At 47.3% G+C, this 125181-nt stretch overlaps 1 protein-coding gene and 1 long non-coding RNA gene across 3 annotated transcripts; one reads left to right on the top strand and one right to left on the bottom strand.

The window, feature by feature from the left end:
- Positions 1–4122: 4122 nt before the first annotated feature.
- cog4 (component of oligomeric golgi complex 4) lies at positions 4123–88090 on the bottom strand. The gene is made up of 19 exons (XM_038807108.1): positions 87915–88090; positions 80635–80717; positions 77375–77489; positions 72826–73000; positions 68889–69082; positions 62991–63096; positions 61186–61343; positions 57972–58030; positions 42814–42947; positions 35737–35855; positions 27091–27257; positions 24449–24614; positions 23528–23590; positions 21311–21427; positions 14469–14561; positions 13270–13353; positions 11818–11919; positions 9501–9629; positions 4123–5098 (listed from the first exon to the last, which is right to left on the bottom strand). Exons 1-19 carry the CDS (start codon positions 88080–88082, stop codon positions 4964–4966), a joined length of 2367 nt encoding a protein of 788 aa, XP_038663036.1. The 5' UTR covers positions 88083–88090; the 3' UTR covers positions 4123–4963.
- Position 88091: 1 nt separating this feature from the next.
- LOC119971501 lies at positions 88092–105628 on the top strand. Of its 2 annotated transcripts, none has more exons than XR_005461861.1 (3): positions 88092–88244; positions 89015–89149; positions 105286–105628. It is a non-coding gene; the product is annotated as an uncharacterized LOC119971501 (long non-coding RNA). The 2 variants fall into 2 exon arrangements; XR_005461860.1 differs by lacking the exon at positions 88092–88244 and adding an exon at positions 104626–104665 and having other exon boundaries at positions 88850–89149.
- Positions 105629–125181: the final 19553 nt, after the last annotated feature.

Below are 125181 nucleotides of genomic sequence, written 5' to 3'. Positions count from 1 at the left end.
TTAACCACATTGAAGGATAGGCAAAATAACACCACAAAGACTGAGAAAGAAGTGCAAATCAGAGTGGGCGAATTTAGTGTTGAGTCAAGTAGTGAGAAATAAAAGATTAGAACGAGACAAGGCAAAAAAACTGAGACTCCACACTTAGGTTTCAGTGTCAGAGAGGTTGGCTCGCAATAAATAACACTCATCATTGAAAGAGGACTTTGATTCAAATGACTTCACAACTTCCTTTGTATCTACTGTAAAAGTATAGGAACTACATGTATGGTGCCAGACAGCAAAATGCTATTCTCGATAAGCTAACTAAAAGCAACAGCATCTCTGACAACAACTGATCAGTTTCTTTATTCAACTGCCCATCAGCCTCACTTTAAGTTATTGCACAGTCTGCAATTCACCTCAAAAAATCCTTTGACAGTGAATTTTGATACAACAGTTCAGGTCAATGACAACCTGATAAAAGCTCATTGACCTGAAATATTAACTCTGTTCTTCACTCCAGAGATACTTCCTGACCAGCTGTGTATCCAGCATTGTCTGTTCTTCTTCTAGTTAATGCCAAGTTGCTTTACATTTGTGCCTGCAATAATTTAAACTGTCATGTAGTATATATACAAATACTTGAGGCACTGCTCAATGCATAACATATGATCCAGACAATGTTAAATTAAGTAATGTCAGTTGACGAATCTGTGTTGGATTTCATCTGTGATGTCTCCGACATGCAGTTAATTACAACTGACTCAATGTCACACTGCAGTGATTGGTATAACAAGTGGCAGTAATATCACTGGAGCAGTAATCCAGAGGCCCACACTGATGTTCTGGGGGCGCAGGGTTCAAATCCCATCAGCTGGTGGAATTTAAATTCAATTAATAAATTAAGCTAATCACAGTAATGGACCATGGAACTATTGCCGATTATTCTAAAAACCCATCTGGTTCACTCATGTCCCCAGTAGGAAAGAAATCTGCCTTCGCTGCCTGATCTGGTCTACATGTGACTCCAGATCACATCTTGCCTCTGAAATAGGCTAGCAATTGGAGATGGGCTACAAATGTTGGCTTTGTCAGCGACATCCAGCTCCCATGAAAGAATAAATAAAAAGAGGTTATATGTCAATCATGACTCAGTGGATAGAACGCTCGCCTCGATGACAGAAGGTGGTGTGTTCAAGACACACTCTAGAGACTAGAGTACAAAAATCAAGGCTGACATTACAGTGCAGTAGAGAACAGGGATGGCAGAACTGTGAGGAATGCTATCTTTAGGTGAAATGTAAAACAACATTCTTCCTGCGTCCTTGCCAGTATATACCCCTCCATTATGTAGTAATCTCTTTCATTGCTGTTTGTTTTACTGTGTGCAAAGTAGCTGCCATCTCGCACTGGCGATTGAACCGTTGGCGATGGCACTGAGGGGTTCAGGGGGGTGGAGAGGACTGACTAGGGGAGGGGAGGAACATCGAGTATCGCTGTATGCGGATGATCTACTGCTGTACGTGGCAGACCCAGAAGGGGGAATGCCGGAGATAATGGAACTATTAGCAGAGTTTGGGGACTTTTCGGGGTACAAACTAAATTTGGGCAAAAGCGAGGTTTTTGTGATACACCCGGGGGACCAGGGAGAGGGTATTGGGAGACTCCCCTTCAAGCGAGCAGGAAAGAGCTTTAGGTACTTAGGGGTGCAGGTGGCAAGGAACTGGGGGACCCTCCACAAGTTGAACTTTTCCAGGCTGGTGGAACAGATGGAGGAGGAATTTAAGAGGTGGGACATGGTACCGTTGTCGCTGGCGGGGAGGGTGCAGTCAATCAAAATGACGGTCCTCCCAAGGTTCTTGTTTTTATTTCAGTGCTTGCCCATCTTCCTCCCTAGGGCCTTCTTCAAAAAGATGACGAGTAGCATCATGAGCTACGTGTGGGCGCATGGCACCCCAAGGGTGAGGAGGGTCTTTTTGGAGCGGAGTAGGGACAGTGGAGGGCTGGCACTACCCAATCTTTCGGGGTACTACTGGGCGGCAAATGTGTCAATGGTGCGCAAGTGGATGATGGAAGGGGAGGGGGCAGCTTGGAAACGAATGGAGAGGGCGTCCTGTGGCAACACAAGCCTGGGGGCCCTAGTAACTGCACCATGGCCGCTCCCCCCCACGAGGTACACCACGAGCCCGGTGGTGGCGGCCACCCTCAAGATATGGGGGCAGTGGAGGCGACATAGGGGGGAAATGGGAGGTCTGTTGGCGGCGCCAATAAGAGGGAACCATAGATTCATCCCGGGGAACATCGACGGGGGATTTCAGAGCTGGTACAGGGTGGGCATACGGCAGCTGAAGGACCTGTTTATAGAGGGGAGGTTTGCGAGCCTGGGAGGGCTGGAGGAGAAGTTTGAGCTCCCCCCGGGAAACATGTTCAGATATTTACAAGTGAAGGCATTTGCTAGGCGGCAGGTGGAGGGGTTTCCCCTGCTCCCCAGTAAGGGGGCGAGTGATAGGGTGCTCTCGGGGGTCTGGGTCGGAGGGGGGAAGATATCAGACATCTACAAGATAATGCAGGAGGCGGAAGAAGCATCAGGGGAGGAGCTGAAAGCCAAGTGGGAAGGGGAGCTGGGAGAGCAGATAGAAGACGGGACGTGGGCGGATGCACTGGAGAAGGTCAATTCTTCCTCCTCGTGTGCGAGGCTGAGCCTCATTCAATTTAAGGTGCTGCATAGAGCTCACATGACGGGGACAAGGATGAGCCGGTTCTTTGGGGGTGAGGACAGGTGTGTCAGATGTCGGGGAAGCCCAGCGAACCATGTGCATATGTTCTGGGCATGTCCGGTGCTGGAAGGGTTCTGGAAGGGGGTGGCAAGGACGGTGTCGAAGGTGGTGGGGTCCAGGGTCAAACCAGGATGGGGGCTTGCGATCTTTGGGGTCGGGGTAGAACCGGGGGTACAGGAGGCTAGGGAGGCCGGAATACTGGCCTTTGCGTCCCTAGTGGCTCGACGAAGGATATTAATTCAATGGAAGGACGCGAGGCCTCCAAGCGTTGAAACTTGGATTAACGATATGGCTAGCTATATTCAGCTAGAAAGGATCAAATTTGCCCTGAGAGGGTCGGTACAGGGATTCTCCAGGCGGTGGCAACCTTTCCTTGACTTTTTAGATCAGAGATAGACGTTCGGGGTCGTGGCAGCAGCAACCCGGGAGAGGGGGGGGGGGGGAGGGAGGGGGGGGGGAGGGGAGGGGGGGGGAGGGAGGGGGGGAGGGGAGGGGGGGGGGGCAGCAAGGGTTGTGGGGGGACATGCACGACTGTAACGCTGCTCATGTCTGAAACTGTAGGCTGCCTTGTTTGTTAAGGTTGCCTGGGGGGGGGGGGGGGGGGGGGAGGACTGGTGCGCGCGAGAGGGCGGGCGAGGGAGGGACATTTGCCTAGAGGGATTGTGTTGTAAATAATTTAAAAAATTAGTAGGGGTAAATGTTTGTATGGAAAAACTCTTTCAATAAAAATTATTTTAAAAAAAGTAGCTGCCATCTTCCCCACATTGCAAGAGACTGCACGTTGGTGGTATTTTAATAGCTTAAAGATTTGAGACAACTTGAGGTCACAAAAGGCACAACAGAAATCCATGTGATTCTTTGTTGTTCCAAAAGACTTGTTGCTACAAGAACGAACCAGCAGCAGATTCTTGATCAAATTGTGCCAGGAGAGAGAGAAAGCAGGAATATTTGAGTGTGTAAACCAGCAGGCACAAGGGGAGACAGATGACTTTCATTACTGCTGGATAGCATTATCCCCATCTCATTCTCCGGCTTAGTCTCAGTCTCCAGCAGGTCTGCCAAATTCCATAGCCATTAAGGAAAGAAAAGGAATCACAGGAATATTTCAACAAATTTCCAACGATACAGTGACTGCATTTCATAAGTACTTCATTGGCTGGAAAGTGCTTTGGGGTATGTTGAATGAAACAGTATAAATGCAAGTCTTTTTGTCTTTCAAATGTTCTACTGGCAATACTCCAGGCCTAACGTTGGCAGCTGCAGCCTGTCATACCTCACCTGGAAGGTCATTCCTCTGTGAAAAAGAAAAGAAGACTTCCAATTCTAGAGTGCTTTTCACAACCACCAAACAACGCAAAGTGCTTTGCAGCCAATGAAGCACTATTTGAAGTGTGGTCATTATTGTAATGCAGCAAACATGACAGCCAATATGAACATTGCAAGATCACACATATCATTTATTTTTAGGATGTTGGCCGGAACACCTACTCTTCTTCAAAATGGTGCCACGGGATCTTTTACATCCACCTGAGCAGGTAGATGGGGCTTCACCCGAAAGACTACTCTTGACAGTGCGGCATTCTCTCAGTACTGCATCAGAGTGTCAATCAGTGTTAGTTCTTCAAAGGCAGGGATTTCGACAGCCACGACTCAACCCGCCTTGAGGTGACATACCAGTGCCCAGGTTTTCAAAAAGAATTCAGGAAATAGAATCCAGTAATCGAATGCTGGTCACCGCTTCACTTTTCAGAGATACAGAGTCCTGCCAATTCAGCCAAAATCAGGAAATCGCACATCACCTGTAGAATGTAGGATTCTTCCTGGTCTGAATGGCTCAATGACACAGTGGACAGTGTAATAGATCGCATTTGGGAAACTACATCTTAAAAACAATCTCTCTCGCTCTCAAAATTATACAGCACAGTTCAAATGTAGTGAAGTAATACCCTTTATTCCAGGAGCAGGGTGTGGATATATTTGTTTCTGAACCTGTCCAGACAATCTGTCAACTAATGCACATCGATCCTATCAGACACCAGCAGAAAAGCAGGAAAGTCAATCCTATTGCACTCCAAACCATGTCAATGAAGTTTTTTTTCAAATGCTAGTCAAGGCCTCATTGCCTGAAGATTCAAAAGTTACCATCTCGCTGCCCAAGAGGAATGACAACAAATGATTCTCTGAAGAATGATCACGCTCGGATGCTACAAGCGAAGCCTCTTGATGTCCTCGCTACGAAAGTCATTTCGCAGTGCAAGCACCTGACGCACCTCAGCAGGCGTGAGACGCCAGGTCAGTGGCCCAGAGTTCTGTCCCCAGTAATCTAAAATCTCAGTGACCTGCAGAAACAGAAAGTAACATGAGATGTATGCTGCAAAATGCCACGTTAAATAGCCATTGAAATACATTACAGTGGAGGTATACACCCAGAGATAAAAAGATGAATATTGACTTGCTAGAGTGGCACGTGGAAACAAGAAACTGGAAATGTGCGTCCACTAATAGAAAAGGTCTCCAGAGGCAAAGACTGAACTGGGAGGGAATCTGGAAGTAGTAATTGATCAAAGCTGGAAACAACTGGTCACTGTGAGGCAATTATCAATATAGGATATCGAGGGGGCTTTGGATTGAAAAGCAAAGCAAGTGATGCTGACACTGTGCCCACCAATAACGGCCAATTTCTGGAATATGATGAGCAGTTTTGGTCATCGAATAGACACAGGAGAAGGTGTTCAGGGAAGAGTGGCATGAACAAGGGTTATAGAGGCTAGGTTCAGAAAGGAACAAACAAATAAACATGTTTTCATTGGAGAAAGAAACCTGACAAGAGACATGGCACAGCTCATTCAAATAATGAAATGGTACAGGTATTTACTTTAGAACGAGCAACAATAAAATTCACAAGTTTCATGCAAGGTTAAACAGAGTAGAAATTTTCCCTACAGACTCCCCAAAGAGCAAGTTGATACTTGAATGGGGAAGTCAACAACTGTTGATATGAGGGGATCATTAGAATAACAATATTCCCTGGATGGAGGGGACTTGATGTGGCCATGCTCTTGGGAACTTCAGTTTCTAAGCAAACGTGTTGCTGGAGCCAGTGCAATGTTTTAGATTGACTCTGAATCACACTATTGTTACATAGAACATAGAACAGTACAGCACAGAACAGGCCCTTCGGCCCTCAATGTTGTGCCGAGCCATGATCACCCTACTCAAACCCACGTATCCACTCTATACCCGTAGCCCAAAAACCCCCCCCTTAACCTTACTTTTTTAAAATTAGGACACTACGGGCAATTTAGCATGGCCAATCCACCTAACCCGCACATCTTTGGACTGTGGGAGGAAACCGGAGCACCCGGAGGAAACCCACGCACACGGGGAGGACGTGCAGACTCCACACAGACAGTGACCCAGCCGGGAATCGAACCTGGGACCCTGGAGCTGTGAAGCATTTATGCTAACCACCATGCTACCCTGCTGCCCCTTGTCTTGTAACTATCTTGTCCTCAATTTGTTTGAATCTCTCAATCAGCCTGCTCATCCACAACATCAATAAAGGTCACCATCGGCATCCTATGGGATGTGACTATGGCTCATGACCCCCTCATCTTCTCCAGTCACTCGGCTCCCTCCAACACTCAACCACTCAATCGTCCTCAATCTCTCAAAATACTGGAAATACCCTGCAGCTCAGGCACATCTGTGAAGACAGGAATCGAGTTAATGTCTCAGGTGGGGAACCCTCCATCAGAGCTGGGAATACTTAAGAAATGTAACACATGACTTGCTAAGTGGGAAAGAGGTAAAGAAAAGAACAGGTCTGTAATAGGGTGAAAGGAGGAGAGATTAAATGACAAAGGGATGATTGTGCAAGGCAAAATGAGATGGTAACGGTAGAAGTAAAGAAACAAAAGATTGGTCTAAAGGAGGTGTAAATGTGAAAAGCAGAATTATCCATAGCATTGTCCAAGCAAGAAACAGGGGCAGAGGCTATCATCTGAAATTGTTGAACTCGTTGCTCACGCCAAAAAGCTATGAAGTGTCTAGTAGTTAAAAGATCGGGTACTGTTTCTCGAGCTTTATTCTTGACCATTAACAGAACTGTCAGAAAGGTCAGAGTGGAAGTGGAGCAAAGAATTAAAGTGACAGGCAACTGGAAGCCTGGGATCACATTTGCAGACTATATGGGGATGTTCTACATAACGGTCATTCAATCTTGTTCTGAATCTATGTTCAGTCTCCCCAATGGAGAGGAGATAACATTGCAAGTAGCAAGTACAGTTACAAAATTGAAAGAAGTACAAGTAAGTTTCAATTGGAAGGAGTATGTAGGGCTTTGGACAATGAGAAAGGGGGAGATAAAAGGGCAGATGTTGCACCCCCACAGTTGCCATAGAAAGGTTCTGTTGGAAGGGATGCAGTATTGGAGGAGAATGAGGAGTGGACCAGGGTGGTTGTGGAGGGAACGGCCTATTTGGAATGCTGGGAGGGGAGTGGAAAACGTGTTTGGTGTTGGCATCACATTCAAGGTGACAAAGGTGTGGACAAGAGAAGCCTATTGTGATTCTGCAGGCAAGGGGCAGGGGTAAGGGAATAATTGTGGAAATGGATTGGACTCAATCATGGACCCTGTCAACCATGGTTGTGGATTAATTCCTGAGTTGAGGAAAAAGGAAGACATATTATAAAGTGCTGTTACTGAAGATCACATTGTCAGAACAAATGCAGTGGGTCAGATGAACTGGAAGGATGGAATGGAGTTCTGACAACAACACGGGTGTGAGGAAGTGCAGTCAAACTAGCTGTGAGAGTCAGTGGGCTTATAGTGCTCCACCCCCCCCCCCCCACCCCCCCCCCCCCCCAAATCAGCCCCTGCCATCAAACCTATTTTCAAGTTCTGTCAATTATGACAATGGGTTGGGCGGCACGTGGCACAGCGGTTAGCACTGCTGCCTCACAGCGCCAAGGACCCAGGTTCGATCCCGGCCCTGTCCCTGTTCGGTCACTGTCTGTGTGGAGTTTGCACATTCTCCCGTGTCTGTGTGGGTCTCACCCCCACAACCTAAAGATGTGCAGGATAGATGGATTTGCCACGCTAAACTGTCCCTTAACTGGGGGGGGGAGAAAAAAAAGAGAATTGTGCACTTTAAATTATAAAAAAAGTTTTGACAATGGTTCATCAACTGAAATGTTAACACTGATGTTCTTGCTCTACTGATGTTACCAGATCTGCTGAGTAGTTTTTATTACATTCTCTCAAATGGTTTCATCCATTCCTCATCATTGGTGAGGTTATTAAAAACATAGGATCATCTTTCACTTGTACACTAACAACCTAGCTTTCCCTCACCCCCTACTCCATCAATATTCTGATTGTTCCATTGACTCTAGGATCCAAAACTTCCTCCAGCTTTTGGAATGTTCATCAGTTCCTATGGATACTGACTCAGTCTTCTTCCCTGCTACAGACTCAGCCCTGATATCTGGAACCCTGGTCAGTGTTCAATCCCAAATTCAGCTTCATAATCAATCTGCTTCAAAGGTTTTTCTTTAACTTCTACAACTCTTGTGTGCTCCACCCTCATCTCTCCAAAATATTACCAATATTACCAAAACTAATCTGATTCGAAATGGGAGGTGCATCTCTAGACAACCTTCTGGTCAGCCTCGCTGTTCAATTTCATTCTTACATGCGGATCGGTAGCACATTGGTTAGCACAGTTGCTTCATAGCTCCAGGGTTCCTGGTTAGATTCCCGGCTTGGGTCACTGATTTGATTTGATATATTTATTGTCCCATGTACCGAATTCTGCACCCAAAGGAACGTACACAGTACGTACATAGTAGATAAAAAGAATAATCAACAGAGTATATTGACAAGTAATACATTGATAAACAGTGATTTTGTCTGTGCGGAGTTTGCACGTTCTCCCCGTCTGCGTGGGATTCCTTCCACAGCACAAAGATGTGCAGGTTAAGTGGATTGGCCATGCTAAATTGCCCTTAGGTTAGATGGGGTTGCTGGTTTACGGGGATAGAGTGGAGGTGTGGGCTTAAGTAGAGTGCTCTTTCCAAGAGCCAATGCAGACTCAATGGGCTGAATGGCCCCCTACTGCACTGTAAATTCTATGATCTCACCCTTCTCTAACATGTATTCTCCAGCCTGTGTGCATTCTCCATTTCTTGAGTACCACCCCAAAAGTTGTTCCTCTACTGCACGATCAGAAGTTTCTCATTCAGCCACCTTGCCTTTACACTCTGAATGTCCCTGTTCACTCAGAATCTCCACATTGCCAGGGCCACCTTTTCAGCTGACTTTGCTCTGTCTTGACCCACTTCCCTCTGCACATTTACTCCCAGCCCCCCATCCATTCGCTATCCAGGCTGAGATTGCTGTACATAGCACTATATGTTGCTTCAAAACACATCATTCAGATCTCTCTCAATCATGCCAGCTCCATGAGCTCTATTTGTTATGACTGACGAATATTCTGTCACTTCCTGTTATAGGAGCTACATTAATTTACAGTTCAGGAACAAGTCACTCGGTCCAACAACTCCATGCTGCTTTCCTACATCACAACAATGCATACACTTCATAAGTGTTTCATTGGCTGTAAAGCATTTTAGGACTTCCCGAGATTGTGAAAGGAGTTATACATACAAGTCTTTCTTCTTTATGCTCCCACCAGCCTCTTCCCATTCTCTTTACTGCACCTTGCACTGGGTACTCACCCTTTCCAGATTCAGTATGGTTGCCATCTGGGACAGGCGAGCGAACTTGTCGCGAATGGTCCACGTGATCACCGATGTCAGGTACGCAATAAGCGATCGGAGCTCCTTGTCAAACTGCAACCCACCAAGCTGAAAAGTAACCAAAGGAGTTCAGGAGGAGATTGTGCAAAGTTAGGTTTTTAAGAGACAAGTGAATATTAAGAAAGATGGGAGATTTCCACTGTCTAGGTGAGAAAATTTAAATAAATGCACAAAGAAAGTCTCATTCAAATCAGTTTTGTAAATGAAGTGTTTCTCGAGCCCCCTCCTTCCTATTTTAATCAAATGGCCTTGTGGGCAAATGTATTGCCTGCCATGATGTCAAACTATGTAAATAAGTCTCAGTCTGTGCTGAAGAGGTTATTCCCTTTTCTAATAAATTTAGAGTACCCAATTCTTTTTTTCCAATTAAGGGGAAATTTAGCGTGGCCAATCCATCTACCTTGCACATGTTTGGGTTGTGGGGGTGAGACTTACGCAGACACGGGGAGAACGTGCCAACTCCACACAGTGACCTGGGGCCAGGATCGAACCCGGGTCCTCGGCGCCGGGAGGCAGCTGTGCTAACCACTGCGCCGTCGTGCTGCCCTATTATTCCCTTTGTTAGTGGACAGCTGCAGAGTTATTTCCTATCCTCATTGTGCCTCAGCTAGAGATTAGAGGGAACAGAGAAAAAGAAGCTTCAGCTAAAACGTGTCAATGTATTCAGCATCTTTCCATGCCTTGCGGTTTCGGAGGCATATTTCTTTCACCTTTTGCAGTTTTCCTCTTTTCTTTGTCTGTACTGCACATCCTCTGTGATCCATGGTAGTGATCGGAGCAGGAACCCTGGACTGTTTCTCCTCTGCTAGCCCAGGGTTGCTGAGACAAGTGTCATGATAGGGAGATATTAGGAACATTAGGAACTCCCACAGCCTGAGTTACCTTGTCCCATTCAGACTTAACCAAACAGGCTGATCCACTCAAGATCCATTGCCGGGCAGCACAGGGGCTAGCACTGCTGCCTTGCGGCACTAAGGACCTGGGTTTGATCCGGGCTTGGGTCACTGTCTGTGTAGAGTTTACATTCTCCCCGTGTCTCCATGGGTCTCACCCCACAACCCAAAGATGTGCAGCGTAGATGGATTGGCCATGCTAAATTGCCCCTTAATTGAATTTTGTTTTAAGATCCATTGTCATTAGGGACAACCTCGTTTGACCAGCCATCAGCCCATTATGGAGTCAGTCAATGGAAGATTAGTTGCATTTGAATGGTATAGCTCTGTTATTTACTATACAACAGGAGTAGACAATTAGCCAGGATAACAAGGGATTCACGTCTGGCTACCACAGGGGAGAATCTTTGTTTGAGAGGGTGGGCAGAGTTTAAAGAGAGAGGTAAAAATGTTTTTTGAACAGTTACAAAAGAAAGCTGTGGAGGTCACCCAGAGAGGTCACGCAGGAAGCTGTTCCAGATACAGATGTTCGAAAAGGCTTCTAAAGGAACTTAGCTTACAGCAGACAATTGCTTCATAAATACCAGTATATCATTTTGCCTATCTATGTAATTGGAATGAGAGCTGTATGTTTATTGGACCTGTTGTGTAATGGGAACTAATGTGTTACAATTAAGAAACTGCATGTAATTTGTTAGTGTTAGAATTAAAGTAAATGTTTAAATATTGTTTTATTTTAATAAAGTTTGTTTATAAAATAACAAAGCCCCATCTCTACACCACATTAAAACTTAAAAACGTTACCAGTCTGGCTCAGTATCCTAGCCATTGCTGACCAGGTATCCATAACACAAGTGACATGACCTGTTGCCAAGCTAGGAGTAAGCCTGCAATCATACCAACATAGTAACCCGATTAACCCCAAGCCATCTTGGCTGGTCTGTCCCTCAACATCAATTATTACTTGGTTCCATAACCCTCAAAAAGACATCTTCGAATTTTGCAACTGATTCCTAATCCCAACAAGTTTGGGGTGAAATAGTGTAGTAATTTTAAGGTTCTGCCTCCCTGTCCTGGACTCCCCCTTGAGATCGGAAAGATAACTATTAAATCCACTGATCATCTTAAGCATTCAATTAGATCACTCCTAAATCTTCTATACTTGTAGTTGATGGAATATAAACCCAATCTGTGCAACCTGCCCTCATAATATAATCCTTTTTCCACATTGGTACGGTTCAGGAACACACATAGGTGGCTCCTTCACCCAAAGAACCATCAGTTCAGCTTATTTCAGAACATGTACAAAATATTGAAGTACTCATAACCGTTTCTACTCATACCCGGCTGAATGTCGACTTGAGAACCACCTTCTCCAGTTCAATCGCAATCAGGCTCGTCATCAAACTCGTGAGGCTATCGTAGATCACCTGGGACAATCCAACCTAGAAAACACAGACATAGTCACACATAGAAACAACCTCGAGAATCAGTGAGCACCTGTACAAAGACGGACTGTGTTTTGTGGGCTTCACTGTACAAGTGGGACAAGGAGCTTTATTTTCCCTGCTTTCCTTCTTGCTACTCAAGGAGCTAATGCTTGCAAGTATCTGGTTCTATAATGCTTGTTACTCGTGGGCAGTGTGACTAAGACAATTATCAGACTATCCGCCAGTGGGTGGCATCAGAGCTCAACTGGACTTCATCGCTATTTGATGTCCCCATACACTGACCAGTGAGTGTCAGAATTGGGAACTAGTTGTAAAGTTTACCCTCACTGAGATTAGCTAACAGTACTAATTGAGGCAGCACGGTGGCGCAGTGGTTAGCACTGGAACTACAGGGCTCAGGACCCGGGTTCGAATCCCGGCCCTGGGTTACTGTCCTTGTGGAGTTTGCACATTCCACACGTGTCTGCGTTGGTTTCATGCCACAACCCAAGATGTGCAGGTTAGGTGGACTGGCCACGCTAAATTGCTCCTTAATTGGAAAAAAATAAATAATTGGGTGCTCTAAATTTTTTTTAAAAACAGTACTAATTGAACCTGGGACCTCCTGTCATGTGCCTCAGTTCACAGTGCCTCTATCCACTGGGCAAACAGACCTGCTTCACACACTACTCAATCCAAGGGTTCAGTTAGTTGGTAAACTGTACAAATCTCAATCTCCATACCCGGTGATACTTCTTTAGCTCAACAACCAGGACTGAGGAGTTATGAAACCAGAGAGCTACTCTACACCCAGTTTTGCAGAAGAATACTGGATGGTGAAAGATGAGGGGCTTTCATTTACTTTTTCATCATACCTAATCCACTATGAGCAATAATGACCTCTGAAATCACAAATAAAGTAGATGTCAGATAGGTTTCTGTGTCAATACGCTACTGTGATACATCCTTCCACTCGCGCAAGCACTCCACTCTCACTCAGCTAGTCTGGCGGCTGGTTAACATCTAGAATTCTCATTATTTTAGACACAGAAACAGAAGATGGCCCAAGGCCTAAAAACAGAAATACTCAAGTCGCAAAAGGGTCGACAATATAATTGAAGGGAGCTGACAATGTTTACAGAGCTAAATATTGCAGAAAAACAAAACCAGGGTGTGGGGAGATGGGTGGGGAATAAAGAGTTTCATTGCCTTGACATTTTTGGGAAAGAACAATTAAGAGGCAATGTTGCTGCCAGTTTATAATTTAGAATCCTGGATTAGGAAAGCTGCATTTCTTGCCCCGGACTTCAACTTCACTGAAACGTTATGGATTTTAAGGAAATATTGCACACATTGCACACACACCTTGAATTCTGTCATTAGTTGCTCCAGGTTGAGAATAAATTGTTGGACCCAGGGATCATTGGCTTCATAATCATTAAACTCCTCCTGGAATAAAAGAAAACCGTGTAAAGCAAGTAGATGTCAAGTAGACAGATTGCAATACGACACATCAGGAATTTTCTCCCTTGTTAAATAGTTTTTTAGGACTAACTGAATATCATTGCTCACTTTGGCGGTTTTAAGAACATTAAGAACGCTTCTGCAACCAATTATACTGAACGTATAGGGTATTGGAGGCTGGTTAGTATTGGTCTATTATTGGGTTTTAGGCATGTCTACAATTGATGACACCCTCAGACTACTGCATCCCAGCGCTAACTCATATCAATCCATATCTCACATGTTGGGACCCCAGTTAGTAACAATGCTGTTTGTGGAGGTCTTCTGTTTCTCGGTTGTGTTTTAGATGTGACTGACTGGATTGGATTGGATTAGTTTATTGTCACGTGTACCGAGGTACAGTGAAAAGTATTTTTCTGCAAGCAGCTCAACAGATCATTAAGTACATGGGAAGAAAAAGGAATAAAAGAAAATACACAATTGGGCAACACAAGATATACAATGTAACTACATAAGCACTGGAAAAGGTTACAACGAGTGCAAGTTAAGTAAAAAGTGGATCTGTTGGGGAGAGCTCGCAGAGTCGCCTCGCGAGCGCCAGACTGAACTGTTGATTTGCTGATTGCCTGAAGGTGCTCTATAATCCAAGGGTTTTTATGCTGCAATCTGGGCTGAGGAAACGATGAAGGGATTCTGATGTTTTGCTTGTGGTTTTATCAGCGATGGTCATGTTGGCTGTACAGCATGTGGAAAGGATAACAAAGTGTTGTACAGATTGTGAATGTTACAGCTAATATATAAAAAAAGATAAATTGTGAAACTAAGGCAACAATGGATTTATTTGTGTGGGATGTAGACTGTCCACTTGAGACGCAGAGTGGCAATGCACTGAGCTAACAGGTAGTGGGATACAGAAATGTACAAACTGGGTTATTGGGCAGTGAGATAATGGGTTTACAAATAATGTGCCCCATACTACGCCAAGCAACCTCAACTCCAACTAACTCTGAGAGCTGCACGAGCAAATTTCTGAAGTTGAAGATGTTTTTAATAGTGCTCAGGCACTTGTTTATTGTTTGCATAAGGTTAAATGTTCTCACCTCCTCAATGTTGTGCGAAATGGAGAGGAATCCAGTTATCCAGGGCTTAATCTGCGGTTTGATCGCTGTTGTGTTGAGTTCTGCTAAACCTTCCTGTAAGACAAAATCCTAATTAGTAACATACTGAGACACAGCAGTCAGAAGCTGACCTGTGAGGATGCAGTGGGGCAGGGCAGAGCAGAGCCTCCAGACACTCAGGTGCTGAGCTTCGAGGGAGCAGCGGGGTGGTGCAGAGCGTCAAGATTCCAGACACTAAGGAGCTGGGCTGTGAGGTAGCAGTGGAGCCTCCAGACACCCGGGAGCTGTGAGGGAGCAGTGGAGTGGAGCGGAGCCTCCAGACACTCGGGACCTGTGAGGGAGCAGAGTGGAGCCTCCAGGCAGTCAGGAGCTGTGAGGGAGCAGTGGAGCGGAGCAGAGCCTCCAGACACTTGGGAGCTCTGAGGGAGCAGTGGAGCGGAGCAGAGCCTCCAGACACTCGGGAGCTGAGCTGTGAGGGAGCAGCAGAGCGGAGCTCCAGACTCTCGGGAGCTGAGCTGTGAGGGAGCAGCGCAGCGGAGCTCCAGACTCTTGGGAGCTGAGCTGTGAGGGAGCAGCAGAGCAGAGCTCCAGATACTCGGGAGCTGAGCTGTGAGGGAGCAGCGGGGCGGAGCTCCAGACACTCAGGAGCTGAGCTGTGAGGGAGCAGCGGGGCGGAGCTCCAGACACTCGGGAGCTGAGCTGTGAGGGAGCAGCGGGGCCGAGCTCCAGACACTCAGGAGCTGAGCTGTGAGGGAGCAGTGGGCAGAGCAGAGCATCCAGACTCCAGACACTCAAAAGACTGAATTCAATTTTTGAAAAATTATGTCAGCACATGTGAGAGCTGATAGGTTGATAGTGGGTAAAGTTTTTTCTCCACTTTAAAGCTACATTAGGTTGGTAATGGGCAAGGTTTTTTTTACCACTTCAAAGCTACATTAAGGAAAGGTAAGAGTTCTAGCTTTTAGTTTTAAATAATTTGAATTATTTTCTGCTCAGCATAAATTTATAGTAGGTGCCTTTGAAGTATGACAGTGGAGCTTAGTCCTGTGTTTTGCTCGGCCTGCAGAATGTGGGAACGCGAGACATTCCTTACAGTCTGGGTGACAACATTTTCTGGAAGTGCCAGAGGTGTGACCAGCTTGAGAACAGGTAGTGTCAGCTAGTGGCACAGCGGTGCATCCGCGAGGCTCAGTGGAGGCACAGCGGTGAATCCGCGAGGCTCAGCTGGAGACACAGCGGTGCATCCGCAAAGCTCAGTGGAGGCACAGCGGTGCATCCGCGAGTCTCAGTGGAGACACAGCGGTGAAGCCGCGAGGCTCAGCTGGAGGCACAGCGGTGCATCCGCGAGGCTCAGTGGAGGCACAGCGGTGAAGCCGCGAGGCTCAGTGGAGGCACAGCGGTGCATCCGCAAAGCTCAGTGGAGGCACAGCGGTGCATCCGCGAGGCTCAGTGGAGACACAGCGGTGCATCCGCGAGGCTCAGTTGGAGGCACAGCGGTGCATCCGCGAGGCGCAGTGGAGACACAGCGGTGCATCCGCGAGGCTCAGTTGGAGGCACAGCGGTGAAGCCGCGAGGTTCAGCTGGAGGCACAGTGGTGCATCCGCAAAGCTCAGTGGAGGCACAGCGGTGAAGCCGCGAGGCTCAGTGGAGGCACAGCGGGAAGCCGCGAGGCTCAGCTGGAGGCACAGCGGTGCATCCGTGAGGCTCAGAGGTTTGTAGATAGCATGTTTTTAAATGTGCTCACCCTGCAATTGAAGGAAGTGCAGTCAGAGAGGGAATCGGAAGGGGAGACAGGCAGGTACTATGGAAAGTCCCAGAGAATTTGTATTTGGAGGAAGGATTCACCAGTCTGGAGGAGCTAAGGGAGAGGGTAGAGCTGCCGAGGGGGAGTGAGTTCAGGTATCTGCAAGTTAGGGACTTTGCGCGAAGGGTTTCCTAGGTTGCTGGGATACACCCTGCCGGAGCAACTGCTGCTGCCGGATGTGGAAGGGGAGGGAAGAATTGGGGATATATACAAGGGCTGGGGTAGCAGAGAGGCGATAGGGAGGTGAAGATCAAGGAGAAATGGGAAGCGGAGTTCGGAGGAGAGATCAATTGGGGAGAATGGAGTGAGGAAGGGTAAACAGGACCTCCTCTTGTGTAAGGATGAGCCTGAAACAGTTTAAGGTGGTGCACAGGGTGCATATGACTTGGGCGAGAATGAGTGGGTTCTTTCAGGGGGTAGCAGATGAACGTGAGATGTGGGCAGGGGTCAGCAAATCACGCGCACGTGTTTTGGGATGCGAAAAATTGGGAAGATTCTGGGCGGGAGTGTTCGTGGTCTTAGCCAGGATAGTGGAGGAGGAGGTGGACCTGGACCCTTTGGTGGCGATATTTGGGGTTTCAGAGAAGCCGGAGCTCATGGAGAGGAGGAAGGCCGATGTCGTGGCCTTCGTCTCTCTGGTTGCACAGCGGCAAATTTTGCTGGAGTGGCGGTCGGTATCGCCACCGGGGGTAGCAGCTTGGTTGGGTGACCTGTACGACTTCCTGCGGTTAGAGAAAATAAAGGTATGAGTTAAGGGGCTCAGCAGTGGGAGGTTTGAGAAAAAGTGGGGGATGTTTGTAACCGTGTTTGAGGAGCTGTTCATCGCGGGGGGGGGGGGGGGGGGGGGGGGGGGGGGGTGAAAAAGGGGAAAAATATGTACAGATTGTATAGTTGATTGTTGGGAAGTATGTTTCCCGGTGTGTTTATTTGCTGTAACCTGTTCTGATGCATGCTTGGAATAAAATACATTTTTTAAATAAAAAGGAAAGTCCCAGAATGCATCGCACTCAGTAACTATTAGCGTTGGTAAATGGGGAGAGTGAAAAAGGGATGAGATCCTTCAACAAGAATTTAGGAAGCTAGACAGCAGATTGAAAAGCAGGACCTCAAAGTTTGTAATCTCTGGATTACTCCCGGTGGAAAGGAATACACCTGGTTCTTGGAATTGAGGTGGGCCAAATAGATCAAGTGTTAGTGGGCAAACATCTAGGAAACAGCGAACATTGTGTCATAAGGTTCAGGATGGTGACTGAATGGGACAATCGGCAATATAGGATAAGATTAACTGGGGGAGAGTCAACTTCAATGGGGCAACAGGGTGCTGGGTTGGTTAGACTGGAACGCAAGTTGGCGGGAAAAACTGTAGCGGCACAACAAACACACCTTGAAAAAAGAAATGGTTTGGGCACAGCCAAGGTATATTCCCTCAAAAAAGAAACCCAAAGCTCCACGGATGAAAAAGGAGGAAAAAAATTAAGTTGGGGGAAAACAAAGTGTGTTTAGGACAGGTGTCAAGTAGAAAATACAGTTGAGAACTCAGAGGAATACAGAAGGTTCAGAGGAGAGGTGAAAAGGCACATTACAGAAGTGAAGAGGGATCATGAGAAAAGACTGGAAGTCAACAGAAAGGGGAATCCCAAATTTGGCATATAAATACTAAAAGGAGAAGTAGGGCTGATGAGGGACTTAAAATGAGAATTTACACATGAAGGCAGGGGACAAGGCTGAAGTACTAAATTAATAATTTGCATCTGCCTTTACCAAGGAAGCAGACGTTACACAGGACATGGTGACCAAGTAAGAAACTCTGTCACTAGAAGGGTTAAAATTGATAAGGAGAAAGTGTTGAATAGATTGTCAGTACTGAAAGTTGAAGGGGTAGCACGGTGGCGCAGTGGTTAGCACTGCTGCCTCACGGCACCGAGGCCCAGGTTCGACCCCGGCTCTGGGTCACTGTCCGTGTGGAGTTTGCACATTCTCACATGTGCAGGGTTGGTGGAAACCGGAGCACCCAGAGGAAACCCACGCAGGCACGGGGAGAACGTGCAGACTCCGCACAGTGACCCAGCGGGGAATCGAATCTGGGACCCTGGCGCTGTGAAGCCACAGTGCTATCCACTTGTGCTACCGTGCTGCCCATGTTATGTTATCCAATGTTATGCCCTTGTTCAAAAAAGGTTGTATGGACAAGCTGAGCAATTACAGACCAGTCAGTTTAACATGAATGTGGGGAAGCTTCCAGAAACAGTTATTCTTATTATAATCATTTGGAAAAATGTGGGTTGATTAGGAAGAGCCAGCATGGATTTTGTTAGAGAAAACTGCGTTTAACTAACTTGCTGGAGGTTTTTGAAGAGGTAGCAGAAAGGGTCGATGAGGGTAATGCGTTGATGCGGTGTAAATGGACTTTCAAAAGGTATTTGTTACAGTGCAACACAACAAACTTCTGAAAAAAGATATAGCTCATGAAATAACGGGACAGTCGCAATGTGATACAAAATTGGGTGAATAATAGGAAACAGAGAGTAATGGTCAATGTATAATTTTCAGGCTCAAAAAAGATTTGTAGTGGTGTACCCCAGGGGTTAGTAGTGGGCTCCTTGTTTTTCCTTATATATATTAATGATCTAGATCTTAGTGTGCAGGGGACAATTTCAAAGCTGGAGAATGAGACAAAACTTGCAAACATTGTAAACTGTGAGGAGAGCAGTGTAGAACTTCAAAAGGACATAGACAAGCTAGTGGAGTGGGCAGATCGGTGGCAGATAAAGTTCAATGCGGAGAAGTGAGAGGTGATGTATTTTGGTAGGTAGAACATGAACAAACAATATAAAATAAGGGGTCAAATTATTTAAGGGTGCAGGAGTAGAGGGCGTATATGTGGATAGAGCATTGAAGGTGGCAGGACAGGTGGAAAGAGCAGTCAATAAAACAATAGTATCCTGGGCTTTATTAATAGGGGAATAGAGTACAAGAGTTATGCTGAACTTACACAAGACATAGTTAGACCTCAAGTTGAATATTGTGTACAGTTCTGGGCGCCATACTATAGGAATGATGTGAACGCTTTGGGGAGAGTACAGAGGTTTGTGAGAATGGTTCCAAGCAAGTTGAATGTAGGAATTTCAGATATATTCTATTATAGGTATTTGGTGCAGTAAAGATTAAAAGCCTGTGTTAGTCTGTGTATGACTTCAGTTGTAGTGTTTTTAAAGAATCTTGGTTGGACAGGTTTTGGAAGCCAGAGGTGCAATTAAGGCATTGTAAAAGCTTGGACTAATGGAGTTTTGTTTGGATTAAGGGGGTGCCCTGTGGAGTTAATTGTGTTTCAGCTTGGTGAGATGATGTGATTAATGAGAGGAGTTAAGTACCAGGCATTTTGCAGAAAAACGGGCGCGATTCTCCGAGGCCGCGCCGGTTGGGAGAATTGCCGGCCGCGCCATTTTATCACGCAACTCCGGTCCGACGCCATCCCACCATTCTCCCAACCGGCGAGAACGGCCCCATCGAGTTCTGCGCCGCGCCAGCCAGAGAATCGCCCGAGACACTCAAAACGGCGATTCTCCGGTACCCCCGCCATTCCCCAGCCTGGAGGGGGGGGTGGGCTCCGATGGGGTCTGGCCTGCGATCGGGCTGACCTCTTAAAGGAGGACCTCCTTTCCTCCGCCGCTCCGCAAGATCCATCCACCTTCTTCTTGCGGGGCGACCTCGGGGAGGATGGCAACCGCGCATGCGCAGGTGACTTCATTTATGCGACACCGGCCACGTCATTAACGCGGCAACGCATTCTACGTGCCGCCGAGGCCCAGCGCGCGTAAAATACGATACGCCGCTCCTAGCTCCCCAGGGGCGGGAGAATAGGGGGCTGGGTGCGGGCTACGATGCCGGAGTGAAACACTCCGGTTTTCACTCTGGCGTCGGGACTTTGTCTCCATTTCAGAGAATCGCGCCCACAATTTAATTGAGTTTTAGATTGGGATGTTAGCAGGTGTCAAGAATCTTCTCTCAATGAGGTTCAGCTGAAGATATGTCTCTAGATGGATTAGCAGTTTCTTTCCAAGCAGTTCAGAATTGTGTGGCTGGAAGGTGAGCTTAAACAAGCTGAGAAACAGTTTCTGAAGAAATGCAGCCAGAGTTTCTGCATGGTTCTGATAGGATTCAGGTCTTTCCTTTAAAACAATCTCAAGGAACACCTCTGTAAAGCAAGTATGTCTGGATCTGCTAATTGTATTTGAAAATTGATTGAAAGCTGAGATGGTTTTGTGTTCAAGTGGGAATAAAGATAGCAGGTAAGGGTCATTGTGTCACTGTATTGATGAACTTTGTTTAAGGGGTAATTGGAAGTTATTAACTTGTGTGATGTTAAAAATATTTTAATACTGTGTCAGTAATAAAGTTTGTTTTAATATACCATATCCATATTTTGCATGAAATCACTCCTGGAGCAAAGTATCCTTTCTTTAGCCTTGCAAAATTAAAATAAAATATTGGTGTTTCTGTCCAGTATCCTAGCGACTGTCAGGATCATAATCCAAGGATGAAGATAGATTGAAGTGGTCGGGAACAATGCCATGGGGAGATTTGATAGAGATGTTTAAAATCATGAGGGGACTGAACAGAGTAGATAGCGGCAAACTGTACCTGCTTGCAAAATGATCAAGAACGAGAGGGCACAGATTCAAAGTGATTTGCAAAAGAAGCAAATGTGATGTGAGAACAAACTTTTGCACACGACAAATAGTTCGGGTCTGGAATGCACTGTCTGGAGATGTGGTGGAGGCAGGTTCATTCGAGGTATCATAGAGGGCATTAGATAATAATTTGACTATAAACGATGTGCAGAGGTACAGGGAAAGGCAGGGAAATGGCACTAAGTCTTAATGTTCGTTTGGAGAGAGGGTGTAGACACGATAGGCCAAGTCGTCTCATTCTATGATTGAGTGGTTTGTATTCATTTTGGGGTCTGCAATGAACTCATCAAAAGACAACATTAGCCAAAGTTTGAATATGACATACTCACCTGCAGGAGGTCCTTAAATTTGTTGGATACGGCCGCCAGATCCGACAGGCAGCTGTCAATCTTTGCTTGAGCCAGCTCCGCTCCCAGACCTTGGCTGAACAGCTTTGTACAGTCACTCTGTGGAGAGACATGCATTACTTCATTAAACCATTGCAGCTTACAGTCCTGCTTCCGCGCAGTGAAAGACTGGTGACTTCCATGACACCATTCCGAGTATGAAGCAGTACCCTCAGGTGAGGAGCAGATAAAACTGGCAGAAAAAAACAAAATTATTTCCAAGCTGTGGCCCAGTCAGACTTTCTCATTTGGCCAGGACAGGGATTGAGAGATGGAGAAGCAAGTAGAATTTGAAACTTGGCTGGTTTGGTTTGACATCATCGCTGTTGAAATTGGAGTGCACTATAGTTGCCGCACACTCCTTTTTCTCAAATAGCAGACATGCCTAACTGAGTACAGTACCCTTGGTGAATAACTGTACATAAGCAGGGAGAAATAGTAATCGTGCAGCAAGAAAACAATTAGCTGCTTGACCTCAATTGGAGCACGGTATAGTGAGCATCAGCACGTGTACAGTTAATGCCTGATGACAGATTGCACAGCATCACAGTTAAATCCAAAGTCAACAAGTCTCTAAATGCACAATGCTAAAGCTGACCAAGTAATGAAGGGTCACTTAGGTCAGATACGGGTGGATTATCGTAGGACTCTACCTTAACTGCTGGCTGCTTCTCCCATAAATGAAGAGAACTCAAAGAACGTTAATCCGGGACCATTGTGATGAATGTAGGGATTTCAGATGTATTTGGTGCAGTAAGGGTTAAATGTCTGGGATAGTATGTGACTGCTGCAGTCATGTTTTTTAAAATCCTGGTTTGAAAGGCAGCAGACACTTTTTGGAAATAGAGGTGCAATTAAACTACCGTAAAAGTATGACCATAATTAATTCCCGCCATGAATATTATTCGCTGAAGATGGGCTGATGGACTTTTGTTCATATAAAGAGAGTTCCATGTGGAGTAGATAATTAGAGACATTGCGTTTAGTAAGATGATGTAACTAATGGGAGGGGCTTGGGCTGTACAAGCCAGAGATTCGGCATTATTCTGACAGGGTGTCAGGTCTCTCTCTTTCAAGCAGTCTCAAAAGATCTCTCTTTTTCAAAATGTTTTATCCAAGATAGCTCTTTATAGCAAGTATTCCTGAGTCTGCTAAATTAATTTAAAAGTGCATTTTGACCTGAGATAGGTTTTGTTTGAATGGAGATAAAGATAGCAGTAATGATTGTTTCACTTTCAATCATTGTTTATCTAGTAACTGAAAGCTATTGGGCTGGATTCTCTGTTCCTGAGGCTAAGTGCCAATGCCAACAGAGGATCCGCGGTATTTCACGACGAGAAAATCGGCCCGAAATCCACACCGATTCCGCTACTGGTGAGAGGCTCGCACCGACGCCTCGTGAAACACCCACGGAATGCACAAAAAATGGTTGGAGAATCGGCAGGTCCGTGCTGCCTACATCCTCCACACACGCACTGATCGCATCGGAAAAGATGATGCCGGCTATGCTGGACCGCATACCCACCCACCCCGACCCCACAGCCCATCTCCTGGCCACCCCCCCACTTCTCCCCACAGCCCTGGCAGAAGTCCCCCAGCCAGCGGCATGGATCTCAGCCAAGTGTGACAGTCTGGGCATTGTCTGCACGTCCACTCTCTCTCTATCCACAGCCACCATGCCCGGCTCACGACCGCAGAGACCACACGTGGCCCATGTCGTCAGGAACTCAGCCCATCGGAGGCAGAGCATCGCAGTTGGGCCCGCTAATAACATTCCAACGGGGTTGCAACTGTACACGACACACGTTTCAATTACGCCAATTTGGAGAGGGCGGAGCATTGCGAGCCAGCGTCAAACCGGCACCTGCCATGATTTCGACATCGGGAGCCATCCTCCGCCCGATCGTCGTTCCCAATTTCGGCGTCAGGCAACGGAGAATACCACCCATTGTATTTATGATGTTAAAGTTAGTAATACTGTGTTCATAATTAAGTTTGTTTTAATATACCATCTATCTTGTTTTGTGTGAAATCACTCCTGGAGCCAGGTATCCTTTCCTCAGTCTTACAAATTAAATAAAATATTAGGATTTCTGTCCAGTATCCTAACAACTGTCGGGATCCGGGTTCGTAATACCTTGCAATTGAATATTCTCATACCTCCAGGGTCTTTTTCAAGGTCAGAAGATTTTCACTGCACATTTCCACATTATTCAGAGTCACCTAAATGAAACGAGATAGCAAATTAGAGTAATGAGCTGGACAAATACACAACACCCATCAAATAATGAGAGGAGTCTGTGACACGCTTATGACACTAGTTCAGGAAGCTCATTTCTGGGACTGGCTGGTGCTGAGTAAGACATGGGAGATTCATTCCCTGGGCATAAACCAAACCCAGGCTAATGGTCTTCATAAGTCCAAAATGAAATTAGTTCAGCAAGCATCGATCTAATGCACAGCACAAAACTGCACCAAATGAGCAGTTACATTCGGGAGAATAGGTGGGAAAGGGATGTTACACTGGTCCAGTGGTGGGTACTCAGATTAGGACAAGCCACATTGTTAGGGCAAGAAAGAGCAAAGCTTTACTCTGCAGATAATTGTGTTATACCTGACCAAGGAGCCCTCCATGCCAACACTGGATAACTGAAGGGAAAATGGTCCACTCTCACCACCAACTACCCTTAAACATAATCGCAAGCCTGTGAAAGGAGGAAGTCGGCAAAATTGAAAAGGCAGAGGGTCCTAGTCAAAGTCAAGCCATTGTTTAGTGACCACAATGAACTATCATAAAGCTTATGACAATGGTGCCTGGAGACACCAAGAGTTTAGGAGCACCTCATGCTACATTGGGGTCGTCCAAATGAAAATTCTCAGTCCTCAGCTGAGCACAAAATTTGCATTCAAAAAAATGGTCATGTCTGTGGGTGAGTGATACTTTGCAAGGATGTGGAGACAAACCATGATGCTCCACAGAATGATTTCTCACTGGCAGCCTGCTGACAGGAGAGGGAGGCATAACACAACAGGCAAACAACTTTCCAAGCAGAGGGAGGCGTATATTTAAAAATCACATACCAAAAAGGATTGCTTGGCTTCATCTGTGCTTTCAATTCCCTTGGTGTCAAATTTGCCCTGTTGCAGGCTGGAATGCATGATATTCACAGCACTGGTCACACCTCGCTGTATGTCCTGAAAAGTGGTGGCTGGGAATCCCATCCGCAGCTTGTTATAAAGCACCTCCCTGAACAACAGAAACAAACAGAAACATCTCACAACACTTTACAACATGAGAATCTGTGACATGATGTTCCACAAACAGCAAAACAGCAGATGTAAAGACAGGCTATGAATACACAGTGAATGAATGAGCAGCACACTGCTCAGGCCAGTTGCTGCTGAAGCTAAAAAAGAAAAATCTGTTGGAAACAACTATTTGCAACTGACACAATCTTCCTGTGCTTCATGGCCTTTTCCTGAACCAGAGATTCCTTCGGTACCATCACTGACCCAGAGATTCATCCTGTCCTATTACTGACCCAGAGATTCCTCTTGTCCTATCACTGACCCATAGATTCCTCCTGTACCATCACTGACCCATAGATTCCTCCTGTACCATCACTGACCCAGAGGTTCTTCCTGCCCTATCACTGGCCCAGAGATTCCTCCTGTACCATCACTGACCCAGAGATTCCTCCTGTACCATCACTGACCCAGAGATTCCTCCTGTCCTATCATTGACCCAGAGATTCCGCCTGTACCATCACTGTCCCGAGATTCCTCCTTTACCATCACTGACTCCGAGAGTACTGTCCTATCACTGGCCCAGAGATTCCGCCTGTACCATCACTGTCCCGAGATTCCTCCTTTACCATCACTGACTCCGAGAGTACTGTCCTATCACTGGCCCAGAGATTCCTCCTGTCCTATCACTGACCCAGAGATTCCTCCTGTCCTATCACTGGCCCAGAGATTCCTCCTGTCCTATCACTGACCCAGAGATTCCTCCTGTACCATCACTGTCCCGAGATTCCTCCTTTACCATCACTGACTCCGAGAGTACTGTCCTATCACTGAACCAGAGATACCTCCTGTCCTATCATGGACCCAGAGATTCCTCCTGTACCATCACTGACTCTTTAGTTATTAATTCCTGGAATGTGGGCATCAACTTTATTGTATCAATTTATTGTCCATCCCTAATTGTCCTTGAGACGGTGGTGGTGAATGGTGCCTGATCATAGGTGCACTCAAGTGTGAGTGGGAAGCAGAGGAAAGTTGTGTCAGCGGGGGAGATGCGGCCAGAGCACAGGGGGGTGCGGCTAGCGCAGGTGGGATGAGGCGAGAGTGGGGGGTGCGGCGGGCGCTACGCAGTGAGAGCGGGGGGATGCGGCGAAAGCGGGGGGTGCGGCGAGAGTGGGGGGGATGCAGCCAGAGCGGGGGTGGGATGAGACGAGAGCGGGGGAATGCGGCAGGGGATATGGGATATGCGGCGAGAGCGGGGAGGGGGGAGATGTGGCGAGAGCAGGGGATGCGGCGACAGCAGAGGGGGGGAATGCGGCGAGAGCGGGGTGGGGGGATGCGGCGAGAGCTGGGTGGGGGGATGTGGCGAGAGCGGGGTGGGGGGATGCGGCGAGAGTGGGGGGGGATGCGGCGAGAGCGGAGGGAATGCAGCGGGCGCAGGGGCTATGCAGCGAGAGCAGGGGGAGAGATGCAGCGAGAGCAGGGGGAGAGATGCAGCGAGAGCAGGGGGAGAGATGCAGCGAGAGCAGGGGGGGAGATGCAGCGAGAGCAGGGGGGGAGATGCGGCGAGAGCAGGGGGTGTGCGAGAGTGGGGGGGATGTGGCAGGGTAAGCAGCAGGAGCATGTGGAAAGCAGTGAGGGTGCGGTGGTAGCAGCGAGAGTGGAGGGGGGGAACCAGCCAGAGAAAGCGGCACGGTAAGCAGTGGGAGCATGGGAAAGCATTGGGGGGGGGGGGGGGGCAGAGTAGGGGAAAGCAGCATTGAAGATTACAGAAATATTGCAGCTGCAACAGGCCAACACATGACATTATTGTAGGTGGAGAACATGGGGTCAATTCCCCAAAGCACCAAGTATCAATCTCAAAAGGACTACTCTGAGAGCCAGGAAAGGTCGAAATCAAAGAAAACCACACTTCTGAATTGCGACATATCTCTGGAAATGGGAACATGTGGCACATCTGGCACACAGCTCAGAGACAGGGATACTATTCCCAACAGATATCAATGTTTTAACAGCCTGATGTTGCATTGTTGCAGCTTCCACAAATGGAAGATGGAAAACACTGTAGGTCCTGGAAATCGGAAATAATATGCTGGAAGCACTCAGATCAGACAGCCTCTGTGGAGAGCGGAAGGGAGACTTCCTGTTTCAAGTTAGCACCATTCTGCCAGAACCCATGAAAGTCATTGCCCTGAATCCCTAACCCTCCCTCCCCATCTCCACAGATGCTGAGTGTTTCCAAAATTTACCATTGCAATCTAAATTACACCAGGTTCATTTGTTTGCAATAGTCAATTAATATTTTATTTTAATGGTACACATTTAAATTTTACACTATGTACCATCAAACAGAATAAATTGCGGATCTCACTGCCAAAATGTGCGAGACAGTAGTACAGATTGAAATGCCTTGGGGGTTGCAATGAACATTTTAACATTAATGATGAGGAGCATGCGGTTTCATGTTCCTTGATTACCTGAAATCTGACTCCAGTAAAGTGGTGGAATGGTTGATCATGGCACACAGGCAGTCAATGTTTGAGCTCGCCAGAGCACGGCCAATGCACTTCTTCACAATGAAGAACACATCATCCACCATGCTGGATGTCAACTGGCCCTTCTCACAGACATCCATCGCTACAGCCTATAATGAAACATTACAACCTTTAAATGCCTTGGTCAGCTTATTCAATGTGTACATCAGTGATTATAAACTGAGAAAATCCCAAATTCCATCAGTGATTTATTCCCCATTTAAAAAAAAAATATTTTTATTGAGGTCGATTCCGAACTTGGGCGACTGTGTGGAGTTTGCACTTTCTCCCCATGTACATAGAACATAGAACAGTACAGCACAGAACAGGCCCTTCGGCCCTCGATGTTGTGCCGAGCAATGATATACCCGTAACCCAACAACCCCCCCCCCCTTAACCTTACATTTTAGGACACTACGGGCAATTTAGCATGGCCAATCCACCTAACCCGCACATCTTTGGACTGTGGGAGGAAACCGGAGCACCCGGAGGAAACCCACGCACACACGGGGAGGACGTGCAGACTCCGCACAGACAGTGACCTAGCCGGGAATCGAACCTGGGACCCTGGAGCTGTGAAGCATTTATGCTAACCACCATGCTGCCCCTTGTCTGTGTGGATTTCCTCCAGCTTCCTCCCACAGTCCAAAAATGTGCCGGTTAGGTGGATTGGATATGCTAAGTTGTCCCTAGGCGGGGATAGGGTGGGGGAATTGGGCCTGGGTAGGGGGCTCTTTCAGAGGGTCAATGCAGACCCACTGGCCGAATGGCCTCCTTCTGCACTGTGGCGATTCTATGATCTAAGAATGTTTATTTACAACAAATTTATAACAAAGTAACAACACAAAAGACGGATAGTATACAATACAATATAGCCAAAACCCAACCAACTGTATAAATCTCATCCAAAAGAGAAAACCCCTCTCCCCTCAATAAATTAAAAAACAGCCCCCCCCCCCACTAACAACTGACAGTGACCAACTCTTTAAAGAAGGAAATCAATGACTGTCATCTCAAGTAGAGCCCCTCAACTGACCCGACCGTGTATTTGACCTTCTCCAATTACAAAAATTCCATGAGGTCACCCAACCAGACCAAGGCGCTGAGCGGAGAGAAGACCTCCACCCCAGCAGAACTCATCTCTGGGCTATTTACCAGGCAACGGTGAGGACATCCGCCTTCACCCCGGTCTGCAGCCTCAGCGAGTCCAGCACCCCAAAGAACAAAGCTCCAGATTGACGTTAAGAATCGCTGACATGGCCCCTGCTGTTGGCGCTGGCCATAGAGCCATTGGCGATGGCTCTAAGGGGGTCGGCAGAGTGGCGAGGGATTATGAGGGGATAGAGAGAGCATCGGGTATTGCTCTATGCCGATGACCTCTTGCTGTATGTTTCGGATCCGTTGAAGAGTATGGGAAGGATTATGGGCCTGCGGGGGTGGTTTGGAGGGTTCTCAGGGTACAAGCTGAATGTAGGGAAAAGCAAGGTATTCCTGGTGAATGAGCTAGCACAGCGGGCTAATTTAGGGGGGGTGCCATTTACGGTAGTGAGGAGGTTTAGGTATTTGGGGATTCAGGTAGCGAGGGAGTGGATGGGACTCCATAAATGGAACTTAAAGAAACTGGTGGAGGAGGCTATGGAGGATCTTAAGAGGTGGGATACACTGCACTTAACACTGGTGGGGAGGGTCCAAGTGGTGGAAATTTATATTCTACCGAGAATCTTGCTTATCTTTCAAGCTCTCCTGATCTTTATACCAAAGGCCTTTTTTTGGAAAGTGGACACAATCATTTATGACTTTGTATAGGTGGGGAAGGTGCTGAGGGTGCGGAGGACCCTGCTACAGAGGCTTAGGCAGCAATGGGTGTTGACGTTGCCGAACTTGCTTCAATATTATTGGGCAGTGAATGTGGACAAGGTGCGGCGATGGTGGGAAGGAGAAGGGGTAGAGTGGCTTAGGGTGGAGGAGGAATCTTTTAAGGGGTCTAGTTTGAGGGCTATGGTGACGGCAGCGTTGCCAATGGCTCTGAGTGGGTATTCAAGACCAGTGGTGCAGTCCACAGTGAAGATATGGAATCACTTGAGGAGGCATTTTAGGGTGGAAGGGATGTCTGCGCTAACGCTGCTGTGCGAGAATCATGGATTTGAGCCAGGGGGGATGGATAGTGTGTACAGGAGGTGGAGGGAAGTGGGGCTGATCAAGGGGAGGGATCTGCATATGGAGGAAGGATTCGCCAGTCTGGAGGAGCTAAGGGCTGTCGGGGGGGAGCCCCAGGTATCTGCAGGTTAGGGACTTTGCGTGAAAGATCTGGAGGGGATTCCCTAGTTGCTGGGAGACACCCTGCTGAAACTACTGCTGCCTCAAAAAGTGGAAGGGGAGGGAAGAATTGGGGATATATACAAGTGGCTGGGGGAGCAGGGAAGTGAGCGGGTGAAGATCAAGGAGAAACGGGAAGCGGGGTTGGGAGGGGAGATCAATTGGGGAGTATGGAGGCACTGCGTAGAGTAAACGGGACCTCCTCTTGTGCAAGGATGAGCCTGATACAGTTTAAGGTGATGCACAGGGTACACATGACTCGGGCGAGAATGAATGGGTTCTTTCAAGGGGTAGCAGATGAGTGTGAGAGGTGTTGGCGGGGGCCAGCGAATCACGCGCACATGTTGTGGGGTTGCGAAAAATTGGGAAGATTATTGGGCGTGTTCGTGGTCTTAGCCAGGATAGTAGAGGAGGAAGTGGATCCGGACCCTTTGGTGGCGATAATTGGGGTTTCAGAGAATCCGGAGCTCATGGAGAGGACGAAGGCCGATGTCGTTGCCTTCGCCTCTCTGATTGCACGGCGGCGGATTTTGCTGGAGAGACGGTCGGTATCGCCACCTGGGTAGCAGCATGGTTGGGTGACCTGTACGACTTCCTGCGGGTAGAGAAGATAAAGTATGAGTTAAGGGGCTCTTCAGGGGGGTTTGAGGAAAGGTGGGGCATGTTTGCGACTGTGCTTGAGGGGCTGTTCGTCGCGAGGGAGGGGGGGTGAAAAAGGGTAAAAATCTGTACAGACTGGATAGTTGGTTGTTGGGGGTGTTTATTTGCTGTTTTGATACATGTTTGTAATAAAAAACATTTTTTTAAAAGAATCACTTACAGTGTATTAAAGAAGGCAACCCAAAACCTACCAGCTTGGGACATGACTAGAATATATGGATGCGATTGGTCAGCCGCCAAGAACACTGCTCACAGTCATCTTCCACCCCCAGAAGGAAACCTCTCATATTAGCCTTAGTTAGGTTTGGCCTATGTACCATCTTAAGCTGGATCAGGCTGAGCCGTGCACAGGAAGATGTGGAGTTTAGTCCACACTGCCTCATCTAAGATAGGTCCCAATTCCCCCTCCCACCTCCCTTTCACCCCATCCACCGTGACCGACTCCACTGACAGGATCTGCCCATAGACACCTGAAATACTCCCCCCTCCAGACTCTGCTAAAGGTGGAATCCTCCTCAGCAGGAACGATGGTGGTGCCATGAGAAATGATGGAAAACCTTTTTGCACAAAATACGAATCTGCAGTTATCTGAACAAATTCGTCCCAGAGTCGAAACTTTGCCGACATCTTCTGTCCCTCCACAAATAAGTTCCAAATCTCTCAAGACCCCCTCCCCGCCATGACCTAAATGTCAAGTCTAAGCTCAGCGGCACAAATAACTGGCTGTCATGGATTGGGGCCAGCAATGACATGGATCCAAGCCTACAATGCTTCCATATCCTTAGAGTGGATACCACCACTGGGTTTGAAGAATACCTTGCTGGAGAAAACGACAGCAAGGCCATTACCATCGCACCTTAACTCGAGCCCCTGTACAAACACGCCTCCATCTGTCCCCGTATGGAACTCTGATTCACTGAGCCACCCCAACACCTTCTCAATAATGGCCACGCAGTAATCAAAATGTAAATTGGGTACTGGGTACGCGAGACCCGCCCCCCCCCCCCCCCCCCCCCCCCAACTGTCTGTCCCTTTAAAGAAATGCCCTATGAGTCGTTGGGGACTTATCTGCCCATATAAAGGAGGCTACCAACTTATTAACTCTAACAATAAAAGATTTAGGGATAAAAATGGGGAGACACTGAAAAATAAATAAAAATCTCGGAAGGATGGGCAGCACGGCAGCACAGTTGTTTCACAGCTCCAGGGTCCCAGGTTCGATTCCCGGCTCGGGTCACTGCCTCCTCCTGCTCCTATCTTCTCTGTATCTATGTATCTGTGTGAAGTTTGCACGTTCTCCCTGTGTCTGCGTGGGTTTCCTTCGGATGCTCTGGTTTCCTCCCACAAGTCCCGAAAGACATGCTATTAGGTAATTTGGACATTCTGAATTCTCCCTCAGTTTACCGAATAGGCACCGGAATGTGGCGACTAGGGGCTTTTCACAGTAACTTCATTGCAGTGTTAATGTGACAATAAAGATTATTATTAGGATATTCATTTTACAAGTCTGGACCCTGCTCAAGAAGGACAGGGGAAGGTTATCCCACTTTATGCAAGTCGGACTTGACCTTGTTCACCGGACTAGATTTATGAAGCAGAGCCCAATCATAGGCCACCCGATACCCAGATAACGGAAGCACGACATGGCAAGGTGACAAGGTGACACTTTCAAATTGGTTCCCCTCCCCATGGGATTGACCGGAAAGTATTTGCTCTTCTCCAGGTTCAACTTGTACTCTGAGAAGAAACCAAACCTCCTCAGTAGCTTCATTATTTCATCCATAGTGGAGACTGGATCCTTAATATAAAACAGCAGGCCGTTTGCATATAAAGACACCCAATGCTTTTACCACGAAATGAACCTTTGCCCCAAACCAGACCTCCCAAGGATCTCAAAAAGGTCCTTCCACCCCACCTTATCAAATGCTTTCTCGGCATCCATGCATACAATCGCCTCTGGCTCGAGCACAGGAGAAGGGAAAAAGAACAATATTCAATCACCTCTGGGTGACGGGGCTCCAGTCGCAGCACCAACACCGTGGCAATATTGGCCCACAACTGGGCGGCACTGTAGCACAGTGGGTAGCACGATTGCTTCAGAATTCCAGGGTTCCAGGTTCGATTCCCGGCTTGAATTACTGCCTGTGTGGAGTCTCCCCATGTCTGCGTGGGTTCCCTCCAGGTGCTCCGGTTTCCTCCCGCAAGTCCCGAAAGACGTGTTGTTCGGTAATTTGGATATTCTGAATTCTCCCTCTGTGTACTTGAACACAAGCCAGAATGTGGCAACTACGGGCTATTCACAGTAACTTCATTGCAGTGTTAATGTAAGCCTACTTGTGACAATAAAGATTTTTTTTAAAAATTAAATTGCCGACTCTTGATGAAGCCTGTCTGGTCTTCCACAATCACATCTGGGAGACAGGGCTCCAGTCGCAGCACCAACACCGTGGCAAGTAGTTTGCCATCTGCATTCAATAACAATATGGGTCGATATGAACCACATTCCTTGTCCTTCTTCAGTAGAAGAGAGATAGAGCCTACGATAGCTTGGCTGGCAACGAACCCAGGACATAGTGTCATTGAACATGCCCACCATCAATGGAGTCAACTGACCCAAAAATGTTTTATAAAACCCAATAGGAAATCCATCAGGGCCAGGAGCTTTACCTGTTTGCATCAATCCAATACCTTTTAGTATCTCCTCAGGGCATAACATGGCCGCCTATTCCTCCAGTTTCTCTCTGTTTAGCACAGGACTAAATCGCTGGCTTAGAAAGCAAACAAAGCAGGCCAGCAGCACGGTTCGATTCCCGTAACAGCCTCCCCGAACAGGCGCCGGAATGTGGCGACTAGGGGCTTTTCACAGTAACTTCATTGAAGCCTACTCGTGACAATAAGCGATTTTCATTTTCATTTCATTTCTCTCCACCCCCACAACATATCTAAGAAATTGACATTGAAGAAACTCTCCTCCGCGGGTCCGACCTGTAAAACTCTTGTTGAATGCCCCAAAAGTTCCATTAAATTTAATCGAGGCCAAGCTATCACTCATATCCCTAATCTGTATGGTCTCCTGGGAAGCTGCCTGCCGCCTCAGCTGATGGGGTAAAAGATGGCTGGCCTTCTCCGCATATTCATAAAATACCCCGCTCGAGCACACAGCCGGCTCACTGCCTTGCCTGTGGACAGCAGTTCAATCTGGGTCTGTTACTTCTTCTGCTTGCCAGCAGCTCCTGGATAGGATCACGCCAGTACCAGTGGCCTACCTCAAGGATAGCATCCACCAGCCTTTGCTGCTCCTTCCTTGCAGTCCTATCCATATGCACCTTATAGGAGATTATCGCCCCTCAAATAACCGCTTTAAGGGCTTCCCATAACATGGAGGGTGAGTCAGACTCACTCTTGTTGAACCTAACATATTCCTCGATTACAGTAGACATGCGCCCGCAAAACCTTTTATCCGCTAACAGAGCTGCAAGCAATCTCCATTCCAGGCTCGACTCCAGAACCAAGTTCACCAAATATGTACCATGTTCCAAAATAATAGTCGAGTACTCCGCCTTCCTCACCCAAGGGAGAAGAGACCTCCACTCAGAAAAAAATTTAGCCTAGAATAAATCTTGTGGATCTGGGGAAAAAAATGAAAATTCCTTATCACTTGGGTGTAAAAACTGCCACGTATCTGCCACCCCCCCCCCCCTTCTGCTCCGTAAAAGCTAACAGTACCTTTGCTACCCCCGATGGAGCCAGCGACTTAGGCCCAGATCAATCCAATTTAGGATTAAGCGCACAGTTTAAATTGCTTCATAAAAAATTGATGCATGCCCAGATTGGGAATGGAAGCCCATCAGCCTCCTAACAAACGGCGTATCATTTCATATCGTCCCAATTAGGCATGTAGACATTGACCAAACCACCAACTGGGTCAAGCTGACCATCACATATCTGCCGTAGGGCTCCGCCACAGTTTTGGTACTTGTTCGTTCATCATTTGAAATTTAAACCAGGGAGCTTGACTCTGATTGATCAAGGCATTTCCCTGAGGAATGCATCTACAATGCCTTGACCAATCAGAGTCAAGCTCCCTGGTTTAAATTTCAAACAATAGATGTCAGTTAACTGTCAGTCACCATCAACTGGTGCATTCTCCATGGCAATGACTCTAATAATCAGAGATCATTTGCCAACCAATCTGCACTCTCTTCTCATGTATATATTTCCCTTACATTGTATTCTTGCTAAAGTCTTGATGAGTGCAAGACCAAAAGCTTCAACAAACTGTATCTTTTTCCAGCAATACTCAAGTTCTATACAACCAAACAACTATTCTTTAGATCATTGATTCAGGCCACCACACCACCATGCGCCTTACTGAGAGAATGGGGATCTGTTGACTATAGCTACGTATATGTATGATGCAGAAACCATGGAACAGTAGTTTTCAGAAGCAGGATTAATTCAAGGCCTTCTATGACACTATACACATGGACTGGGAGCACACAAATGATTAAGTTGGTCACGGCAGTGTTCAGCTAGAATCAATTCAATCATGGTGTGTACTGAGACAGCAGATAGAGAAACAAAAACTGCTAGAATACACAAATCAGTCAGTACCTGAAAAAGGAAGGTTGGTGGTTTGGATGGGTTCCTCCGATGGAACAGGATAAAGTGCTAAATCTTGTCAGATTACCTGCTGACATAGATCATAGACATTGCAGTGCAGAAGGAAGCCATTCGGCCCGTCGGGTCTGCACCGGTCCTTGGAAAGAGCACCCCACTGAAGACCCGCCTCCACCCTATCCCCATAACCCAGGAGACCCACCTAAACTTTTTGGACACTAAGGGCAATGTAGCCTGGCCAATCCACCGAGCCTGCACATCTTTGGACTGTGGAAGGAAACCGGAGCATCCGGAGGAAACCCACGCAGACACAGGGAGAATGCGCAAACTCCGCATAGACAGTGACCCAAGCTGGGAAATGAGCCTGGGACGCTGGAGCTGTGAAGCATACGTAGAAAATAGAAGCAGGAGGAACCATATGTACCATTAAGCGTACTATTCTGTCTTGATATCACAACACGGCACCCAGAATTCTTCATAATAGATGCCATGATCTTGTTAAAGTATCTCCAGTAGGTTCCTCCTGAATAGTAAGCATGGGGTGAAACAGCCAAACAGGGCAAGATCTGTTTCTTAAGGTGTCTTGTCCAAGCACGTATCCTCCTTCTCTATATGTAGAGAGGCCAAGCCTCCACCTGGTGTCCAGAATTGATGCCATGTTATTTGGGTGCGAGTTAACAAACATTTTGTTTTCATTATCATCACTACAGCTTTCTTCCCCATTTTTCTCTCCTGTAGGTACTAACTCTTAGTATGATACAATCCCTCAGCTACCTCGTCTAATAGTCATTTCCACACAGCTATCGAGACAGTGAGTATCACTAGGCCATTTGACATTGAGGGGGAAATCGCAGTCTCATCCCTTGTGTCTGGGACTTTTAGACTGTGCTCAGCAGAAGGAACCCAGGCTGGTTTTTCCCTCCTTGGGGGTTATGAGGATAATCATGCTTTCGCAGACAAATGTGAGAGAGGTTGACAGCATTATTCAGTTACCTTGTTGACCATCTCTCTCATAAAGTACTCCTCCATAGTGATGTAATATCCAATTAACTCCTGCATATTCCGGCTCAGCAAGCAGAGGTTACACAGCTTATCCAGTGCCTTCTGATGATCTGGATAACAAGTAATTAAATCACAGAAACAGGTCAGCAAACTATTCAGTATCTTTAAAGATAGCAATACACAGAGAGAAATTGCAGCCAGCACAATCACATTAAGATAATACCAATTGGGCGGCATGGTGGTGCAGTGGTTAGCACTGCTGCCTCATGGCGCTGAGGACCCGGATTCAATCCCAGCTCCAGGTCACTGTCTGTGAGGAGTTTGCACATTCTCCCCATGTTTGCATGGGTCTCACCCCCACAACCCAAAAAGATGTGCAAGCTAGGTGGATTGGCCATGCCAAATTGCCCCTTTATTGGGGAAAAAGAATAACTGGGTTTTTTTTAAAAAGGCAATACCAATTAACATCCAATTTACAGTGCAGAAACATGTCAATCTGTCAATCAGCTGTTGTTTTGGCTCCATGTGTACCTCCTCCCATCTTACTTTATCTGGTCCTATCAACATATCTTTCTGTTCCCTTCTCCCTTGTGTTCATCTAGCTATTCAAAAACTGCTCCACTTGGCAGAAAGCTCCACATTCTAATCATTCTGGCTCAGGAAGTTTCTCCTGAATCCCCTACTAGATTTGTTAGTACAGACTCTAGATTTGGACACCATTAAATTACTCATAAAATGTAACACTGTATCCCAAACCTTTACAAATGGATTAGATTAAGTTGCATACTGAAACTGTTTATCAAGTTATTAAAAGTGCATTCTTGTTATTTATAATCATCCATTATTTGCAACTTTCACATCCTGCTTCAACACAACTCAAATACAGGACAGTGCAGTATTGAGCGGAACAGAGAAAAACTCTCCAGTCTATTATGTGTTACCTGATCAGAGTCCAGGCACCTTAACTATTTTCTATGTAAATTTAAAGTGCATGGGATTACGGGTAGGGTCTTGAATGGATAGAAAGCTGGTTAGCAAACAGGAAGCAAAAAGTTGGAATAAATGGGTCTTTTTCTGATTGGCAGGCAATGACTAGTGGGGTACAGCAGGGATCTGTGCCAGGACCCCAACTGTTCACATTATATATTAATGATTTGGACAAGGGACCTAAATGTATTATCTCAAATTTTCAGATGATTTAAAGTTGGGTGAGAGAGCGAGCTGTGAGGAGGAATCCTCACAGCTTCCAAGGGATTTGGACAGACTGAGTGAGTGGGCATATGCATGGCAGATGCAGTATAGTGTGGATAAATGTCAGGTTATCTGCTTCAATAGTAAAAATAGGAAGGCAGATTATTATTTGAATGGGTGTCAATTGAGAGAGGTGAAAACTCAGCGTGACCTTGGTATCCTCGTGCATCAGTCGCTGAAAGTAAGTGCGCAGGTACAGCAGGCAGTAAAGAAGGCAAATGGTATGTTGGCCTTCATAGTGAGATCACTGAGTATAGAATAGAGCTGTTTTACTGCAATTATATAGGGCATTGGTGAGGCCACACCTGGAGTATTGTGTGTAGTTTTGGTGTCCTTATCTGAGGAAGGATGTTCTTGCTTTGGAAGGAGTGAAGCGAAGGTTTACCAGACCGATTCCTGGGATGGCGGGATTGGCATATGAGGAGAGGCTAAATGGGTTAGAATCATAGAATCTACAGTGCAGAAGGAGGCCATTCGGCCCATCTGCACCAGCCCTCCACCTTCACCCTATCCCGGTAACCCAACAACCCCACATAACCTTTTTTGGTCACTAAGGGCAATTTAATATGGCCAATCCACCTAACCTGCACATCTTTGGACTGTGGGAGGAAACCGGAGCACCCGGAGGAAACCCACGTAGACACGGGGAGAACGTGCAGACTCCGCACAGACAATGACCCAAGCCAGGAATCGAACCTGGGATCTTGGAGCTGTGAAGCACAACTGTGCTACCGTGCTGCTAGGATTATATTCATTGAAGTTCAGAAGAGTGAGAGGGGATCTCATAGAAACTTTTAAAATTTTAACAGGATTAGACAGGATAGATTTAGAAAGAATGTTCCCGATGGTGGGGAGTCCAGAACTAGGGATCATAGTTTGAGGATAAGGGATAAATCTTTTAGGACTGAGGTGAGAAGAAATTTCTTCACCCAAAGAGTGGTGAACCTGTGGAATTCGCTACCACAAAAAGTAGTTGAGGCCAAAATGTTGTGTAATTTGAAGGAATTAGATATAGCTCTCGGGACTAAAGGGATCAAGGGATATTGGGGGGGGGGGGGGGGGGGGGGGGGGAGAGAACCAGGGTATTGAATCAGCCATGATCATAACGAATGGCGGAGCAGGATCAAAGAGCCAAATGGCTTCCTCCTGTTTCTATTTTCCATGTTCCTATATTCAGCTCTGCTGTGTGAAGAGGGTAGAAATCGTGCAACCTTCTAACTCCTGGGGTCATGATCTACCAACTCCTGCTACTATGTCTACGTGGTTGGACCCTGCCAAGGACAGTATCAGGCTCCACTTCGATGTCCTCTGGATCAAATGGCCTCCTACAATTTACCATTGGGGATCAGTGTAAATCACTGTAGGACACCCAGATACCCTATAACAGCAGCAGGAAGACTGAGGGAGTAACAAGGCAGTAAAGTAAGCATGCAGTATTCAGCACAGAATAAAGGAATAAATGGAACAAATTGAGGGTAATGGGTATGATCTTATAGAGAAATTGTTACATGCTGGGAACTAAATATTCAGGGCTATGTGACTTTTTGGAAGGACAGGCAGGAAGGAAAAGTTGGTGGGGTAACTTTGTTCGTACCAAATTAAAATAAGTACAACAGCAAGAAATGATCTTGGATCGGATGATGTAGAATCCATATGGGTGCAGGTAAGAAATAACATGGGGAAGAAGACACTTCTGTACTGGTGGGAGTAGTCTATGGGCCCCTAACAATAGCTGTATTGTAGGACAGAGCATCAATGGGCTAGGGTCTGGCAGATGGAATACAATGTTGACAAATGTGAGGTTATCCATTTTGGTAGGAATAACAGCAAACGGGATTATTATTTAACGATAAAATATTAAAGCATGCCGCTGTTCAGAGAGACTTGGGTGTGCTAGTGCATGAGTCACAGAAGGTTGGTTTACAAGTGCAACAGGTGATTAAGAAGGCAAATGGAATTTTGTCCTTCATTGCTAGAGGGATGGAGTTTAAGACTAGGGAGGTTATGTTGCAATTGTATATGGTGTTAGTGCGGCCACACCTGGAGTATTGTGTTCAGTTTTGGTCTCCTTACTTGAGAAAGGACGTACTGGCGCTGGAGGGTGTGCAGAGGAGATTCACTAGGTTAATCCCAGAGCTGAAGGGGTTGGATTGAGGAGAGGTTGAGTAGACTGGGACTGTACTCGTTGGAATTTAGAAGGATGAGGGGGGATCTTATAGAAACGTTTAAAATTATGAAGGGAATAGATAGGATAGATGCGGGCAGGTTGTTTCCACTGGCGGGTGAAAGCAGAACTAGGGGACATAGCCTCAAAATAAGGGGAAGTAGATTTAGGACTGAGTTTAGGAGGAACTTCTTCACCCAAAGGGTTGTGAATCTATGGAATTCCTTGCCCAGTGAAGCAGCTGAGGCTCCTTCATTACATGTTTTTAAGGTAAAGATAGATAGTTTTTTGAAGAATAAAGGGATTAAGGGTTATGCTGTTCGGGCCGGAAAGTGGAGCTGAGTCCACAAAAGATCAGCCATGATCTAATTGAATGGCGGAGCAGGCTCGAGGGGCCAGATGGCCTACTCCTGCTCCTAGTTCTTATGTTCTTATGTTCAATCAGAAGATACTGAGGGCATGTTAAAATAGCAGCACTTAATCATGGAGGACTTTAATCTTCATGTCGACTGGGGAAATTGGGAAAATCAAACTGGCAGAGGTAGCCATGAGGAAGAATTCATAGAGTGTATTTGGGAGTTTTCTAGAACAATATGTTGTGGATCCAACCAGGGATCAGGCTACTTCAGATCTGGTAACGTGTAATGAGGCAAGTTTAATAAACAATCTCATCGTAAAAGATCCCCTAGCAAACAATGACTGTAACATGGTAGAATTTAGCATTCAGTTTGAGAGTGAGGGACGCGGGTCAGAAACAACTGTACTCACCTTAACTAAAGGTAATTACAAAGTAACGAGGGCAGAGTTGGCTGGAGTGCACTGGGAATGGAGTTTAGCAGAAAAGACAGTTGATCATCAATGTTAGACGTTTATGAAAATAGTTTGTGAATCACAATTAAAATTTATCCCAGTAAGGAAGAAGGATTCTAGGAAGGGGACAAATCAACCATGGTTAACCAAGGAAGTGAAGGATAACCTTAGACTGAAAGAAAAAAAACATACAATGTGGCAAAGATTAGTGGCAAGCCAATGGATTGGAAAAGTTTTAAAAACCAACAAAAGATTATCAAAAAAAAACGAAGAGGGAGGAGGTAAGAGTAAGCAAGTAATATAAAAACAGACAGCAAGAACTTCTTTAAATATATAAAAAGAAAGAGAGAGGCCAAAGTGAACATAGGCCCCTTAGAGAATGAGACTGTGGAAATAATAATGGGGAACCACAAAATGGCAGAGGAGTTAAATAAATATATTGCATCAGTCTTCACAGTGGAAGAAACTTAATAACATTCCAAAATTACTAAACATCAAGGGACAAAAGTGAGAGAAATAAATACTATCACTAGAGAAATGTTACTAGGGAAACTAATGGGGCTGAAGGCTATAAGTCCTGGACCTGATGGGTTACATCCTAGAATATTGAAGGAAGTAGCTACAGAGATAGTGGATGCACTGGTAGTAACTTCCAAAAATCTTTTGGAGTTCTGGAAATATCCCAGAAGATTGGAAAATTGCCAATGTAACACCCATTCCAAAATAAATGGGTGGTGGTGGTGCGTGTGTTGGGGAGGGGGGGGGGGGGGGGGGGGGGGGAAACGATGACAAAAAGAACAGGCCAGTTAAGCTTAACATCTGTCATTTGGGAAAATGTTAGAGTCCATTGTAAAGGATGTTATTGCAGAGCATTTAGAAATGTACAATATAATCAAGCAAAGTCAACATGGCTTCATGAAGGGGAAATCATAGCTGACAAATTTATTATTATTCTTTGAGGTGGTAATGAACAGGATAGGTAAAGGGGAACCAGATTTACTATACTTGGATTTCCAAAATGCGTTCGCTAAGGTATCACACAAAAGATACTTAATTAGAGCCCATGGTGGTGGGGGGGGGGGGGGGGGGGGGGGGGGGGTTATTTTATTAGCATGGATAGAGAATTGGCTAACTAATAGAAAACAAAGGGTTGGGATAAAAGGGGCATTTTCAGGATGGCAAAATACAGTACCACAGGGATCAGCACAGGGGCCAATATATTTTAATTACTTAGATGAGGGAAGTGAATGTACTATTGCCAAGTTGGCAGATGACAGAAACATAGGTGAGAAGTGCTGAGGAAGACACAGAGTCTACAGGCTAAGTGAGTGGACGAAAACTTGGCAAATGATATATATGCAGGAAAACATGAAATTAGACATTTTCCTTAATATTTTCTTTGCATTTTCCTGCGTATGTTCCATCTGCCAAGCTGTGCCAATGCACTTTTGTAGGAAGAAAAAAGGAGCTGAATATTATTTACATTGAGAAAGACGGGCAGCAAGGTGGCAAGCACTGCTGCCTATGGCGCTGAGGACTGGGGTGCGACCCCACCCTGGGGTCACTATCTGTGTGGAGTTTGCACATTCTCCCCGTGTCTGCATGGGCTTCACCCCCACAAGCCAAAGATGTGCACGTTAGGTGGATTGGCCACACTGAATTGCCCCTTAACTGAAAAAAAATAATTGGGTATTCTAAATTTATTAAAAAAGTAAAAATGAAATGGAGAAAGCTGCAACTCAGATGGATTTGGGAGTCCTCATGCATAAATCACAAAAAGCTAAGATTAAGTGTAGTATCTGCTCTGCCTTTTGGTTCAGATCTGGTATGTCTCTCTTTTGGGGACCATGAATTGGATTCAATTTGAATTGGTTTTTGGAGCAGGCAAGGAGCTGGATTAGGGGTTCGCCCCTGACCACACTCTGGGCCCTGGCTTTGTAACTCAGAAAAGTAATAGGGAAAGCAAATGGAATGAAAATCTTCATTTCAAAGGGATAGGAGTATAAAAGTTGTCACTAGTTAGACCACACCTTGAAAACTGTGAACAGTTCTGATCCCCTTGGCTAAGAAAGGTCATAATGGCATTAGAGGCAGTCCGGAGAAGGTTCACAAAGTTGACGCCGTGTATAGATGGATCTGTTTACGTGGAGAAGTTGAGTAGGTTGGGACTGTACTCATACAAATTTAGAAGGATGCATGGCAACGTTATTGAGACATACAAGATTCTCAAGGGGTTTCACAGGGCAAGAGTGCGAGGTTGTTTCCTCTTGTGGGAGAGTCTAGAACCAGAGTAAGGAATCTCCCATTTATGACAGAGATGAGGATGAATTTCTTCTCTCAGAGCATAGTGAATCGATGGAATTCTTTACCGCAGAGAGCTGTAGAGACTGGGTCGCTAAGTTTGTTCAAGGCTGAGATGGACAGATTTTTAATCAGTGAGGGAATTAAGGATTATGGCGATAAAGTGGGAAAGTGGAGTTAAGGATTATCATTTCAGATCAGTCAATAATCTAATTGAATGACAGAGCACACCCGATGGGCTGAATGGTCTGCTTCTGCTCCTACTTCTTATGGTCTTACGGAAAGGGAGAAAACATGCAACGTCATGCAGTGGTGGGAGGTTAGTTCATTTCCCACTCTGTTTAGTTGCCAGTTGAGCACCTTCCCAATAAGGTGGAGAAGTTGTGATCATCTGACCCACACACCTGTCCTCCTGGTATTAAGGTAGGGGAGACTGGACAGCAGACGGAGGACAAAATATCCCCTTTAAAACAATTTGAATTAAACACAAACAGTTCTGAAGTTGTGTGAAAATTGCACCATTGACAGCAAGATTTCTGTACCTTGTTTCACTTCTTCAGAGGCTAGCGCATCGCAAACTTCAAAATCAGCAGTGATCCTTCGCTTGATGAAACGCAGGTACAGCTCCGCGCGGGCATTCATCAATGTGACCTCCGCTAAAATGGTGTCCAATTCTCTGAAAATCAAAAATAAATTCCTAAAATTATAAAACGCATTCATCCATATCCTGGTCCATGCAAAATGGGGCAGTAACCCACTGCTCCTGATGCTTGCAGTACATTGTCTGCTGTACAATTAAACTACAAAGACGAAAGGTCTCAGGTTCCATCCTTGGTCAAGAAGCTGATTTTGGTTAACAAGTGCAAGGGGATTTGGAGTAGCTTGGAGCAAATGGCCAGTAAATCAAAGTAGATGGGATAAAGAAAGTTACATGATAAGAAGGGCAAAGTTGGCAGTATTAGCGTCCTTGGTGCACAGAAGTAGAATTAACAGATAGAGCTATAAATACCAGGGAATGTACTCCCTGCATAGAGGCACATGCAGCAAGAACTGACAGTATTCCTAAAGCATAACAGTAATATAGCGAACATAGAATAGTACAGCATAGTGCAGGCCCTTCAGCCCACGATGTTGTGCCAACCATTTATTCTAATCTAAGATCAACTGACACCCCTTCAATTTACTGCTGTCCATGTGCCTGTCCAAGAGTCGCTTCAATGTCCCTAATGACTCTACCTTCACCACCTCTGCTGGCAGTGCATTCCATACACCCACCACCCTCTGAGTAAAGAACCTATCTCTGACATCTCCCCAATATCTTCCTCCAATCACATTAAAATGATATCCCCTCGTGACAGCCATTTCCGCCCTGGGGGAAAGTATCTGGATATCCACTCTATCGATGCCTCTCATCACCTTGTACACCTCTATCATGTCACCTCTCTTCATTCTTCGCTCCAGTGAGAAGAGCCCTAGCTCCCTCAACCTTTCTTCATAAGACCAGGCAGCATCCTGGTAAATCTCCTCTGTACCCTCTCCAAAGCATCCACATTCTTCCTATAATGAGGCGACCAGAACTGGACACAATATTCCAAGTGTGGACTAACCAGGGTTTTATAAAGCTGCAGCAAAACCTCACAGCTCTAAAACTCAATCCCCCTTATGAAAGCCAACACACTATACGCCTTCTCAACAACCCTATCAACCTGGGTGGCAACCTTGAGGGATCTATGCACATGGACCCCATGATCCCTGTGTTCCTCCACTCTTCCAAGAATCCTGCCTTTATCCCTATATTCAGAATTCAAATTTGATCTTCCAAAATGAATCACTTCACATTTATCTTGGTTGAACTCTATCTGCCACTTCTCAGCCCAGCTCTGCATCCTGTCAATGTCCTGTTGTAACCTGCAACAGCCCTCAACACTATCTACAATTCTACCAACCTTTTGTGTCATCGGCAAACTTACGAACACACTCTTCCACTTCCTCAGGGGCTGGTTTAGCACACTGGGCTAAATCGCTGGCTTTTAAAGCAGACCAAGGCAGGCCAGCAGCACAGTTCAATTCCTGTACCAGCCTCCCCGAACAGGCGCCGGAATGTGGCGACTAGGGGCTTTTCACAGTAACTTCATTGAAGCCTACTGGTGACAATAAGCGATTTTCATTTTCATTTTTCATTCATCCAAGTCATTGATAAAAACCACAAAGAGCAGAGGCCCAGAACAGATCCTTGTGGGACACCACTGGTCACTGACTCCAGGTGGGATACTTTCATCCAATACCACTCGCTATATTCTTTCGGCCAGCCAATTCTGTATCCAGACAGCCACATTTCCCTGTATCCCATGCCCCCTGACTTTCTGAATGAGCCTACCATGGGGAAACTTATCAAATGCCTTACTGAAATCCATATACACCACATCCACTGCCCGACCTTCATCAATGTATCTCGTCACATCCTCAAAGAATTCAATGAGGCTTGTGAGGCATGACCTGCCCCTCACAAAGCCATGTTGACTATCTTTAATCAAACTATGTTTTTCTAAATAATCATAAATCCTATCTCTCAGAATCCTTTCCAGTATTTTGCTCACCCCAGACGTAAGACCGATGGGTCTATAATTCCCAGGGATTTCCCCATTGCCTTTCTTGAACAGGAGAACAACATTTGCCTCCCTCCATTCATCCAGTACTACTCCAATGGAGGATGACGACACAAAGATCATCGCCAATGGCGCAGAAATCTCCTCCCTCACTCCCCGTAGAAACCTTGGGTATATCCTATCTGGCCCAGGGGACTTATCAATCCTAATGCTTTTCAAAATTTCCAGCACATCCTCCTTAATATCAACCTGTTCAAATCTATTAACCTGGTTCACGCTGTTCTCATGAGCAACAAGGTCCCTCTCTTGAGTGAATACTGAAGCAAAATATTCATTTAGGGCCTCCCCTACCTCCTCAGACTAGGCACAAGTTCCCTCCACTATCCCTGATCGGCCCTACTCTCACTCTGATCATCCTCTTATTTCTGACATAAGTGTAGAACGCCTTAGGGTTTTCCCTAATCCTTCCCGCCAAGGCTTTTTCATGCCCCATTCTATCTCTCCTTAGTCCATTTTTGAGTTCCTTCCTGGCTACCTTGTTACCCTCTAGAGCCGTGCCAGATCCTTGCTTCCTCAACCTTATGTAAGCTTCCTTCTTCCTCTTGACTAGAAGCTCCACTTCTTTTGTCATCCAAGGCTCCTTCACCTTACCATTCCTTCCTTGGCTCAGTTTGACAAAAGTCTCAGTTTGTCGCAGCAAGTGCTCCTTAAACAACCCCCACATTATTCTTGTGCATTTCCCGGAGAACAACTGTTCCCAATTTATGCTCTTCAGCTGCTGTCTAATAACAGTATAATTTCCCTTCCCCCAATTAAATACCTCCCCGTACTGTATGTTCCTATCCCTCTCCATGAATATGGTAAAGGTCAAGGAGTTGTGGTCACTGCAACCGAAATGCTCTCCCACCGAGACATCTGACACCTGGCCTGGTTCGTTACCAAGCACCAAATCCAATATGGCTTTCCCCCTCGTCGGCCGATCTACATATTGAGTCAGGAATCCTTCCTGGACACACCTGACAAAATCTGCTCCATCAAACCCATTTGCACCAAGGAGGTCCCAGTCAAAATTAGGGAAGTTGAATTCACCCATGACAACTCCGTTATTTCTGCACCTTTCCAAGATCTGCCGCCAATCTGTTCCTCCATCTCTCTGCTGCTACTGGGGGGTCTATAGAAAACTCCCGATAAAGTGACTGCTCCTTTCTTGTTTCTGACTTCCACCCATACTGACTCAGTAGACAAACCCTCCTCAACTACCTCCTTTTCTGTGATGCACCCCCTAATTAACAGTGCCACACCCCCTCCTCTTTTACCTCCCTCCCTATTCTTCTTAAAACATTTAAACCCCGGAACATCTAACAACCATTCCTGCCCCTGTGAAATCTATGTCTCTGTAATGGCCACAACATCGTAGTTCCAAGTACTGATCCGTGCTCTAAGTTCATCTCCCTTATTCCTGACAATCCTTGCATTGAAACAGACACACTTTAACCCATTCCACTGAGTGCAACTTTGCCCTATCAACTGTCTATCCTTCTTCACAGACTTGCTGCATATTATTTCTGCCTGTTCAACAGCTACCCTATCCTCTGATCTGTAGCTCTGGTCCCCATCCCCAGCCAAATTAGTATAAACTCTCCCGAAGAGCTCCAGCAAACCTCCCGCACAGGATATTGGTGCTTCTCCAATTTAGGTGCAACCCGTCCTTCATGTACATGTCCCATCTTTCCCAGAAGGTATCCCAATGATCTACATATCTGAAGCCTTCCCTCCTGCACCAGCCCTGTAGCCACGTGTTCAGCTGCACTCGCTCTCTGTTCCTTGCCTCACTTGCACGTGGCACCAGTAGCAATCCTGAGATTATTACTCTGCCCGTCCATCTCTTTAGCCTCCAACCTAACTCCCTAAAATACTTTTTAGATCCTCATCCCTTTTCTTAGCTATGTCATTGGTGCCTATGTGCACCATGACTTCTGGTTGCTCCCCCTCCCCCTTAACAATCCTGTAGACTCGACCTGAGTCATCCCTGGCCCTGGCACCCGGGAGGCAACATACGTTCCGGGAGTCTCATTCCCGAGCACAGAATCTCCTCTCCGTTTCCCTAACCATCGAGCCTCCTATCACTATCACTTTTCTATTCTCCCCCTCTTCCCTTCTGAGCCACAGAGCTAGGCTCAGTGCCAGAGGCCTGGCCTCTATGGCCTTCCCCTGGTATGTCCCGTCCCCCCCCACAAACAGCACCCAAAACGGTATACTTGTTTTGAAGGGGAGGAGGCACGGGGGAATCCCTGCACAGTCTGCCTGTTCCCTTTCCTTCCCCTGACTGTAACCCAGCTACTCTTGTCCTGAACCTTGGGTGTGGCTACCTCCTTGTAACTCCTCTCTATCACCCCCTCTACCTCCTGGATGATCCAAAGTTCATCCAGCTCCAGTTCCCTAATGCGGCCTCCGAGGAGCTGGAGTTGGGTGCACTTCCCGCAGGTGTAGTCAGTGGGGACACTCGTGGGGTCCGCTACCACCCACATCCTACAGGAGGAGCATGCAACTACCCTAACTTCCATCCCCTCTGATCTGAATTCCCAAAGAGATTTAAAAGGAAAAAAAAAATTAAAGATTAAACAGCCGTTTGGACCTTGAAAAAAAAAATATGTATACTGCTGCTACTCTCTCAAGTGAACCCTCTAAAATTGGGGGTTCTGCTGAATGATACAAATATAGCTTGCTCCCCCCCCAAAAAAAACACCACTTAATGTAGCTGAGATTCTGCCCTGTGAACCAGCTAGAACTCCGCCCTCTGACTCTGCTCCCAGTCAGTTGCACTCTTTGTAAACTCCCGGCTCCTCTCACGCTCTTTGAGGAAATGTAGGAAATTAAAGGAGCACCTTGCTCCCTCCTCACCAAACTCCCTCAGTCACCAAACTCCTATTTTAGCACTCTAATGCAGCCCAAAGTCAGCTCTCCAGTGCAAACAAAATCAGCGCTGTAAGATTGTCCAATTTTATACTGTCTAACTCTAGCCTCTGAAAACTGGCTTAATCCAATTAACTAATTAATAAGCTGCAGCTGCAAGTAGAGCCTGAGTAAACTCTGTCTAAAGCTGGTATAAAACTCACCTTTTTCTAACCCAAACAAATACTTCTGATCCATACAAATATTTAGTAACAGTGAAATGGTCGCGAGGCATAATGGGACATAGACAGCTAACCTAGCCACATTTTATAGATGGCAGATTCATACAGAAACAACCTGTTCAGCAAAAACATTCCTTATCAGCAGTCCCCAGACAGCCATTATGAATGCAGACAATGATTCCAGTCAGGAACAAGGTTAAGATGGGGGGATTGTATATACAAAGAAACAAAGACAGTAGATAAGGGGGTTTGGAAACATCAGAAGACCATGCACGAGTTCCCAACTGTCCATGAGCTAATCATGCAGTCCCATGCTACCTGAGTCAATATATATATAATATATAGCAGTAATGACTGGCCCACGCCCATCTGAGGTGGGTTACTGACTTTTGGAATTTCTATAATTGCTAAACCTAAAGCGATGGAAAGCAGAGTTGATTTGGAACTGCCCCAAATCGCTCTCCCTCGTGCGTTGACCAACCTTGGAAAGTAAAAACCGTTTAAACCAGAGTTGCTGACTCCTTGAGTCTCTGTGTTAGCTGATCCATAATTAAGAAGGGAAATCCCTCACATGAAAGACAGTTCAATACTTACTGTCTGAAAACTCCTACAGCAAGCATTTAGGTACTCTTGGGCTGGAGAGAACAAAATATCAGCAAGCATTTGATTGCTGATCACTATCCAGCAAGTCTGGTTGAACAGAGGGATGGATGAAGAAGAGTTCTTGGGGATGGGAGAGGGAATGCTGTTGAGACAGCGAGATAAAGGGCGGACTTGATTGAATTTCTAATCATTTTCCAGTGACTCAGAAACATGGAAAAGGAAAGAGACAATATATGTATGTGTAGAGGAGAAAGCTGCCAATGCAGTTATAAAGGATGAGGCAATAGCAATACTATAAAGGATAAAAATAAATGAAGAGGAGATACTGAAAAGGGTGGCAGAAATGCCACCTGGTCCAGATGGAGGGATTTCCAGATTACTATGGGGAGAATTCATGGAGGTTGCAGAGGCTCTGGCCCCACCTTGGACATCGGGCAGCACGGTAGCACAAGTGGATGTCACTGTGGCTTCACAGCGCCAGGTTCGATTCCCCACTGGGTCACTGCCTGTGCGGAGTCTGCACTTCTCCCGTGTCTGTGTGAGTTTCCTCCGGGTGCTCCGCTTTCCTCCCACAGTCCAAAGGTGGATTGGCCATGATAAATTGCCCATAGTGACCAAAAAGGTTAGGAGGGATTATTGGGTTACGGGGATAGAGTCGAAGTGAGGACTTAAGTGGGTCGGTGCAGACTCGATGGGCTGAATGGCCTCCTTCTGCACTGTATGTTCTATGGTGCCAGAGGGCAGGAAAATTGCAAAATTTACACCCCTGCTTAAAAAAAAAGTGGATAAACCCAACAACTACAGACCAACCAGCCTAACGGTGATAGTGAAGAAACTTTCAGAGCCAATAATCAGGAGCAACGTTTCTTGGAATTCTGAAAAGTATACACCAGTAATTTATTTAAAACTTTGTTAAATTTAGGTACAACATTCACTAACTTCAGAGTTCTTTGATCAAGTAATGGAGAGTGCAGCTGATGTTCTTTACATACTTTCAAAAAGCATTTGACAAAGTACCGCAAAATAGACAGGCCAGCAAAATCCATGGGATTAAAGGGACATATCAGCATGGATTCAAAATTAGCCAACGGGATGAAAGCAGGCAGTGGCGGTGAATAGGTATTTAACCGGAGAGAGGTATACAGGGCAGCAGACACATGGGAACACCACCAGCTGCATGTTCCACTCCAAGTCACACACCACTTGGGACTATACCATTCATTCACTGCAAATGTGGGTCATAAATCTCAAACAGCCTTCTTAAGAGCTGTTGGTGTACCTACATCACATGGACTGTGACAGCTCAAGATGTTCGACCAAAAGGTGGTGGTGAGTCACTTCTTGAATTGCTGCAGTCCATGTGATGTGGGTACACCCACAGTGCTGTTAGGAAAGGAGCTCCAGGATTTTGACCTTCTGACAGTGAGCGAACAGTTATATAGTTACAAGTCAAGATGGCTATGGCTTGGAGGGGATCTTGCAGGTGGCGCCACTTGTTGTTTTTGGCCTCCTAAATGGTACAAGTCGTGGGTTTGGAAGGTTCTGTCAAAGGAGCCTTGGTGAGTTGCCGCGATGTATCTTGTAGACTTGTACACCCTGCTGCCACTATGTGTCTGTGGTGGAAGGAGTGATTATTTAAGTTGGTGGATGGAATGCCGATTAAGTGGGCTCCTTTGTCCTGGATGGTGCTGTTTCCCGAGTGCTGTTGGAGCCGCACTCATTCGGCCAGGTGAAGAACATTGCAACACCGCAAGGCTCAGCCTGACGCAACTAAAAGTGGTACATAGAGCCCACTTAACGAGAAACCGTATGAGTAGGTTCTTCCCGGAGGTGGAGGACAGATGTGAACGGTGCCAAAGAGGCCCGGCCAACCACGCCCACATGTTCTGGTCTTGCCCCAGACATGTGGAGTACTGGACAGCCTTCTTCGAGGCTATTTCCAAAGTGGTGGGGGTGAGGGTGGAGCCATGCCCGATTGTGGCGGTCTTCGGGGTTTCAGACCAGCCAGATCTATTCCTGGGGAGGACGACGGACGCCCTTGCCTTTGCCTCCCTGATCGCCCGCCGTAGAATCCTGTTTGGCTGGCGGTCAGCAGCACCGCCCAGAGCTGCAGACTGGCTGTCCGACCTCTCAGAATCTCTCCAAATGGAGAAAATCAAATTCGCCATCCGAGGGTCGGACGACGGCTTCCACAGAACGTGGGAGCCATTCATGCAATTGTTCCGGGACCTGTTTGTGGCCAACGAACAAGAGGAAGAATAGTCGGGCGGCCAAGAATCAGGGGAAAATGGATGGGAATCGGGGGAAGGTTGCCGGGGGGGGGGGCTACGGGTTCGTTATGGGGGTTTGATGGCTAGCTAAGGCCCAAAACCTAACTGTAAATAAATGCCAATAAACATGTGCCTCGGCCATATTGGGGAATGTAAAATATGTATGCCGGCTAAAGGGGGGAGGCCACAGTTATTATTACGAAGATGCTTACCTGTAAATATATATGTTAATTTTTGCGTGTTCTTTTTTTTCTCTCTCTCTAATAATTTGTAATTTGTTCAATATAATACATGAAAACTGAATAAAAAACATTTATTTTAAAAAAAAGAAGAATATTGCAACACAGTCCTGACTTGTGCCTTGTAGATTCTGGACAAGCTTCAGGGAATCTGGAGGTAAGTTGCTCGTCTCAGAATTTCCAGTGTGTGACCCTGCCTTTGTAGCCACAGTCTTTTTTTAATATAAATTTAGAGTACCCTATTAATTGTTTCCAATTAAGGGGCAATTTAATGTGGCCAATCCACCTCACCTGCACATCTTTGGGTTGTGGGGGCGAAACCCACGCAAACACAGGGAGAATGTGCAAACTCCACACGGACAGTGACCCAGAGCCAGGATCGAACCTGGGACCTCGGCGCCGTGAGGCAGCAGGGCTAACCCACTGCGCCACCGTGCTGCCCTAGCCACAGACCTTATATGGATATTCCAGTTCAGGTTCTAGTCAATGGTAATCTCCAGGATGTTAATAACAATCTTTATTAGTGTCACAAGCAGGCTTACATCAACACTGCAATGATGTTAAATTCAGCGATGGAAATGCCATTAAATGTCACGGGGGAGATGGTTAGATTCTCTCCTGTTTGGAGATGGTCATTGCGTGGCACTTGTGTGGCTCAAATGTTACTTGCCACTTATTAGACCAGTTCTTGCTGCATTTAAACAAGGACTGCTTCAGAAGAGGGGCTGCGAATGGTACTGATCATTGTGCAACTGGCAGCAAACATCCCCACTTCTGACCTGATGATGGAAGGAAGGTTATTAATGAAGCAGCTGAAGATGGTTGGGCCTAGGACACTACTCTGAGGAACTCATGCAGTGATGTCCTTGGACTGAGGCAATTGGCCTTCAACAACCACAACCATCTTTCTTTGTGCCAGGATGATATCAACCATTGCAAAGTTTCCCCCTTATTTCCATTGACTCCAGTTTTGCTAGGGCTCATCGATGCCATCCTCGATCAAATGCTGCCATGATGTCATGGGCAGTCACTCGCACCTCAATTTGGAATTCAGCTCTTTTGTCCATGTTTGGTCCAAAGCTATAATGAGGTCAGGAGACAAGTAGCCTGAGTGGAACCCAAACCAAGTGTCAGTGAGCAGGTCATTGCTGTGTAAGTATCACTTGATCGCACTGTTGACAATACTTTCCATCAATTTGCTGATGATGTATTTTAGGTGAGAAGAGACTGATGAGGCGGTAATTTGCCAGGCTGGATTTGTCCTGCTTTAGAACATGGAACATAGAAAAATACAGCACAGAACAGGCCCTTCGGCCCACGATGTTGTGCCGAACGTTTGTCCTAGATTAATCATAGATTATCATAGAATTTACAGTGAAGGAGGCCATTCGGCCCATCAAGAGTGCACCGGCCCCTGGAAAGAGCACCCTACCCAAGGTCAACACCTCCTCCCGATCCCCATAACCCATTAGCCACACCCAACACTAAGGGCAATTTTGGACACTAAGGGCAATTTATCATGGCCAATCCACCTAACCTGCACATCTTTGGACTGTGGGAGGAAACCGGAGCACCCAGAGGAAACCCACGCACACACGGGCAGGATGTGCAGACTCCGCACAGACAGTGACCCAAGCCGGAATCGAACCTGGGACCCTGGAGCTATGAAGCAATTGTGCTATCCACAATGCTACGTGCTGCCCTTAAGAACAAATTAATCTACACTCCATCATTCTACCGTAATCCATGTACCTATCCAATAGCCGCTTGAAGGTCCCTAATGTTTCCTACTCAACTACTTCCACAGGCAGTGCACTCCATGCCCCCACTACTCTCTGGTTAAAGAATCTACCTCTGACATCCCTCCTATATCTGGGGGCTGGTTTAGCTCACTCAGCTAAATCACTGGCTTTTAAAGCAGACCAAGCAGGCCAGCAGCACGGTTCGATTCCCGTACCAGCGTCCCCGGACAGGCGCCGGAATGTGGCGACTAGGGACTTTTCACAGTAACTTCATGAAGCCTATTCGTGACAATAAGCGATTTTCATTTCATTTTTCATTTTCATATCTTCCACCATTCACCTTAAATTTATGTCTCCTTGTAATGGTTTGTTCAACCCGGGGAAAAAGTCTCTAACTGTCTACTCTATCTATTCCCCTGATAATCTTATAAACCTCTATCAAGTTGCCCCTCATCCTTCTCCGTTCCAATGAGAAAAGGCCTAGCACCCTCAACCTTTCCTCGTAAGACCTACTCTCCATTCCAGGCAACATCCTGGTAAATCTCCTTGGCACCTTTTCCAATGCTTCCACATCCTTCCTAAAATGAGGCGACCAGAACAGCACACAGTACTCCAAATGTGGCCTTACCAAGGTTTTGTACAGCTGTATCATCACCTCACGGCTCTTAAATTCAATCCCTCTGCTAATGAACTGTAGCACACCATAGGCCTTCTTCACAGCTCTATCCACTGGAGTGGCAACTTTCAAAGATCTGTGAACATAGACCCCAAGATCTCTCTGCTCCTCCACATTGCCAAGAACCCTACCATTAACCCTGTATTCCGCATTCATATGTGTCCTTCCAAAATGGACAACCTCACACTTTTCAGGGTTAAACTCCATCTGCCACTTCTCAGCCCAGCTCTGCATCCTATCTGTGTCGCTTTGCAGACGACAACAGCCCTCCTCACTATCCACAACTCCACCAATCTTCATATCGTCTGCAAATTTACTGACCCACCCTTCAACTCCCTCATCCAAGTCATTAATGAAAATCACAAACAGCAGAGGACCCATAACTGATCCCTGCGGTACGTGACTGATAACTGGGCTCCAACTCAATATTTGCCATCCGCCACCACTCTCTGACTTCTATTGGTTAGCCAGTTCGTTATCCAACTGGCCAAATTTCCCACTATCCCATGCCTCCTTACTTTCTGCATAAGCCTACCATGGGGAACCTTATCAAATGCCTTAGTAAAATCCATGTACACTACATCCACTGCTTTACCTTCATCCACATGCTTGGTCACCTCCTCAAAGAATTCAATAAGACTTGGAAGGCAAGACCTACCCCTCACAAATCCGTGCTGACTATACCAAGCAGTGTCTTTCCAGATGCTCAAAAGTCCTATCCCTCAGTACCCTTTCCATTACTTTGCCGACCCCCGAAGTAAGACTAACTGGCCTGTAATTCCCAAGGTTATCCCTATTCCTTTTTTGAACAGGGGCATGACATTCGCCACTCCCCAATCCCCTGGTACCACCCCTGTTGACAGTGAGGACGAAAAGATCATTGCCAACGGCTCTGCAACTTCATCTCTTGCTTCCCATAGAATCCTTGGATATATCCCGTCAGGCCCGGGGGACTTGTCTATCCTCAAGTTTTTCAAAATGCCCAACACATCTTCCTTCCTAACAAGTATCCCCTTGAGCTTCCCAGTCTGTTTCACACTGTCCTCTCCAACAATATGGCCCCTCTCATTTGTAAATACTGAAGAAAAGTACTCGTTCAAGACCTCTCCTATCTCTTCAGACTCAATACACAATCTCCCGCTACTGTCCTTGATCGGGCCTACCCTCGCTCTAATCATTCTCATATTTCTCACATATGTGTAAAAGGCCTTGGGGTTTTCCTTGATCCTACCCGCCAAAGATTTTTCATGCCCTCTATTAGCTCTCCTAATTCCTTTACATAGAACATAGAACAGTACAGCACAGAACAGGCCCTTCGGCCCTCGATGTTGTGCCGAGCAATGATCACCCTACTCAAACCCACGTATCCACCCTATACCCGTAACCCGTAACCCAACTTAACCTTACTTTTTTTTAGGACACTACGGGCAATTTAGCATGGCCAATCTACCCAACCCGCACATCTTTGGACTGTGGGAGGAAACCGGAGCACCCGGAAGAAATCCACGCACACACGGGGAGGACGTGCAGACTCCACACAGACAGTGACCCAGCCGGGAACTGAACCTGGGACCTTGGAGCTGTGAAGCATTTATGCTAACTACCATGCTACCGTGCTGCCCGTGCTTTCTTCAGTTCCCTCCTGGCTATCTTGTATCCCTCCAGCGCGCCGTCTGAACCTTGTTTCCTCAGCCTTACATAAGTTTCCTTCTTCCTCTTAACAAGACATTCAACCTCTCGTCAACCATGGTTCCCCCACTCGACCATCTCTTCCCTGCCTGACAGGGACATACATATCAAGGACACGTAGTACCTGTTCCTTGAACAAGTTCCACATTTCACTTGTGACCTTCCCTGACAGCCTATGTTCCCAACTCATGCACTTCAATTCTTGTCTGACAGCATAGTATTTATCATTCCCCCAATTGTAAACCTTGCCCTGTTGCCGCACCTATCCCTCTCCATTACTAAAGTGAAAATCACAGAATTGTGGTCACTATTTCCAAAATGCTCCCCCACTAACAAATCTATCATTACCAAGAACCAAATCAAATATGGCCTCCCCTCTGGCCAGACAATCTACATACTGTGTTAGAAAAGCTTCCTGGACACTGCACAAGCACCACCCCATCCAAACTAAAGAGTTTCCACTCAATGTTTGGGAAGTTGAAGTCACCCATGACTACTACCCTGTGACTTCTGCACCTTTCCAAAATCTGTTTCCCAATCTGTTCCTCCACATCTCTGCTGCTGTTGGGGGGGCCTATAGGAAACTCCCAACAAGGTGACTGCTCCTTTCCTATTTCTGACTTCAACCCATACTACCTCAGTAGGCAGATCCTCCTCGAACTGCCTTTCTGCAGCTGTTATACTATCTCTAATTAACAATGCCACCCCCCCCCCCCCCACCTCTTTTACCATCCTCCCTAATCTTATTGAAACATCAATAACCAGGACCTCAGGATGTAGTGTACATGGATTTTAGTAAGGCATTTGATAAGGTTCCCCATGGTAGGCTTATGCAGAAAGTAAGGAGGCATGGGATAGTGGGAAATTTGGCCAGTTGGATAACGAACTGGCTAACCAATAGAAGTCAGAGAGTGGTGGCGGATGGCAAATATTCAGCCTGGAGCCCAGGATGTTGGTGCCCCTCTGGTTCAGATGCAACCCGTCCTGCTTGTCCAGGTCCCATCTTCCCCAGAATGTGCTCCAATTATCCAAATACCTGAAGCCCTCCCTCCTACACCATCCCTGCAGCCACGTGTTCAACTGCACTCTCTTCCTATTCCTAGCTTCGCTATCACGTGGCACCGGCAACAAACCAGAGATGACAACTCTGTCTGTCCTGGCTTTTAACTTCCAGCCTAACTCCCTAAACTCGTTTATTACCTCCACACCCCTTTTCCTACCTACGTCGTTGGTACCAATGTGCAACACGACTTCTGGCTGTTCACCCTCCCCTTCGTGCTTTTCGTGGATGGAACATTTCTGGGCAATCTTCCACATTGCTGGGTATTGCCAGTATTGTAGCTGTACTGGAACAAGTTGTTTGGGAACGCAGCTAGTTCTGGAGCACAAGTTTTCAGTGCCCGTAACCTTTGCCCATAACATGTGCCTTCACCCATTCATTGATGTCACGTGGAGTGAATGAAAGTGGCTGAAGACTGGCAACCTAATGCAGGGGACCTCAGGAGGAGGTGTACGTATCTCGGACATTGGCTATGAGGTTTTGTTTTTTAATTTTACAGTATCCAATTAATTTTTTCCAATTAAGGGGCAATTTATTGTAGCCAATCCACCTAACCTACATATCTTTGGGTTGTGGGGGTGAAACCTACGCAAACATGGGGAGAATGTGCAAACTCCACACGGACAGTGACCCAGAGCCGGGATCGAAACTGGGACCTCAGGGCTGTGAGGCAGCAGTGGTAACCACTGAGTCATTGTGCTGCCCTTATAAGGTATGATTCTATTAGTGTGGCCAGTTCAGGCTGTTGCTTGAAGCAACACCACCATCACCATCTCTGGGTATGTCCTATCCTACAGATAGGACAACCCCAGCAGAGCCAGTGGCACAGTAGTATGCAGTCAGGAGCAAGTTGCCCTGGGAGTACTCAACATTGCCTTCGGACTTCATGAATCTCCTGGAATCAGGCAAATTGTGGGCAAGGAAATCTGTTTACCATCCACCATCCTCCCTCAGTTGATGAATCAGTACTCCTCGTGTTGAACATCACTTGGAGGAAACACTGAGGGTAGCAATGTACTCTGGGTGAGGGACTTCAATGTCTATCACGAAGTGTGGCTTGGTGGCACCACCACTGACTGAGCTGCCCAGCTCCTGAAGGACCTATTTGCCAGATGTAGAGAAGTTTTATTAGAATATTACAAGGATCAGGGACTACAGTTACGTGGAGAGACCATAGAAGCCGGAACTGCTCTCCTAAGAGCAGAGGATAAGAGGGGTTTCAAGCGAGGTTTTTAAAACCATGAAGGATTTGATAGCATAAATCAGAAGAAAATAAAGGATCACAGGTTTAAGGTGGTTAGCAAAAGAACCACTGATGAGAAAACATTTTTGGAATGCAGTCCTGAAAGGTGGAATCAGATTTAATAATCCTCAAAAGGAATTGGATAAATAACGTAGGGAATTTTCTTGTAGGGCTATGAGGAAGGAGCAGAGGAGTGGTGTTCATTGAGTGGCTAACAAAGAGCTGGCATGGACATGTGGGGCTAATCAATGGTCAAATTACACTGTCAGCACTTGATGCCTGGGTTCATAAGACAAGAGTAAGCTACTGGATTGCATCAGTATCCACCAATCATGCCTTCAGAAGCAATTCAGACCCATCATTTGTCAAAAGAAAGAAGGCAATGAACAACAAACAGTATCCACAACAGTTTATAGCTACTCAAGAGTACATTCATACCTGGGCTCTATCTTATCCATTGTTAAGCTTCTCATCATACTGTTCTGCACTCGCTGGAACTGCAAAGCCACAAAATGAATGAAGTCAATGTTTGTTTTGCATGTAACACAGACAGTGAAAGTAAGGATCCAATTCCAAATAACTCGAGAACCAGAATTAGCACCAGGTCATTGATTCACCACACCGTTGTGCCGATGAGGTTAGATGCCGGTTTATTTCACTATTTCACAGAAAGGGACTGCTTAACCACTGCCAACTGGAGGTTAGCAGTCTTTTCGTGGGATGGAAAACAATAGAAGTAAAAAATAGGTTAGGCCACACGCGCAAACCTCCCAGCAGACATTTTATAGGGTTGTTGTCCCTGCCTGTCTTCCTGGGGAAAGAATGGCCCATGGCACATCATACTATCATACTGCATTAAACCGTTTTAGTGCAGATTCTGCAACTGGCCTGAACTGGGGCCGGCAGAAGAGAAACTGGAATACTACACTTTGAGGATAAGACTGAACCCAACTGCATTGGTCGATAAAGTAAAGTAGCTCGTTGTTATTCAGATTTTAACATCTGGCCATGCGGGCAAGATCCGAAAGGATGGCTGCTCTTGGGAATTTACCTGAGAAGACAGAGTCATCTGTAGCGTTGGACATAGAAGAAAATATGCAGCTCACCTAGCCAAAAAAATACAACACCAGATTGCTAAGGGAAAGCTAAAGCAAATTATTTGTAGAAGACACACATATATAATTGACAAGGAACTACAAGTTAAGTATTATTCCAAAGATGTGCGGGTTAGGTGGATTGGCCATGCTAAATTGCCCGTAGTGTCCTAATAAAAGTAAGGTTAAGGGGGAGGGGGTTGTTGGGTTACGGGTATAGGGTGGATACGTGGGTTTGAGTAGGGTGATCATGGCTCGGCACAACATTGAGGGCCGAAGGGCCTGTTCTGTGCTGTACTGTTCTATGTTCTATGTTCTAAGATTTCTATCCCACAAGCTGCCATAACCCAACAGCTCATTAATGACAGACGGGATATAAATGGGTCCTCTCCCATGATGGCAGGTGCGGTGTGTGGTGAATACTAACCAGGTGGTCACAGGGTTGGATCTCTAGCCTGCACCACGTTAGTTATACTTGGTGGGAGACAAAGGTACTAAAGATAACCTAGTATCCTTGAGCTAAAAAGGAAGAGGGCAGAAATATTGCCTATTATTTGAGCTCTTAAACCCATAACCAGCCCAACATTTATTTTGACGGCTGTGTGAATCTAGCCTGCCGTTATAGAACGCCGAAACCTAGCCACAACATACACAATTCTCAACATGGGTTATCAGATAACAATTATAAGTAAATTCTCACATTAACAGTGACCGTGAGCAAGGTTTTTCAATGTTAACAGTACAAGCGAACTCACATTCAGGAGAAGAGAGGCAAAAACTGAGGGGGACATGGCAGTGACTCTCCCTGGCCTTCATGTTTTAACTTATGGTCAACTGACTGAAATACATCGAAAGAAATGGTTTTGTCCCATTCGAAAGTGTGCCTCTGTTGTTTCCAGCAGTAACATTTTTCACACCATTTACATCAGAACAGATCCTTGGCTGGCAATGAACAAAATGACTCAAATAATAATGGAGAAAATTGTTCTTTAGCTGCAAAGTCACGTTTGAAAATTTGGGATCTGACGAGGAAAATTAGACTTCAAGCAAAGAAAGCATCCTCATTCCTACGCATCATTTACACACATTGCAGTTACAATACTTCAGGAAATCAAACTCGGAGACTCCGATCTGCACTTATCTCGGAGACTCCGATCAGCACTCATCTGGGAGACTCAGATCTGCACTCATCCGGAGACTCCGATCTGCACTCATCTGGGAGACTCCGATTTGCACTCATCTGGGAGACTCCGATCTGCACTCATCTGGGAGACTCCGATTTGCACTCATCCGGAGACTCCGATCTGCACTCATCTGGGAGACTCCGATTTGCACTCATCTGGGAGACTCCGATCTGCCCTCATCTGGGAGACTCCGATTTGCACTCATCCGGAGACTCCGATCAGCATTCATCGCGGAGACTCCGATCGGCACTCATCTGGGAGACTCCGATCTGCACTCATCTGGGAGACTCCGATCTGCATTCATCCGGAGACTCCGATCAGCATTCATCGCGGAGACTCCGATCGACACTCATCTGGGAGACTCCGATCTGCACTCATCTCGGAGACTCCAATCTGCACTCATCTCCGAGACTCAGATCTACACTCATCTGGGAGACTCCGATTTGCACTCATCCGGAGACTCCGATCTGCACTCATCCGGAGACTCCGATCTGCACTTATCTGGGAGACTCCGATTTGCACTCATCCGGAGACTCCAATCTGCACTCATCTGGGAGACTCCGATTTGCACTCATCCGGAGACTCCGATCTGCAGTCATCGCGGAGACTCCGATCTGCACTCATCTCGGAGACTCCGATCTGCACTCATCTGGGAGACTCCAATCGGCACTCATCTGGGAGACTCCGATTTGCACTCATCCGGAGACTCCAATCTGCAGTCATCTGGGAGACTCAGATCTGCACTCATCTCCAACAGGCGCTGTTCAATGACCCGCTGCTCCCCCGCCTTAACACTCAATCACTGTGTCTTGACCATGGCCAGCACTGTGCTGCTATCATGGTTAATTGATTTTGGATTCGCAACGGTGAGAAGATGACAATTTACTTTTGTGCAGCAAGTTTTTACAATTTAGAATGCACTGTCTTAAAGGGTGGTTGAAACTGATTTAATAATAACTTTTGAAAGGGATTAGAGGAATACTAGAAGGGAAATAATTTTTGCACCTTTGTGGAAATGCCAGCGGCATGTGACTAATTGGATATCTCTTTCAAAGTGGCACGTTGGGCTGAATAGACTACTTTTCTGTTGCATCAATCAATAACTTCCTCATAGATTTCATAAAATCCCTACAGTGCCGAGGCCATTCGGCCCATTAAGTCTGCTCTGGCTCTTTGAAAGAGCACCCTACCGAGGTCCAATCCCCCACCCTGGGACCAGTTATCATGGCCAATCCACCTAACCGGCCCATCTTTGGACTGTGGGAGTAAACCGGAGGAAACCCACGCAGGGCCAACAGAAAGCAAAGAGCGGACCCTTCAAAACAACACAAAGCAAAAATGTCTTCATACAGAGATAAAGGAGCTCTGACTTACCTTTCTGTGGTAATCTCTTTGCTGAATGAACTTATCCACTACTTTTTCAGCTTGTTGGTCACACTCCACCTGTAGGTATTTAATAAGTGTGTACAATCGCCCAGGACCATAGTACGTTTCGACGATGGGCTGGTGAGTCTCCACTATTCGAGCGATCCCTGTGAGACAGATCAAACAATACAAGTTCTGTACTGTCAAAATCACCCCTTCAAGTTCCAAATTGCTTTTACTTCATATGAACCATGGGCCTCAGCCTCAAACCCAGAAAGGTAATGCACCTGCAAGTATTGCTCAAATCACTTACCAGCCATTATGAAACCTCTCTGAGTGACGCTGCCATTTCAGTTCTCAGTGGCAAATAGGCTGTTATGGGTCGAATATTTTAGAAATTTGGGCAGATAATTGTGATATTTGTGCCACACAAGTGCGAGGCAATGGCTGCCTCCAAAAATAATCTATCGCCCCTTGATGTTCAACAGCATTGCCATCACTAAAGCTCTCATCATAAACATCCTGAAGATTACCAAATGACCAGAAACTGAACTCAATCAGCCATATAAAATAAAATAAATAAATACTGCAAATACTCCAGCCTCCCAAAGCCTACCCACCATCTACAGGGAATAAGGCCGGAATGTGATGGAATACTCTCCACTTGCCTGGATGAAGGCAGCTCCAGCAACATTCAAGAAGCATAGCACCATTCCTGTTCCTGTGCTGTAATTTTCTTTGCTCTTCTTTGTTCATTCAGGACAAAGCAGCCCACTTGACTGGCACCCCATCCATCACCTTCAACATTCACTCCCTCCAACACCAGCACACCATGGCTGCGGTGTGTACCATCTATCAGATGCACTGCAGCATTAAGCAAGGCTCCTTCAACAGCACCCTCTAAACTTGGAAGGACAAGGCAGCAGACACAAGGGAACACCACTGCCTGCAAGTTCCCCTCCAAGTCACACACCATCCTTTTTGGAAATATATTGTTGCTCCTTCACCGTGGCTGGGTCGAAATTCTGGAACTCCTTCCCTTACAGCACTGTGAGTGCATTGATCGTAGTGGTTCAAGAACCTCAAAAGCAATTAGGGGCGGGCAATAAATATCAGCCTTATCTGGGCTGAAAAGTGCAGGGCCCTCACAGTCAGCGAGAAAGAACATTCAGCTTTCTGAATACATCTATTTTTACCGGTAACCAATTATTAACTAGCAGTGTGTAAAGTTACTGTTTAGTTTGTTACTCTACCCCAGCAGGAAAAGGAATGAAAGAATAACGGGGCAGCAGAAAGTCTCAGAAAATTGAAGCTGAGAATGGTAGCAACATCAGTGTGAGGTACAGCTCCACCAAGGAGGAGCACCATCAGGGTGAGGTATCATTAAAATCAGAGTACAGAAGGAAATCTGCCTGCCCTAATCCAGTACGACAGAAATGTGACTTGGCCCACAGCAAATCAGCCAACACAAACTGTCTCATGAATTTACTCAGCAAGACACTCAGTTTTATGAACCGTGTACCAGTGGCTCCAGGCGGTAGCACACCACCACCTTCACAGGCCAACCAGGAATCTTGGCCTTGTCATTGATGTCCACAACACAAAAGATTTGTAAAACATTTCCAAGCTTAAGCACACTAATTCTACAAGAGGTATTGCTCTCTAGGCCAGTGAAGCAGCAAGAGAGGTGACTTTCATGTCATGGAATAGGTTGGATTCAAACTCAGAATGAGGAAGTGCAGGCCGCTGTTCAAATTCCTTCTGCCCAGCCTATTAAAGCAGCTATATGAATAGATTCACCGAGAAAGTCCTACCTTCAAAGAGCAGAGTTAGGGTGTCAGCAAAGGTAACAGCCGCCCTGCGGTCGCTCATCTCAGTGCTCAGTGCCAGTTGAAGGTTTTCTTCAGCTTTATTTGCAATCTTAGGTAACAGAAAATACATCAGGCTGGCAACAAAGAGTCAACTAAAAGCATATTTACATCCAAAGCAAGGATACACAACAGGTTCCGTACAAACATACGAATTAGGAGCAGGAATAGGCCATTCATCCTGTCAAGCCTGTTCCACCATTCAATAAGATCATGGCTGACCGGATTGTAACCTCAACTCCGCCTTGCTGCCTTGTTATTCAAGCATATATCTACCTCTTCCTTAAAAATATTCAATGACCCTGCCGCCACCGCTCTATGGAGAAGAGAGGGTTACGCATACCTTGAGACATAGGAGAAGTAGGCCATTCGGCCCATTGAGTCTACTCTGCCATTCAATCATGCCTCATATGTTTCTTATCCCCTTTCTCCTGCCTTCTCCCTGTAACCCTTGATCCCCTTATTAATCAAGAACCTATCTATCCCTGTCTTGAAGACACTCAGTGATTTAGCCTCCACAACCTTCTGCGGCAATGAGTTCCACAGATTCACCACCCTCTAGCAGAAGAAATTCCTCCTCATCTCAGGAAATTCCTCCTCATCTCAATTTTACGGGATCGTCCCTTCAGTCTGAGGATGTGCCCACGGGTTCTAGTTTCTCCTACTTGTGGAAACATCCTCTCCACTATATCTCGGCCTCTCAGTATTCTGTAAGTTTCAATGAGATCCCCCTCCCTCATCCTTCTAAACTCCATCGAGTACAGACCCAGAGTCTTCAACCGCTCCTCATATGACAAGTCCTTCATTCCGGGGATCATTCTTGTGAACCTCCTCTGGACCTTCTCCAAGGCCAGCATATTCTTCCTCAGATACGGGGCCCAAAAGTGCTCACGGTATTCCAAATGGGGCTTGACCAGAGCCTTATACAGTCTCAACAGTTTATCCCTGCTCTTGTGTTCCATCTCCCTCAACATGAATGCTAACATTTCATCTGCCTTCCTTTTTTTTAAATAAATTTAGTGGACCCAATTCATTTTTCCACTCAAGGGGCAATTTAGCGTGGCCAATCCACCTACCCTGCCCATCTTTTGGGTTGTGGGGGCAAAACCCACACAAACACAAGAACGTGCAAACTCCACACGGAGTTTGGAGGGATCGAACCTGCCTGATATACCTTAATCGAATCTTGAACTTAGACTCCTAAGTCCCTTTGTGCTTCTGATTTCTAAAGCCTTTTCCCATTTGGAAAATAGTCTATGTCTCTGTTCTTCCTACCAAGTGCATTACCTCATACCTTTCCACATTGTATTCCATCTGCCACTACTTTGCCCACTCACCTAGTCTGTCCAAGTTCTTCTGCAGCCTCTCTCCTTCTCAACACAACCTGTCCCTCGACATATCTTTGTATGACTCATGACGCTCGGAAAAAACATTTCTCATCTCCGTCTTAAACGAGAGGCCCCTTATTTTTAAACTGTTTTCCCGGGTTCTAGTCTGTCCTACAAGGGGAAACATCCTCTCCGCATCCAGCCTGTCAAATCACCTGAAGATCTCACATGTGTCAATAAGTTCATCTCTCATTATTCTAAACTGCAATTCTAAACTTCTAATCTGGCCAAACGTTTTCTCTGTTCCACAGAGTTCTACAATCTCTCTCCATTTAGATAATATACTGTTTTTCTGCTCTTCCTGCCAAAGTGGACAAGTTCACATTTTCCCACATTATACCCCCCACCTGCCAATTATTTTTGCCTAATTACTTTATCTGTCTATGTCCCTTTGCAGTATCCTCTTCCCTCAGTCTCTGAGTGCTATCTGTAATTAATTCCCTCCCATCACTAATGTGGCCAATCCAACTAGACATAACAAATCCTTTGGGCGGGAACTACCGGCCATGCTGTGCCCTAAAAGTAGCGTGCCGCGGCGCAACATGGCTGATAAATGATGGGAGACCCTGCTCTCGGGATCTCCCTGGCTAGTCACGCCTCGCGAGATCTAACGTGATCTCGCAAAACGTCGCAAAGTGAAGCCTGCCCACTGTGGGTGTCATATATAAACCCCCCCAAACTGTAGTGGTAATGTTGGGAGTAGCATTAAACACAAATTAGAGATGCATGTAATAAGGGAATATCGGTGATCATGGGTGATTTTAATCTTCACATATATTGGGCAAATCAAATTAACCACAAAGCTGTAGAGGAGGAATTCCTGGAGTGCACATGGGATGGGCTTCTTGACCAATATGTGGAGGAACCAACGAGAGAGCAGGCCATCTTAGACTGGGTACTGTGTAATGAGAAGGGAATCATTGCCAATCTGGCTGTGCTAGACCCCTTGGGGATGAGCGACCCCAACATGAGAATTTTTTATCGAGATGGAGAGTGAAGTAGTTGATTCGGAGACTAAGGTGATGAATCTTAATAAAGGGAACCATGAAGATATGAGGAGTTAGTTAGCCTTGATAGATTTTGGAGACTTACTTAAAGGGATGGCAGTGGATAGGCAATGGCAAACATTCAAGGAACGCATGGGGGAACTACAACAATTATTCATTCCTGTCTGGCACAATAGCAAAATGGGTAAGAGGGCCAACCATGGCTTACAAAGGAACTTAGAAGTAGCATCCGTTCCAAGGAAGAAGCATACAGATTGGCCAAGAAAAATAATAGGTCTGAGGATTGGGAGCAGTTTAGAATTCAGCAAAGAATGACAAAGAGATTGATTAAGAAGGGAAAAGTACAGTACGAGAGTAAGCTTGCAGGGAACATAAAGACTGACTAAGAGTTTCTATAGATATGTGAAGAGAAAGAGATTGGTAAAGAGAAATGTAGGCCTCCTCCAGACAGAAACAGGGGAATGCATAATAAGGGACAAAGAAATAGCTGAGTAATTGAATACATACTTTGGTTCTGTCTTCACAAAAGAGGACACAAATCAGATACCAGAAATGTTGGAGAATGAAAGGTTTAATGAGAGGGAAGAACTGAGGGAGATTAACATTAGTAGAGAAATGATGCTGGGAAAATTGATGGGATTTAAGGCGGAAACCCACCCCTCTCCCAGGGCCTGAGAATCAGCATCCCAGAGTGCCTTCGGAGGTAGCTCTGGAAATAGTAGATGCATTGGTGGTCATCTTCTGGGATTCTATAGACTCTGGAACAGTCCCTGCAGATTGGAGGGTAACTCATGTCACTTCGATATTCAAAAAGGGAGGTAGAGAGAAAGCAGGGAATTATAGACCAGTAAACCTAACATCGGTAGTGGGAAAAATTCTTGAATCCATTATCAAGGACTTTATTGCGGAACATTTAGAAAGCAGTGGCAGGATCAGTCAGAGTCAGCATGGATTTATGAAGGGGAAATCATACTTGACAAAGCTGTTGGAATTCTTTGAATATTTGGGGGCAGCAGGGTAGCATGGTGGTTAGCATAAATGCTTCACAGCTCCAGGGTCCCAGGTTCGATTCCCGGCTGGGTCACTGTCTGTGTGGAGTCTGCACGTCCTCCCCCTGTGTGCGTGGGTTTCCTCCGGGTGCTCCGGTTTCCTCCCACAGTCCAAAGATGTGCGGGTTAGGTGGATTGGCCATGCTAAATTGCCCGTAGTGTCCTAATAAAAGTAAGGTTAAGGGGGGGGGTTGTTGGGTTACAGGTATAGGGTCGATACGTGGGTTTGAGTAGGGTGATCATGGCTCGGCACAACATTGAGGGCCGAAGGGCCTGTTCTGTGCTGTACTGTTCTATGTTCTATGTAACCAGTACAGTTGAGGGGGAGCCAGTCAATGTGGTATATTTGGACATTCCGAAGGCGTTTGACAAAGTCCCGCATAAGAGATTACAGCCTTACATTTAGATAGAAACTCATACTATCTCAAAATGTTCCCAAAGCCCATTAAAGCTTAGAGTACTTTTGAAGCAAAACAAGGCTGCCAATTTATGCACAGCAAAATCCCACAAATAACAATGAGACAAATGACCAGAAAATCAGTGTTTCTGGTGACACTGGTTGAGACACAAATTTTGGCCAGTGCATTGGAGAGAATTCCACTGCTCCTCTTTGAATAGTACTTCGGGATCTCTGATGCATACCTGAAAGAGCAGATGGGGGCCTCTGTTACGCATCTCATCCACAATGTGACATCATAGCATCCTTCAATACTGCACAGGCATTTCCAGCCTAGATTTTATGCTCAAGACTCTTGAGTGAGATTTGGACAACAAATATCTGACGTAGAGGTCTTTGGTTCAAATTTTTAAATCGGGGGGGGGGGGGGGGGGGAATTTATGAGTTGCTCCCAATCTATCAATTTTTCTTTATAATTTAAGTTCTTAAGAGAACCTAAAAGCAAATGCATCTCTCATGGGGCCTAAATAATGGTTCAGACACGGGCCCAATTGTCTCACTATACTTTATCCAATGAATAATTTTTTACATCAGCAATCATAGCAGCACAGAATAAATTACCTGTTGACTTCTATATTTTACAGTACTACTGATTGAGGAGGAAAGATGTCCAGGGCACCAGGGACACTCACTGCCCTGTTTCAAATGGTGCCAGGCGATCTTTAACATCTGCCAATTGATTGAAAGTCTTGAGCATTGCAAGTGAGCAACAGTTAATAATTGTAGAATTTGAACCCATAATTTTCTAAGCCAAATGCCATAGTGTTGCTCAATGAACCAACCTGACATGGACTAAGGGAGAAGTTGGTCTCGAGCAGGAAAAGAAACAAATCAGCAGCCCAATTGGCTCCCAATTCTCTTTCCCACAAACTTAAATATAAAGAATAATTGTGTACGAAGTATAAACGGGCTGCTGATTCGCTACGGCTTTGTTTTAAGTGAACTTTTTCTTTCGTTTTAGCCAGCATTTGTTACCCATCCCTAATTGTCCTTGAATTGAGTGGCTGGTTGGGCCATCACTAAGGCACCATGTTGTGGGCACAGTGGTTAGCACTGCTGCCTCATAATATCAGGGACCCGGGTTCAATTCTGGCCTTGGGTGACTGCCTGTGTGCACAAAGTTTGCACATTCGCCCGTATCCACGTGGGATTCCTCTGGTTTCCTCCCACAGTCCAACGCTGAGGTGAGGTCGATTGGCCAAGATTAATTTGCCCCTTAGTGTCCAGGAATGTGTAAGTTAGATTATGGGGTTATTGGGATAGAGTGGGGGAGTGGGCCTGGGTGGAATGCTCTTTCAGAGGATCAGTGCAGACTCAACGGGCCGAATGGCCTCCTTCTGCACTGAAGGGATTCTGTGATTTCCGAGAGTAGTTAAGAGTGAATCACGTTGTCGTGGTCTGGAGTCACATATCGGCCGGACCAGGTGAGGAGGGCAGATTTCCTTCCCTAAAGGGCATTGGTGAACCAATTTTTGCAACAATCCATGATAGTGTCATGCTCACCGTTGCTGAGACTAAATTTATAATCCAGATTCATTCATTGAATTTGAATTCCACCAGTTGCTGGGGTGGGATGTGGACCCAAGTTCCCACAGCATTAGCCTGGGTCTCTGGGTTACCAGTCCAGTGACATTACCACAGTCAGTGTGAATCAATTTCACCCAGGGCTTAAAAGCCTGGCGATCGTGGCAAGACGGATCGGAAAAGTTCCATAATTTTCTATCCTAGCATAAAACATGTTGGAATAGGAGGCAAAATGTGATGAGTCTCGATTGCAGCACAGGAAGACACAGGGATGAACTTGTAGGACAGCAACAACAGACACAGGCAGACCTGAAGCTTCAGACACGGATCTTGATATAAATGCTCAGCTGAAAAAGAAAATCAATGCCAACACCATAAATTGGACAGTAACAACTTTTTTGTCTTCCTAGTCTCCTTACCTGCTTACAGAGGTACTCAGAGAACTTGCTTAGCCCTTCCTCATGTAATCCCAGCAATGGAAAGATTTTGAAGAAGCGCTCAACCTGTGGCAGGTCACCTTCTGTGATGGCCACATCAAACTTTTCAGCCACAATTACTCTTAGCCGTTGCTCTGCCTCTTGCAATAGGTTTAGGTTTGCATCAATGATATTGGCTGTTGGGAGGATTAGATACAATTAGTTGCGGAATGGCCCTTGATGTCTATTTCACATTTATTCAATCAGACCCTTTTTGTTAATGCTTCTGAACTATGGTGCTCAAATTTAACTGGAAGAACTTGACACTGGTAGCAACGGGTTTTTCATGTTCATCTATTAAGATAAGGGACTGGTTTAGCACAGAGCTAAAGAGCTGGCTTTTAAAACAGACAGGCCCGCAGCACGGTTCAGTTCCCGTACCAGCCTCCCCGAACAGGCGCCAGAATGTGGCAACTTGGGGCTTTTCACAGTAACTTCATTTGAAGCCTACTTGTGACAATTAGCAATGTTCATTTCATTTCATTTTAATTTCTGTATACTATGCCAAGTGTAGACAGTAGTTCTAGTGCTTAACACTCATTAGGTTGCCTTTCTTGAGTTACAACACTCAAAATAAACATATAAGAGCCGACAGGAATGGGACAAAACCTAGAAATCTCAGAACCCAGGCGGCATGGTAGCAGTGGTTAGCACAGTTGCTTCACAGCTCCAGGGTCCCAGGTTCGATTCCCGGCTTGGATCATTGTGCGTAGCCTGCACCTTCTCCCCGTGTCTGCGTGGGTATCGTCCGGGTGCTCCGGTTTCCTCCCACAGTCCAAAGATGTGCAGGTGGATTGCACACGGTGGGTTAGATGGGGTTGCTGGGTCACGGGGATAGGGTGGAGGTGTAGATCTTGGGTAGGGTGCTCTTTCCAAGAGCCGGTGCAGACTCGATGGGCAAAATGGCCTCCTTCTACACTGTAAAGTCTATGATCTTTCTATGATCTATAACCCATTCACATAGATAACCTAGAGATTAAATTGCACGGTACTTCGCAATATAGACCAGAGAGTGGTGAATTTGCTCCCTGGTCAGTAGTGTCCTAAAAAATTGCCCGTAGTGTCCTAAAAAGTAAGGTGGGGGGGGGGGGGGGGGGTTGTTGGGTTACGGGTATAGGGTGGATACGTGGGTTTGAGTAGGGTGATCATTGCTCGGCACAACATCGAGGGCCGAAGGGCCTGTTCTGTGCTGTACTGTTCTATGTTCTATGTTCTAAAGCAAGCAGGTGCAAGGTTTGTCTGTTGATTGGAGTTGCAGCTCCCAGACAAGACCAATACTACAAAGCCATTAGCATACTAGTGAGCCATCTCCGGGGACAAAAGAGAAACATTTAGTCAAACGATACTAAAGCAGACACCCCGGCGCCAGAGGAGACTAGAACAAAGCAGGCCAACGGCCACCTAGGGCCCGCCAGCAATCAAGGCAGCCACCCCTTTATTGGAGGAAATCGATAGCAATGATCAGGATACGGTCCAATTAATTGGGACCAAGTTCAAGGACCGCCCAAAAGCGCGCGAAGCCCCCTTTGGGTATAGGAAGAAGCCCCCAAGAGAGAATCGTTCTTCTTGGCCTTGGCTCTCAGCGACGAGAGGCCTGCCTAGCAGCTGCACCAAAACAAATAAGTCCAAAGTCAACGCACGCTACGAGATAGACGCTCCTAGCTACTATTCCGTACCAGCTCGACCCCAGCAGCCTCAGAACCGGACAATGGCCATTGTTCCTCTGACTGAGTGGGCACCCAAAGCTAAGTATAGGCTTAGTAGTAGTGATAGTTTAGTTAGTAGAGTTTGTGCATGAGTATAATTGACTGTGTGTGTAAACAAATGAGTATTGATTGCAAACTAACTAACTGGTGTATTGAGTCTTTGATCAGTATTCGGTTTTGAACCTTGTGGCGGTATCGAAAAGATACCTGTCGACTCTTGAGCAAACATAATTAGAATTAAGGACGGCGACCACATTAACCGCCATAAACAGAGCCAATTAAAGAGAAAACACAATGAGCAACAGGGGGAGGAGGGTATTGAGGGGGAGGAGGGTATTGAGGGGGAGGAGGGTATTGAGGGGGTGGAGTGTATTGAGGGGAGGAGGGTGGTATAGAGGGGAGGAGGGTAATGAGGGGGAGGAGGGTAATGAGGGGGAGGAGGGTAATGAGGGGGAGGAGGGTAATGAGGGGGAGGAGGGTAATGAGGGGGAGGAGGGTAATGAGGGGGAGGAGGGTAATGAGGGGGAGGAGGGTAATGAGGGGGAGGAGGGTATTGATGGAGGAGGATATTGTGGGGGAGGTGGATATTGAGGGGAAGGAGGGTATTGAGGAGGAGGAGGGTATTGAGGAGGAGGAGGGTATTGAGGGGAAGGAGGGTATTGAGGGGAAGGAGGGTATTGAGGGGAAGGAGGGTATTGAGGGGAGGAGGGTATTGAGGGGGAGGAGGGTATTGAGGGGAGGAGGGTATTGAGGGGAGGAGGGTATTGAGGGGAGCAGGGTATTGAGGGAGGAGGAGGAGGACAGAAGGGGATGAGGGTAATGAGGGGGGAGGAGGGTAATGAGGGGGGAGGAGGGTAATGAGGGGGGAGGAGGGTAATGAGGGGGGAGGAGGGTAATGAGGGGGGAGGAGGGCTTTGAGGGAGGAGAAGTGTAATGAGGGGCATGGTGGAAAAGTGGTTAACACTGCTGCCTCACAGCACCAGTGTCCCGGGTTCAACTCGGGCCTCGGGTGACTGTGTGGAGTTTGCACATTCTCCCCGTTTCCGCGTGTTTCCTCTGGGTTTCCTCCCCAGTCAAAAGATTTGCAGGTTAGGTGGTTTGGCCATAATCAATTGCCACTTAGTGCCCAAAAGATTAGGTCGGGTTATGGGGATAGGGTGGAGGAGTGAGCGTAGGTAGGGTGCTCTTTCCTAAGGCCAGTGCAGATTCGATGGGCTGAATGGCCTCCTTCTGCACCGTAAATTCTATGATTCTTAACTGCCTCTGAAATGGCCAAGCAAGCCACTCAATTTGGGATGGGCAATAAATGCTGGCCCAGGCAGCAATGTGAACGCCCCATGAATGCCTCTCAGGTGGAGCAGCATTAACAGTATTGTCATTGGTTTGTTTTGTTTACGCTTTCGTGTCATACAAATCAATCTTTGCGTGACAGCCTTAATCTACTCTTTCCAAAATTCCACTTCAACCACAACCCAAGATTTTGGGTGAAGTTTGTAATGAAGCCATAGCTGAAGTAGAACAAGTAGAAACATGCCATCCACTCATATTACATTATAAATCATGCTGACAGAACAGGGTTCGTAACCTGCTTCCAAGCTTATTTCTTTGTTGATTTTACTAAGCTGAGCTCAGTGTTTGACTACTGTAGCACAGTACTATTACCTCGTATAATAGATAACCTGCAGCACAAGTACAAAGGTGCATTCCTGACTTTTTCTGTTTCATAAACAAATGGAAGTGGTTTGTTATCTCACAAGTACAGTCGCACACCATGCATCTTCACTTCTGATTAAGGACTGTGTTTGCCTTCTGGAATATACCATGCATAAGAGGTTTTTGTTGCTTCTACAAGACTTAAGGGACATGCAGCATAAAGCCTTTAGTTCATTTTTTTCTGCATCACAGCACCAAAGTCCATTTCCATAATCAAGCTCTTGCTCCCTTCAGGCTGGAGAATCCTTTTTCTTCACTTTCCTAGGAGCTACACAACTGTGGTTCCAACATTAGGAGCTAGACTGATACTGCACAAAACCGCTTCATGTATAAAAAAATGTATGGGTGAAGGGGATTTAAATTCAATCAGTTTGAGCAAGATTCTAAACAGAGGTGAAAGCTCTGCAGATTGCAGATTCAGTTCTAGAAGATTAAATGAGCCAAGACTTTTAAGCCCTCACCTTCCTTGCCCTGTCTGCTGAGTTCAATGACAGATTTGTCGAGCGACAGGTAGCGATGGATGTGTGCTGCTGCCTGCTCATAGTCCTCATTGCGCAAAGCCGTCTGTACTCCATCAGTGCAGAACTTCAGGTCCAAGATGTCATCTGCTCGCTGTATGGCCTGGTAAATCCGGTTCTGCAAGACACAGATAAGACCTTGATTACCACACTGAGTCTACTGGTCATCGTTTACTCTCCCTTTTATAAATTTAGATTAGCCAATTATTTTTTCCAATTATGGGGCAATTTAGCGTGGCCAATCCACCTACTCTGCACATTTTTGGGTTGTGGGGGCGAAACCCACGCAGACACGGGGAGAACATGCAAACTCCACACGGACAGTGACCCAGACCGGGATCGAACCTGGGACCTCAGCCCCGTGAGGCGGTTGTGCTAACCACTAGGCCACCGTGCTGCCCTCTCCGTGTGAAGTTTGCACATTCTCCCCGTGTTGCGTGGGTTTCGCCCCCACAACCCAAAGATGTGCAGGTTAGGTGGATTGGCCACACTAAATTGCCCCTTAATAGGGAAAATTAATTGGGTACTCTAAATTTTTTTTTTAATCTCTGAATCAAACACAGCCACCTGACCCAAAAGGTAAACAGACAAGCTAACTTCATTGGCCTCTACCAACAATATGGCTGAATCTTCAGCCTGAGATACTGCAAGAGGTTTGCTCTTAATGGGATTCAGAGTTTGATATTTATTTTATTTTATATTTCTGACATTGTAGTGCAGCACGGTGGCCCAGTGGTTAGCACTACTGCCTGTGGCGCTGAGGACCCGGGTTTGATCCTGGCCCCGGGTGCCATGAGGCAACAGTGCTAACCACTGCGCCACTGCATTGCCCCCCAGAAACCCGGGTTTGATCCCGGCCCTGGGTGTCATGTGAGTGTCCCTTTAAGAAATGTTTTTGTCTTATCACATGGCTTCAGTAATGTCATTGTATGGGTGGAGCTGGGCTGCGGCTCTGTGAATTTACTTTCGCTTTTGGCTTTTACTTTCGCTTTGAGTTTGGACTGGTTTGTACTACACAGGTTGAAAGAAGGGTTTCTCTATCTTCATTTTAAAAGCTGTTTCCAGACTGCTTAATAACTTAAAAGTGATCATTGCTTTCTGGGGGGCAGCACAGTGGTGCAGTGGTTAGCACTGCTTCTTCATGGCACCGAGGTCTGAGGTTCGATCCCAGCTCTGGGTCACTGTCCATGTGGCGTTTGCACATTCTCCCAGTGTTGGCGTGGGTTTCGCCCCCACAAGCCAAAGATCTGCAGGCTAGTTGGATTGGCCATGCTAAATTGCTGCTTAATTGGAAAAAATGAATTGGGTACTCTAAAATTTTAAAAAAATAATTGCTTTCTGGAAAGAATTCAAACCTGCTGTTTGGAAAGGAAACAAGAGCATCCATACCAAGTCCTATACCAGTTGTGCTGGCAGTGTGCTGGGCACATCGTTGAAAAAGGGGATTCTGGTTTTTACTTGGATCTGGTTATTAAATTGGAACAGTAAAGGGAGGATTCATTAAGGACTATACATAGATTACTTTAGCTGTGTGGGGTATTTATGTTTGTAGTTGATACAAATTCTTGCATGTTTGTGTTTATACAAATATTAACTAAATTTGTGTAATAAAGTTTGCGTTTTTTTGATTAAAAGGTCTAAGAACTATGTTGAAGAACACCTGAAAGGCAGGCTCTTGTGCTCATCCCAGCCACATTCAATAAACAGTTGTAGGTCAGGTGAACTCCATGGTATACTTTGGAGTTTTCCAAACCCTGGCCCATGATACGGGTCACTGCCGGGTGGAGCTTGCACATTTTCCCTGTGTCTGCGTGGGTTTCGCCCCCACAACTCAAAAGATGTGTAGGGTAGGTGGATTGGCCACACTAAATTGCCCCTTAATTGGAAAAAAATTGGGTATCAAGTTATTAACAAAATATATTTCTGACATTATTTTTGAACTAATAAAGGAGCTCCTGGGAATTCTTGTTCGATATTAAAAGGATCAATTTAACTTCAAGGGCTAAGGCATGGCAGCAGAGCTTCAAGCCGTGGTCTGCTCTTCTTGCTCTATGTGGGAGACCAGAACACTTCCAGTTCCCAGGGCCAGCACGTGTGCAGGAAGTATCTCGAGCTGCAGCTACTAGAAGCCAGAAGTTCGGAGTTGGAAAGGCATCTGGTGACACTGTGGAACATCCGTGAGGTGGAGGTATTGTGGATAGCACGTATAAAGAGGTCCTCACACAACAGTCTCAGACTCCACATGCAGGAAGGGAATGGGTGACCACCAGGCAGAGCAAGAGGTCTAGGCAGTAGGCAGGCAGTGCAGAAAACTTATCTGGATATTCCCTTGCAAAATTGCAATCTCCAGACGCAATTCTGCAACTCATCCACTTCATTCTGGATCACAACGTCTTCACCTTCGACAACAAGTTCTTCATCCAGACGCACGGAACAGCCATGGGGACCAAATCCGCACTTCAGTATGCCAACATCTTCATGCACAAGTTTGAACAAGACCTCCTCGCTGCACAGGACCTTCAACCAACGTTATACACCAGATACATCGAAGACATCTTTTTACGTTGAACTGTAAACACTGTAAAGACTTAATTACCTGCAAATGCTCGCATTCAAAGCATTGTGTTTCGTCTTTGACTTTGTCTATATATATGTTTCTGGAACATACCTCTTCATTCACCTGAGGAAGGAACAGTGCTCCAAAAGCTAATGTTTGAAACAAACCTGTTGGACTTTAACCTGGAGTTGTAAGACTTTTTACTGTGCTCACCCCAGTCCAACGCCGGCATCTCGACATCAAGTCATTAATATATATCGTGAATATTTGTGTCCCCAGCACAAACCTCTATGGCACTCCACTAGTTACACATTGCCATCTTGAAAATGCCCTTCTCCCAATTAGCCAATCCTCTATCTATGCTAATATACTACCCCCAATTCCATGGGCACTTATCTTGTGAAGTAGCCTTTTGTGCAGTGCCTTATTGAACCAAAGGGAAAGATAAACATCATGCAATATCTTTTAAAATCCAGAAATCACACTTAGCAACAGTCTCTCCAAACTGTAACATCCAAACTCTTTGCATCACGAGCATTGCCTTTGTAATTGACATTTTCTGTTTCTTTACTTGTCCCATTACCACCCCATTTGTCTTACACTACCATTGCTTTTGTCATTGAATCATGCCTGTCCTCCATGCCACCACAGACCACCCCACTCTTTCTCTGCCACTGTGCTTGTGTTACATCTCTAACTTTTGCCAGATCTGCTAACGGTCATTAACCTGAAAGGTTAACTTTGTTTCTCTCACCAATGGTGTTTGCAGACCTGCTGAGTACTTCCAGCACGTTTTCTGCTTTTGTAACAGAAAGATTTATTTCAAGTTGAATAATACACAGCAGTAAGACACAGGAAGATGTAGAGATAGTGTTGATTATATAGAATTTACAGTACAGAGTTTCCCATGGTTTATGCCAGTGTTTATGGCCCACACAAGACTCCTCCCACCCTAGTTCATCTCACCCTAACAGCATATTGCTTTGCCCCTTGTATCTTATCCAGTTCCCCTTAAATTCATTTACACTATTCATCAAAATCACTCCATGTGGTAACAAGTTCCACATTCTACCCAGTCTCAAACAGTTCACAAATATTTAAAAACAATCCAAACAACCATCCATAATGAATTAAAATACCATTTTGGGGGTGTATTTATGGTAGTGTACTTCTTCTTAAGGTTCAACTGTGGGTAATGAGGGTTTCCCAACCCATCTCCAGAGTTTAGATCTTCAGCTAAAACTAAAGCTTGTGCAAGTACTGCCCAGACCAAAACAGTCCAATTGGCTACAGAGATCATACTTCCCCTCCAACCTCGACTCAAGATACAGAAAATCAAAACATTGTCCTTGTTTTGTATACATGCTGATTTTTTGACCGTATGCTGTAGCCTGACCAATTTCCAATCAATCAACCAAGTCTCGTCCCATTGACAATTCACCTCACTATCGAAATTGAGTCTGCAGAGACAGTTTCCACATTAAACTTCATTTCAAAAATATATGTGTTAAAATAGTGTATATAAATTCTCGAAAATAAATCCTGTACCTGATCCCTATCCAGTAACTCCAGCTTGGAATTGTGCAAACGTAGATGGCTATGATATCCTTCATAGTGGAAGTACTGTCAAAGCACTTGGCCAAGGTCCGAGGAATGTCCAATGCATGATGATGCCCATATTTTAACATGTATTTGGGGGAGGTGTGGCAGAAAACTGGGATACATAGACTCGGGTGTAAACCTGAGATTTTCCCAGCAGCTGAACGTAACTCCTGGCAGGATTACAATGGAGTTGACTGTTTCAAAAACTGGGGCTACCAGACAACAGAAATAATTTTTTTTTTAAACGACTGACAGTCTCCCTTTACTATTTATGAATGTAATAGCAGTGAATCACACCACAGTTGTACATGGAGTAGAACGCAATTGCTGTACCTTGGCCAGGTCGAGTTGCCGAACCTTGCTGCTGACATTTTCAGCCAGATTGCATGTAAACGTGATCATTCCTGCAAGCTGTTTGGCATCCCCCTCAATCAGCTGCAAGTTTGGACTGGAGAAGAAAGCAAAAGAGGATTGTGATAAAGGAACAATGCAAGTACCATGAAGTGTATACAAAATGGAGGACATTGGATTACGCATTATATACAGATGTTCTTTTGCGGCACGGTGGGGCAGTGGTTAGCCTTGCTGCCTTATGGCAGCCGAGGACCCAGGTTCGATTCCAGCCCTGGGTCACTGTCCGTGTGGAGTTTGCACGTTCTCCCCATGTCTGCGTGGGTCTCACACCCACAACCCAAAGATGTGCAGGGTAGGTGGATTGGCCACGCTAAATTGTCCCTTAAAACAATATATACAGAAAGTTTTTGAAGTACACAGCAGGTCAGACAGAGTCAGTAAAGAGAAAGAACAGGTTAAAGTTTCAGCTGTATTCCTTTAAAAAAAAGTAAAAGATGAACAAGCACGTTATTTATGCAATAAATTGAGGAACTCTCGGGCAACATTGGATCTCTCTGCTGTGTGAGGCCATAGTAACGTCTCAAAACGTACATAAAACAATTAGAATTGCATTTACTGGGTTAATAGATTATTGTACTAATTTTGAGATTAACCTAAAGGGATATCACCACCAGGGAAAGAAATGTGTTGCGTTTCAGCAACTCAATGGGCGCGATCAAATGGTCACGCTGTGCCGGAAAAGCAGCTCACCGCGACGCAGCGTGCCGGGAGACCTGCTCCCAGGACCTACCCGGCCATAACACCTCGCAAGATCTAATATGATCTCGCGATGTAAATCCAACCCTTTGTGCGCCGGATCTCTTTTTGGCAAATCTGCATATTAAAGCGAGGCCTCGGATGAATGTTGTTCAGTACTGGTCTCCACAAACGGGGACCAGATAGAACTGCACTTGTGCGGGTCTCCCTGGGGATCAGATGCCCCCAAGGTGCATGCCCTTTGGGCAGGGTGATACCCTGGCACTGCTGGTGCCACTTGGACACCCTGGCAGTGCTATCTGGGTGCCAGTCTGGCACTGCCAAGGTGCCAAGCTGCAATATTTTGCACAGTGGCGATCAGAAAAGGTTCAATCGATTCCTGGAATAAGGTAAAGGGGGTTATCTTATGAGAAACAGTTGACCAGGTTGGGTCTGTGTCCACTGGAGATTAGAAGAATGAATGGAAATCTTATTGAAACATGCAAGACCCTGAAGGAGCGTGACAGGGTGGATGCTGGGAGGGTGTTTCCTCTTGTTGGAGAATCTAGAACTAGAGTGTCACTGTTTAAAAATAAGAGGTCACTCATTTAAGGTGGAAATTAGGAGAATCTTTTCTCAGAGGGTAGTGAATCTCTGGAACTCTCTTCCTCAAAAGGCAGTGGAAGCAGACTCTTTGAATATTTTCAAGGCAGAGCTTGACAGATTTTTGATTAACAAGGGGTGAAAGGTTATCGGGGGGGTTGGCAAGAATGTGCAGTTGAAGTTACAATCAGATTGTTACGATCATATTGAATGGCGGAGAGAGTCGTAGGAGCCAAGAGGCCTCCCCCTGCTCCTAATTTGTATGTTTGCATGTTTCTTCTTGTGGGGGAGACTAGAACTCGGGGGTACCATTTAAAATTAAAATCTGCCATTTAAGATGGAGATGAGAATTTTGTTTCTTTCAAGGGGTTGTGAGTCTGTGGAACTTTGTTACCTAGAGCAGGCATTTTCAAAGTCAGGGTCGCGACCCGCGGGTGGGTCATGGGCGTTTCGGAAGATCACAGAGCCGTCCGTTGCGGCGCTCCCGATTACGCAAATTCATGCACAGCAGCCGGCATTGTTAAAACCAGCTACTGCTCGATCTCCCCAGTTCGGAAGTACTCGGTTCTTGGGCCCGAGGGTCGGCCGGCGTGGCTTCCCGAAGGTCGGCCGCCGTGGCTTCCCGAAGGTCGGCCGGCGTGGCTTCCCGAAGGTCGGCCGGCGTGGCTTCCCGAAGGTCGGACGGCGTGGCTTCCCGAAGGTCGGCCGGCGTGGGTCCCGAAGGTCGGCCGGCGTGGGTCCCGAAGGTCGGCCGGCGTGGGTCCCGAAGGTCGGCCACCGTGGCTTCCCGAAGGTCGGCCGACGTGGGTCCCGAGGGTCGGCCGGCGTGGGTCCCGAAGGTCGGCCGGCGTGGGTCCCGAAGGTCGGCCGGCGTGGGTCCCGAAGGTCGGCCGGCGTGGGTCCCGAAGGTCGGCCGGCGTGGGTCCCGAAGGTCGGCCGGCGTGGGTCCCGAAGGTCGGCCGGCGTGGGTCCCGAAGGTCGGCCGGCGTGGGTCCCGAAGGTCGGCCGGCGTGGGTCCCGAAGGTCGGCCGGCGTGGGTCCCGAAGGTCGGCCGGCGTGGGTCCCGAAGGTCGGCCGGCGTGGGTCCCGAAGGTCGGCCGGCGTGGGTCCCGAAGATGAGGAAGGAGCAGTGCTCTGAAAGCTAGTGATTCGAAACAAACCTGTTGGACATTAATCTGGTGTTGTGAGACTTCGTACTGTGCTCACCCCAGTCCTACGTCGGCATCTCCACATCATGAATATTTTTAAGGCAGAGGTAGATAGAATCTTGATGGACAAGGGAGTTAAAGGGTACAGCTGGCAGATCGGAAAGTAGAATTGAGGTCACAATCAGATCAGCCATGATCTTATTAAATGTCAGAGCAAGCTAGAGGGAACAAATAGCCTACTCTTGCTCCTAATTCCTGTGTAATTTGTCTCACGCAACAGTTCTGGATTCATTCAGTACAACTGAAAACCTGATCAGAAAATTTACAGTAAAGAAGGAGGCCATTCAACCCATCAAGTCTGCACCGCCCTTGTAAAGAGCACCCTACTTAAGCCTACACCTCCATCCTATCCCCTTAACCGCACCGTTGTTTTTGGACACTAAAGGGCAATTTAGCATGAACAATTCACCTAACCTGCACATCTTTGGAGTGGGTTGGGGGGGGGGGGGGGGGGGGGGGGGGAACCAGAGCATCCGGAGGAAACCCACGCAGACACGGGGAGATGGTGCAGGCTCCGCAGACAGCAACCCAAGCCGGGAATCAAACGCAGGTCCCTGGTGTTCTGAAACAACAGTACTAACCACTGTGCTGCCATGCCGCTCGATCCAAAAATAAAATCTCTTAGCTCAGCCATTTACTGCAATCTATTAAATTTAGTTCTTTAAATCACTGTTTCTCCATTTTAGTACCTACCCCATGCGGTGTAGAGCCACCATCTTACTGTCCAGACTGCTCTGCTGTCCAATGAGAGTCTCAAGTTCTACTTCAACCTCCTCCTACAGAAAGAGCAGAGAAGAAAATAAATGCACCTAACCAGCTTGCACCAATTACAGATATGTACATCCTTAAGGATAAAGCATTTAAACAAACAAACAAAAGATGCCGTAATACACAAACACTCCTCACTGGGCAAAGATGCCCAGTGGCACTCTATCACCAAAGGTCTATGTTTATTTTTCCCAAATGCATTAGGTTTTGCTGGAGTCAGTTACACAGAGAACAGCTAATCGCTGGCTCTTTACCAAAGTAACCATTCTGCATTAGTAATTCGAGACACTGTCAGTAAGCTATTAAATGACCATAATATCATAGCAAGACCAACCACCTCTCACCCAATAGTGAAACTGAAATCCTAGATGTCATAGAATTTACAGTGCAGAAGGAGGCCATTCGGCCCATCGAGTCTTCACCGGCTCTTGGAAAGAGCACCCTACCCAAGGTCAACACCTCCACCCTATCCCCATAACCCAGTAACCCCATCCAACACTAAGGGCAATTTTGGACATTAAGGGCAATTTATCATGGCCAATCCACCTAACCTGCACATCTTTGGACTGTGGGAGGAAACCGGAGCACTGGGGGAAACCCACGCATACACGCCGAGTCTGCATAGACAGTGACCCAAGCTGGAATCGAACATGGGACCCTGGAACTGTGAAGCCATTGTGCTATCCACAATGCTACCGTGCTGCCCATTAGTTAGAAATGCAGCATCATTAGTTAAATGAGCACAGAGCAGGAACTGAACTGGGCATCTGATGGAACTAATGATCTCCGTGAGGCTTCAAAGGCTTTTTCTATGAGTAATTGAGTATAAAAAGCAGGTGGTCCTGGGTTTGACTCCACTAAATGACATGATTTTCAGCAGTAACTGGGCTGCTACCACTAAATCCCTGTGTTTGTTTGTTTTTTTAAAAAGGTATTTTATTCCAAACATGTTCAACATGGTGACACAACCTTAACATCCAAGAGTTATACAGTTTGTACATTTTCCCCATTTACTCTCTTGCTTGCCCCCCCCCCCCCCCCCCCCCCCCCACTTCCCGCCCCCACAACAAACAGTTCCTCAAATATAGCCATGAACATCCTCCAACACAAAACCCTCCTCTGATTGCTGTCAGGGGGGACTGAAGCATAAACTTTCAGAAGCAGAATCTTTCAGTATGTTCATCTTTACCACCTGTACCCGCCCCACCAATGTCAGGTGCAGAGTACACCACCGTTTCAGGGCCCCCTTTAACCTCCTCCACCAACCCCATCAAGTTCCACCTATGCATTGTGGCCCACTCATGCATTACCTGGATCCCCAGATACTGGAACTTCTTCCTTGCCACCTTAAATGGCAGAGCCCCCAGGTTCGACCACACCCTCCCCGCCCCCCGACAAAGCATTCACCAGGAACACCTCATAATTACATTTAGCAACCTCCTAATGTTATTAGAAAGTTGCCTCCCCCGCATAAACCCCATTTGGTCCACCAACACCACCTCCAGTACACACCCCTCCAACCTTCTCGCCAATACCTTTGCCGGAACTTTCACGTCTGTATTCAATAGCGAGATGGGCCGAGAGGAACCGCATTCCAATGGAAACTTACCCTTTTTTGGGATCAGCAAAATCAACACTTGTGCTAGCGTAGCCGGTATCTCCCCCTTCTCCACCGCTTCATTTAACATGCCCAAAAGGTTCGGGCCAACTCTTGCCGCGAACTGTTTATAATAATTCCGCCAGGCCATCCAGCCCGGTGCCTTGCCCCACTGTATCATGCCAATGCACACCATCCCCTCCTTTCGCCCTAATGGTTCCTCCAGTGCTTGCCTCTTCCCCTCCTTCAACTGCAGACCATTTAGAAAGTGACCCATATCATCCTCCTCCTCCTCCGCCACCCCCTTCCAACTCCAGCCCTAATCAGACCCTCATAGAAGGCCTTGAACACCTCATTTAGCCTCTCTGGATCCTAAACTGGGTTTGCTTTTTATTCATTCTTGGGATCTGGGCATCACTGGTAAGGCCTGCATTTTTGTCCATCGCAAACTGCCTTTGAGTGGGTGGTGGTGAACCACCTACAACTGAGTTGCTTGCTAGGCCTATTGAGAGGGTAGTTAAGAGTCAACCACCGTCCCACATTGCTGAGCATCACATGTAGGCCAGGTCAGGCAAGGACGACAAATTTCCTTCCTTGAACGACATTCGTCAAGCAGATAGGTTTTTACAACAACCCGGCAGCTTCATGACCACCATCAATGAGACCAGAATTTTATTCAGGGTTTGAAATGAAAATCGCTTGTCACAAGTAGGCTTCAAATTAAGTTACTGTGAGAAGCCCCTAGTCACCGCATTCCGGCACCTGTTCAGGGAGGCTGGTACGGGAATTGAACCCATGCTGCTGGCTTTGGTCTGCTTTACAAGCCAGCTATTTATCCCACTGTGCTAAACCAGCCCCTATTTGTTAGTTAAGTTTAAATTCCCACAGCTGTTGTGGTGTGATTTTAATTTATGTTTCAAGAGTATTAATCCAGGCCTCTGGATTACTAGTCCAATAACATTATCATTATGACTCCCTTCTCACACCTGATCATCAGCTATTAGCCCCTGTTGTAAAGTGCAAGTGTCTGGAGATTAGATGCATTCGGGATCAGGTTTAGTTATGATGCCCTCCATTGTAAAATAGCCTGCTGCTAATTACTGTTACACTACATGTCTGAAATAGGCTCCACGCAACTGAGCTGTTACAAGAGGGTCTTAAGAGCTGGAACCCACAAAGATAAACCACGAAAAGAAATTTGGGATGGATAAAAGAAAAACTTATATCTGTATCATGCCTTTCACAACAACAGGATGTTCTAAAGCACTTTACAATGAGTGAAGTACAAGTGTAGGTACTGCTGTTAGGTATAAAGCATGGCAGCCAATTTCTGCACATAAAGTTCCCACAAATAAGCAACCTCAACAGAGCTGTATTTACAGTGTGTCATCTCTCATGCAGCTGGTCTTCTCTCGGTTTCCCGCAAGAGGACTTATAACGTCACTTGTGGTGAATCCATTAATACAACAGAGCTTCACTCGCGCTAATAAGAATTAATGCAAATACATAACACTAACAACCAGATCATTTGTTTTTGTGATATTGGTTGAGGAATAAATATTCGCCTGGACACCAGTGAGAACTCCCCTGTTCACCTTCAAAATAGGGTTATGGAATCTTTCAGCTGAGGGACCTTCGAATTGGTTGTGGTGTCAAGTCCAATTTGCCATTTAATTTTTAATTTTCAATTAATCTTTACATCATTTTTAACTTTTACTTATTTTTAACGTTAACCTCTGCACCTCGAACAGCACAGCACTCCCTCAGTAATGCACCAGAGTGTCAGTTTGAACCCACAACCTTCTGATTCAGAGGTAAAAGCCATGACGGTCACGGGTAGGAAAGAAGAGAAAAATAAGCGGATGGGGAGAAAAATATTCAAATAAATGTCACGCAACTATGTGCTCAATTTTATATACACATATGTAAACATATATTTTCCCATTTGCCAACACAGTGGCAACGATGGGGCACAAAGAATTCTCTTCACTGTCTGTTTTGGCTTTTTCAGCCACCCCTTTCCATAATAGCCCATAAAGCAGTTCCTAAATCTTCCTCGGCTGCTCATACTGTATGGTCATGAAAGACATTCATGACCATACTTACGCAAATTGTGGATCTTCTGTATAAACAGTGTGTTGCTAATAAAAGTGTTTGGACAAGAAACAATGTTTATACAGAGAATTGTGAGGTCAAGCCCCACATCACAGATCTGAGCCCATAATCCAGATTACCAATCTGGTGCAGTAGTGTGAGAGAGCCAGACTGTCACAGAGTCTTTCTGGTGAGTCGGTGCCTTCTTCATTGGTCCCATGAGATTATTCCAAGAAGTATTTTCCCCGAGTGCCTGGCTAACATTTAACCCCCAACTAACATCAAATAACAAATACTGTTTGTGGGCACTTGCCACAGGTGAATTGGCTTCCATGTTTCCGACACTCCAACACTTTCTGAAATACTTTATTGTGTTTAACGTATCTTGGTCCTGAGGTGTTAAAAGGCCTGAGCTATGTCCATGTTGGAGTGGGAGGGGACCTGTTTAGGGCAGTCAGTTAACACAGTGTTCAGAATACTATTGCCAACAGCATGGCTTCAATTCCCATTCCAGCTGAGGTAGACCCACCTCCTTGCCCTGCCCAAGAGTGCAAGGCAATAGCAAAACTTCACTGAATAATAATTGCCAAGAAAACAATTCAGAATGAAGCGTCAGCCAAGAATCTACCATATATCCGTGTTATACACATTCGTTCCAAAGTGGCATTGAAATATCCATAACTGTGTTTACAGGTGTAAGTATATAGCTGCATATATGGCTAAAAGGTTAATGTTATAATATATATATATATATATATATATATATATATATGTGTGTGTGATTTGAATTATATATTATGAGATACATGTGATTGCAGTCAGATATGATAAATATATATGTGATTGGAATAATATATGACATATATGATTGGAGCGATGATATATGTATGCGATTAGTGATATATGTGATTTCTGAGATATATATATGACTGGAGTGACATTTGGAGTAGATATATATGTGTGTATGTATTTGATTAGAGTGACATTTATATGATTAGAGACGTTTATATGATTGAAATGAGATGTTTATATGATATGGAGTGATCTGCATATATATAGATATATATGATTAGATTGCTGTATATAAGATTAGTGATCTGTGTATAAATATGTATGATTAGTGATTGATGTGCATGTATATGATTAGATTTCTATAAATATATTAGTTGTGCATGTATAGGTATGAGTGGTGTATGTATTCGTGATCTATATATATAGTTATCTATGATTAGTGGTGTGTGGTGTGTGTGTGTGTGTGTATATATATATATATGGGACTAGAATGATCTGCGTGTGCATAATGTATATATATTATAAATAGGTGATTAGAGTAATACATACAATTAGTGATCTGTGCATATATGTATAAATTAGTGTGATATATATATGATCAGTAATCTCTGCATATATATATATATATATATTTTAGAGTGATTATATATATGTATGTATGTATGATCAATGATCTGTGTATATATTTATAGTATATACATATATATATATATATGTGCGTGTGTGTATGTCTGATTAGAGTGAAATATCTTGTTACAACCCGACCGGAGGCCACAGGGTCGGCAACATGAGTCCCCGTGGCCTCATCTGAATATGATCTCACCAGATGAGGGGGCAGAGCTACACCCTTAAGAAAGGGTTCCATGGGACAGAAATACGCTGGCCAAGTGTAGTTCCTGCGCGGGGAGACCCTTCAGGGTGTAGGAGTTGGAGCTAGTAGGTCAATTAAATATTGAGGTTTCTTACAGTCATCACTTGTGTGTGGTTGTGAAACCCACACAGGCACTTGCCTGGAACTTTACAGTGGCGACGAGGGTGGGATGGCCAGGCTGACTGTGGTTCCAACTCCACGAGGGTTTCATGGGATCATTCCTAAGAGCGATGTACTTACTCATCCCATTCGAAGTGGATCATTCGGAGTCCACCACATGTCCACAAAACATCGCGGGATACGATTGAGAAGATCTAACAAACTTTCAGCACCCATGGGCATCCTGAGGTGTTAAGTGTCAGACAACGTTACAGCTTTCATGAGTGGAGAAATCAGTGCTTTCATGAAGATGAATGGGATTCACCATGTACGTCCGCGCCTTGCCACGTGTCCTCCAACGGATTGGCCGAACGGCAGACACAGACTTATGTTAGGAAGGCGAAAGCAGACTTCTGGTTCCCTGGAAACCAGTCTGGCCCGTTTTCTCTTCTATTACCACACCATGCCTCACACCACTACCAGGGTAGCATCTTCCGAGCGGTCAGTGGGCTGCCGGCTGCAAATGTGATGAGCCTCGTCCTGCTGGACATTGGAGAGAAGGTCCGCAACCAGCAGGGACACTCTGTAGTACGTTGACCCAGGCCCCTTAAGAAATTCTCCGCGGGTGACCCAGTCGATGTCTGGCGACGGGGCACTGTGGATCCCGGGGGTAGTGGTGTGGGGATCAGGCCATCTTCTCATCTTCAGTGAGTGTACAGGGAAAGGAATCGAATCGGCACATGAACCACCTCTGCAGCTGTGCCCTACAGGTTCTCGAAAGAAATCCGAAGTACCCACGTCCAGTAGCGACCCTTCCTGCAGCGCAGTCACCATTGGGCGAGGCGGACGAGCTCCTCGATCTTGAGATGCGGGATGCCACCTCATCGGAACCTGAATCAAGCATGGAGACATTGCCAACGGAGGTGCAAACAGATCGGTGGGAGCCAACAACCACCGCACAGTGGACCAAAGCAGGCATTCAGCCCGTAAAACATCGCTTCCCGGTCCGTTACAGCCCACCAGGGCCTGCACAACGGGTGCTTGAGAAACAGCTCCTTACAGAGGGCAAAAGATTCTTCCCCCCAGCCGCTGAAATGGACGACATATCAGACTTGGGGAGAGGGGGTGGAGTGGGTGTTATAATTTGACCAGAGATCAAACTGTTTGAAATATCAGAGTTTTCGTGGCCTCACCTGAATATGATCTCCCCAGATGAGGGAGCTACACCCTTAAGCAAGGGTTCCATGGGGCATAAATAGCCCAGCCCAAATGTGGGCAGGAGTTGTATCTAGTAGGTTAAATAAATATTGAGTTTTCTAACAGTCATCACTTTTGTGTGGTTGCTCACCTAGAACTTTACATATATATATTATCTATATGTATGTATAGAGGGGTGACAAGGTAGTTAGCATTGCTGCCTCACGCCGCCAAGGACATGGGTCCAATCTCGGCCTTGGGTCACTGTCCGTGTGGAGTTTGCACATTCTCCCTGTTTTTGCGTGGGTCTCACCAAAGATGTGCACGTTATGTGGATTGGCCACGCTAAATTGTCCCTTAAGAGGGAAAAATATATTTGTTTAGTGATCTCCATATATACATATTAGAGTGATATATGTCTCTCTCTTTTTATATATATATATATGATTAGCGTGATCTCTCTCTCTCTATATATATATATATATATGACTGGAGTGCTTCTGTCTCCGCCAGCAGACACACTATCCCTCTCGGTCTCAGCTCCCCCTGCCGCACCTCCTCGCTGCACAGTTTGCTGTAGGCCTCCTGCAGTTCCGCGATCTCCGTCAGCCCCTCCAGAAACTCCATGGACAGACTGGAGCAGCTGTTACTCCGACCAACACCGCCCGACGTGGAAGCAACCGCCATCTTCACCGTCACCCCGGGCAACCACTTCCGGCACATCCGCTTCCGGTCACGTCATGTCCAACACCCACCCACCCGGTGAACCAGGGGGAGGCCCAAATGAGTGCGACCAACCCAGATCCAGTGTCTGTATCAAACACACACGCAGGGCAGGAGTAAACCGGGTTCACTCACTGCGCAAAATAACCACAGTTTATAAAAGTTAATCTCACCCAAGTCATTACAGTGAGTCCATTGACTCCACACAACAAAAACAACTGCATCAAACCTCCTCATTCAGTTGACCAGGAACAAAACCAGTGGCAATGTGTAATGGTACTAGCATTGCTAATATGGTTTCCAACCCTAAATTATACCATAACTTAACCCACGGGATAGTTGCTGTGCCAATAGGCATTCCCTGAAAGTATCACACCACTGCTAAAGTACAGATGGGGGCCATTCAGCCCAGCTTGTCTGTACTGGCTCTCCACATGTAAGAAGTCTTACAACACTAGGTTAAAGTCCGACAGGTTTGTTTCAAATCATTAGCTTTCGGAGCACTGCTCCTTCCTCAGGGGAATGAAGAGGTGGGTTCCAGAAACATATAGACAAAGTCAAAGATGCAATACGATACTTTGAATGCAAGTCTTTGCAGGTAATTAAGTCTACAGGTCCAATCGGATTAACTGGAGAGAGGGATAATCACAGGTTAAAGAGGTGTGAATTGTCTCAAGCCAGGACAGTTGGTAGGATTTCGAAAACACAGGCCAGATGCTTGTGGGTGGGGGGTGGGGGGGGAGGGGGTGAATGTAATGCGACTGGAATCCAAGGTCCCGGTTGAGGCTGTACACGTGTGCAGAACTTGGCCAAAAGTTTCTACTTGGTGACTGCACAATCATCAACACCAGCATCTCCACATCATGGCTCTCCACATGAGCAATGTACCTCGTGCCATCCCCTCCCTGTAACCCTGTGTCCATTCTTTTCAGATCATAATCCTCTTGAATGAAAACAAGAAGTGCTGGGAAAGCTCAGCAGGTCTGGCAGCACCTGTGGAGAGAAATAGATTTATCGTTTCAAGTCCAATACGACGTCTTCAGTTCTAAATGACGTCCTTCCATGTGGTAAGTGATATGCCATCAATGAACACACGACGAGTAGTGAACGTAACTGAGGATTTAATTAACTAAACAGAAAGCCTCCTGGCCTCTGGTCCCGAACTGGATCAGAGGCGGAGACCAGCCACCTTTATACATGAGCCCGAGGAGAGGCGGAGCCATCGGGCAGTGGTTTACTACATCACATATAATACAGTGGCCATTTACCACAATACACATATTATACACTACAGTGGTTTACCACATTCACCCCTGTTGCACGTTTTACTTGAGTGTAATACGCGTTTATTGGAGTATTAACACGCCTCCGTTTAAAGGCTGTGTGCTTAACACTGCTACAGCTCTGTGTGTGTAATTTCAGCTCGGAGTCGCCAGGTGTCGTATATAAACACCTCACAAGTATCTCAAGGTCAGGTTCAAAGTAATAAAACTATACACCGATTAGTAAGTTCCAACGATCAATATTTATTATACAAATATAATAAATACGCATGCACACGCTAAAGACTAATACCTATTTCTACTATTAAACGACTAAATACTTATCTAAGTGGGAACCAGCAAGGTCAGGGGACAAGGCCTTTGTTCCTTTCTGGGCTGCACCTTCTGTTCGTTACTAGTCGAATACTGTATAAGTAATGCTGGGTTCACGTAGCGAGCGTCGTTTTGGGACTTACTGAACGATGGCTGGTGCTCAACGGCTGGTGATGGAAGACAGGATCAACGGCTGGAGTCGGAGTCAGGATACAACAGCAACGGGGTCAACAGCGGAGCCGGAGCAAAAACAGCGGAGCCGGAGCAAAACAGCGGAGCCGGAGCAAAACAGACAGAACCATGTGCGGGGTCTATCTTTATAGGGGCCCCCAATGTCCGTGCCTTTTCGGGGCGGGCTTTACCTGCCATGCATCGATTGGATCATTTCCCAATCGATGTCTCACAAATCCCCCAATCTGAGGGTCTCTTCTCGATGGGTGGGGCGGTCTCTAGGGTCTTTTGTGATAGATACTTCTGGTGCCGTTTCGTCTGGGCGTCCACTCAAAGTATCCATTCAAAACCAAATGTTGCTATTGTGTGTGCCCAGATCTGGATTGCCTCATTACTATGCAAAGCGTTTTGCTATTTACACCTTTGGTTGAGATCTTCCACCTGGCCATAAACTAGTTTTGCTACGTGCAGAATGCTAATTAGCTTTTGCAGACTGCTTGTCCTGGCTAAACTGCTTTCTCCCTGCAGTCTTAGCAGTTCTCCATTTTGTTAGCCCAGTGTCCATCTTAGGTGGCTATATTCCCTCCTTGTGATCCTCACAATTAAAAATTGTGCAGGATCACCTATGCACGTTGCTTCGAGTGCTTCTGGGTGCCTTCTTTGTGTTCCCTGACCTCGGCAAGTTCCTGAGCGTCTACTCTGTCCTTGACTATGGGAAGAAAAATTTTTTACCTGACATCTCTACTTGGCTCTATGTCAAAGGGGACATGCATTACCAAAACCGGGAACCTCTACCTATCACAACTATCCTTATCTTACCTTAAACATTTTATTACAGTCTAAACCTCATCCATTCATACCACATCACATAACATTTCCTGACTCGGCAGTCGAGTCCAGGACAATATAATACATGGGTATTTTTTTATTCACATAGTGCTTTATTCATTGAGGGGCTGGGGGGATTGGTGGAAACCGAAAATAGGGGATTGAACTCCATAGATGGTTGAGGGGCAGGAACGGGAGGCTCTCCTTTTCCACTTCCTCAACCTGAGGGTCTGTACGATTATGCAGAGGATTGCAATCACTAGCAGTGATTCAATCACATATGACATGGAGTACCATGTCATAAATTTTGTGCACCAGGTCTGAACTTCACTGATCAGAGCTGAGCACGGGGAAGTTGGTGTGAGGGAAACATTGACGGCGGGGGTTGTGGGGAAAACGTGCCTTGCTTCCACACATACAAATACAACATTTAACAGTAATAAGTAGGCTTCCATCATGGTCTTCTCTTCGTTCTCTTTCTCTTCCTCCTGTATGGCCGATCCTTGCTGTGAACCCTCTTTCGTCCTTCGAAAGCTATGGGATCAAGCACAGTATCTGTCAATACACAGTTTAATATCCGTACTTGTTAGTGTATCTGTCCTCTAATTCCAATTGACCCATTAAAATGACTGGCCAAGTCACACCCTGTGACTCCCCTCATTTTTTTTTTTCAAAAGCGAATTTAATGAACAGAATACACCTAGCAACTTTTCTCCTGCGAGCCGTCTCGCAGGCTTTGCTGATTTTCCATCCGAATGTTCCTGGATGTAAATAGCATGTGGGATGGCGGCCTAAGGGCTGCCAAACAAAAAATGAAAACAAATTTGAAAGAAAAGGTCGAATGGGTTGCGTATGGGCCGCTACGGGTACGATTTGAATGGAATCCCCGGGTAAGGCGTGCTGTGCCATACCCGAGCTTGGCTGACCAAAGTGGGTTCTCAGACAGGGCAGGTCCTCAGTGCCGTTTTTCCACTGCCTGAGTAACCTGGATTAAACGGGCAAGAATGTGTTTACCGTGGATTTGCAGCCTCTATTCGCCGAATAGAGGGGCACCTAAAAACAAGGGAGGAGCCAAGATGCTCCTTTTGAAAATTGAGCTGGGCTTCAGACATTTCAGACGATAAGGTGAGCTGCTCACCATAGAAGTTCTCAGAGGTATCTGCGGACAAACTAAAGTGCGTGCGAGGTGGTCACAATCTTTTCAGCTGAAAAGAAGGTGTCCAGCCTCCAACTGAACCAATAACAGTCAATACAAACAAACATAAACTGACAAACAAAACATACGTGCGGGTTCCATCAGAGAGGACATCGCTTCCCTCAAGCGGTTCCTATTTTACATCATCTGGACACCTCACTTTTCCTCTGTCTCTGTGAACAGGGTCACAAAGGGGTTGCCGTATCGGGATTCAGACACCGTGTCGTCCTGCTCTCCCGGATCCCACACCCTTGTGTGGATCAGGCATGAAATTTTTGAATTATGTGACCGGGGGTCACTTTCGTCGTTGCGGACAAGTCTGTACGAATTGTCCCTGTGCCAGAGTGTTGGGTCTAAAAGTGAATGGGTATTGTCGGGGTCGGGTGGTGGGTTTGGGTTTTTAATGTAAGTGACTTCCATGGGGTCACTGGTGTCGGGGTCATAGTCGCTGCAGTGTGGGCTGTAGTGTGGTGTGCTGTGGCTGTCCTCAGAGTCAGTGTCTGTATCGCTGTCTCTGCTGCGGCAGCTTGTGGGCGTTTCGGGGCGTGGTCTGTCGTGGTCAGTGGGCGGAGTCGTGGGCGAGTCCGATGAAGAACTGGTCTGTGAGGGGGATGGTGGAAACATGTCTCTAGTGGGAGGGGTGAGGTGTTCTGCTGCATCTAGCAGGACATGGTGTGCATGGTTGGACTGTGTTCCATATGCCTTTAGCTGGTTAATATGGAACCAGGCGGTCTTTCCATTAGGATATTTTATCCTGTAAACTGAGGGGCTAATTTTATCCGAAATTGAATATGGGCCGGAATACTTTGGTGCCAAAAAACTGCTGGGGTTGTATACAGATAGCATTACCTGTTGCCCAACCTGGAATTCTGTGGGGTGTACGGTCTTGTTAAAGCATGCTGTGCGTTGTCTACGCCGTTTCCCTAGCTGAACTGCGGCTGCGATCTGTGCAGACCTCACAGTCTCAACTAGGTCTTTAACTGTCTTTTCGTGTGTGAGGGCCGTCACTTCGGGGCTAGTCATGTCCAGTCCTAAAAGGAATTCTGTACCTTTCATAGGGCGTCCGGTCATGAGTGTGTGTGGTGTGTACCCTGTGGAAGTTGAAACTGTATTTCTGATAAACATGAGTGCAAATGGGAGCACTGAATCCCATGTTGAGTTGTTCTCTTGAACCATTTTTCTAAGTGTGGATTTTAGGGTCCGATTCATGCGCTCTACAATCCCGCTGGACTGTGGGTGATACGCAATATGAAAGTTTTGTTTGATGCCGAATATTGTCAGGACGTTCTTCATGACACGTCCTGTGAAGTGAGATCCCTGGTCCGAATCTATACTTCGGGGTAAACCCCATCTCGTGAAGATGTGGTGGGTCAGGATCTTTGCAGCTGTCTTAGCTGTATTCGTTCTTGAGGGGAATGCCTCTACCCATTTGGTAAAGGTATCGATTACCACCAGAACGTATTTATAGCCATTCCTACAAGGGGGCAATGGTCCTATAAAGTCGATCTGGAGGTTTGTCCAGGAGCCATTAACTGGTCGAGTGTGCCGAAGCTGTGCCTTTTTAGAATACCTCTCCGGGTTATTCTGGGCGCAAATAAGGCAATTCTCGATGTAGTGAGTTGCATCTGTCCTTAGGTTAGGCCACCAACAGAGCTGCCTGAGGTGCCTCGTGGTCGTGTCGATTCCTTGATGTTCATGCCCGTCATGGAACAAAGCAATCATTTGATTCCTGTCCTGCTGCGGGACCACATAAAGTTGGTCCTTGATGATCACACCCTCATGTGTGGTCAGTGCGTGTCTAAATTTGTCAAACTGAGGCACAAAGTTGCCTTTAAAAATCTCCCTGAGATCCTCATCCTGCTTCTGTGCTTCAGCTAAATCCTTGATATCGGTCTGTGAGACTTGAACTGCGCTCACAGGGGCGCTAGCTGGTGCGCTAGCTGGGGGTGTCCACAAGTGTCCTCGCCTGGAACCTGCCTTAGCCAGTGTGTCGGCTTTTACATTCCCAGGGGGGGATGACCTATGGTGGCTTCTAACTTTTATGATGCTGAAGGTTCTGTCCTTCGCTTTATCTAAAATGTGGCGGAGTAAAGGGGCTGATGGAAGGGGTTTCCCGCCTGCGGAGACAAAACCTCGTGTCCTCCACAGGGGTAGAAAATCTGTCAAACTGTTGCAGACATATAGACTGTCCGAATATATGTCCGCCGGGCTGGGGAAAGAATCGGGGTGGTCCACTATGTATGCTATGGCCGCGAGCTCTGCTGCCTGCGCGCCTAAGTGACCTGGCAATTTTAACGCTATTTCCTCGAGAGCGCGACCCTGCGCGTCCTTGACATAGATGCCGCATCCCGTGATACGCTCACCTTCTAAAACCGTGGATGAACCGTCCACGTATATCCGTAGTGGTCCACATGTGTCTGTGTGTTGGGTGCTTTGTCTTGGGTTCCCTATCTTCCTGGGGGGTGTCTTCGCTATGAAGGGTCCTGTGTTGTGTAGGGGTGCTACAATTTCACAATCATGGGGCTGTCCTGGATATTGGAGGTTGTCGGCTAAAAATGTGTGTGTGCGGGTCCGTTTTACTGTAATGTCCCGTCCTTGTAAAAGTAGTGTCCACCTAGCTGCCCTAATCTGGCTAACTGAACCGTCCTTCAGTCGACCGTCTAGGAGTAACTGTGTGGGGGTGTGCTCGGTCAAAATAGTGATGGGGTTGAGTCCGGTAATGTACGAGAAGTACTGAACTGCCCAGAAAACTGCAAGGAGGTGCCTCTCACAGGCTGAAAATCCCTGTTCTACTGGGTCTAAAAGTCGGGAGGCATAAGCCACTGGTCTTAGCTGCTCATGCCGTTCCTGAAGTAACACGGCCGAGAGGGTCAGATCTGTGCTCGCTACCTCTATTGCATAGGGGGAAAGGTGGTCTGGGACTTGTAGCGCGGGTGCTGCGCTAAGGGCTTTCTTTAACTCCTCCACAGCCTCTGTATGCTGCGGAAGCCATTCCCATGGGGCTCCTTTCTTAAGGAGGTCTGAGAGTGGGGCTGCCTTTGTCGCGAATCCGTCGATGTGGTTCCGACAATAACCAACCAGTCCTAAGAACGACCGGAGGGCTGAAACATTCTGGGGAAGGGGCAATTTGACAATCGAATCAATTCTTTTGAATTCGATCTCACGTTTGCCGTGTGTGATGACTGTACCCAAATACATCACTTTGTTTTCCAAAATCTGGGCCTTTCTTGGGTTAACTTTACAGCCAATTGAGGTTAAAAGTTCCAGGAGCTCGGCCATAAGCGTAATGTGCTCTGCCTTTGTGTCTGTCTGCAGTAGTAGGTCGTCTACATACTGTACCAGACATTCGGGGCGGGAAAAGTTTTCTAGACCATTCGCCAGCTGTCGGTGGAAAATGGAGGGGGAATTGTGGAATCCTTGTGGAAGGCATGTCCACGTATACTGCTGTGTTTTGAAGGTGAAGGCAAATTTGTACTGGCACGCCTTTGCCAATGGGATTAACCAGAAGCCATTGCTAATGTCCAATACCGTGAAATATTTGGAGTTGAGTCCCTGTTTGAGCATGGTCTCGGGACTTGTTGCTACCGTGGGGGCTACTGCTGGGGTTACTTTGTTGAGTTCCCGATAATCAATGGTCAGACGCCATGATCCGTCGGGCTTTCTCACTGGCCAAATAGGGGCATTATTGGTCGAGGCTACTGTTCTAAGCACACCTTGCTCCAATAAGCTACCTATTACCTTCTCTATTTCTCCCTCTGTTTCTAGGGGAAATCTGTACTGTTTCTGTGGTCGGGGGGTCAGGTCCGGTAACGTGAATTTGTCCAGTCATTCTGCCACAGTCATGCCGGTGACTGGCAAATGCTGTCCTGTGTTTGTGTAATACTGCCTTTACTTGTCTGTCCGTGTTTAGTGTAGTCAGGTCAAATGAATAGTCTCCTACGGCGCTAATCCTATTAGCGTAGTCTCCTACTTTGAGAGTAGCGGGTGCTCTGTCCGATCTTGCCATTCGCCAGACACATTGGTTCACTGGGTCGAACGACAGGCTATGGGCATTCATAAAGTCTATCCCTAGGATGTGTTCTGCTGTCCGGGGAAGATTTACTAGAACAACGGGGTGTTTGGTGGAAATGTTCCCTAGCTGGATTGCTACGGGTGCTGTAATGTGTCCCTGTTGCGAGTGTCCTGTGAAACCGCTAAGTGTGATGGTGGAGGTGGTCGGCCACGTGTCTGCCTGTGCCGTGGTGGTGGAATTAATCGTGGTGCGGGACCCTCCTGTGTCCCAAAGTAACTCTATGGGCTTCCCTCTAACCTTAGCTGTGACTACCGGTCTTCCGGATTGATCCCAAAGAGTGTCACAGACCCAAGTGGGGGAGCCCGAACACCGTCAGTCCGTCCCGTCCCATTGGTCTGTCCTGACTGTATGCCTATACTATGGATTGGTTTGGCTTTATTCCTATTCAGAGTGCCTGTCTGCTGGCCTCTCTGTGATCTTTGGGGTGCTTTACATTCCTTAGCCCAATGTCCTAACTGGCCACAGTTGTAGCATTCCTGCGACTTCTGTGGAGGGCTGTTCTTTCCTTCATTCACCCACGCGGGGTTTTGGTGCGCTCTCACTGCCTGAATGTCCGCTGCAGCCTGAGCTTCTTCTGGGGATTTCACTTTGCCTCTGCCCTGAACTGATTGCTCCCAAGCGCGGGACAATCTCTTCAGGACCCACTTCTCATTATGGGCCTCCTCTGAGGGGTCGTAACTGTTGCAAGCACTCTGTCCTGCTTCTGTTGCATGAGAAATTATGGTGCGCGTCCATTTAACCATGTTTTCACGGTTCAAATGGGCTCTATTTAAATCGCCAAAAACTGCATTAAAATGGATCCACAGCCTTCCTGCGAATGCTGTGGGGTGCTCGGTTTTCTTCTGTCGGCACTTGTTAAGTCCTTCGACTGGGTCACCTCGGTTATACCCTATGGCATCTAAAATGGAGGTGTGCATTTCCTCTAGGGTGCCTCCGCCAACGTTCTGTGGGTCAGGGAGGGCTGCTACTACCGATTGGTCTAAACTCAGAACTGTGAGCTTAACCTGCTCTCTCTCGTCCAGGCCGTACATGGTTGCCTGTTGCTTTACTTTTGCGAAAAATTGGTGGGGGTCTGCGGTGGGGAGAAACGGAGTGATCTTTTCACACGCGTCCCTGAGTTGGGTTACAGTTAAGGGGGTGGTGTAGGTAATATCGGGTGCGCCTTCTGTGGTCGCCTTTCTTTGGGTGGTGACTGGATTCATTGGTGCGGTAACTATCTGATCTGTGGGGGGTTGGGGTGCTTGTCTTTTCTGCTGCGCTGCTGGCGCACATGTTCCCTGAACATAACGCTGCGCTGTCTCACTTAACTCTTTCCAGTCTGGGGCATTCTCCTCACCTAACTGCGTTCCAAAGGTGCTTTGGAACCCATTTTGCACTGAAAGCAGCGATTGCAGCTCCGCAATCTGCTTCCTGCATTTCGCATGGTCTACTGTACTCTGTCTTTGTTCTGTGGTGGCAGCATGGAGTGCTCTTAAAGCTGCTTTAAGGTCAGAGCATTGCCTCTGCAAAGCCTCTACCTGCTTCTCTGATTCTTCTCTTATCAGGACGGCACGTTGCACGTCCTGATAGGCCTTTTCGTACTGGGTCTGGGAACTGCTGAGATGGGCTAGACAAGACTGATGTGCCCTCTTGGCATCATCCACCTCTCTACCTTTCTCTGCCAACTTCCCTCTAAGATCCATATTTTCTTTCTCGATGTCCCTGACATCCACTTTACTCATTCGATTTCTCTCCTCTAATTCTGCCCGGAGCGTCTGAACGACCTCCTCTGTGCCTCGCAACTGTGCCAAACAGGACACGATTGCCATCGGCTTGCGTGCTTTACTAAGGGTTTTCTTATGAATTTGAGAGAGGTTCTCCCACCAAGTATGTCCTATACTTCCGGGACCTGTCTCCTCATTCAAACAGAACTCTTTCCAAAGGGGCCATCCCTTTCCTTGCAGATACTTGCGGAGTTCCAGCTCCCACACGGGACACTGACCTACTCTGCTACTGCTGGTCGCTGCGACCACAAACCGTTCTGGATTCATGAGGCGTTCCATTGCCTGCATGGCCATTTTCTCTGACTCACTTTAATTTGGAACAGGGGGTGTTGAGGTTATGTCTCACGAAACGGGTAAGGCTTACGCTATGTTCCGTTCACAAAACTACCGAAAGTTTGTCGCAACAAAAATGCTTTCAGGTTTTCCTTACAACCCTGTTAGTACGCATGCACTAAACACACTTCCGAATTACGTTTATTCGTTTGAACACCTTGAATACTTGTGATTTCTTTCCTTTTTCTTTACCAGATTTCTAATTCAAATTTCAGGGTCCTCGACGGAGTGGGGGTGCCACTTGTAACCGTGTCCCGTCAGGATGTCGCCACTAAATGTTGCACGTTTTACTTGAGTGTAATACGCGTTTATTGGAGTGTATTAACACGCCTCCGTTTAAAGGCCGTGTGCTTAACACTGCTACAGCTCTGTGTGTGTAATTTCAGCTCTGAGTCGCCAGGTGTCGTATATAAACACCTCACAAGTATCTCAAGGTCAGGTTCAAAGTAATAAAACTATACACCGATTAGTAAGTTCCAACGATCAATATTTATTATACAAATATAATAAATACGCATGCACACGCTAAAGACTAATACCTATTTCTACTATTAAACGACTAAATACTTATCTAAGTGGGAACCAGCAAGGTCAGGGGACAAGGCCTTTGTTCCTTTCTGGGCTGCACCTTCTGTTCATTACTAGTCGAATACTGTATAAGTAATGCTGGGTTCACGTAGCGAGCGTCGTTTTGGGACTTACTGAACGATGGCTGGTGCTCAACGGCTGGTGATGGAAGACAGGATCAACGGCTGGAGTCGGAGTCAGGATACAACAGCAACGGGGTCAACAGCGGAGCCGGAACAAAAACAGCGGAGCCGGAGCAAAACAGCGGAGCCGGAGCAAAACAGCGGAGCCGGAGCAAAACAGCGGAGCCGGAGCAAAACAGGGGAGCCGGAGCAAAACAGACAGAACCATGTGCGGGGTCTATCTTTATAGGGGCCCCCAATGTCCGTGCCTTTTCGGGGCGGGCTTTACCTGCCATGCATCGATTGGATCATTTCCCAATCGATGTCTCACAAATCCCCCAATCTGAGGGTCTCTTCTCGATGGGTGGGGCGGTCTCTAGGGTATTTTGTGATGGATACTTCTGGTGCCGTTTCGTCTGGGCGTCCACTCAAAGTATCCATTCAAAACCAAATGTTGCTATTGTGTGTGCCCAGATCTGGATTGCCTCATTACTATGCAAAGCGTTTTGCTATTTACACCTTTGGTTGAGATCTTCCACCTGGCCATAAACTAGTTTTGCTACGTGCAGAATGCTAATTAGCTTTTGCAGACTGCTTGTCCTGGCTAAACTGCTTTCTCCCTGCAGTCTTAGCAGTTCTCCATTTTGTTAGCCCAGTGTCCATCTTAGGTGGCTACACACCCTGTTAAAAAAAGTCCAGCGGGGGTGAAGTGGACTTAAAGATCAAGTCTGCCGGGGGCCTTGACCTTCCGCCGTGATCACCTCAGTCCTGGTTGTGCTGTGGGCACCGGTGTCGAGACCTGCGTGTCCAGGAGCGTGTTGTCCTCTTCTTCACCCAGTTTTTGAGTCGATGGAGGGGGGGGAGCGGTGTATGGGCAGGTGTGGTGGTGATGGTCACTGGGGAACCTGCAGGTGCCAAATCCCTGAGGGAGACTGTGTTCTGTCGCCCGTCATGATGTGCCACGTAGGCATATTGTGGATTTGCATGGAGGAGCAGGACCTTCTCGACGAGGGGATCTGATTTATGACTCCTCACATGTTTCCGGAGGAGGACGAGCCTGGAACTGTCAGCCAGAATGGGATCGAGACCCCTGAGGTGGACTTCCTAGGGAAGGCAAACATACGTTTGTGAGGGATCTCGTTGGTGGCAGTGCACAGGAGCGACCGGATGGAGTGGAGCGCATCGGAGAGGACCTCCTGCCAGCGGGATACTGGGAGACTTCTAGACCGTAGGGCCAGGAGGACGCCCTTCCAGACTATTGCGTTCTCCCTCTCCACCTGTCCGTTGCCCTGGGGGTTGTAGCTGGTCGTCCTGCTGGAGGCGATGCCCTTGCTGAGCAGGAACTGGCACAACTCGTCGCTCATGAAGGAGGATCCCCAATCACTATGGATGTAGGTGGGGAACCCGAACAAGGTGAAAAGACTGTGCAGGGCCTTGATGACGGTGGCAGAGGTCATGTCAGGTCATGGGATGGAAAAGGGGTATCTTGAGTATTCGTCAACAATATTGAGGAAGTACATGTTACGGTCAGTGGACGGGAGGGGCCCTTTGAAGTCGATGCTGAGGCGCTCAAAGGGGCGGGAGGCCTTTACCAGGTGGGCCCTGTCTGGCCGATAGAAGTGCGGCTTTCACTCCGCGCAGACCTGACAGTCCCTAGTCACGTTCCTGACCTCCTCGATGGAGTAAGGCAGGTTGCGAGCCTTGATAAAGTGAAAAAAACAGGTGACCCCCGGGTGACAGAGGTCATTGTGGAGGGCCCGAAGTCGGTCTACTTGTGCGCTGGCACATTTATCGCGGGATAGGGCATCTGGGGGCTCATTGAGCTTCCCAGGTCAATACAAGATATCGTAGTTGTAGGTGGAGAGCTCGATCCTCCACCTCAGAATCTTGTCATTCTTGATCTTGCCCCGCTGTATATTGTTAAACATGAAGGCAACCGATCGTTGGTCGGTGAGGAGAGTGAATCGCCTGCCGGCCAGGTAATGCCTCCAATGTCGCACAGCTTCTACAATGGCTTGGGCATCCTTTTTGAAGGAGGAGTGTCGAATTTCAGATCATGGAGGGTACAGGAGAAGAAAGCCACAGGCCTGCCCGCCTGGTTGAGGATAGCGGACAGAGCAAATTCCGACGCATCGCTCTCCACCTGGAAGGGAATGGACTCGTCCACAGCGTGCATCGTGGCTTCGGCAATATCTGCCTTGATGCGGTTGAAGGCCAGGCGGGCCTCAGCCGTCAGGGGAAAAATGGTGGATTTAATAAGGGGCGGGCCTTGTCCGCATAATTGGGGACCCACTGGGCATAGTAAGAGAAGAACCCCAGGCATCTCTTCAGGGCCTTGGGGCAGTGGGTGAGGGGGAGTTTCAGGAGGGGGCGCATGCGGTTGGGGTCGGGCCCTAGGACTCCATTTTCCAAAATGTAGCCAAGGATGGCTAGGCGGGTTGTGCGGAAAACGAATTTTTTCGTATTGTAGGTGAGCTTCAGGAGTTTAGCGGTGTGGAGGAAGTGCCGGTCATGGCCACAGATGGTGACATTATCTAAGTACAAGAACGTGGCCCGCAGCCCGTACTGGTCAACCATTTGGTCCATTTCTCGGTGGAATTCCAAGACCACATTGGTGACGCCGAAGGGGACCCTGAGGAAGTGGTAGAGGCGGCCATCTGCCTCGAAGGCAGTGTATTGGCGGTCCTCCGGGCGGATAGGGAGCTGGTGGTACGCGGACTTCAAGTCAACTGTGGAGGAGACTCGATACTGTGCAATCTGGTTGACCATGTCAGATATGCGGGGAGGGGGTACGCATCAAGCTCTGTGTACTGGTTGATGGTCTGACTGTAGTGCTTCCCGTGCTTCTCCCCAGTCTTGACGACCACCACTTGGGCTCTCCAGGGGCTGGTACTAGCCTCAATGATCCCCTCTTGTAGAAGTCGCTGGACCTCCGACCTGGTAAACGCCCTGTCCCTGGCACTGTATCGTCAGCTCCTAGTGGCGACGGGCTTACGGTCTGGGGTGAGGTTAGCGAAGAGCGAGGGTGGGGCAACCTTAAGGGTCGCGAGGCTACAGACAGTGATGGGGGGGCAGGGGTCCACCGAACTTTAAAGTAAGGCTTTGGAGATGGCACTGGAAGTCAAGCCCCAGTAATAGGGCAGCGCAGAGATGGGGAAGGACGTAGAGTTTGAAGTTAGTGTACTCTACGCCTTGTGCAATAAGAGTCGCGACTCAGTAACCCCGGATTCCTACTACATGTGATCCGGAAGCCAGGGACATTATCTGGGTCGCGGGTAGAATTGGGAGGGAGCAGCGCCTTACCCTATAGAACATAGAACAGTACAGCACAGAACAGGCCCTTCGGCCCTCGATGTTGTGCCGAGCCATGATCACCCTACTCAAACCCACGTATCCACCCTATACCCGTAACCCAACAACCCCCCCTTAACCTTACTTTTTAGGACACTACGGGCAATTTAGCATGGCCAATCCACCTAACCCGCACATCTTTGGACTGTGGGAGGAAACCGGAGCACCCGGAGGAAACCCACGCACACACGGGAGGACGTGCAGACTCCGCACAGACAGTGACCCAGCCGGGAATCGAACCTGGGACCCTGGAGCATATACCCTATCTGGGTGTATGAAGCTGTCTGTGCTCCCGGAGTCGAAAAGGCAGGCCATCTGGTGCCTGTTCATCCGGACGGTCATCGTAGATTTTGTGAGGTGATGAGGCCGGGACGCCGTGAGCGTGATGGAGGCGAGCTTGGGAAGGTAATGGGTAGGCCGGTCGGAGGTAGCGGCGGCCAGCGTATAACCGGGTGACCAGGGCTCCAGGAGGCTGCGGAGTGGTCACAAGATGGCGGCCCCCATAGGTTGCGCGTGGCAACTGCGATGGCGTCCAAGATGGCAGCTCCCATGGGTTGCGCGTGACGGGTGGCATCGGAGATGGCGTCAAAGATGGCGGCCCCCATGGGTCGTGCGTGGGGGGGAGTAGAAGATGGCGGCCCCCATGGGTCGCACGTAGCGGCCGAAATCGAAGATGGCGGTGAAGATGGTGGCGCCCATGGGTCGCACACGGCAGGTGGCACGGCAGCTGGGGGCCGCCCCGACAGGCAGCAGGCAGCGCTACTGGGCCTAGAAGTTTTAGGGAGAGATCGGGCCTGGAATTTATTCGCAAAGTGGCCCTTCCTCCCACACCCGTTGCAAGTCACGTTCCGTGCAGGGCAGCGTTGTCTGGGATGATTACCCTGGCCGCAAAATTAGCACTTTGGGCTTCCGGCGTTGACGGGCTGCTGCACGACACAGGCTTGCGGCGCACCCGGGTCGGATGATGGCAGCGGCCACGAGGTCCACGAGGGTGCCACGCGGTCGGAGGTGTAGGCCTCTATGTTCTGGAAGGCCACCTCCAGCGGGTTTGAGAGCTGCATTGTCTCTGGGAGGCCGAGTGTACCCCGTTCTAGCAATCGCTGGCGGATGTAGTTTGGTTTCATGCCTGCGACATAAGCATCCCTGACCAACAGCTCCGCGTGTTGGGTAGCCGATACCGCCTGGCAGTCACAGTTCCGGATGAGTACCTGCAAGGCACGCAAGAATTCTGCTAGTGATTTCCCAGGGCATTGTCGTCTTGCAGCAAGAAGGTGCCTAGCATACACCTCGTTTACAGACCTTACATATTGTCCCTTCAGCAGCATTATCGCCTCCGTATACAAGGAGGCATCCCTGATGAGAAGAAAGACTTGCGGGCTCACCCGTGCATGGAGGATCTGCTTCTTTTGGAGGTCGGTGAAGTCTTCGGTGGAGGATCCGAGGTACACTTCGAAGCAGCTTAGCCAGTGCTCGAATGTTGCAGTGGCGTCGGCTGCCTCTGGGTCCAGCTCCAGGCGATCAGGCTTGAGCGATGAATTAATCTTCGAAGTTTAGTTTATTAAATTGATATGCCATCAATGAACACACAACAAGTAGTGAACGTAACTGAGGCTTTAATAAACTAAACAGAAAGCCTCCTGGCCTCTGATCCCGAACTGGATCAGAGGCGGAGATCAGCCACCTTTATACCGGGCCCGAAGGGAGGCAGAGCCACCGGGCAGTGGTTTACCACATTACATATAATACAGTGGCCATTTACCACAATCCACATATTATACACTATAGTGGTTTACCACAGTAAATTTCTATGTTTCTGATATTCCCTCTTTCCAATACTGTAATTGTATCCCTTCACCTGTGCTCCTTTTCCAATTTTCCTGTACTTTGAGACAACTTCATCTGCTGATATGTTTATCTCCTAGACAAGCCTACAAACGTCAAAAGCCTACAAATTTCAGTGATAGCCACTGTGTGCTTTAAGTTGCACTTCTAACTCACTTCCTTAATTTCTTATGCTACATGTATTGAATTTTAATCTGCAATGGTGCCTTGAATTTTTTATGTTAATATACCACTGCTTTGTGGTTTGTTGCAGCTCCTACCAAGAGAGCAGGCACACAACATATGTATATGGTTCACAGGGCCCCTCCCTCTCAAACAGCTGGCTCATCCTAGACTTTGTAAAGCGCACAATGTACATTACCTTCAGCTGCACCAGTCCCAGCCTCGCCCACAAAGTGGAGACGTTTACCCTCCGCAGCACCTCACCTGGACAATTGCCGGAATGTGGCAACTGGGGGATTTTCACAGTAACTTCATTGCAATGTTAATGTAAGTCTACTTGTGACAATAAAAAGATTATTAGGGGCTGGTTTAGCACAGGGCTAAAGAGTTGGCTTTGAAAGAAGACCAAGGTAGGCCAGCAGCACGGTTCAATTCCCGTACCAGCCTCCTGGAATGTGGCGACTAGGGGCTTTTCACAGTAACTTCATTTGAAGCCTACTTGTGACAATAAGCAATTTTCATTTCATTTTTCATTTCACCAGGTCAACCCCTCTTTCTGCCATGCTACCAATTGCCCTCGAGGTAAGATCTCTGAAGCTTTCCAGCTTTGATCAAATGACCCAAATACTTACATTTTTTTTCTAGATGTCATTTCTGTTCTTTTTGCTCTTGCAACAAGCACCTTTTAACGTATCATACTTTAAAATACTTTTGTCCTATTTTTATTAGTTATTTTGTTATGATATCTCTCTTTCCCCCCCCTAAGTCTGTAGTGTTTCCACTAATGCTAACACCTCTGTTAACCTATTATGTGTACTTCTTATTACCCTCTATCTTGTGTTCTGTCTCTGGCCGGATGTGCCTCTTTTTATATACAGGTGCCAGGTCACATGACCTTGGTCTTGAGCCTGCATGGTGTGTCTGTACTGCCACCTGATGGTTGGAGGTCTCACACCATTCAACTATGATATGGCCCAAAAGCACATCCCCCTTCCACACAAAACATCAATATAAAATTATTATTTTTTTAAACTGATAATCAGATTTATTTGTGAGTAAAATAATTGCAGGGAATGAGCAAGTCATCGCACAAAAGGTTAATAATAAAGATCAAATTGGTTCTGAAAGTTAAAAGAAAACTATAGAATGTATATTTTACAATGACATTCAGAGAACTGTCTTATTTTTTATCTTTGTCCAAGGGCCTCATGGGTTCAAACTCTAAATCAATCAAGATCCAAGACACAATGGAATATACGACAAGATAGAATTCAACCAGCACCCCTTGACATTCAATGGCATTATCATCACTGAATCCCTCACTATCGACATCCTGGTGGCTATCGTTGACCAGAAACTGATCTGGACCAGCCATATAAATACTGTAGCTACAAGAACAGGTCTGAGACTGGGAATTCGGCAGCGAGTAACTCACCTTCTGACTCTCCAAAGTTCTTCTACCATCTACATGGCACTGTTCAGGAAGAGACATACTCTCCATTTGCCTGGATGAGCACTGTTCTTTTTTTTTAATAAACATTTTATTGAGGTATTTTTTGGTATTATAACAACACAATAAACAATGTACATGAAACTATAAACATAGTGAAAAAGCCGTCTCCCTCCCTTACAGGTCCCACCTTTATTAACCCCCTACTCTCAGCTAAACTAACCCCCCCCCCCCACTTCTGCTGACGATTAATTTTCCGCGAAGAAGTTGACGAACAGTTGCCACCTCTGGGCGAACCCTAACAGTTACCCTCCCAAGGCAAACCTGATTTTCTCCAAACAGAGAAAGCCAGAGACAGCCAGGTCTCCGACTTCGGGGGCTTTGAGTCCCTACAACCTAATAGTATCCGTCTCCGGGCTACCAGGGAAGCAAAGGCCAGAACGTCTGCCTCTTTCTCCTCCTGGATTCCCGGGTCTTCCGACACCCCGAAAATCGCCACCTCTGGACTCAGCGCCACCCTTGTTCTTAACACAGTCGACATGACATCTGCAAACCCCTGCCAAAATCCCCGAAACTTCAGACATGCCCAGAACATGTGGACATGGTTCGCTGGTCCTCCCGCACATTTTGCACACCTGTCTTCCATCCCAAAGAATCTGCTCATCCGGGCAACTGCCATGTGAGCCCAGTGAATGACCTTAAATTGTATCAGGCTGAGTCTGGCACATGTTGTAGGCGCGTTGACTCTACTCAACGCGTCCGCCCACAGACCATCCTCTATCTCTCCTCCCAGCTCCTCCTCCCACTTGCGTTTCAGCTGCTCGGTCTGCATCTCCTCTGACCCCATAAGTTCCTTGTAAATGTACGAGACGTTCCCTTCTCCTCCCCACCCTCTGGAAACTACCCTGTCCTGTATCCCTCTTAGTGGTAGGAGCGGGAAGGTTGACACCTGTTTACGTAGGAAGTCCCGTCCCTGCAGAATCCTGAATTAGTTTCCCCTCGCCAACCCAAACTTCTCCTCCAGCGCCCTCATACTCGGAAAGCTCCCCTCTATAAACATATCCCCCATCCTCTCAATCCCTGCTCTCCGCCATATCCGGAACCCCTGATCCATACTTCCTGGGGCAAACCGCTGATTATTACAGATTGGGGACCAGACCGATGCTCCCTCTGCTCCCACATGTTTCCTCCATTTCCCCAGACTCTCAGGGCCGCCACCACACGGGGCTGGTGGAGTACCATGCCGACGGGAACTGCAGAGGCGCAGTTACTAACGCCCCCAAACTGGTTCCTTTGCATGAAGCAGCCTCCATACCCTCCCATGCCGACCCCTCCCCCACCACCCACTTCCTGATCATGGCTATATTCGCCGCCCAGTAATAGTTATTAAAATTTGGCAGCGCCAGCCCGCCCTCTCCCCGACTCCACTCAAGCATTACCTTCCTTGCCCATGGGGTCTTGCCCGCCCAAACAAAGCCAGAGATCCTTTGGTTCCTTTGCCATTGCTGGCACCCTGTCCATTCTCGTAACAGCCTCCCCCGAACAGGCGCCGGAATGTGGCGACTAGGAGCTTTTCGCAGTAACTTCATTGAAGTCTACTCGTGACAATAAGCGATTTTCATTTCATTTTTCATTTCATTTTTGAGCTTGACCGGTCCAAGCCAGGGTCAATAACTGTGTTAAAGTCCCCTCCCATGACCAACTTGTGCAAGTCTAGGTCCGGTACCTTCCCGAGCATCCTCTTTATGAACTCCACATCATCCCAATTTGGCGCATACACAATTACTAATACCACCTGTACCCCCTCCAGTTTCCCACTGACTATAATGTACCGACCTCCCACATCCGAGACTAATCTACCCGCCTCAAACACCACCCGCTTATTGATCAGGATCGCGACCCCTCTAGTTTTTGAATCCAGTCCCGAGTGAAAGACCTGACTGACCCAGCCTTTCCTCAATCTAATCTGGTCAGTTACTCTAAGGTGCGTCTCCTGCAACATTACCACGTCCGCCTTCAGTCCCCTAAGATGCGCGAACACATGTGCCCTCTCAACCGGCCCATTTAACCCTCGAACATTCCAGGTGATCAGCCTAGTTTGAGGGGGGGGGGGGGGGGGGGGGGGGGGCTCCTTGCCCCCCCCCCCCCCTCGCTGATCAGTCATCCCCTTTTTTGGGCCCGCCTCCAGCCCGTGCTCCGCCCACCACCGGCCCACCCCCAGGCAGCCTCCGCTACCAACCAATATAAAATTATTTTTACAGGCAACTTTACACATTACTTTTTATGCAGATATGGCATGTTTTACAAAAAAAGTGTCCATTTGCATTCTGTGCAGAAACCATTGTATCAATTCGGTGTCTACTTCTGCAGAGTCTGACTCACTTGCTGGCTTTTTGCTTGTCTTATGCTTCGCCCTGTGTAGTTGAAAGGCCTTTGTCCAAGAGCAACATATATGCGTCAGCAGTCACTTTCACTTTTGCTTTCTGACATGGTGTTGCTTGTTACCCTGCAAGTGATCTCAATACTGGTCGGCTGACGGGATGCGGTAGTTCTGCCAGCCTTTCCTTCTTTTTTCTTTTTTCTTTCCTGGACACGGTGAAGTGTCCCTTGGTTTTCTTCTTTGTCGCGGCATCGTCGTAGCACTGGTTGTCATTATGTGGTGAGGTGTCCAAAGAGGTCACGGTGTCTCCCCATCTTTGGTCAGTGTGAGCACGTCCATTTCTACGGCTTCATCAGCATGGTGGATCAGCCCAGTTTCTGGAGTCAGCACGGAGGATGGAACTATGTTTTGTAGGCTCACCTCATCCCGGCTTGCTGGAGCATCATTGGCTTGGTCGCCATCACTGGAGATGACCATGGCTTCTGGTTGAGCTGATCCAAGCCCTGGTCTTCCAGATCAAACTCGTGGTCAGTGAAGCTGCATAATGATATGGTCATTAGGTCACCTTCAGGATCAGTGTCAGAGCCGCCTAATAATTCAACCTCCACATCACCCCACTCAGTCTCTTCATCAATATCCTCCCACTCGTCCTCAGTGTCGCCAACTGCTTGGGAGTGCGTCATTGGAGCCATTTCCAGAACTTGCGGCTGGACGTCATATCTCCGTGGCCAGTTTTTCTTAGATCGGTACAATTTCCAGGGGCTGGTTTAGCTCACTGGGCTAAATCGCTGGCTTTTAAAAAAGGCCAGCAGCACGGTTCGATTCCCGTACCAGCGTCCCCAGACAGGCGCCGGAATGTGGCGACTAGGGGCTTTTCACAGTAACTTCATTGAAGCCTACTCGTGACAATAAGCGATTTTCATTTTTTATTTCATTTCTTGTACCTCTGGTTCTCTCAAAGGCTGATGGTCAGTTGTTTCAGCAGCCTTGAATTCTGCATGCGTCATCTCCAAGCTCTCACTATCCACAGATCCAGCGCCGTCCGTGCATCCCCCGTGACCACCTCATGATTGCTTGCAGACCACCGGAGGCTTATCTCTGGAGTCTCATTTGTGCTGCCGGAGTAGAGATGTACAAGCAGCTCATAGTGTTCATCATCTTCATCATCGTCTGTAACCTCAAATGGTATTTGGCCTCAGGTTCAGCACAATCGTGAATCTTTTCACTTGAAAAATATAACTTTGCACACGGAATTACATGTTTTCGAAATAGGGCGCCAAGTTCAAAATCAGCCTTTTGTTTGGCCACTATTGCTGGTCTTAAACTTTCACTCTGTAGAACTGGAGTGGGCCTGAAGGAGTTGAAAAACGATTCCTTGGATGTGGTTCTTTTGAACTGAAATGAAAATCGCTTATTGTCACAAGTAGGCTGCAAATGAAGTTACTGTGAAAAGCCCCTAGTCGCCACATTCCGGTGCCTGTTCGGGGAGGCTGGCACGGAAATTCAACTCGCGTTGCTGGCCTTGGTCTGCTTTACAAGCCAGCTATTTAGCCCACTGTGGTTTGATTGCTTCGACCCCTGTTGGTTCGGTTTCGTTCGAGTTTTTTGGACTGTTACAATTTTGCCATCCCTCCAGTTGATTGTGCAGCCTGTGGAGCCAATGATCTGCGGTTCACCTGCGCACGATTTCAGCGGCTGTGAGTCCAACTGATACACTTTAGTGTATCATTCATGAAATACACGTTAGGACCGAATGTAATCTCCAGAGTGAAGCTCTACGGCTTGTCAATCTCTGTCTATTTAACACTCACATCTCGCAAATGCTTTAATAAGGGTTCATCATATCCTCGTATGATGTATGTTCTTCAAGACTGTTAGCCAGAATTAGAACATAGAACAGAGAACATACAGTGCAGAAGGAGGCCATTTGGCCCATCGAGTGTGCACCGACCCACTTAAGCCCCCACTTCCACCCCATCCCCGTAATCCAATAACCCCTCCTAACCATTTTGGACACTAAGGGTAATTTAGCATGGCCAATCCACCTAACCCGCACGTCTTTGGACTGTGGGAGGAAACCGGAGCACCCGGAGGAAACGCACGCAGACACGGGGAGAACGTGCAGACTCCACACAGACAGTGACCCAGCGGGGAATCAAACCTGGGACCCTGGAGCTGTGAAGCCACAGTGCTAACCACTGTGCTACCGTGCTGCCCATTGTGGAATGCTTGCCGGCAGTTCAGTCCCTAAGCCTGGTTTGTTGACTTCCACTAGGATTTCTTCTAAATCCTCATACACCGTGCACACCGTAATGCCTTGGAGTGATTCACTGTGTTCAGGTGACCAGCCATCCCCAAGGAGATTTAACCGCTCGACTAGATTCAAGGTTTCACACGATTTTACACCAATTAATGAGTCCATATCCAAATCTACAATGTGAAAGAATATTGTATGCTTTATGGCTGCGACTGAGAGCACTGATTCACAAACATCAAAAGTCTATCACGTCCTGTGCCGAAGTCTATCATGATTCCTGACCAATTCGCAAAGTCTCGCTTCACATATAGTTTCTGCAAAACATGCCGATTTATTAGGTTCGCTGGCGCTTTAGGGTCAAAGTCACACCGTATTAAAGTATCACTGAGCATTATACGAACGTGAAATTGACAGAACCTTCTGATTGTCCTCATGCTTTGATCTGTTTGTGCTTCCATCTTTGTTTCTGTTCACCCTTTGATTTCTCGGCGTGATGAGATCAATGTAAACTTGTTCTTCTGTGTTGATTTCATTCATCATATGCACCTCTCATGCATGATCTATGGTGGAACACGCAAAGCATTACTTTGCAAAGTTCCCCACATGACCACACCTGGAACAGGCTTTTCCGCAAGCCGGGCATTGCCGTGGGGCATCTCGAGTGCCACATTTTTTGGACAAGATTGCGGCGGCGCCTGTCAGCCAGCTAAAATGGCCACCGACATTGGGACCACATTTCTTTATGACGTGCATCACAGTACTAAAGGCGCTGGCTTCTTTGTACATTTTGGCTCCAAACCTTTTTGTGCAGAGTGCGCCTATTCTTTGCCCAGCAATCTCGCTCGCCTGGCAAATCTTCACTGTCTTTTTCAGCACTAAATCTTCCTCCCGCAATAGTATCGCGCAAAGCTTTTCATCAAGCACACCATAGACAATTTGGTCACGGTTTAATGAGGATTTTAAGTCACCGAAGTTACGTGACCTGGCATTCAACCTCAGGTCTGTGCCAAAACTATCAAATGATTCGCCAGTTCTCTTGGTACGCATACGAATCATATAGGGCTCAAACGTTTCATTCTTCTTGGGGGAATACTTGTCAAAGATACTTGTCAAAGCGCTTCATCAAAGTTCTTCCGATCCCCCTCACATTCAAAGTCAAATGAGTTATATAATTTGAGCGCTTGTGGACCTGCCACTGTCCACAGCAGCAACGCGATTTGCCTTTCATCAGGCTGGGCCTGCAGCTCTCCCATGCTCCCTCTAGTGCTTGCTCAGTTGTATTGCATCTACACATATCTACAATCACCAAATCCCCCCTTTTTTCTTTACATATTTTCTGTACATCGTTAAAGAAAATTGTACAAAACAGTTAGAATACTTACGATATGTGTATCTATACAAGTGATGGTGCTATTGCATATTTTACAAAGCCAATTTATATTTATGAGTCCAATCTTAATAAAAACATTTATGAGTCCAAACTTGAGAAATTTGTTCATTGAATTTTTTCTTTTCCGTTGTTGACGTGGTGATATTGATATTGCAACTCCGTTGTGAATGTTGTCGGTGTTATTTTAAGTAACCAATACATTATCCCGAGGTATTTGCATGGTCGAACCACTGATGTTGACTGACGTGGACTTTTTTCTGTGCTTGTGGTATCGATTTAGTAAGTCATCAGCCTTGAAAGCTGGTGTGCTTGCTTGTTCTGGAGCAGATGTGAGTTTGTGAGATTCGTTGTCATCCCATGGCATGTTTGTAGTCTTGTCATTGTATTGCAGTGTGCTGTGGCATTGTCCTTCATGTGCAGAGTTGTACCATTTTGTACAAGTCATAGTTTCATTATTGTTGTTTCTGTCTTTGATGTTTTCGTTGTCGTTCTTGGTGTTTTTGTCGTTTCTGTCTTGGTTCTTGTCGTGCTTGTTGTTGTCTTTGTTATGCTTCTTGGTGTTTTTGTTGTTCTTCTTGTAGTTTTTGTTGTTGCTGTTGTTCTTGTTTCTGCAGTGCTTCTTGCGATTTTTGTTGTTCTTATCGCGCTTCATGTTGCTTTTGTTCTTGCTGTTGTTGTTTTTCTTGTTTCTGCTCTGCTTCTTGTGGTTGTTGTTTTTCTTGTTCTGCTCAATGAGTGTCCCGTGTGGATTATTTGAGTCATTGTCACAGTTATTGGTGCGAGTGTCCTTTGTGGTGTCTGTTGCATCGAGCGTTTTGTCTAGAGAATGGTGAGAATGATCTGATGTTGCATTGATGCTGGTGACATCAGTCATTTGTGGTGGATTTGCTTCCTCTTCCTTGGTGCTCCTCTTCTGGAGTAATTTGTGGGGGATTTAATTCATCTCCTTTGCTTTCTTGGTGCTCATCTTCTGGAGTCAAGTTCTTACTTTGACTCTTCTGGAGTCAAAATCTTCATGGTTTCTATTGACGTGGTCTCTCTGGACTCTTGGGTGGCCCTACTCTGTGCTTCTGTACAGACAAGCTGAGAACCGTCAGTCTCGCTGTGATCCTGCACCTCCTGTATGTCGAGTGTGATCACCTTGTTACTGTTTTCGCATGCAGTGGGTAGATTTACATTGTCTACTTCTTGATTATGTGAGCTTGGTAGACTTTCATAGTCTGCTTGCGGTTACTCAGAGACAGTGGGTTGACGTTCATGCATGGTATTCGCTAGGGAGTGTTTGCTTGCTTCCATTTTGGAGTCTTTCAACGAGCTGTCTGTGGAGGCTCGCGTCACTCTCTTTGTGGAGTCTTTCATCACTCTCCCTGTGGAGCCTGTCATCGTTCTCTCTGTGGAGTCTTTCTGTGCTTTCTGTGTGGTGTCATCTTCGTCTTGGGTATTGCTGTCATCCAATGTATCGACGATCTGCCCTGGCACCATGGTGTTGGATTCATCTACCACGAGTAGAGTCGTGTTGAGCTTTGCGACCGTGTTGCTGATGCTGTGATCAGCATATCCGAATAACTCAGCCATGTCTGAGTAGTATTGTTCGAAAAACAAATCATCTTTTTTTGCTTCAGATTTTTTTTGTTCTCTTCACTTTGGGTGGTGCAGACTGCTTGTTCCAGGGTGTTGTAAGAGTTATTTTCAACTGCTGGTGTAAGTTCAGGCGTTTTTCTGTCTTTTGAGGTAAGAAAATTGTGTTTTACAGCTTTAAGTATCTTCTTGTTAATTTTCGGGCATTTCCCTTTTAAGTGGGCGTGGTCTGGATCCTCAGGCGTCATGACGCTCGTGACATCATGCGTAGGAATCGATTGCGCATGCGCAAATCGGCCTTCCTTTAATGTGCGGTTTTGTGTCCACTGCGCATGCGCGGCTTGCACATGCGCATAACGATCCGCGACCAAAACGTTTTGAGACTGCGCATGCGCAGCTTGCGCATGCACAGAACGCAAAATGGGTGATTGTAACTGCACCTGCACGGCTTCTGTTTCCTGCGCATGCGCAGATTTTCGTCCTTTATGGCCCCGAGACTGTAAAATGTGCTCCGGCGCCATTTTACAGCAGATTTCAGCGTTTTTCTTCCTGAAAAGTGTAAGTTACTTCTTCCTTTTGATCTCAACTGGATTTCAGCGTTTTGTCTATGTGAGAAGTTCAAGTTACTTATTCCTTTTGATCTGTACTTTTCACTCGCGATTTCTAGACTGAACCCTTTCTGTTCTAATAGTGATTGTTTGAGTTTTGCATCACTCAGTCCCTGTGCAGTTTGGCCTCTGAGCATACAGTGCTGTTCAAATTCCATACAGTACTCTTCAAATTTTTTTAGTATTATTTGTAAGTTGTTGCTGTGTTCAGCTTTCGAGTATTTAAAGCCATTATATACTTCTCTAGCTTCATGTCCTGCGATGAGCAGTGCTATTTTCATTTTGTCTGAGGCTGCTGCTAAATCATTAGCTATGATATATATATCGAACACTTGTTTAAATCTTTTCCAGACATTACTTACATTACCGGTTAGGTCCAGCTGAGGTGGGGTTCCAACCCACATCATCGACTAAGCGAGGTCTTCCCAAGTCAAATGCCCGGTAGGAGTTCTTCTTGCCATTTTGGTCTTTCTGTGTCTGCAGCTGAGTAATCTTGTAGTAAGCATCTGAAGTCACTCCTGGGTACCATGTGTTGTTCCTTGTGTCTTAATAAAGCTCGTAGTCTCAAAGTTGGAGTAGATGCTTTATTGTGGTTTTTGTTCTGTCTTCAGAGCTTAACTTACAGCTACCTCAAGTGCTGCCTGCCTATGTCTTGCTCCCTGTCTCTTGCTACCAGTTCTCCCTTCTGTGAAGTGTGCCCTCACTTCCTGTCCCTCTGTATTTATACAGTAGTCCCCCGTTATACCGCGCTCCACAATACCGCAGTTCGCGATATACGGCAGGGGGGCTTATGGACCCCAACTGTCAGCTACCCTCTCCGGATCAAAGTGAGCCGGCCGCTGAAATTGACACTGCCGGCTGCTCTCTCCCTCCAATCAGCCGGCAGTGTCAATTTCAGCGGCCGGCTCGCTTTGATCCGGAGAGGGAAGCTGCTCTCTCACTGAAACAATCAGCCGGCCGCTGAAATTGACACTGCCGGCTGCTCTCTCCCTCCAATCCAACTTTTAAGTTGTTAAAAATGCAGCAGCGCTTGTTTTAATTAGATCCACGATGGGGGTTTTAAATTTATTTTAAAATCTATGCATGCACTTCCCATTGTGAGTCTACGGGGGTCTGACCTCTCCCCCCGCCCCCCGTAGACTCACAATGGGAAGCGCATGCATAGATTTTAAAATAAATTTTAAACCCCCATCGTGGATATCTGCGGCTCGGATGCAACGCGGGTGGCGTCTTGGACCCCAACACCCGCGTTATAAAGGGGGACTACTGTAGCTCTCCCGTGCTCCCTCTAGTGCTTGCTCAGTTGTATTGCATCTACACAGATCTACAATCACCACAGGCATAGCACCCCAACTCTTGTTCTTGTACAGGATCACAATCTTTACATCATGCATATCCAGGCGCACTGCCCTTCCCTCCAGCAGAGGCAGAAATGTTCATACAGATGCTGCAAGAGTGCCGGTTTCCCATGCTTGATGAGTTCAGGGGGTAGAGCACCAGACCTTGAGGTTTGTCCATTGCAAGCATAAGAACATAAGAACTAAGAGCAGGAGTAGGCCATCTGGCCACTCAAGCCTCTCCGCCATTCACTGAGACCATGGCTGATCTTTTGTGGACTCAGCTCCACTTTCCGGCCTGAACACCATAACCCTTTATTCCTTTATTCTTCAAAAAACTATCTATCTTTATCTTGAAAACTTTGGCGATTTCTCCCTCTGCTTCCTGGGGAAATCTGTATTGTCGCTGGGGTTTAGGGTCAGGTCTTGTAACATGAACGGATCCAGTCATTCTGCCACAGTCGTGCCTGTGACTGGCAAATGCTGATTGGTTGCTGTTTAAAACTGCCCTAACCTGTCTGTCTGTGGAGAGCGTGGTCGGATCAAGGCAATAATCTCCTACTGCGCTAATCCTGTTTTCGTACTCACCTACTGTGAGCGTTGCGGGGGGTCTTTCAGACCTTTCCATTCGCCAGAAACACTGATTGACTGGGTCGAACGACAGGCTGTGTGTATTCATGAAATCAATTCCGAGTATGTGTTCTGCTGTGTGGGGCAGATCTACTAGAACAATGGGGTGTCTGGTGGAGATATTCCCTAGCTGGATGGGTACAGGGGCTGTAATGTGTCCCTGCTGTGAGTGGCCTGTAAAGCCGCTGAGTGTGATTGTGGCTGTAGTGGGCCACGTGTCCTTTTGGAACATGGTGGAGGAATTTATGGTCGTGCGGGACCCTCCTGTGTCCCAGAGTAATTCTATGGGCTGTCCCCGAATTTTCGCTGTGACTACCGGTTGTCCGGATCTGTCCCAGAGGGTGTCACAGACCCAAGTGGGGGAGCCCAAACACCGTCAGTCCGTTCCGTCCACATTGGTCTGTCCTGACTGCGTCCCTATACTGTGAATGGGCTTGCTCTATTCATGTTCAGAGTGCCTGTCGGTTGACTTCTCTGAGATTTCTGTGGTGCCTTGCATTCTCTAGCAAAATGTCCTAACTGTCCGCAGTTAAAACATTCCTGTGACTTCTGAGGGGGGCTGTTCTATCCCTCATTTACCCATGCGGGGTTTTGGTGCGCTCGTACTGCTTGAATGTCTACCTCGGTTTGCGCCTCCTCGGGCTTCTTAAATGCTGTCTTACCATGAATAGATTGCTCCCAAGCGCGGGACAATCTTTTCAAGACCCATTTTTCATTATGGGCCTCTTCTGAGGGGTCGTAATTAGAGCAGGCTTTCTGTCCTGCCTCTGTGATGTGGGAGATAATAGTGCGGGTCCATTTAACCATGTTATCTTGGGTCAAATGTGCGCGGTCTAATTCACCGAAAACTGCAGTGAAGTGAATCCACAGCCTTCCTGCAAATGCTGTGGGGTGTTCGGTCTTTTTCTGCCAACATCTGTTTAGGCCTTCAACTGGGTCTCCTCTGTTATACCCTATCGCATCCAAAATAGCTGTATGCATTTCCTCGAGGGTGCCTCCTCCAACGTTCTGTGGGTTGGGGAGGGCTGCTACTACTGATGAGTCTAAACTCAAAACTGTGAGCTTAACCTGCTCTCGCGCATCAAGGCCGTACATGGTCGCCTGCTGTTTAACTTTCACAAAGAATTGGTGGGGGTCTGAAGTGGGGAGGAATGGGGTGATTTTCTCACACACGTCCCTTAGTTGAGTCACGGTTAAGGGGGTGGTGTAAGTGATCTCGGGTGCGCCGTCTGTGGTTGTTTTTCGTTGGGTGGTGACTGGGTTCATTGGTGCTGGTGCTATCTGATCTGTGGGGGGCTGGGGCGCTTTCCTTTTCTGCTGCGTTTCTAGCGCACATGTTCCCTGAACATATCGCTGCGCTGTCTCGCTTAACTCCTGCCAATCTGGTGCATTCTCTTCCTCTAGTTGCGTTCCAAAGGTATCTTGGAAGCCATTCTGCACAGAAAGCAGAGATTGCAGCTCCGCAATCTGCTTCCTACACTTTGCATGGTCCACTGTGCTTTGCCTCTGCTCTGTGGTGGCACCATGGAGTGCTCTTAAAGCTGCCTTCAGGTCGCTGCACTGCTTCTTCAATGCCTCTACCTGCTTTTCTGATTCCTGTCTTATCAAGACTGCACGCTGCACATCCTGATAGGCTTTTTCAGATTGTACTTGGGAGCTGCTCAGATGGGCTAGACAAGACTGGTGTGTCCTCTTGGCATCATCCAACTCTCTATACTTATATGCCAACTTCTTTCTAATTCTAGATTCCCTCTCTCTATATCACTGACATCCACTTTACTCATGCGATGCCTTTCCTCTAACTCTGTGCGGAGCGTCCTGACGACATCCTCTGTGCCTCGCAATTGTGCCAAGCAGGACACAATTGCCATCAGCTTACGTGCTTTACCTAGATTCCTTTTATGAATTGCGCTCAGGTCCTCCCACCAAGTGTGTCCTATACTCCCGGGGCCTGTTTCCTCATTCGAACAGAATTCGCTCCAAAGGGGCCATCCTTTCCCTTTGAGGTATTTCCTGATCTCTTGTTCCCAAACGGGACACTGACCTACTCTGCTGGTTGCTGCGACCACAAACTCTTGGGGGTGCATGAGGCGTTCCATTGCCTGCATGGCCATCTCTTTCTCAATGGTCTTGCTTAAATTTAGAACAAGGGATGCTAAGGCGGTGTTATAAATTACGGGTACGGCTTTTGCTATTTTCCTAAGTATAAACTCCCGATAGTTTGTCGCAACAAAAATCTCTCGGTTTTACCTTATAACCCTGTTAGTTACGCATGCAAAAACACACTTCCGAATTGTGAGGATTGATGTGAACTACTTGAACACTTGTGGTTTTTCCTTTTCCCAATTGGATTTCTGATTCAAATTGCTGGGTTCTCTCGGAGTGGGGGGGCCACTTCTAGTCGAGTCCCGGCGGAGTCGCCACTAAATGTTGCTCATTCTGGGTGAGTGTGCTTTACACTCAATTTTATTCCTTAGCTCTAGAGTCGCCAGGTATCCTTATGATACCGCCACGAGGTTTAAGTTCAAGTCAATGACTCAATACACCAGTTGGTAAGTTCAAACAAGACACGTTTATTATTACACAGTTATTTGCTACTCATGCATATAATACTAAGACTAAACTGTTCCTACCACTACTAGGCCAATACTTATCTGAAATAAGGGAACTGCCGGATCAGGGAACAATGGCCTCTTGCTTTGTCCTGGATCCGCAGGCTTCCAGTTGGTGTGGACTAAAGGGGTCAGGAGTGTCTACTCTCATAGCGTGCATTGTATGACACTTACTTGTCAGTGTAGCAATTGGCCAGGCCTCTCCTTCTCACGTCCAAGTTCCTGGAGAGCTGCTGCAAAGGTGTTCTGCTGGGAGGGCCAGCTAAAAGCGAGGAGGGCTGGCTAAGAGAGAGAGCTGGGGTCAGGGTCTCTGTCTTATACTGTTTTGGGTTTCGCGCCCATCTGGGCGGACCCTCTATAAACTTGCAATCGATTGGGTCTCTTCCCAATCGATTGATTTGAATTTCCCCAATAACGGGGCTGTTCCTCGATCACTGGGCGGTTCTTGGGGCTGTTTGTATCTTATTGTCCGGGACGCCGAAGAGTCTAGCTTGGCCTTTGTTATTCTTAATTGTGTCCATTGTGCCCGGGAATCGTTCAATTAATATGCGCAGCTTGTTAGTTTCTATGCGGTCTAGTTTCTTCACAGACAGAATCCACAGAGAGGTTCTGCAACCTGCTTGCCTCTCTGACATTGTCCAATTCTCCCTGCATAGAACTCAATGTTCCATTTTATGTCGGGAAGTGGCCAGCTTCAGTGGCTACAACTGTGAGCTAGAACAGGTAAGGATGGCAGATTTTCTTCCTCAAAGGAGAGAAGGTGGCTCAGTGAAAAAGAAGCCATTTCAATTCCAGATTTCATTCATTTACGAGCTGGCAAGACACGTTGATATGCCATCAATAAATACACGACGAGTGATGAACGTAACTGAGGCTTTAATACACTAAACAGCAAGCCTCCTGGCCTCTGGTCCCGAACTGGGTCGGAGGCGGAGACTAGCCACCTTTATACATGAGCCCGAGGGGACTAGCCACAGGCGGAGCCAGCCGGGACAAGCCCAGGCATGTAACACACAATACAATGCAATACAGTGATTTACCACATTCGGCCTCCTGTTTAAAAAAAGAGTCCAGCGGAGGTGAAATGGTCTTAAAGGTCAAGTCTGTCGGGGGCCTTGACCTTCCGCCGTGATCTCCTCAGTCCCGGCTGTGGTGTGGGCACCGGTGTCGAGACTTGCACATCCGGGAGCGTGTTGTCCTCTTCTTCACCCAGTTGTTGAGTCGGTGGAGGGAGGGGGGGTGGTGGTGTATGGGCGGAGATGGTGGTGAGGGTCGCCGGTGGGCCTGTGGGTGCCAGTTCGTGAGGTAGGTGGGCAGGGGTGGGGGAAGACAGTGTAGGGTCGGAGGTGGTGGTGATGGTCGCTGGGGAACCTGCAGGTGCCAAATCCCGAAGGGAGACTGTGTCCTGTCGCCTGTCCTGATTTGCCACGTAGGCATATTGTGGATTTGCATGGAGGAGCAAGACCTTCTCAATGAGGGGGTCAGATTTATGGCTCCTCGCATGCTTCCAGAGGAGGACGAGCCCTGGGACTGCCAGCCGGGATGGGAGTGAGACCCCGGAGGTGGACTTCCTGGGGAAAGCAAACATACGCACGTGAGGAGTCTCGTTGGTGGCTGTACAAAGGAGTAACCGGATGGAGTGGAGCGCATCGTAGAGGACCTCCTGCCAGCAGGTGACTGGGAGACTTCTAGACCGTAGGGCCAGGAGGACGGCCTTCCAGACCGTTGCGTTCTCCCTCTGCACCTGTCCATTCCCCCGGGGGGTTGTAGCTGGTCGTACTGCTGGAGGCAATGCCCTTGCTGAGCAGGAACTGACGCGACTTGTCGCTCATGAAGGAGGATCCCCGATCACTATGGATGTAGGCGGGGAACCCGAACAAGGTGAAAAGTCTGTGCAGGGCCTTGATGACGGTGGCAGAGGTCATGTCAGGGCATGGGATGGTGAAGGGGAATCATGAATACTCATCAACAATGTTGAGGAAGTAGGACTTCCGGTGGCGGCCATGGAGGAGTAGGTCGCGCATTTGGCAGCTCCCGTCTGGAATGGACTCTCGGACCTTTTTTCAGTTTTCACTGACGTTTTGGGGCAGATTGGTGAAGCGAACACTGCCAAAAGGATTACCTCTCTGTTGTATGGATAGCTGGACCAGGAATGGCTGGGTGAAGCGTTTAATTCCCAACAGACAGAAGCGTGCGGAGCGGGCGCCGAGGCACGGCATGGCGGCCGGTATAGACCAGGGTGCATGGGCGCAGTGATCACAGGAGCAACAGGAGTTCCTTAGGGGCTGCTTTGCTGATCTTAAAAAGGACATGCTGGCCCCAATGAAGGCATCAATAGACCAAATGATTGCAACTCAGGCGACACAAGAGAAAGTGATGAAGGAGATGGAGAAAAAGCTATCCGACGATGAGGACGAGTTGGTCGTATTGGCCCTCAAGGTGGAGGCACAGGATGACCTCCACAAGAAGTGGCAGGAGAGGCTGGAGGACCTAGAAAACAGGTCCAGGAGACAGAACTTGAGAATTGTGGGCCTCCCTGAAGGTATGGAGGGGTCGGATGCGGGAGCATTTGTGTCCAAGATGCTGGAGACGCTGATAGGGACAGGGGTAGTCCCTCGACCCCTGGAGCTGAATGGGGCGCACAGAGCCCTTGCAAGGAAGCCCAAGGCGAATGAACCACCGAGAGCCATGGTGGTGAGATTTCATTGCTTCTCGGACAAGGAACTTGTCTTCCAGTGGGCAAAAAAAGAACGGAGCAGCAGGTGGGAGAACAGCGTGATACACATCTACCAGGACCTGGGTGCGGAGCTGGCCAAGAAGTGTGCTGGATTCAACAGGGTGAAGGCGACCCTCTTCAGCAAGGGGGTTAAATTTGGGATGCTACACCCAGTGAGGCTATGGGTCACGTACAAGGAACGGTATCAGTATTTTGAGATGCCGGACGAGGCTTGGACATTCGTCAAATAGGAAAAGCTGGACTCAAATTAAAGGACAGTTAAGCTTTGGTGGAATGCGGCGGTGGGGCTGGGTAACACGGTACCATTTCTAATATAAGATTGTATACAATGTTGGGTGCGTGTAAGGGCTGTGGTGGTGGCTGGAGGGTGCAGTGTTTTCGGCAAATTTGAGATACGGAGGGGGGAGGGGGCCCTCTACTTAGTGCAATTTTTCGGGAAGTTGGAGCCTTGGTTCAACAAGTATCTCCTCACGGAGCAATGTTAGTGTCTTCTGTTTATTTTTCATTTCATATTACTATTTACTCACTGGGGCTGCAGAGGTAGTTTAATTGGTTTATTCATGTGAGGAGAAGGGTCCGGACAATGAGGCGACAGTCTGATTGGTGCCAGGAGCGGGAGCTGCCGGGGTCAGCATGGGTCAGCTGACTCGCGAAAGCGTAGTGGGGGGTGAGCAAGTGCCAGCTGGTGCTTGGCGGGGGGTTTTGGGTCGTGGGGCTGTTGGGGGGAGGGGGGGGGGAGATGCTGCTTTGCTGACAGAGTAGGTATCAATTTCGGGGTACCAATTGAGGGTCGGGGGCGGTGGCTCCCTGTGGGGGTGTTCGAGGAAGTGGAGGGCACAGGTTCGAGGTTGGCCAAGGGCGATGGCTAGTCGGCGGGAGGGGGGGTTAGCCCCCCCTTAGCCCCCCCCCACCCCCCCCCGGTCCAGGCTGATCACGTGGAATGTGAGGGGTTTGAATGGGCCGGTCAAAGGAGCACGCGTGTTCGCGCATCTAAAGGGGTTAAAGGCAGACGTAGCAATGCTTCAGGAGACACATTTAAAGCTCGCAGATCAACGAGATTGAGTAAGGGATGGGTAGGCCAGGTGTTCCATTCGGGGCTGGATTCGTAGACCGGGGGGTAACAATTCTGATCAGTAAGGGTGTGGCATTCGAGGCTGGGAGAATTGTGGTAGATAAGGGGGGCAGGTATATAATGGTGAGTGGAAAGTGGGAGGGGTCCGAGTGGTGTTTGTGAACGTCTAAGGTCCGAATTGGGATGATGTGGAATTTATGAGACGCATGCTCGGCCAAATCCCGGACTTAGAGTCACACAACCTGATCATGGGGGAGACTTTAACACGGTCATTGACCCCGAGCTAGACCGGTCGAAGTCCAGGACAGGGAAGCGACCAGCAGTGGCTAAGGAACTGAAGGGTTTAAGGTTTATTGCCACATAGACCTCTTTGTCTTGAGCAGGGCGTTAATCCCAAAAGTGGCGGGGACAGAATACTCAGTAATCACAGTCTCGGACCATGCCCCGCACTGGGTGGACCTGCGGCTTAGTGAGGAGAGAGGGCAGCGCCCACGCTGGAGACCGGATGTGGGGTTGCTGGCGGACAAAGAGGTTTGCGGGCGGATAAGCAGGAACATCCAGGATTACCTGGAAACAAACTATACGGGTGAGGTAGCAGCGGCAACAGTCTGGGAGGCTCTGAAGGCAGTTGTCATAGGGGAGGGCATCTCAATTCGATCCCATGGGGAAAAGAGAGAAAAAGCGGAGAGGGAGAGACTGGTGGAGGAGATACTCCGAGTGGACAGGAGATACGCAGAGGCCCTCGAGTAGGGGCTACTGAGGGAGCGGCGGAGTCTGCAGGCGGAGTTTGAACTGCTGACCACAGGAAAAGCGGTAGCACAGCTGAGGAAGGCAAGGGTGGCAGTCCATGAGTACGGGGAGAAAGCGAGTAGAATGCTGGCAGACCAACTGCGAAAGAGGGAGGCGGCCAGGGAAATCGGGGGAGTAAAGAATAAGGAGGGTAACATGGTCTTGGATCCGGGGGGGTGAACGGAGTCTTTAAGGAATTCTATAGTAAACTATACGAGTCGGAGCCCCCGACAAGAGCGGAAGGGATGAGGCAATTTTTGGACCAGTTGAGGTTTCCAAAGGTGGAAGAGGACCTGGTGGAGGGGCTGGGGGCCCCGATTGAATTGGAGGAGATTGTCAAGGGTAAAGCCCCGGGACCGGACAGTTACCAGGTATCTATAAGAAATTTTCGGAAATATTGAGCCCACTCCTGATGAGGACCTTCAATGAGGCTAGCGAGAAAGGAACCTTCCCCCCAACAATGTCACAGGCTTTGATCTCTCTCATTCTGAAACGAGGGAAGGACCCGGAACAGTGCGGGTCATACAGGCCGATTTAGCTTTTAAACGAGGATGCCAAATTGCTAGCTAAGATTCTGGCCACAAGAATTGAGGATTGCGTCCCAGAGGAAGACCAGACTGGGTTTGTTAAAGGCAGACAACTCAATACCAATGTCCAGAGACTTTTGAATATTATTATGATCCCCTCAGAAGGAGGGGAGGCGGTGGTGGTAACAGCGATGGGCGCAGAGAAAGCCTTTGACCGGGTGGAGTGGGAGTACCTGTGGGAAATGCTGGGGAGGTTCAGTTTTGGCGAGAGCTTTATTGGCTGGGTGAAATTGCTGTACCAGGCGCCTGTAGCAAGTGTATATACAAACCGGCTGAGGTCGGTGTACTGCGAGCTTCACCGGGGAACGAGGCAGGGGTGTCCCCTCTCACCGTTACTATTTGCCCTAGCTATAGAACCACTAGCTATGGTGCTGAGAGCCTTGAGGAACTGGCGGGGACTGGTTCGGGGTGGGGGGGATAGAACATCGGGTGTCGCTATACACGGACGATTTGCTCCTGTACATTTCGGACCCTGTGGAGGGGATGGGGGAGGTACTAGTCTGGAAGCTTTGATAACGGCTCCTTTGCCGTTCTCGCTGACCCGTTACTCCACAAGTCCGGTGGTGGTGGTGACACTGCGGATCTGGGGACAGTGGAGGAGGTACAAGAAGGTGGAGGGAGCGTCGGTCTGGACCCCGATATGCAACAACCACAGGCTTGTCCCGGGTAGGATGGATGGTGGGTTCGAGAGCTGGCAGAGGGCAGGCATCAGAAGGATGGGAGATCTGTTCATAGACAGAAGCTTTCCCAGTTTGAAGGCGCTAGAGGACAAATTTAATCTGCCGCCAGGAAACGCCTTTAAATATCTGCAAGTACCAGCCTTCCTGAAAAAACAGGCAGTGGCCTTTCTGACGCTGCCGCCACTGAGGATACAGGACAGGGTGGTCTCCGGCACCTAGGTGGGGAGGAGAAGATGTTGGATATCTAGCAGGAACTACAGGAGGCGGAGGAAACCCCGGTGGAGGAGCTCAAGGGCAAGTGGGAGGAGGAGCTAGGTGAGGAGTTGGAAGCGGGTCTGTGGGCAGAGGTCCTGGGCAGGGTTAATTCCTCATCATGTGCCAGGCTCAGTCTAATTCAATTTAAGGTGGTCCACCGGGCACACATGACGGCAGCAAGAATGAGCAATTTTTTGGGGTAGAAGACAGTTGTATGAGGTGCAAGGGTAGCCCTGCAAACCATGTCCACATGTTTGGGCATGCCCGGAGCTTAGAGAGTTCTGGCAAGGGTTCGCGAGGGCAATGTCCAAGGTGCTTAACACACGGGTGGTGCCGAGTCCCGAGACAGTGATCTTTGGAGTGTCGGAAGACCCGGGTGTTCAGGGGGTGAAAGAGGCCGACGCCTTGGCCTTTGCCTCCCTAGTAGCCCGGAGACGGATTTTATTAATGTGGAGGGACTCGAAGCTCCTGAGTGGAGACTGGGGTTAACGACATGGCTGGGTTTCTCAGCCTAGAGAAAATAAAGTTTGCCTTAAGAGGGTCTACGCTAGGGTTCTCTCGGAGGTGGCAGCCGTTCGTCGACTTTCCTCGGGGAAAATTAAAATGTCAGCAGCAGCAGCAATCCGTGGGGGGGGGATGAGTGCTTCATTGGGATGGAGTGGGAAGACTGGGTCGCGTGGGGTAATGTCTATTTAATTGTTATTGTATATTCTCTTTTTGCACTATGTTAATGTTC

Source organism: Scyliorhinus canicula, chromosome 9 (genome assembly GCF_902713615.1).
Source record: "Scyliorhinus canicula chromosome 9, sScyCan1.1, whole genome shotgun sequence".
NCBI lineage: Eukaryota > Metazoa > Chordata > Chondrichthyes > Carcharhiniformes > Scyliorhinidae > Scyliorhinus > Scyliorhinus canicula.
Note: the sequence above shows the minus strand (reverse complement) of the source record. Positions and strands in the feature narration are given on the sequence as shown.

What these genes read in the sequence shown, in the direction of transcription:
- cog4 (XM_038807108.1), bottom strand. Translation starts at nt 88,082, where the DNA reads ATGTGCCGGAAGTGGTTGCCCGGGGTGACGGTGAAGATGGCGGTTGCT. An exon ending in GTGGCTCTACACCGCATGGG is followed by an intron (nt 77,490 to 80,634) that starts GTAGGTACTAAA and finishes TTTCTTCTCCAG; the next exon opens with TCCAAACTTGCAGCTGATTG. An exon ending in CCTAACTCTGCTCTTTGAAG is followed by an intron (nt 61,344 to 62,990) that starts GTAGGACTTTCT and finishes TCTGTCTCACAG; the next exon opens with GGATCGCTCGAATAGTGGAG.